The sequence below is a fragment of the Arachis hypogaea genome, chromosome 4 (assembly GCF_003086295.3).
Source record: "Arachis hypogaea cultivar Tifrunner chromosome 4, arahy.Tifrunner.gnm2.J5K5, whole genome shotgun sequence".
Taxonomy (NCBI): domain Eukaryota; kingdom Viridiplantae; phylum Streptophyta; class Magnoliopsida; order Fabales; family Fabaceae; genus Arachis; species Arachis hypogaea.
Window position 1 is genome coordinate 115,335,515 of NC_092039.1, and position 107,883 is coordinate 115,443,397.

Consider the following 107,883-nt stretch of genomic DNA (forward strand, 5'->3'; position numbering starts at 1 on the left):
TTTTTTCCATGTCTTTTTGGTGACTCAATATCACTACTATCACTCTCATAACTAGGAGGAGGAGGCTTGTAGGCCTCATCCTCGGCACTCTCGTATCCATCATCCGATGAGGATTCCTCTGTGACCACAACGGGCTTTTCCTCTGGTTCTGGCTCTGGTTCGACTGCCATTGGTTGACTTACCGGGTGCTCAAAGTAGATGTAGAACTCATTTCTATCTGGACAACTTAGGGTGATTTCACACATGTCATTAATATCCTGGTCACCCTTAAGGATATGAAGCCCAAACTCCAGGTTTCTTGTTGCTGGATCAAGCCAGTAAATTTCTTTGTATTCTAGATAACCTAATCCCCTGAAGAGTTCTTCTAAGTCCTTCTTGTTGACAAAATCAACATCCATGGGTGGAAATTTCTCAATCTTTCCATCTACGTACTGTAACACTCCATTTGGATCTTTTTTGAGTATCCCACGATGATGAAAAACAGGGATAACAAATACAGACATCTGTAAAAATCCAAACTATAACTCAGTAACAGAGCTAAACTTCAAACTTAATCAACAGCAAATAGACTAAAATATCTATCAGTTAAGAATTCTTAACTCATCAATAAGCAGAACGGTAGAAACTTTCAAAGTTAACATCACTATTATAGTTTTGCAACAACCCTAACTCATCAAACAAAGCTAGTGCTTCACCCCATCCACCCATAATCACCATGCAAAGGAGAACTGAGTTATCAAAGCTAATTTCACTCCCACTATCTGACACAATCCTCAATTTGACTACAGTGAAAGATAAAGTAAGTAGAAGAGAACGAAAGATTGCTTACCGTTTCAAAGAAACTTGCCAAATGCTTCCAATGTCTTCCCACACAGTGGTGCAGCACGATCGCACGTCCTCAACGTAACGCTCTTTTGGAGGGAAGGAGAAAGGTTTCAGAGTTAGGGCCAAATGTAAATGAAGAGGGAGAGGAAGGTGTTTTATGGAATAACGCTCATAATGAAACGCAACATTTCAACAAAGGTACAGGGGGCGATTGGTCCCAATTATGAAGGAGAAAAACCCACGTGGACAAGTTACTGACACATCAGCCAGTGACCTGCTCGGATCCGATTGCAGGGACTGGAACGTACTGAAATCATAATAGATAGGAATCGATTTGGGTATTTAGATTTCTTAAGGGGTGGAAAGTCCATCGGGCAAATCGTTAGGGACCGGAAAGGGCATTTACTCTATTTACAATGTAAACCAGATAAGGCATGTCGCCTATAAGTATATGTCGTTCACAGCGTGCTTCTGGACCCCAGTTTGACCTTGTCAACCACTTTCTCCTCTCTATTATTCCCTTCTGACAATGTCATCGACTAATACTGCGATGGCGCGCCAGGCAGAGAACGACGGAGACATCAACAGATTGAACGAGACGTCGCATTACGCCGGGGCAGCCGACTTGGAGGTTAGTTTTGTTGTGTTTAATTCTGTGCAATAAGCATATGAAAATTTTTTTTATGTGGCCATGGTTAGGCTAGTCGCGAAGAACTAGAACATAGTTTGTAGCTTTAGCAGTAGGTCTCTAGTATAAATTTAGAACTTTATTTGCTTGTGGAAGGTTGTTACTATATAATTATTAGTTTGGAACTCTGTTTTACTTGTGATAGGTTGTTACTACTTATAACATTTTAGTTAGGTTTTGTTTAGTATGTAATATGTAATTTAGAAATATGTGTAAGTTTGAAACATAGAAATATATTCTTAAATAGAAGGACATGTAAGTTAGAAAGAAATATTTATTTAACTTTAATGTTTTGTATATCATATTAAATTGATCTAATTACAAAGCTAATAAAAAGTGTAAGAATTCAATAAACACAAAAATTTTAAATTATTTCTTTATAAGGCCGAATTTTTTTATTCTTCAGAGGCCTCGCCTTCTACTGCCCCGACGAGTGAGTCATACCCTTCCTCCACCCGACGCCATCGTCCCGTATCTGGTTGAGGTTAGATTTGGCGACAGGGTGCCCCTCAGGGATTTCACTTTTGACAATTCCCTGATTTCAACATTCGTGGAGCGATAGCGTCCGAAAACGCACACGTTTCATCTCCCGTGGGGTGAGGTCACTATCACCCTGCAGGACGTGACGTACCACCTAGGCCTATGCGCACATGGAGCCCTAGTTGGGGGTGCCTCCGTGACTTCGGTAGGTGGTACCACATGGAGACGTGGGCATTGGTGGAGCAGCTGCTTGGTGCCAAGCCTCCAGCGGCTCCACAGCAGGCGGTGCAGAGGAAGGAGTCGTTCACGCTCAAGCTTGTTTGGCTGTGGGATCGTGTCCGCCAGATGCCCCCTACAGACGACCAAAGACCCTCCGACAGTATGCTAGGTGCTACATTATGTTACTGATCGGAGGATATCTGATGACGGACAAGTCGAACAACTTGGTCCACATGCGTTAGCTCCTTCTCCTCCGGGACTTTGGGCAGTGCTGGGCGTTGTCTTGGGGATCGCCCGTGCTGTCCTAGGCGTACCAGTCACTGTGTTCGGCGGCACAGCGGGGCATCATGAACATTGCCGGCTGCACTCTGCTGTTGATGTCCTAGATCTACCAGAGATTTTCTCAGTGGTGTCCACCTGATAGAGGGATCTACCAGTATCTCATGGCTGCGAGGTAACAAATGTTTATTTTGTATTTATTTAAATTAATTTGTAACTTCTTACGACCTGTTACTTAACGAACTGTTTATATTCTCTTGGTTGGTGTCAGGTTGGTTGGATTGCAGTAGCAGAGCAAGGATCAACATGAGGCTAGGGTCCTGCATTGGAGGGTTTCGATCGACCGGTTACGATTTGATGAGGTTAGTTCATGTTTACCACCACCACATATTCATTTTATTTCTTAATGTTGTCTCGTTTTTGGGTGGCTGATTATTATGTCCGTTACAGTTTTTTCAGTTTGCATGGAGAGTGTACGATGACCTTGCTCTGCAGGCTCTGTGCCTTCCTTGGTTCCTAGAGGAGGAGGAGTGGGGGACATGGTTGTCAGCCGTCCCACTGGTATGTTTCAACGTTGTGTAGTTTCACCAAGTTGATCATGTGAAACGGCAGTTCAATTGAGAGTAGCAAGTTCCTAGCACTCCGGTGAACCTTGACAGGTATAAATGATATCTTGTTTATCATTGCTTATCAGAGTTTAGATGTCAATTATTCTAATTATGTTGTGTGTGTCACTATGTGATAGTAGATTATACAACTTCTTGTTTTTCCTGATAGGTTCTAGGTGTCCACTGCCCGTGGTGAGGATGTCTGGTGGCCTGATCAACTTTAGGATTGGTACGATGGTTGGCGCAAGCAATTTGATCCCGGTCACAGGATCTCCATACTTCATATATTTGACACCAGGCCAACCCAAGAGTACTATGATTGGTGGTGTGGGGCTTGCCGTGTTAGGAATCTGTCGAGTCAGGAGGTTTTGGAGGATCCGAGACTTGTGGAGTTGCCCCTAAACGTACAGCCCACTGCCAGCCAGCCTAGGGACAATCTCCACCTTCCCCGGGGCGTGCCAGATCGGCGTAGACGTGCGAGGGGGCAGGGAGGATACCCGACGACCTCTTAGGAGGGACAGAGGCGCTAGAGAGCGTCAACCTAGCGAGTCGGTTAAAAGGAAGAGGGTCAGGCCTCGTCGGGTTAGGCTGAATGTAGAGTCTGACGAAGAGGCGGATTTCGGCCGCCAAGAGTATCACAGAGACATCACATCGGACAGAGAGGCTTCAGCTCTGGGTCCGCCTCCTCCACCTCCTCCGCCTCTCCCAGCACACGCACTGCATCCACCATCCAGTTCTGAAGGGCCACATCATCGGGCAGTCTGGGACACATCACCACCGAGTTGGCATGATGCAGGTCAATCCAGCATCCGTTAGGAGGAGGAGATGGTTGACGAGATCTTATTTGATGACGCCTTCAAGCTTCACATTGTCGATCCAGCCTCGATGCATCGGATTGCCGAGTCATTCCGGACCGGTAGGGAGCAGGGTATTGGACAGTACCAGCATCCATCCGCTCCTACGCAGACCACCTCCTGGATGCCACAGATATCACCGGCTTCTACCTCGTCGTACGGGGCGGGTCTTCGGCCGGGTAGCCAGTATACGACCCCGCCCTCCTACTACTATGGAATGTTGCTGACGTCATCACAACCTCAGGTGACCCCTCCATCAGCTCCACCATCTCACCCTCAGGGTCATTTACATCAGTATGCCACATTTTCACCCTCTGGAGGGCTCCAGCCATACCATGCGCACTAGCCCCATGATCTTGCTTAATATAGTGCACAGAAGTTCTCAAAAGCACAATTAAAGTTGAACTTACCAGTATCTGAGGTTCTGTCTAAAGGCTACATGGAGGCTCTATTGACACCCATTCATAGCTTGACGGCACTGCACATGATACTTTAATCGGTCCGATTTGATCACCCGGTACTCAGCACTCCTTCGAATACTGTAGTTCTTCATACCCTGTAGCACTGCATCTCGGCATTTGAACCCATGGCCGACCTGAAACTCTACCCCACCGTCCAGGTTGTAATCCTCTTCTCCCATGTTAGAAAACAGAGTCCTCTCATGCATGGCGTCTAGATCCATACTATAATAGTGACTTGGCACTGTCAATAGCACCGGAATTGGGTGAGGTGGAGGCAAGACATGGCGCGCCATAGTCTGGGCGGGTGTCTCGGGTACAAACTCCTCCTCATTGCCCCCTTTGGAAGAATCACTATCGACACTATCTGCCACGTATTCTTCGTCCGACTCCTCGTCGCCCTCCTCCGCCTCATCAACTGAAATGGTGAGATGAATCGGTGGTGGTGCAAGAGGTCGGTCGTCCTAGACATAGGTCGAGTGTATAGAACCACCACGACCCACATCTCCAACCTCGGCAGAAAGCTCCATCACCTGTTCCGCCATGATTCTCCCATGGATGTCGAACATGAGTCGAACATGCTCGTCCCCTAGAAGCTGAAATAGTCGAAACCGGAAAACTCCATTACCCATAGGTGCTAGCAACCTATACCCCACCCTTCCGACCTCCATCGCTTCTGTACCACCAAGGTTGCTCAATATTAAACTCTTCAAGTCCGACAACGTACTTAAACGCTGAGTGCGCAACAGTATTGGATTCTCACACTCAAATGTCACCCCGTTGTCGCCATTTCTCATACGACAGTTAGAATAAACACACACAACTATGTAAACGCTGTTACTAGCCATTGTTGCGTTATTTTTATGAGAAATACGAGATAGAAAAAGATATGAAATGTGTGTGGAGAATGCCAAATGTTACACATTCTTTTATAAGTATATCTCATTTTCGCTGTAAAAGAGATAAGTATATCTCGTTTACACTGTAAACGAGATATACACATTTCAGGCTGACGTGTCATATCTCATTTCTAGTGTAAACGAGATAAGAGATGGGTATTTATTTCGGTAAATATTTTTTAAATTATTTATTTCAGTAATTATTATAATTATTTTATTTATTAAAATAAAAAATCCTAAAATATCTAAGTATGGCCCTATCATGTTTTGCCACTTGCTACAAAAATTGCATGATACCAATTAAGGTTGTGAGAATCGAACTAGTCAAGTAATTTGTTCAATGATTTAATTTACAAAAATGTTATTTGTACACTAAAATTAATCATCAATGTATTTGTGTATAAATACATGTGTGGGTTAATTTGTTTTCAATGTATATTTATATTCCAGAATATATTTTATACTAGTGACTGATTTTGGTATACACGTAGCATAACTCATTTACAAAAATGCTTTAATTGGAATTAAATTGTGATTGAACCAATTTAATTAAATATACAATAAATTATTAAAAATTTAATATATAATTTTAAATATTTAAATTTAATAATTTTTTAATTAATAAAATATAAAATTTTATAATTTTCATACAATAAATTATTTATAATTTATTATTAAAAATTCACAAACAACTTTAAACATCAAAATTTATAACTAAAAAAATCAAAACCTACATAAATGAGAACCACATAATGTTCTACCACAAAAAAAAAATATTAAACAAATAAATATTTAACTAAACAAAACATCTCTCATCAGAAATCATAGTTATCGTTAAATATTCTAATGTCCCAATCCAAAAGAAATAAAATTCCAGCAATAAAAAAAATGCACACTCAAGATAGTTAATCAAATTGAACAGAGTTAATAAAAAATAATAAATTACACATTAATAAAAAATAGTAAATTATACATTTAAGATTCAATAGAGTTAATCAAATTGAACTATTCCCTCCAGCAATTATATTAAACATAATCAACCTAAATGCATAATCTATTTTGGACTTGTTTCAACGCTATTTTTAGAAAAGATCTGTTTTTAATGATTTTTTTAAAAGATTTTTTATAAATTTAAAGTAATTTTATATTTAGATATTTTATGTAAAAAAAAAAATTATTTATCAATTATATTTAGATAAAATAAGATAAAAATATTTTTTTATTCATTTATTATGTAAAAAATATTTTTTTAGGAAAAAAATAATCTTTTAAAAAAAGATGTAAATTGTAGTTTTTCAAAAAAGATATTTTTTATTTTTCTAATACTTTTACTTTTACTATTAAAAATTTGTTAAACACACTAAAAAATAAAAAATATATTTTTTGTTAAAAAAAATATTTTTTATCGATTTAATGACACCTAAACAAACACTTTGTCCAACAACCAAAATTCATAATTCAAAACAGTAAAATATAAAATATATTCATTCAGAATCATTATAATTAACAAAGAAAAAAAAAACTAAATTTCTGAAGAACTCAAGAAACAGAGAGAACTAATAACATAATCACGCTATGAATTTCACGGTGGCAGAGAGACGACGAAGAGTCTGACGACAGAAGACAAATATTCACACTTCGCGGTGTGTTCGACACACACACAGAAAGAGATGACTCGAGACACAGAGAGAGAGATGATTCGACGACGACGAAGACAGAAGCAGGCTTGACGAGGATAGAGCCAGTGGCGCCAACAGCAACTCCGAACCGACCTTCTACCGATGCAAGGAGAAGAACACACTTTCGAGGAGAAACAGCAACCTTCTGGAGATGCGAGGAGAAGAGCACACCGACGCCGATAGTGATGATGGTTGATGGTTGTTCAATGGCTTTGCTCTTTTGATCCGTTTAGAATTAGGTTTTTTTCTACGTTGTAATTGGGAGAGAGAAAGGGGAGGAATTTCTACTGAATTTGATTTTTGTTTAGATATATATAAATATCAAAACAACATCGTTTTGATCTAGATCAAAGACCAAAAGTTTTAAAAATTAATTCGATTCTGTCAGTTCATCAGTTAACTTTCGATTCGACTAATTTTTTATTAATCCAGACGTACTTCTGAAAGAACATACCAAGGGACCAATACCTCTTGTCATCTCTATCCCGATTTCCCACTAAACTCATCTCAATTGGGGATTCAAGGGACCTTATGACAAGAGCGTCATGGATGCCGATATGTTCTTTCTTTCCAATACTGGAACTTCTCATGGATCGGATCAGTTTCATTTCTGATAGGCAGGATCCTCAAGAACGAGGCAAGCCTAGAGCATACGTGAAACTAGTAAGCAAAGATAAGCATATTGGAGACTCAAGATTTCAGACAGAGAGAGATTTAGAGAGTATTCATGGTGAATATCTTACAATGGTTATATTGAAAGATCAAGTTATGCCCTTTTACAATGGGAGAGCCCTCTATATATAGAGGCTCTTGGGTAGTAGAGGATAAGAAGGAATCTTATCCATCATTACAACAAGACAAACAACTTTAAGCAAGCTAATCAAATACAGACACATGGACCGCACTACTAGGAGATAAGAAGGAATCTTATCTCATTATGACAACTTTATCTCACATCACTCCTTTTTATGATTACAAAAGGACAAACTTACTTTATGTCACACCATATTTTACATGATTATAAAAGACAAAATACCATAATTACTTCTGGACATCATGATTGTTGCTGGGTCCCATTCTTCACGGACTGTATTTCGTAATGGGCTCATGTTCATCAATGTCATCCACAAGGTTATGTGGTCCTTCCATGTATTGATCCTCAGTATCACCATCTTCAATCCCAGCATCTACATATGTTGGACTTGGCAGTAGTGGATAGACCCTTGATCCTGGTTCTTCATCTTCAATGCTTCTGTTAAAGTTGTTTCTGGTGTAAAGAATCTCATTACGATAAGCAAATAGCCTTCTTAAGACAAAGGCGTAATAAAACCTGTGTCTCCGCTTATCAGGGATGTTCCAAACGTCATGGTCTGTTAGTGCACTGAAGAGTTTTCCTCTCCAAAATGGAATAGGTGCAAACATCTTGAGTAGTTTCTCAAGATTTGTTCCTGAGAAGTTTTTGTCACAGAGGAACCTGTACATAGCGATTCCAGGAACTATGATGGCGCAATCATACTGAACAGTGAGCGCCCATATGAACCACAGCATTTCTTCAGGAATTTCACCTTTGATGATGGGTATGATATGATAAGGTGTTTTCGGGTGAAAGTGTTGAGGTTTTGCTGTGATTTGAGTAACAAGGAGGAGCCTGTGTAACCAGTAAAACAGGCTTTCTTCAGCTAGGGTCTTGACCTCAGCAGCAGTCCTAGGTCGAAGGGAAAAAGGAAACGGTCCAGGTTCTCTTCTATAGAACTTGTGGTCTTGTGGACAGTCTGGAAGAGGGAAGGTTGGTGGTGAAGCTCTATTCATGGCTAAGATGTGAAGAACTTTGGGTGGAAGTTCTTTGGTTGGTCTGGAAAGGTAGTCAGCTATGGTGTTGTGGTTTCCCTTGATGTGTTTTACTGTGAATTTATAGCGTGAAAACCAATCTTTCCATCTTAGGAGTTGTGAGTTTGGTAGTATCTTCCCTTTGGTTTCCAGTATGGACGGAAAAGATGTATTGTCCATTTCCACAATGAAGTGATATGCACTCAAGTGAAAGCTGAACTTCTCGATTCCTCTTTTAACTGCAAGAATCTCCTTGTATGTAGCATGGTAGTGTTTCTCTGAGTCCTTGAACTGTCCGCTAGCATGCGCACAGTAGTGTCTTGTTCCATCAATCTCTTCAAGGAGAACAGCTCCCCAGTAGTTATCACTAGCATCAGTTTGCAGAATGCGTTGTCCATTGCTAGGAATCTTCAATGGTGGGGGTTTCTGTGCTACTTCTTTCAGGTGCTTGACAGCTGTCGTTTGTTCAGGGCCCCAAGGTGGGGGTTGCTTTTTTAGTAACTTTGACAACTGACTTGTGTGTCTTGTCACATCCGGAAGAAAGTCACGGATATAATTAATGATGCCTAAGAACTGTTGGACCTGCTTTGTTGTCAGGTGGTCATCAGGAAAGCTTAACAGTTCCTTTGAGATGTGCTCTCCAGGCTGAAAAAACCCATTATTGAAAGTCATTCCCAAAACATCAACTTGGGTTTGACCAATAAGGCTTTTCTTTTGAGATAGCATTATTCCATATTTTTCCACAATTTCAGTAAACTGGATCAGAAGGGCCTGATGAGTTGGGCCGTCTTTTGAGAACAGCAGAATGTCATCTATGTAGATGAGTGCTGAGTGGAGTATGGGCTCAAAAATTCTGATCATAGTTTTTTGGAATAATGATGGGGCTACCTTTAGTCCAAATGGCATAACAGTCCATTGGTACTGTGCATCAGGTATGCAAAAGCCCGTCTTGTATCTGTCTTTGGGGTGAATACCCAGTTGCCAAAATCCTGCTTTGAGGTCAAACTTACTGAAAAGTTTAGCTTCACTAAGACGAGGAGTTATGGCGTCAATCCTTGGTAGTGGAAACTTGTCGTCTTGCAAGAAGAGGTTTAAGGGTTTGTAATCAATCACCAATCTCTTCTTTCCTCTGATCTGTTCAGACCTCTTTTCCACATAGAATGCTTGGCATGCCCAGTTGGAAGTTGTTGGTTCAATTAAACCTTGCTTCAATAGCGAAGCGCATTCTTCCTTTGCCAACTTCAGGTCTTCAGGATTCATTCCTGAATGGGTTGCCTTGGTAGGGTTGATGTCTTCATTCTTCTTGAAAGGCAATTGAATGAAGAACTCTTGATTCTTCCATAAAGGAAGAGGGTGATCAAACTTGTCATGACTGTCACAACAAGCTTTTAGTAACCTGTTCTGGATAGCCTCATAATCTGAAGGAGCTTTGCTAATTTCATAGATGCCTCTGTTTTCAAGAAACGGCAAGAACTTCTTTTTGAATTTCAGTCCTTCAGGCCATATTGACATTCCCTGTGTTTGGTAGTATGCATCAAAACCAAACAGTACATCTTTCTCAGGGAGGTAGCTTCCTAGAACTTTCAGCCAAATCACCATTTCAGGAAATATTTGTAGTCCAACATTTCCTCTAGAAATATGGTCAATAGTAAATCTTCCTTGGCTGGCTGTTATGTAGGTTTTGTCATGAGGAGCCCAAATTTCATCAGGTAACAGATTGGGCCTGACAACAGTTGTAGAAGATCCTGTATCAAGCAGTGCTACGACCTTTTTTGGCACATCATATTTGGATGCCAAAAGTTTGAGTTTGAAGTGGGGTCGTTGGATTCCATCAACTCTTTTGGAACCTAGGCTTCCTAGACATCCTCCTTCTGACATTTGCTGTTGAGGTGGAGCAGGTGCCATACAGTGGATTGGTCTGTAGTCATCATCAGAAGAACTATCTTCAGGATTATGAAGCATGTACTTCGTGTATTCATCTGCTTCTGACTGTTCTTCAAGGATCGATTCAAGATCTTCATCATCTCGGGTTAAGACAGCATCTTGTAGAGATTGAAGCATCTTGATTTCTCTTTTGCTTGTCTGCTTCTTATTGGGACATTTCTTGGCAAAGTGCCCAGCTTGTCCACAAAGAAAGCATTTGTTAGTTTGCTTGTCCTTGAAAGTCTTTTTTCTGAAGAACCGTTTCTTTCCTTTGAACTTTCTTCTTCTGCCGAAATGGCCTTGATCAAAATCTGATCGTTTGGTTCTTCTGAAGTGGTGCTTCTTCTTTGTGTGGCACTCACAAGAGTCTTTATCCTTGCATTTGATCTGCAGATAAGACTTGTTGCATGCTCCCTTTAGTTTAAGGGAATTCTTGGCTAGCTGTTTGAACAGATCTTGCTGGTTGCAGAGCTTGTCAAGAGCTGCTAGAGCCAATTGATAGATTTCTCCAAAGGTTATCGTTGGAATATCCTTCTGATAGATGGCCATTGTTCTTCGTATCTCTGGTAGGAGCTCTTTTGGAAGCGAAGCAAGGTACACTTCTTTGAGTGTTGAGTTGCTCTGTCCTCCAAGAGGATAGTATTTGGCCTGCATTCTTCTGAAATGCTTTTCTAGATCTTTCTTATTGAGTGAACAGCATTTCATCTCATAGTATTCTTGGGAATTTCTCTGCTGGATTATCCCAATGTCTCCTAGGAATTCTCTATGCAACCTTCCTAGAAACTGAGCAGCATTTCCACCAATGAGCTGCATTCGCTCATACTCACTTAGTGTGTTTATCCATTCTCTAAGATTGCCAGTCATCCTGGTGACAAACTCAGAGAGTACTTGCTGGATCTCTGCATTAGGACTGGACATCTTGGTATCAATCCAGGCTCCAAAATCATTCAACCTTTCTCTGTACTTGTGAGGAGGAAGATTATCAAAGGTGAAATAATGGTTGCCTGCTTTTGTCTGAGTGGACTTGTTCTGTGGAGGATTATCATCTTCTTCTTCTACGACTATTCCTTCTCCTTCTTCTTCTGAGGTTGGGTTGGCATGATCAACCATTGCTATTGCAGAAAGATCTGCAATTTGATCTTCCTCAGATGATTCTTCAACCAAAAAGTCTGACGAATCAGACGTTACTTCTTCAAACGAATCACTCGACGTGATTTCTGCATCAATCATTCCGATTGTCCTTTTTTCTGGTGCCTGTTCTTCTTTTTCCTTGGAGATTGTCTCAGTTTTTTCTCTAGAGGTTTCTCCCCTGAGAAATTCTCTTTCTGACCATGGTGGATTATGCATCCTTTTTTGTGAAGGTTCTGTAGGTTGAACCGGGTGTGGCTTAGGCTTTGTGTGTAGTCTTCGGGCAAGGTGATAATGGGTCTTGAAGATGTTGTCATAGTCAGGTTCATTTATGGTTGGCTGCTGTGGAGGAATGTAAGTGGGTGTGTACATGGGATACTGTGGTGGATATAAAGCTAATGGATCTGTAGCCAAATCTTGTGGCTTGGGTTGTCTGGCTTGGTCTTGTTCAATTTGTCTGATCTGGGCCTTGATACGGGTAAGCTCTTGGTCCTTTCTTTGGAATTCTGGGCCAAAGTAATGGGTTTGGATGTAGGTCTTTAAGTCTTGGTCAAGTTTTTGGGCTTGTATGGTCAGTCTATTTTTTAGCTCATCAACTTGTGTTTGGACTGAGTACACTTGTGAGGACAGGTTGTCTGTCTTCTCAACGAGTGTTTCCAAGGTGTGATCGATTCTCAACAGGACTTTGTTTTGGCTAACAGCATTTTCCGTTTGCCAATTCAGGACCTCATCTTGAGGTGAAGTTGACTGGACTCCTTGCGGAGTTACTCCTTTTGGGGCTATGTATGGCCGTCGAGTAATCCTTTGACTGTCAGTGGAAACCTGTAGAGGAGGAAACTCTTGTTCATAAGGCTTGAGTGTTGCTATGCACGGTACAGCAATAGGATCTGAGAACTGGGGCCTAAGGATCTTCTTTTTCTTCTTCCTTAGATAAAACCTTGGTGGTTCCTCAGGTTCATCTGGTGGGTAGAACTTTGGAGGAGCAGTACAACTCTGCTTCCTATTCTTCTTGGACTTCTTTTTGTAGTAGTCCTCATCTTCTGATTCTCCCCAAGCATCGCAGTCGCAATCTGAGTCACACATATTGTGATCAACATCCCATATGAAATGGCCATTGACGTGTGAGACATAGACTGGCTTTCCTTCCTCATAGTAGTGAATTGGGGGATCATCTTGATTGCTGGTATGTTGAACAGTGAGAGGAGAGATCATATAGATCCTCCTGGAGGATGACTGCCTAGAAAAGGATGGTCGTCCTTCTGTTCCTGGCCTTTGAAAAACCGTTCTGACTGTTCCGTCAGTCTCTCGCGTGACCACTGGTGGTGATGTTGTTTGGACATCAGGAGTGCTTTGTGGGAAAGCTCTCTCATAGTTAGTGATCCATTCTAGTGGCACTATAGCCGCAAGTTCATCTGGAGGAATCATCCTTGGAATGTTAACTATGGCCGGACCATGGTTCTTATCTGTGAACATCAAAAGAGCATCATGGGTGGTGTTTGGAAGGTTCAGATCCAAAGCGTGATCTTGGATTCTGTACAACACCTGGTGATGGAGTGTTGCCTGTTCAGCACTGGCATCTTGTGTAACACCAATCAACTGAATTTGTATCCGGATCCTTTGGGAAAGGGTCGGATCTGTAAGCCTGATAGTGAAGTCTGGCGAGATTGTGAGAATCACACTCCCATTAGTGAGAGTGGATACAAGTGCTCCAATAAGCGCATGTTGGTATTCCTTGAAGGTGGTATCTAAAAGTGCAATCTTTGCGGTAACAGGTAGTCCTTTTCTGCCATGTAAGGTCAGAATCATCCTTATAGCTCCAAGGTGTAGGTGAGTATATCCTTGTGACAAGTATTCACGAATGAGTTCTTGAGGGATCTCAATCGTAACATACTGTTCTGCAGAGGTGGCTTGAAGACCACACTGTTGTAAACGGGAGGTTTGAATCACTTCCTTAACAGGAGGTGACGATCTCCTTCTTATGAGGTGGCGAATACTGAGCGACTTTTGTCTGTGATAGAAAGTGTATGGGTTTATGAGAGGTTGTTGGGTAGCAGGGATCTTTGAGTCTTCTGGAACATGGGTGATTTCAACAAGGTTTTCTATCTTGTTGGATAGGGTTTTATGAACAGATGGTGGTAAACGATCAAGAGAAAGCTCTGTATTATAAAAGATAGGTGGACTAGATTCAGGGTTTGACATGAATATTTCAAATTCTCTCTTACTCTCTATCATCTCCAATATACCTTCTCTTTGCTTTAGTTCTTTAGGCTCTGATACCAAGAGGTGCATCCAGACGTACTTCTGAAAGAACATAGAAGGTTTTAAATATATTTTGCTGTTGTGAAAAGTTTTTCATTGGTCATTTATGTTTTTCGTAAATTGTAAACAGTTATTGTTGCTACTGACATATAAATTTTACTAATGACTAATATTAGTGCATTAAATTAAGACTAAGGTTTTGTTTGTTTAAATAGAAAATAAAAGAAAAGGAAACAGAAGGAGAAAATAAGAAAAAATATCAATTATTTCTTATTTTTTATTTGTTTTAATAAAAATCTTGAAAACCTTTAGAGTGTAAAATGAGTGTGGAGTCCACTCAAAAATCTTTCCTTTGCCTCTAAATAGAAGAATTTGGATTTTCTAAATTTTAAATTTTTATTTGAGATGATAAAGTGTGATTTTTCATTTTTAAATAATTTTTTTATATTTTCTCTTAGTTTCACCTATAAAATAAATGGCGAGATATCATATTTTATCCTCTAAAGTTAAATTCAAAATTTAAAAGATCAAAATCCTAGACAGAAAATAGATTAAAATTAGAAAGCGAAAAAAAAAATTCATATTGTCCCTTTTAAAACACTCATTTTTTTATCCTTTTCCTTTTTTATCTAATGTTTAATTTATTTTTAAGGTATATTTATTTTTAATATATATTTTATATAAATAATAAATTTAATATTATTGTTTTAAAAATTTTACGTTCTTTGGTTCCTCTTTCTTTGTTTCTACTTTTTTTTTACTATACTTCTATCTTTTCATTTAAACAAATCCTAAAATTGTGTTTAGTTCTAAAAAAAAAAATAAGACACTAAAAATAAAATATAAAAGATAGAGATATAAAAATTAGTATTATTGTATTTTATTTAATGATAAAATAAATATAAGAAAGAACAAATTATCAAAATTTAATTTACTCTAATTTTTTCATACAAAATATTTTAAAAAAATATAATTATAAAAAATTAATAAAAATAATAAAAAAAATTAGTTATATCTTTTATTAGTATTTTTCTATCTTTTCTATTAGGAAGAACAATATTTTCTTTCAAAAAAACTCAAAATGCACTAATTTAATATTTTTAAATACAATGTTATATTCATGTTTCATCTGCTAGATATAATTTTATGTCTTCATATTGTTGTATAGTGTCCTATCTATAAACAAATACATCCTAATAATTGCTTTGACATAAACGAGATGCTGCTAAAAAAATAAAAATTCATGTATAATTATCTTTATATTTAACATATTTAATTAAATTATTAAAATTTAGATCATCTAAAATGAGAAAGTTAATAAAGTGATAAAGTAAAAGATTAATCGTCATTAATTTTGTAACTTTAATAAATAGTATGTCCCACTATATTAGTTTAAGAGTAATTTAACTTTTCATTATATTTTACCATTTTATTCTAGATCCAAATTATCATTTAATAATTTTTAATTATCAATTTGTTTATCAATTGCATATAAGTTTTTTCTCCATTAAAATTAGTTGTTGTTGAAAAGTAGAGAGAAAATTGTACATAACATTGTATATTTGTATTACCTGCTTTACTATCAAAAGTTATTACATAGTAATGACATACATATCCTGGAGAAATTAAACCTCCATCAAAATTGAACATAACAATATATTGTACTGAACATCTCTCTTTTGTATATAAATACATAAAAATTGAAGCGAAAAATAAAACCAATATAAAATATTAGACAGTAAAATTTTAATTAATAAGAAAAAGAACTTAGACTTCATATATGCTTCTCCAATGCATGACAAACACTCTAAGTGTCCTCATCTTTCTTTTCCTCTTCCTCTTCCTTAGATTCTTCTTCCTCATGAGCTGCTTCTTCTTCTTCCTCTTTCTTCTCCTCGGACTCCGGCTTCTCGCCATCTTCAGCATCGGCTTGTTCAGAAGGTGGAGTGGCATTGACCTTTTTGTCCTTAGCAGCCTGGAGTACATGGTTGTAGTTACCCTTCTCCATGAAGAGCTGCTGGAAATGGTGCTTGCAATACAGGACACCATCAAGGGCAGCATAGTTGGAGTGTGTCAGAGGACAACCTGCATGAGCACACCTAAAGCATGTCTTGTGATAGCACTCTCCTTCCAGCGACATCTATCCAAGCCAGAGAAAATCGAAATTTAGCATAAATTTTATAAAATGAATTAGTTTATTTAAAATTGTAATATCAAAAGATTTTAAAAGTTAAATCGAAATTCTAGCTGCTATGCATCTGTCAAACAAAATTCTATGAGTTAAACACAATAATTTTTCAGATAATAAATGCATAAAGTGTTCAAGTTTGTGATGGAAGTTACTAGTCCCTTTTGTATAATTTTCACAAACCTTCTCCAGTGGATACACTGTTTTTCCACAAACTGAGCATTTGTCAAGAGTTCCACTAAACATGGAGGAGAGTCTGCTTGGAGCCTTGTTCTGCAAATTAATTAAAATCATTCAAATTGAAATTAACCACTCAAAATTGTAATGCACATTCTTGTTAGGTTCCTGGAGAGTAAACATACCCCATCATTTGATTTTTCAGAAGGCTTTGCTGTCGTGTTAATCGTCGCGAAAAATGCAACACAGTTTGTTAGCCAGAGAGAAAAAATAGAAGGCAGAGGACTACAGAATCAGAAGATGATGTTGTAGAATATGAATCTTTACCTGTTTGAAAGTTCTTACTAAAATTTCCAGATTCCTTGAAAAGCTGTTCAAAGTGTGTCTTGCAATACAGGACACCATCCATTGAGGAATAGGTGCTCATCTAAACCAACATAACTTAGTATTATTCATGCAACCAATTTAATGCATAATTAAAGAACATCATAGCTACTCATATTTTATACTTTATATAATTTTTAAATAAAATAAAGAATTTAATTTTGATATCTTATTTAATCTCAGTATTATAGATATTTTCGCATTTTCACCGCTAATTATTTTTTATTTTCTTCTTGTATTTTTTAGAAAATGTCTCATCATTTGTTGTCTCATTATTCATCGAATAACATGAACAAAATTAGTAATAATGGAATCGTTGTGACTTTTACTCAATTACATGAAATTTTTTATCAACCCTCTATAAATCAATTTTACATGTGCATTCAATCATATAATATTATGTCATTAAAATTAACAATTTTTTATATTGATCACGTGAATGATTATTTAAAAAAGAGAATATGATTAAATTCCTATATAAATAGAATGTGACAAGAAATGAATGAATGAATGAATGAAAGAAACAAACATAACATAGTTAAAAAGCAAGATTTAAAAGGGTGTTGGAGAATTAAACATACCGTAAGATAACCCTTGCAGTGAGTGCATCTGAAGCAGTTTTTATGGTAAGGTATACCTTCAAGAGTTAACAAATCAACCACATAAACAGTTTTGTCACAAGCCTTGCATTTGTCCAAAGTTCCTGTGAATGACATTTTGCAAATTTTTTTTTTCTTTATTTCTTTTCTCAACAATAACTCAAAACAAGGCTAAGGAAATTTATTCCTTGTGTTTTATTTTCTTCTAATAAATTGTTTTTAGTAATTTATTTATTTTTTTCCTTTAACCCGGGATCTAAGGATTAAAGAGAAACTCAAAAAGAGAGAATAGTACTCATAACCTCAAAAGACAAAAATGGGTGTTGAACAAAGTCTTTGATTTGTCTAATCAAAGTAATTTATCAATGATTAACAAGTGATTAGAGACCTCAGAAATTTTGAGGAAAATATGGATTATTGGTGCTTTCATTTGTGGTTATAAATTTGTGTTTTTGAGGGAAAACAGGTTTGTCTCTGAGGACCCGTTCAACTGTTTGGGATCAATTAGATACCAGCAAATATAATAACTAACACCATCTGCTTTCTACATTTATTATTTCCTTTTTTTTTGTGCATAATTTTTTTTTTTGAAAAAACATAATATTTATTTGTTTTTAAGGGTTTATCAGAGGCTATAGCATCATGAGTCATGATTCTTATCTGGTGTAATTTTTATTCTTTTTATAAATCTCATTTTTAGTCGGTGAAGAAAAATATTATATTAACGATTCCACCTAAACAAAGAGAAAAAATGTACTATATTAAGAAAAATGTTATAATTTTTACGTATACATAGAAGAGTGTTATAATTTTTTTTAATTGAAGATCTGTAATTTTTTTACTTTGTGATATTATTTTTAATATTGTCTAAAAATAAGTTATCGTATTTGTTCATACCCTGACCCAACGATAAAGGCTGGATCCCAACAAAAGGCCCAACTCAAAAAGGTTGAGCTTCGCCTTGTACCGACCTCTTCCCTATGAAGTCGGTTCCTATCACGACTAACTCTAAAGAAGTCGGGAACGAAGATTAGCTGGAAGATAAGCACTCATTCAAATGAGTAACTGCCCCTAAAATCTCTCTACCCACTTCCAGAAGCCATATCTCAACCTCCCTAAGATAAAGGAATGGTTATCTACCTTAAAAGGTGGAACTACTTCAGCGGTGGTTATTGGTTCACCACTATAAATACCTGACACCCCTCAGGTATCTCCAAGTCCCAATACTCTCTAGACCTGCTTATACCCTTGCTGACTTAGGCATCGGAGTGTCTTTGCAGGTACCACTCCCCATTCTTTCACATACACAACTCGGAGGCGGCTCCCAGACGTAAACCAAATCAGAGACCACACTCCTCCAACGCGTGGACCTCACAAACAAGCCCAACCACCGTCCGGTTCTACGTAAGCCCCGGAACATTGGCGCCGTTGCCGGGGACCCGAGAGATCAACCAGTGATGGCGGACAGATCCCCCGAAGAGGGTCATGTAGAATTAGATTCTGAACAAGAGAATCTGGACACGGGAAACAATGATGCAGACTTGACCCTTCACCAGGGAACCAACGATCAGCACAGAGAAGGTACCTCCGGAGTCAAAAATCCGAAGGTGAATTCTTCAGAAGGGCGCGAATCGGAGAAAGATGGACCATCCCATGCAACTGAACTCATGGGATTAGTCCACGTCCACCAAAGTCGCCTGGAACAGTTAGAGCAAGAACGGGAGCAACAAAGGGAGACTGAGAAGAACCTAAAAGAGGAGATGGAATGACGAAAAGAGTTAGAAAGGAAACTCTTGAAGTTAGAGTCCTTCCTCAAAGGTCGGAACTCCCATGACGAACGAGAAGAACCGCCCTTAGGAGGGGAGGATCCTTTCAACGAGGACATAATGAGGGCAAAAGTTCCGAGGAACTTCAAAAGCCCCGATATGGACCTCTATGACAGAACCACGAATCCGAAGCATCACTTAAGCAATTTCAAAAGTCGGATGTACCTGGCTAATGCTTCCGACGCTACGCGATGCAAAGCTTTCCCGACGACCTTATCGAAAGCGGCGATGAAGTGGTTCGACAGCCTCCCTCCGAGGTCGGTCACCAGTTTTGAAGACCTCTCAAGAAAGTTTTTGATGAGGTTCTCTATCCAGAAAGACAAAGTGAAACATGCGCCGAGCCTTCTGGGAATAAAGCAGGAGGTCGGAGAATCTTTACGAGCCTATATGGAAAGGTTCAACAAAGCATGTTTAAAGATCCAAGACCTGCCCACCGAGGCAGTCATAATGGGGTTAGTCAATGGGCTTAGAGAAGGTCCCTTCTCACAGTCCATATCCAAAAGACACCCCATCTCCTTAAGTGATGTGCAGGAAAGAGCTGAAAAGTACATCAACATGGAGGAAAATGCTAAGCTGAGATATCTGAGTTGGCGACCTGGGCACCTCCCCTCAACAAAAGAAAGGGAGAGGGAAACCAAGAAAAAGGAAGAACTCGGTCTCGATAGACCAAGGAAATATCACTCTTATACTCCTCAAAAGGTTTCTATAGTGGATGTATACAGAGAAATTTGCAATACTAAATGGCTGCCACCTCCCATACCCATTAAAAATAAAAAAGGGGGGAGCCGCAGCGACTACTGTGAGTACCATAAAATATATGGTCACTCCACAAACGACTGTTACGACCTAAAAAATGTGATAGAAAAGCTGGCTAGAGAAGGTCGGCTTGACAGATATCTCTTAGAAAGGTCGGACAGTCATGGGAAGAGAAAGCGAGACGATATGGATAGAAGAGACCCACCACCGCAGACTCCAGAGAGACATATCCATATGATCTCAGGAGGGTTTGCGGGAGGGGGACTCACCAAATCCTCTCGTAAAAGGCATCTCAAGAGAGTCTACCAGGTCGGAGGAGAATCACCCGACTTCCCTACCATTTCATTCACAAAAGAAGATGGGCAAGGAATAATCCCTGTACACGATGATCCAGTGGTAATAACTATGATCCTAGCAAATGCCCATCTCCACAGAACCCTAGTAGACCAAGGAAGCTCAGCGGACATCCTTTTTAAGCCTGCTTTTGACAAACTAGGGTTGGATGAGAAAGAATTAAGAGCTTACCCCGACACCTTATACGGATTAGGCGACACGCCAATAAAACCACTAGGATTTCTACCCTTACACACTACCTTTGGAAAAGGGGAAAAATCCAAAACTCTGAGTATAGACTTCATAGTCATCGATGTAGGGTCAGCATATAATGCTTTAATCGGCAGAGCTACCCTTAATCGACTCGGAGCGGTGGTATCCACTCCCCACCTTTGTATGAAATTCCCGACCTCAGCGGGGATAGCAACGGTAAGGGGAGATCAGAAATTGGCAAGAAAATGCTACAATGAAAGCCTAAACCTGAGAGAAAAAGGCAGAGAAGTTCACACAATAGAGCTCGGTGGCACAAGGGCTAGAGAAGAGCTGCGACCACAACCGGGAGGAAAAACCCAGGAGATACAGGTCGGTAAAGAGGAAGGAAAAAATACTCACATAGGAGTCAACCTAGGGGAAACCCTAAAACAAGGATTGACTAAGCTCCTAAGAGACAACTACGACCTCTTTGCCTGGAAGGCCTCCGATATGCCTGGGATAGACCCCGAGCTCATGTCCCACAAGCTCTCGGTCTACCCGGGGTCCCGACCTGTACAACAAAGAAGACGCAAGCTCGGCCCAGAACGAGCCCTGGTAGTAGAAGAACAAGTACAGGTGCTCCTAGAAGCCGGCTTCATCAGAGAAGTCAAGTACCCAACATGGCTAGTCAATGTAGTGCTAGTCAAAAAACAAAATGACAAATGGAGAATGTGCGTCGACTATACCGACTTAAATAAGGCATGTCCCAAGGACCCTTATCCGCTACCAAGTATTGATACCCTAGTAGACTCCAGCTCAGGGTATCAATACTTGTCGTTCATGGATGCCTACTCGGGGTATAACCAAATCCTGATGTATGAGCCGGACCAGGAAAAGACATCTTTCATCACGCCCAGAGCAAATTTTTGCTATGTGGTCATGCCATTTGGATTAAAAAATGCAGGGGCCACAAACCAAAGGCTGATGAACAAAGTGTTTGCCCCCCACCTTGGGAGCCTAATGGAAGTATACGTCGACGACATGCTGGTGAAAACCAAGAAAGAAGTCGACCTCTTGTTAGACCTCTCGCGAGTTTTTGACACCATAAGGTTACACGGGATGAGGTTAAATCCCGCAAAGTGTGCCTTCGCGGTAGAGGCGGGAAAATTTCTAGGGTTCATGCTGACACAAAGAGGGATTGAAGCCAATCCCGATAAATGTAGAGCTATCCTAGAAATGAAAAGCCCGACCTGTTTAAGAGAGGTCCAGCAGCTAAACGGCCGACTTGCAGCCCTCTCCAGATTCTTGGCAGGATCAGCATTAAAATCCCTTCCGCTGTTCTCCTTATTGAGAAAGGGATGTCAATTCGAATGGACTCCTGAATGCGAGGAGGCATTCCAAGAGTTCAAAAGATTCTTGAGCCAACCTCCGATTCTGACCCGACCTGTAGCTGGAGAAGACCTCATCCTATATTTATCTGTAGCAGACAAGGCTATCGCGTCAGCCCTGATAAGAGAAGACGAGGTCGGCCAGCATCCAGTGTATTTCATCAGCAAAGTCCTACAAGGACCCGAGCTAAGATACCACAAACTAGAGAAGTTCGCCTACTCCTTAGTAGTGGCCTCACGAAGGCTACGGCCCTACTTTCAAGCTCATACAGTAAGAATCCGCACGAACCAACCCATGAAGCAAATCCTCCAAAAAACTGATGTCGCAGGGAGAATGGTTCAATGGGCAATAGAGCTCTCCGAGTTTGACTTGAGGTATGAAACTCAGACGGCGATTAAAGCCCAGTGCCTCACCACTTCATCGCAGAATACGTAGGAGACCAAGAGAAAAAACCAACTACATGGGAACTCTATATAGATGGATCCTCAAATAAAACAGGAAGCGGTGCAGGCATAATATTAGCGGATGAAAGAGGAACCCAAATAGAGGTTTCCCTCAAATTTGAATTCCCAGCTTCAAATAATCAGGCAGAGTATGAAGCCCTGATTGCTGGATTGAAGCTGGCAGAAGAAGTCGGTGCTACAAAGGTGATGATATACAGCGACTCACAAGTGGTGACCTCCCAGATAAGTGGAGAGTATCAGGCAAAGGACCCAAATATGAAGAGGTACTTGGAAAAAACTCTGGAACACCTTGGGCGCTTTGCAGAAACCGAGGTCAAACACATAACTCGGGATCTTAATAGCAGAGCAGACGCCCTATCCAAGCTAGCAAGTACCAAGCCAGGAGGGAATAACAAAAGCCTGATCCAGGAAACTCTCCAGGAACCCTCCGTGGTAAAAGTAGAAGCCAAACAAGAGGTCCTTGAGGTAGCCGGTTTAAACCTCGGATGGATGAACCCCTTGGTCGAATACATGAAATTCGACATCCTTCCCAAAGAGGAAAAAGAGGCCAAGAAAATCCGGAGGGAAGCACAACATTACACTTTGGTGAGAAATATTCTCTACAGAAGGGGGATATCAACGCCATTGTTAAAATACGTACCGACCTCAAGGACCACCGAGGTGTTAGAGGAAGTTCACAGTGGGATCTGCGGAAATCATCTTGGAGCAAGGTCACTAGCCAGGAAAGTGATCCGAGCTGGATTCTACTGGCCGACCTTGCAGAAAGATGCCACAGAATTTGTGAAAAAGTGTCAACCATGTCAGATGCATGCAAATTTCCATGTGGCTCCCCTGGAAGAGCTTATCAGTATCACTTCTCCATGGCCCTTTGCAAAATGGGAAATGGATTTGTTAGGTCCTTTTCTCCAAGCGCCAGGACAAGTCAAATACCTGATCGTGGGAATAGATTACTTCACAAAGTGGATAGAAGCAGAACCATTGGCCACCATCACCGCTCAAAGAAGTCGGAGGTTCCTCTACAAAAATATCATCACAAGATATGGGATACCTTATTCCATTACTACAGATAATGGAACCCAATTCATCGACTCTACCTTTAGAAGCCTAGTAGCCAGTATGAAAATCAAACACCAGTTCACCTCGGTAGAACACCCGCAAGCCAATGGACAGGCCGAGGCAGCCAACAAAGTCATACTGACAGGGCTGAAGAAAAGATTACAAGATGCAAAAGGAGCCTGGGCTGAGGAGCTCCCACAAGTGCTATGGGCTTATAGAACAACCCCCAATCCGCCACTGGAGAAACGCCCTTCCGACTAGTCTATGGCGTAGAAGCCATGATACCAATAGAAATCAATGAACAAAGTCCAAGGGTGACTCTCCATGACGAGATCGGGAACATACAGGGGCACAAAGAGGAGCTCGACCTGCTCCCCGAAGTTCGAGAGCAAGCCCAAATAAGAGAAGCAGCGTTGAAGCAAAGGATGACTAGAAGATACAACAAAAAAGTCATTCGAAGAACATTCACCCCAAATGACTTAATCCTGATCAGAAACGACATTGGAGTCAATAAATCGGGGGAAGGAAAGCTCGCTGCTAATTGGAAGGGACCATACAAAGTCAATGAGGCCTTAGGAAAAGGTTATTATAAAGTGACCGACTTGAACGGCACCGAGTTACCAAGGTCGTGGCATGCTTGTAATATGAAAAGGTACTACAGTTAAAAGTGAACTCTACTCCCTGATGTACTTTTTTTCCAACTTCATGATTTTTTCCCAAAATCAAAGGGTTTTTGCTGGAGAAGGGTTTTTAACGAGGCATCATAGTAGGGGCTAAGGGAAATAGACTGGCAAAAAACCCTTAGTAGCAGTAAAAAGTACCTTTCCCAATAAATAAAGATCTTTTTTATTTATCTCTCATAAAAATTCCTTCTCGTTTATTTTCTTTTCTACGAAACGCGCCGACTTAACCTCGACAAAACGTGAAAATCCCATGAACCGACCTAGATGGTCGTCAGGATAAAATGACGAGGTACAAGTCGGTGTAAAGAGGTTATATAAGTTGATCGTGAGAAACTCGGAAACACTTCGACCCGTACTTCGAAAACCGAGTAGAAGAAAAACGGATCGCAAAAATAACCTAAGACATAAAAGCTCAATAAACCACAAAGTTGAGTATAAAGGAATAGTGGAAAAGAGAGATCGAAAAAACCTAAGGACAAAAGACTGTCAAGATCATAAAGACAGACAAGCCAAAGAAAAGGTTTTTCAAAAGGTCGGAGAAACTTTCTAAAGTACCAAACAAAAACAGAAAAGCATGCACACAAAAGGTAACTTAAACCCTTATCCAAAAAAAGGGTATTTCCTTGTTAAACATAAAACCCTTATCCAAAAAAACGATATTTATAAATATTTTGTTTACGGCCTTAAGGCCAGAGAAAAAGTCAAGTCACCACCACCATAAACATAAAGGAGTTTAAAAAAGGGGGACCCACAGGCCGGGCCCCCATATAGCCAACCAAATTTTTAACTATCACCATCGGGAGTAGTAGGATCACCACCAGAATCAGGAAGAGGAGTCGGAGCGCCATCAGGACCAGGGAGAGAGGCACCTACAGGAGTTGGAAGAGAAGTCTCGGGAGTCTCGGAAGAACTCGGAGCATTATCTGGATGGGGAGGAGACTCTATGATTCTCTGGCCCCGAGTCTTCAACTCGGACTCAGATACAGGTCGGGGAGGAGACACAATGGCCCCATTAATAACAATTTTGTCAGGGTCCAAAGGAGAGAGATCCAAATCGGGAGCAAGGACGCCGACTTGCTCCTTGAAAATCCTCCAAGCCTCCTCGGCTCCCTCAGCAATAGAGTCCTCCAACTCGGCATAAGCAGTCCGAGAATTCAACAAGTCATTCCTCACCTCCACGAGATCCTTGAACAAGCTTGAATAACTCTCATGCGCCTTCTTCCTCAAGCCCTCTTCCATATTGCATTGGGCTTGTAACTTGCTCCCCTCCTCCCGAAGGTCATCCCTCTCCTTCCTCAATTTAGCGACCTCCTCCTTCAACTCCTTCTCATGTTTCTAATATATGAGAAGCCTTTCCTCCAACTCTTCAACCCTCGAAGTTGAACCTAGAGAGCTAAGAGGAGTCTTCTTAAAAATATCAAGAAACTTGGTACACACCGCCGCCGCCCTGACACTCTCCTGAGCCAGAATAGTGAGGTGGTTCCGGACAGAAACATTATCCATACCTATACGGGTATGGGGATAGATGTGTTTCCGGACAAATGCAGGTGCATCCACCTTAACCTCACCTTCAAAAGAAGAGGAAGACTCTAAAGTCTTGCGCTTCTTCTTCTCTGGCTCAGGAGAAGGTCGGGGGGAGGGGCGGCTGAGACGAAGCCGAAGAGGAAATAACAATAGGCCGAGAAGGGGTCCCCAAAGTTTGAGGAGGAGGAGGAGGAAGAGAGGAGCTAGTTACCCTGGCACCGCCAGCCCTGGCGCGAGATCTTGCCCTGGCCTCCTGGACTCTCTGGTAAGATTCGCTGGAATTCTTCTTCGCCATCTCTATAAAAGCAATTATTAGCCAAAAAATTCAGACAAGTCGGAAAAACAAGATACAAGTCAGAAACAAAGTATAAAAGATAAAGGCTACCTAATTGTGCCTGGACAAAGGCCGGCGACCCCTGGAGAAATTTTTTGGTATCCAGATATGGGGCCCTCCCCCACACTTCTCGAAGAAACCCCACAATGGCTGCCTCCACCTCATCCAAGTCATCCAAACCATATTTCTCACAGGGGGAGGCCTCCAACCAATACAGAGGAAAGCGAGGAACAGAATTTTCATCCAGAAAAAAGGGGTGGTGACCCTCTACACCTTGAACTTTGAAAAAATAATTTTTAAAGTCATGGAAGGATTCATCAAAAAGGGTGAAAACTCTCCAACCTTGTATGGCTCGGAAAGACACCCATTGTTGCTTGTTATTTAACCCACTGAAAGGCTTGGTCATATGGAAAAGATAGAAGAAAATCCTCAAAGAGGTCGGAAAATTTAAGGCGTGGCTGATAAACTGGTAAATTTTCAGAAAATCCCAAGAATTGGGGTGAAGTTGGGTAGGAGCAACCCAGCAGTGACGCAAAACAGCTATTTCAAAATCAGAAAATGGAAGAAAAACACCTAAACGGGTAATCATGCTTTCATACATATAGAAAAAATGAGGAGCCTCCTCAGTATCCCTTCCAAAACAAACTCGGTCTTCCAGACCCGGGACCACCAATTCATACTTCGGCTCATCCTCCTCAGAAGTACAAATATGGTGATGAGTGCGAAGGTTGGTGATGAACTCGGCATCGACCAAGGGTTCTTCAGCCAAGACTGTAACATCAACCCACTGAGCAAGAACTTCTACAGAAGAAATTTTTTTCCTAGGGTACGATGTAAACCTACAAAGGAAAAAGAAAAAAGAATAAAAAACGAGAGTCCCTAAGGGGCATGAAATCTAAACAACCTACGACGTCACCCTCTCCCTCTCCAAAGAAAATAAAAGGCATGCAGAAGCACTTAATAAAAGGGGAAGAAAGAACCAACATTTGCCTGAAAAGAAGTAGAGGAAGATGAAAGTCTTCAACGAAGAGTACCCCACGAACAGACACGAAAGTATTCCACGAACAGATGAAAGGGAAATTTTTTTTGAAAAATCGAAGAAACGAAACAACGAAGGAAGAGGGAAGCATTTATAAGCACATTAGGGGCATAAGGATAAAAATGGAAGCGGTCATTAATGAATGCACCGTTACCAAGGTAATTAATACCTACGCACACCCCTAACGGACGCGACGTTTGATTAGATGTAACTGTAAAAATCAAAAGTCACGGAAATTCACGTCGGTTGCAAACGAATCACGTCGGTTCCCTCACAAGTCGGTTACGACCCCGAGTAGAATACTCGAACCCAAATCTTAAAGGAAATTGGGCTCGAGTGGGGGCACTGTTCATACCCTGGTCCAACGATAAAGGCCGGGTCCCAACAAAAGGCCCAACCCAAAAAGGTTGAGCTTCGCCTTGTACCGACCTCCTCCCTATGAAGTCGGTTCCTATCACGACTAACTCTAAAGAAGTCGGGAACGAAGATTAGCTGGCAGATAAGCACTCATTCAAATGAGTAACTGCCCCTAAAATCTCTCTACCCACTTCCAGAAGCCATATCTCAACCTCCCTAAGATAAAGGAATGGTTATCTACCTTAAAAGGTGGAACTACTTCAGCGGTGGTTATTGGTTCACTACTATAAATACCCTGACACCCCTCAGGTATCTCCAAGTCCCAATACTCTCTAGACCTGCTTATACCCTTGCTGACTTAGGCATCGGAGTGTCTTTGCAGGTACCACCCCCATTCTTTCACATACACAACTCGGAGGCGGCTCCCAGACGTAAACCAAGTCGGAGACCACACTCCTCCAACGCGTGGGCCTCACAAACAAGCCCAACCACCGTCCGGTTCTAGGTAAGCCCCGGAACAGTATTCATTTTTATTTTTCTTTATTTTTAAATTTTAGTTGTTTTATTCTTAAATTTTGATATTAAAATTTTTATTCTTAATCTTTTTTATACTAGAGTAATATATTTTGTGATAAACTTTTGTATCTTATATCGAATATGCAAAGCAAAAGCAAACAATTTTTGAAACAAAGGCAGAAGCTTTAATAAATTAGCCAATTATATATGTTTAAGTAGAATAAAAATGTTAATTATGTTGTTATATCAACTATTATGTTAAGTAACTATACATCTCAATTGTTGTTTTGTTTCATTGAAATAATTATGCTAATGAAGTTATATGACAAATATGTTTAATCTTCTAAGAATAAATTATTAATTTATATAATTAGTAATTGGAATTTGTTTTCTATATATTTTTATAGATTTAGTTCAAATGTGCTTCTTCAAAGGTTACTAATTGAAAAAAAAAATAAAAATATACAAATTAATGTAAACTAACATATTAAAAATCATTAACTATGCTAATTTATATATATTAAGTTTTTAATAAAATTATTTGGGTGAGCTTCTAAGAAAATATCTTTTTTCGAGTTATCTTTTTTTAAAAGATCTTATAGAAAAGTAAAATTAATTTTATGTTTGGATGTCTCATACAAAAATATCTCTTTAATTTTTATCTATCATGTATGGGTATAATAATATAGAAATATTTTTTTGTTTATTTATTACATGAAAAATTTTTTAAAAGAAAAAAAACTTTTAAAAAAAGATGTAAATTGCAGTTTCTCAAAAAAGATTTTTTTTCTAATGCTTTTACTACTAAAAATTTGTTAAACACGCTAAAAAATAAAAAGATGATCTTTTTTCATTAAAAAAATATCTTTTTTTATCAAAATAATGACGTCCAAACAAACACTAAACATTAATATAACAAAAGAAATTAATCACTTAATTTATCTATATATTAAGTAAATTAATCTTTTTAATAAATATACATTAATACTTTTTATAAACAAATTATACATAAATATAATAAAATAAATTAAGTATAGCTATCCATGAGTTTTGTCACATCAAACAAGCCGCATTTAGGGATTGTATGAAAGGGAATACTTCACACCACATGAAAACAAAAGAGTCCGAATTTAAAATTGCATATATTCGTTGCTGGACAATGTAACTAATGTGTGTATTCAGCTAGAAACTTGGTTGTTCTTTGCGGTCGCATATTAGATAAGAGAAAAAAAGATTATAGTGATTTTATACTTAAAGTATCTAAAAGTAGCATTGTGATAGAGAATTGATGATGTAATTTGATACTTAAAATAATTAAAAGTAGCATTATGATAAAAAATTGGTGATGTAATGATAACCATTATTTTTCCCATCACAAAAATGGTAAATATTATGATTCAATTAATATAATTTTTATATTTGTTATTTGATTAAGGATTACTTAATAGTACACTTGTCATAAAATAAATTAGTTAAATTCGAACCTAAATATATAATTGAATGTCACATAGTTAATAATCATTGTCTGTGCAATTACAATAAAAACTATTTGTATAAATTATTTAATGTTTTTTTATGTATAACAATATCATAGTATTACAATTTTTTTAAAATACACATATATAATAGTTTTTTCACATATAAGTAAAATCCACTAATATGAAATAAAGAAGTTTATTTCAACTATCAAAAATAGAGAATGAAACAATATTTTACTCTAATCAATGAATATATATTCACTACAACATAGTTGATATATATACATTAGATTATAAATATATATTAATTTTTTTATAAATAAACTATATAATAAATACAATAAAATAGATAATGTACACAACAACCTGACGTAACCCGGGCTTTATACTAGTATAAGATAATAGGAGAAGAGAATAAATTAGTAGTTCCTTTGGATTTTGCACATCACCATAACTAACAAACGTGAATTTTTCTTCATTCATACACTAAAAATGAGTTTATGCATCGCAAAGCATCGGCGAGGTGAAAACTAGAAGGTAACAGCAGAAGGGACATCATGTAAGGGGTGACCCTTCCTATTTCTTTCCATGATTTTGCGTGCAAGCGATACTTGCTTGCCTACCACGAATATGAATGCCTTCCCCACACCCTTGGCGCCTCTCGCCGTTCTTCCGACACGCCTCACATATTCGCTTGGATCCCTCGGGAAGTCAAACAGTATCACGTGCTCCACTCCCCAAAAGTCTATTCCCCTTGATGCTCTGCACTCAACAACCCTCCTTACTTATTTCATTATCAGAATAAACAACTCTAAATGCAAGACTTTGTTTAAAATAGATGAATACCGGTCCGTGCAAACCATAAACTGGGACACTTGTTTTGACGGTGAACGTGCAAACTCCTTCATACTTGCAAGCCTTGATTCTTGTGTCATGGCAGCATGGAAAGGTAGAACTTGTATAACTGCTCCCTTTCTATCTATACGCTTTAATGCATTCTCAACTTTTCTGCATGTTTCAATCTGCAAATTATTTCCACATAATCATAAACCAAATAAAACAAATAAAAAGAAAAAGATAAGCGCAACAAACATTCAATATTGTATAAATAGGAATTGAAATACTTTGTTGCAAAACACAATAGTTCTTGGAACAGGGCGTTCCTCTGCAAGCTGCAGAAGAGCAGATTTCTTGTTCAGAAATGCTGTATCAGTAGTTTTTTCTTGCCCGTCTTCTCCACTGCAATCTACTATGATCTGAACAAATGAGAAAATAATCAGCATGGTCATTTACCGTGAATTTTATGATTCTTTAGAATGGTACAAGATTCAATTATCAATTATGTTTATATTGGAAATATCAATCGCATTATAAGTTTATAATATGATTTATAAAGGGCATTATATGTTACATGGCTTTGACACCAAAATGAACCAGCATTTCTAGAATATAAAGAAACCAATTTTATATTTTTGAAGCTGCAGTGACATATCCTATTTTTGAACCAGCAATGGTTCTCATGCTCAACTCATACAGGAATACTGATTCCAGTTTTCTCAACTGGAATGTACCTCTTCAAGGCGTGGGCTTATTCGGTGCATACTAGGTCCCATGATCATTTCACAATCGGGGAAAATTTCAACCAGTTTGCTGTAAACATCTCTTGGTAGAGTTGCAGTCACAAATAAGTATTGTGTAGTTATGGGTGAGGAATTGATCAAGCTTTGAAGAGCCACTTCGAAATCCTCATCACCAAAGAGAATATCTACCTCATCCAAAACAACACTGCAACAAATTATTATAGTTAGGCCAAATTATACAATTGGAAAACAAAATATCATTAATTCTACAAATATTCAGAGTGGAACTAACGGGCATAGAAATCTAGTACGTTATTAGGGACTTCACTAAAAGATATTCTAAGGGTGGTGTTTGTTAAGAAGATGATAATGGAAATTTTTAAGGTTTTGAAGTACTCAATGTATTGGAAACAAAAAATTTAAGTGTTGAAAATCCCAATGGTTATATATCTGCAGTGGCTAACATCTATTCCAGATATCAAACATTGTTCAAGTTTCAACACCAACAGAATGTAAATTCCACATATTGGATGCTTTATGCATGTTGATGGCAGATTAAGCTAACTCCAACCGTGCGTTAATAATTATGGCATTAATAATGGCATCATTGTTAGTTCAACGATAAAACCAACATAGCAGAATATTGACATTACCAACGCTAATTAATAATTCAATCCAAACAAGATCAGCTTTTACCATCTTAGATTTGTTAACTGCAAGAAGCCTTCCTTCATAAGGAACAAAAAACGGCCAGGTGTAGCTATTAATACATCAACACCCTGTTGTAAAGTTTCCAGTTGAGTTCTTTGTCGAAAGCCACCTGTGACAACCATAGATTTAAATGGAACCCCAGATCTAGACAGTGATCGACAATTATCTAAGACCTGCAAGCAATTTTTGACAAACAAAAGTTATACCACTCTCCAAATGATGAAACTGCACATCTTTTTCTAAACTTGTGTTTGTGCAGTCAGATGATTGGCATGGCCCTGCATACTCGTAATCCCCGAGTATTACGATTTTAGGGCTTGAATTTCAAATGCTAAAAAGTAAATACTATCATGTGAAATAATGAGACATACTTTGAATCCCAAGTAGAAACTATAATTGGAATTTTTGTAACCTCATATTTTGAAATTACCCAAAAAATAACTAAAAGCTTAAGACAAATCCTTGAATAACCAACATGATTCTAAACAATAATGTTATAAGTGGTCCAATGACTTGAAAGTGAATATTTGTTTTAACGGGGTTCAATAGGAGAAGCAAAACAACCTGGGAAGCTAATTCAGCTGTTGGTGCTAGTATGACAACTCTAGGAGCTTGAGGAGAGGATTTACTGTGTCCTTCTAGTTCTTCTTGCCTAAGACGCTGAATTATTGGTGCAAGATATGCTAAAGTCTTTCCAGAACCACTTTGGTCAGCTATAATACAAGTCTTTCCAGCAATAACAGGTGCAAATGCCATGGCCTACACGAAATCAAATTATAGAGTATAGAAATCAGCCACAGCATAATAACTAAAAAGCAATCACACAGTTTACAATTTATATCATAGTTACATGAATTCACTAATTAGATAATCTAGAATTAATACTCAAAGTGGTCCCTGAACTTGCAGTCGAGCCTCAATGTCGTCCCTGAACTTAAAATTGCCCTAAATTTGTCCCTGAAGTTAACAACGGTCGCCCCTGAAATACTTTCCGATGACAAAATGATAATGTGGTTGGACGGAGGCCACACTGGAAGCCGCGTTGGACTGGTAAAACATCATCGTTTTATTTTTTGCGCCCAAATAGAACATAAACGACATTGTTTAGGGTATTTTGAGGGGTTTTAACATGTTGGAGTTAAAACTCGGGGCAAACAAAGGCTAACCCGTTCTAGTTGTTATGACTGGCAAGAATGTCTAGGTTCCTTAATCCAAATCCAAATTTAGGAGAAGCTAAGCTAGCTGACCTTTTGAGAGAAAAGGAAATAGCTACACCGAAGGATTTGGTTCGTCTGTTCATTGGAGTAAAGCATTTATTGAGCTTCATGGATCAGCCCGCTTTCTGTCTCTGATCCCAATGAGTGAGACCAAGATGGCTGACTGGAGTGCCACAATCTCGCTTCCTCGGGGACGGATATTATGAGGGGGTTTTAACATCAAAATACCCTAAAGGATGTCGTTTATGTTATATTTGGGAGCCAAAAATGAAATGGCGACATTTTACCAGTGCAGCATAGCTTTTAGCATGGCCTCCACCACGTCATTATTCCGTCACCAAAAGGTATCTCGGGGACGACCGTTGTTAAGTTCAAGAACAAATTTGGGGCAATTTTAAATTCAGGAATGACATTGAGGCTCGACTGCAAGTTCATGAACCACTTTGAGTATTAACTCGATAATCTATTGCATAACAATTCATGCGTACCACATACTATTTCATCTGCGTAATTGAACATGTGTGTATTTTTCACATAAAATATTTATATATTGCATAACGCGTACTGAATACCGTTCCCATGCCAGATTTCTATGTAACTATGATTCACATAACACTAATAAATGAAGAGCCACACTCCAACAATGAAAGAAGTACCTGTACATTGGAAGGGCGCGGGAAAGAGAGCTTTTGGAGTGATTGGATGAGGTAGTCAGCGCAGCCTAGTTCCCTGAAGGACTTGACACTGAAGAAGCTGGTGTCGGGAGCGAGCTCCTGAGAATGAAGAGAACGGAAGGATCCTCCAGCATCCCCCCATCCTCCTCTTGAACGAGGGTTTGGCTTTGGCGATGAATCACGTGGTCGACCATCGTCAGTGCTTCTGTTTCTGTGCTGCTTAGACCTGTGGACGAGAGCTTTGACTTTCTGAGTTTTCAGTCTTTCGAAACTCGGGCTTATTGAGGATGAGGACGAATCAATGCTTGTTATGATGCCTGCCATTGTCCAACCATAATAACAAATAACATATAAGTTAGCAAAAATGTCATCCCAACCAGTTTGTATGAATGTATGAGAGAGAGAGAGATAGAGAGGATGCCTGCCGCTGTCCAACCATAATAACAAATATATGTTAGCGAAAATGTCATCCCAACCACATGTTTGAATGAAGGCATGAGAGAGAGAGAGAGAGAGAGAGAGAGAGAGAGAGAGACCGATGTCTTGTTGCTGAGAGGAGGAGAAGACGGTGGCGGTGGTGGTGATGGAGGGAGTAGTGCGCCAAGGAGAAATCAGTGACGGCCTTTGAGAGAGTGATGGCCAGTCCCACCACCACCATGGTCTGGAATTGCAATTGGAACTGGGAACCAAGGTTGCAAGAACAGAACCGGTCATTGAAAAACCGGTCAAGTGACTGGTTCAATGGTTCCACCTGGATCAAACCCTGGTTGAACCGATTTAATTAAATATACAATAAAATTATTAAAAATTCAATATACAATTTCAAATATATAAATTCAATTATTTCTAAACTAATAAAATTCAAAATTTTACAATTTCACACCATAACTTATTCATATTTTATCATTAAAAATTCACAAAATAAATTTTTTTAATTAACTTCTAAGTTCTAATCAAGTAAACAGCAACAATACTCATCACATCAGCAACAAAATTTAGAATAAAAAATTTCATCAATAACTTCTAGTAATCAAGTAATCAGCAACAATGGAAAACATAAACTTACACAAAAACTCAAACCATCAGCAACAAATAATTCAGAATCACAAAAAATTTCAACAAAGGCTTTCTAATCAAGTATCAACATCTCCGAATCCAAAAACCAAAAAACTAAGCAAAGAATCCAAACTCAGCATCGAAACTAAATTCAGAATCACATAAGCAACAACCCCAAGTAACAACACAATCTCAACTCATAATCTAGTACACAATCTCAACTCAGAATCTTAGAAATTGAAATTGAGAACTTTATGATTCTTCCATCTTCAACATACAGCTAAAAAAATTAGCCATCAACAATATTTACTCAGCAAAAAATATTCAACCAAATCATTCAATTCAACCATTATTCCACAAAATCAGCGACTCCGAATCCATAAACCCGGCAACTCAGAATCAGTTTTATTAGCAAAAATACAAAACAGAAAAAAATAAATTGAAGTGGCAGTGCCTACCGGTGGCGAGGGAGGAATTGGAAGTGAAGGCAACGAGGAAGGGAAGTTAGCTCAGAGCCTCGGACAGAGAGCAGACCTTCACGACAGAAACGACCGAACTCGGACTGAGAGAAAGAGAGAGATCTCGAAGGGATGACGACCAAGCAACCCTTCGCCACCGTGAATGCGAGGCGACGAGCTGGACGTAAGACTTTCGGGCGACGGCGAGGAGAAGAGGAACGATGCGATGGGGGCCGAGATACAGACCTTCCACAAGCGGCAACGGCACCCACGGTCTGTCCTCGTCGGCGGCAACAGCTCCTTCCCAGCGGCGAATAGGGCGTGACTGCGAAAGAAGAGGTAGTGACTGCGACTGCGAGAGAATTGAGGCTGGTAAGAAAACAGAACAGAGAAGCGTGCGTCGCTGAGGAGTCACGGTTTTGAGGGAGGAGGCAGATAAGAAAGTGTGTAGAGTTTCTGTCTCGGCAACGGGTTGGGCTTCTCATGCATCTAATATATATACTCGGGTTTTCTGTATCGGCAATGGGTATGGGCCGGTTGGGCTACTCATGCTTCTACTAATTTTATATTTCTGTATAAACATATTTATTTTAGTGATGGAATTGATGAGTATCCAAAATGACAATAACTTTAATATACTTGCTTAATTATATTTTTATGAATATTCATTGCTTAATATATATCCTTTGTTCCTTTCCTCTTTGTAGTTATAAGTGGTAGAGAGAGTATAATCCTTCATTAGTAAGTAAATTTGAAAGTATAATTATATTAATATGGTCTTATGTTGTGTAGATGGCTATGTAACTCCTTCCCATCAACACCTTCCATAACTGAAAAAGACCAATAGCAATAATATCAAAAACAATGAATTAACATTGACTGGGTTTCTCTATATATTCATGTTATAGTTAATTCTCAATCAAACATTTCAGTGAACAATGAATTAGAATGAAGGAGCTTTTGATACAGGGCCTAAAGGATGAAACTTGTTGACATAATCCCTCAAACCAGGTATATATAAATCTTTCAGGCCTGATTATTACCATGGTGAAATTTCAGTGAAAGAAAAAGTCTAAGAGGCCATTGCAGATTATGTAACTAAAGTATTTACCAAGGTAAATTGCAAATCCAGCATTTATCATCATAGTATAGCCACGTTTCCCACCATAACATCAAAACATCAAGCCTTGAACCCAAAATAACTCACAGAAGTGTCTAGTACAGAACAATACAAGAAACCGAGACATCACTTGCTGTTTCGGAGTGAATGAAGATTGTTAATTAATTAATTAATCCAGCAAGCCAGGCTAGTCCACCAACCAGAGAATCAATTCCCCTTCTAAGCACATAAATACTTATTAAAATATGAACCCAAAAAAGAGTAATCCCAATAACAGACATTGACAAGAACAAAGAAACAAAATAAAGAGATTGAACCAAAGGGAAAAAAAAAGTGATTAAAATCATGTCCCGCTTGAAGACATTCCAATTAGTAATGGAATGAGCAAGGCTAAAGCATGCTAACATTTACCAGGAGAAAAGGGAGGCGGGGCCTTTCTAGAATGGAGGAAGTGGGATAGTCAGAGAATGAATGAAAAGAGACGGAAAAGTCACTGATCAAGAACTGGTTTTTTCTTTCCAGATGAACAATAGATTTATTTTTTTTTATTTTTTCTTTTCTAGATTTTTGTTTTGTTTTGTCTTGGAGAACAAATTTAAATTTGTTTTTAAAATTATTTGAAATTTGATAAATTTAATAGGTTTGTTTTGGTCAAACACATAAATAAAGAAATTTAAGTCTTTTTAATTAAATTGTAGAGATATTTTAGTAAAAACAATGAAATAATATATTAAAAATAAATAAATACTTACGTGAATAATATAATTCATGTGTTATGTTTTAATTTATCCATATTTTTATTATATCAATACATATAAATTTATTATCGTAATAAAACAAATACCAAAAATATTTGTCATCACAAAAATTCCGTAGTCATTAATTAGAGTGTTATGTAACGGTCCGACTTCTCTAATTAAACGGTTATACATTTAAGAATGGGAGTCACTACAATAAAGATGCTGAAAATATCTTTTTATAAAAATATTTTTTAATAATTAAAATTTAACACATATAATCGATTAAATCGTGTTATTTTTGTTAAAATTAGACTAAACAAATTAATTTGACCAAAAAATGATAAATCAAATTTTGAATTGGTATAAATTAATATTATTTTTTATAGAAAATAACTACAATACCCTATTATAAAAAATGACTAAAATACTTCTATTATATATATTAATTTTGAGAATACTAAATTTTAGTCTTTTATTTTTCTATCGTAGGGTTAGAATTTAGAATTTTTAAAATTAATATATATATATAATAAGAGTATTTTAATTATTTTTTATAATGAGGGTATTGTAGTCATTTTTTATAAAAAAAATAATAATTTAGACCAGTTCAAGATTTGATTCACTATTTTTTCGGATAAATCAATTTGTCTAGCCTAATTTTAATAAAAATAACATAATTTAATCGATTATATATGTTAAATTTTAATTACTGAAAAATATTTTAAAAAAAAGACGTTTTAGACGTCTTTATCTGAGTGACTCCCTCTAAGAATAACACCTCAATAATCTATATTTTAAAAAAACACTATTATCACTCCAATATTAAAAATAAAAAGTTCGTTATGTACGTCCATCCATCCAACAATTTCAATATTCACACAAATTTCTACATTAACTTGAAATCTCTCCTATGGTATCTAATGTCTAAACATATGATTTTCAAAATGTTCCAATTTAATTTTCCAGTGACCAAATTAATTTAGAGGAATACAATAGATTTCAAACCACATCCAATATCAATCATGAAAAATTCTTGCATGATCCTAAGTAAATCATTGCATTCTCCACGGATGTATGAGGGGCCTACCATTTTTCTTGGAGCTATTATTAAGAAGTTGCAATGCTATATAAACTCAATAGTGTTTCCATCTCCAATATCAATCACTCTTTCTTGCTCTCTCTGCCATTGTTCTTGTGAATTTGGTGTTATTTCATCCAAATTTTTTCCAAGAGCAATGGCAGAGCAACAAGTGAAGGTGGAAGCCGAATCAGCTCCGGTTTTGGCTCCGGCTTCGCCTCCGGTTGTTGCTGAAGTGCCATTGAACAATGACACAGCTTCTGATGATTCTAAAGCTCTTGTTGTTGTGCCTCAGCCTCAAAGTGAGTTTGCCATATGATTCATGATATATCTTCATGAAGACTTTTCCTAATAAAAAAAAAATAGACATGAATTTTCAATTTTTCATTCCCTATTGTGAAAGGATTCTTGGTGTAAAAGCATCATCTTAACTAAATGTTATCTAATAATACACATTAATTCTTGTAAAGAATCAAATTTTGGAATTTAATTATTTCATTTGCTTAGATATATTTATGTTTGAGCATAATATAAATTTGTTGATTTGATTTAATCTTTTTATATTTTAATTGTGCTTCTTTGATATCTATACTTTTGTAATTTCCTTTCATATCAGTTTGTTTACCATGATTTCTTTTTTCTTTCAGCCCCACCTAAAAAGCTTGAGTCAAGGGGATCCCTTGATAGGGGTAAGTATTAATTTTTTTTTATTATTTTGACAACTAAAAGTAATTTGAAACTAACAACATATGGAAGAGTTATCTAATTTGTCTTTAGTTGTTAAATATTAACAAATTTAAAATGGCAATTTGGATAATTTATCTCCAGTTGTTATTTATTAAACTAGTTTTAGTTTTTGAAATAGCATTTTTTTTAAATAAGCATAATTAATGGCTATTCGAATATTAAATATTCTTGATAAAATTGTGCATTTGTGCACACATTTAGATATAAACAAAAGGATTTAATTGAATAATAATATTTTTTATTTTTATTTTTTTGTATTGGATTCATAAGTACTTGAAAAAATTAATTGGTTATTTTTACTTTTACAGATGTAGCCTTGGCAGAAGTGACAAAGGAGAAAAAATTGGCTTATGTGAAGGCATGGGAAGAAAGTGAAAAAACCAAAATTGGCAACAAGTTAGTGAAAAATAAATAATAAAATAATATAAAAAAAGATATTACCAAATTTTTGCAAATTTTCTTTTATGCTCCAAATTCTTGAAGCTAAATTTTAAAGACATTATTATTGGATCTTGTTAACAGGGCTGAGAAGCATCATGCCGCCGTTGTTGCTTGGGAAGACAAAAAGAAGGCAGCCCTTTTTCTTGAGCTCAAAAAATTTGAGGTTAGAATTAAATTGTTTTTCAGCTCTTTTTTCGTCGCTAGAAAATGAATCATTATATTTGGATAGAAATAAACCAATTTGGTTAGTCGAGTGGTCAGTTCGCTCGTCTACTTAAGTAAGTGTGGGAGATTCAAATCCCGCCCTATACATGCAACAATTCAGCTGGCATAAAATTCAAAGAACAAAAGACATTCTTTATCACTACTAAGACTATTTTACTTGAATAAATTTAAAAAATACTTAATTATACAATTTTTCTAAATTGATTTTGATTAAAGAAACCACTATTTATATTTATGAAAGAAATATTTGAGAAAAGGTAAGGAAATGGTGATGTTTATGTTTTCTTGCGTGATAAGAAACTGAAGTATGGTGCATCATGAGGCATATAATACTTTGTATTCTCTATTCATTATGATGCATGTAATAAAAAAATTTCTTGGAGCATCATGAGGTTAGAAATTAGGTTAAAAAAAAGTGAGATTCAAAGTTTTAGACACATTTCTAAACACTACTTTCTTGTTCATAAAGGAAAAGCTTGAGAAAAAGAAAGCCGCCTATGCGGAAAAGATGAAGAACAAGGCAGCCATGGTTCACCAAGAAGCAGAGGAGAAGAGGGCAGTGATTGAAGCCAAGCGCGGCGAAAATGTCCTTAAGATTGAGGACATGGCCGCGAAGCACCGCGCGACCGGAACCACCCCAAAGAAACCTACCATGGGGTGCTTCTAAATTATTTAGCTATCTTTTAGTTTAATTTTCTGACTTTGATGTCAAGAAAGTTAATAGTAATTTGTATTAGAAAATTTTGTCTAGGTCGTTCTCTGTGTGGAAGAGAATGCACTAGGAAAAAGATAAATCACCAAGTTTTGTAGAACATTCAAAAATATGAAATGTTCTTTGATGATTTATTACTATAAGATTAATCTAATTTTTTATCAAGTTTATTGTTTGTGTTTCTATTTTTTCTAAGTTCTCTTTGTTACTATTGCATCCTCATTAAACTACTCAGATTTTAAAGGAAAGTGAACAGAGAATGTAGCTCTAAAAAAAACTTGAAAATGGGTGAAATTTTCATGAATCTGAAAATTTCAGTAAGTTATACCAACTTGAAGTGTGACTGAGTATTATAATATAAAAAGAAAATACTATGAAGATTAGGGAAGCAATATTTATATTCATTTCTACAAAATTGTATGTGATTGAAGAGAACAATCTTATAAGCATATCCAAATATAGCTTTAGGTCAATGCTTGAATTTAACATCAAATTTCTCACATAATTCCTCAATATCTTAGAAAATAAATACCAGTGTGTTACAAAATACCAAACCAAAACCTACATTAATATTACACAATATCATACATAACATAACATAACTACTAAATGTTGCAATCAAAAGAGTTTCCCTCTAAGAAGCTCATGTCATTGTTTATGGGGAAATCTAACAACAGCTGCAATGCAGTGTCAGATGAATCTTCTAATTCATTAGAGCATGAAGAATCAGAACCATGAAGAACCATACCTTCTTCTTCAGCACATAACACTAACTCTTCCTTCACATGATTCCCTCCAATTCCATTGTTTGAGGTACCTAACTGGTTTAAGGCCAATTCTGCAGTCACATTATAAATTGATTCACATTTGTTAGAACATGATCCTGCTGAAATAGGACTATCACTCTGGCAGCATCCACCTTTGTTTTCCGATTTACCAACACTGCGAAACGCCTCGCCTACTTCCGAGTTCCAAATCCGGAGGAAGTAATCGGATTCATTAGTACTTTTGCCTTCGCCGAGCGAAGAAGGATTATTCTTGTTAAATTTTGATGATTCTGTCGAGAGCCTTGCCTCTGCTTCAAGCCTTGCACTCTCCCACTGAGCCATATGGCGCGTGGAAATCGACGAAGAGTGTGCCTTGTCGAGGGGGTAATGTGGCGAGGCAACCGGCTCGTGTGTTTTCGGATCGATTCCCATGTTCTTGAGTCGCTTCTTCAAGTGTGTGTTCCATAAATTCTTTATCTCATTATCTGTTCTTCCTGGTAACTGAGAAGCAATAGCAGCCCACCTGAAAAAATTTGGTTAAGATTGTTGAAAATTTCTTGTTACTAACAAATTTTAAACTTTTAATACATTGTTATTAATTTAAGGTTCGCCAATCAAGACTTTGCCATAATGTATTATGCAGTATAATTAATTTGAATGCTCTGTTGTAAAAGAACACAATTACATTTGTTCTTTTTTGGATGACCATTTACAAATATAAAAGCTAGTTATTTTTACTGATGTAGCAGTACGAAATTAGATTCATGCCTAAAACTACTACGAAATTAGATTCATGCGTAAAACTACTACTTCATAATGATAGTGCATCAAAATTAAATTCTTTAAAAGTTTGTGGACTCTTTTCTTTATGAAAGGTATTAAGTAAGGTTTACACTTCTAAATCTCACATTTTTTTTGAAAGTTCGGTGCTCTTTTTTATTCTGTCTTAAGTCTTAACAAATTGCTTAAATAATGTTACTCTTCATATTACCTGGTCAATTATTGGGATAAATTTTCTTTACAATTTTACTAACAATGAAATAGTATTGAAGTTAAGAAATTTTTTCGGGGAAAAAGGTTAATAATAAGCACAAATGAAATACGGGTGATAATATTGTCACTTTTATTTTTTCATAATATCACTCTATACATGATTTTTTTTTTCATTATATGTTTGTATAAATTTGTACCAAAAAAAAGTAATATTATCAAAATAGGAGTAATAATATCAATTTCTATAAAATAGTTATAAATTTATATTAATGTTTTATCCAAATATATAAATATAACCACTAGAGATGGAAAATGGACAAAGGACGAAAGGCAGAGGAAGACCTAGGAAGACCATCCATGAGGTGGTCAAACGAGATCTACATATAAACGGTCTCTCTGTAGACATGATACATGACAGAGCACAATGGCGTCGTTTGATTCATGTAGCCGACCCCACTTAGTGGGACAAGACTTTGTTGTTGTTGATGTTATATAAATATAACCACCACAAATAAAAAAATAAAAGTTTATTAGTTACTTAATTACCTGTTTCCTAGGATGCCATGAAGTTGTATAACAAGTTTTTCTTCCTCAGAAGTAAAGGGACCCCTTTTAATGTCAGGTCTAAGATAATTTGTCCACCTAAGTCTGCAACTTTTACCACAACGAAGGAGTCCTGAAATCCATGGAAACAAAAACAAGAAGCTCATGTGTATCAAATTTGATTTAAAAACAAAAAAAAACAAAAAGAAAAATGAATATAGTAATAAATAATCAAAGGTCTTTTTTTTTCCTTCTTCTTTCAACATAGTTAGAAGCAAAGAAAAAATGTTTTGAAGAAAGTAGGTTAAAAAGCTGAAGTTTTGGTAAGGATATACAAACATTAAAGATTAAAAATGGTAATGCAAACATGATCCATGTAAAGCTCCAAGTACAGCCCTAAATGTGAGTTTGTCTTATACTTCACATTTCAAAGAATCTTTCTTCGGTTTATATTGCGTGTATACCAAAACTCAATTACTAAATCAGTCATCTATATAAATTTATTAAAAATATAAAATGCGTATTAAAAATAAGTTAAATAAATTATTTATATATAAATACATTATAAATTAATAATTAATTTGGGAACTAATTTTCAGTACATTTTTGTCTTCCCTTTTATATTCAATCATGCTTTTTAAGTTTTAACTTTTTAAGAACATGAAAAAGGAGTAATAAGCTTCAACTTGTTTTCTATTGGTTAAGCTAGTACTTGATCTGTTACTGTGGCAGAGTTACTTCATAAAAAAAAAATGGAACTTTCTCAATACCTTTAATTCGTTGTGGTCAATACAAATCTAAGGTTAAATTTTAGATTCTGTCACTACGAAAAATATATATAAAATGGAGAAAAAAAAATAGAGGAAGACAGAGATAAAAATATACAAAATTATCTTTATAACTAAATGAAATTTTATATTTATTATCTTTATATTTGTGTTTGAAAAACAAAACATGCCACAAAATCACAACATAGTTGACAGAATAGATAAAACATCCAAAAAGAACATGGCAAATATTTGTAAAAACAAGCATTATTAAACTAACCCCATTTCAAAGTGAAGTTAAAAGATAAATGCACCATGTTTATTATTTAAAAAAAAAAGGGTCATTCAAGATACATCATATACATTCTCAAAACCATTGAAAAACATGTTTAAAAATACATTTTTACCCTTTTGAAAAAACTACTAATAAAATCAAAGTTTATAGTAACTAACAATGAGAGACAGAACAGAATATGCAGAGCAAATAAATAAATTGAAGGATAGAAAATGTATATAAAGTTAAATGAACCTGTGATCTTAGGAAGAGAACGCCAGCTACCATGGCCACCATTGTTTTTGATATAGTTAGAAAGGATTTCATCTTCTTCAGCAGTCCATGGACCTTTCTTCAAACCCTTCTTCTCACAGCAAGGCTTCCTTCCCATTCTTTAATTACACTTTTGTGTATTAATCACCTTTACAGAATTGAATTGAATTCATGCTGAAAAGAGAGAGAGAGGGGAGTTGAAGGGTCTAAGGAAGTAGAGCATAAATAGGGGAAGGACTAGTTTGGATGTTGAAAAAGTGAGTGTGAAGTGTGATATCTTTTTCTGAGGGGATTTGAGGTGACATTATTATTGAATATATGGACTTGTGTGTAAGGACTATCAGAAGCTCTCAACCTGGCTCCATAGCAATAAATATAGGAATCAACCATGCTAGTAAATTTCAAACATATATAGAAAATTACAAATCAAATTTTGTAACTCACTTCAAATATTATTTTGGCTGGTGACAGATTTTGTTGATGCGTATAAAATTTTAGATTAAAAATTTACAGTTGATATTTTTTAAGAATTTAATTTTAATATACTGTCAGTGTAAAATAATTTTATATGTGTATTATAAAAAATTTTTATTATTTTTATTAACTCCGTGAATAACCATCTAAATAGGCAAATATAATCGTACGAACGTATAAAATATATTTTATACTGTCAATATATTAAAATTAAATTCATCTTTTAAATGCATGAAAAAATGATGTTTTATAGAAAAGTAAGTCAAAATAGTTAATATAGTGAGAATCTTTTATAGAGAAAAACAATTTTGTTGGAACGAACAAACTTATTAATTTTGTTATTGTTGACTCGTGTTTTTCGTTTTTTACGTAAAAGAATTTTTTGGCCCAACAAATTGGATGTTTTCGTATATATGTCAGTCACACAAGCAGAACCATTTTAAAGCATATACACTTATTAGTTTTTTCATGTTAAATTTTTTATTCAAAAGTTTATTGTCAACAATTTATATTTGCCAATAACACTATTAAAAAGAAAAAAAAAATTGGTGGCATCTACTTAGATGTGGAGGTAAAATTTTATTTGCAAATAACACTATTAAAAAAAATTGGATGAATCAATTTTGTATCATATGGCGAGTTAACTCATATTCTTGTTGTTCCGAATCATAAGTCTCTAACTGCCGAGTTGTACTCAACACTTGTTATATAGGATGAAATAAGATTTGAAGTAAAAGAATTATTATATATGCTCATAAATATTCTAGTATATTATAATTTATTTATTCATAAAGCGACAAATATATCAACATTTATTACAATAGTATACTCTATTATTGATATACACTTTAGAATTTATGAAATGCTTATATGGATTGTATTTTATTTATTTATAGAGTTACATACATATTTTTGTTATGATATATATATATATATATATATATATTATATAATTTTATTTAACGAATTACTTTATAAATAGATGAAAAAAATTATCTATTTTTTTATGGTTTCTCACGTATCCTCTAGTCCGACAGGTTAAAAATTAATCCGTCGCAGTATTGAGTTCTATTTAAGAGTTTGTCGCTCGCCAATGGGTTACTGCATGTATAAAGTGGGATTCGAATTTCTACACTTACTTAAACGAACTAGTAAGCTAACTACTAGACAAACTCAATTTGGTTAAAAATTATCTACTTAAGTGATTCATGAGTATGCGATATTTTTTTTTATTAGTTTATGAAAAAAAATCCATCTAAATACTTCTCAAGCATACCATAATTTCCCATTTCAGAAAAACAAAACTAAATCCGATGAAAACGACAACTAAAGTATTAGAAACTAAAGTATTAGAAAAATAAAATAAATTAATATTTTTTATAATATTTTTAAAATAGAAGAGTGCTAGAGGGTTAGTAATTTTTGTGATTTGTAATTATTAAGTAGCCATTAATGATAATTTTAATTGTGTGAGATTGGTGTGAAATTTCATTCAATAACTTATTTTTTTGTTAGTTATGTGCTGTCCAGAATTTAATAAAATTACTGGCGTAAACTTTTCCCATTTAAAATATGTTCTTAAAATATATGATTGCAAGACTCTTATCTTCAACATAGAAAAATAAATCATATTTTCAACTATTCAATTCATAGTTAAAGTTTGGACAAAAATTATATTTTGGAACATGCACTACAGTGTTAGCAAATATTTATAAAACTATAATGTTTCTATAAAATAAAAATTATACGATAAATTAATTATATTTTTTACTTAAAAAAATAAATAACAAATACATTAAAAAAATTTATATTAGCTAAATTCTGAAAATAAAATATGTATAAAAAATGATTTAATATGTGTATTAAATGAGCATAGAATTTATTACAAGCAATAATTTGCAGACGATACCGCAAGCAATTGTGATTTTAATGAAAGGAGATAAAGATGAAGATATGTATTGCAGGATAGGAGCAAGCAATAAATGTGAGTGCTGTTAACATTGAGAAGTTGCATCATGATTGTCATTGAGAGAAGTTGCACAAACAATGAATGAAAAAGCAATTAAGCTTTTAATGTTGCAATGCAAATTTTGGTTTTTCAGTTTGCACAGAAGAGGGATGAGAGAGAGAATGCAGATGATGATGGTGACAGCATTAATGGCTTAGAGAAGTGAGAAGAAAATGGAATGCATTAATGGCGGATTCTCTATCAGAAAAGTCAGTGTTGGGATTAAACATCCAACACACTCACACAGTTACAGGAGAAGGACATCAGCATTTAATGTAACGTGCATTTATTTTCATGCAGGTACGGACACACTAGCTTTTTTGGATTATTACATCTTACAGTAATGCTTATTTTAGAATTTTTTATTTTTAATATTGGAATAGATTGTTGGAGTGTTATTCTTAATTGTAAACTGTTTAATTAGAAAAGTAAAAATTAGACTATCCGATTTATTAGAGATATAGAAATTAAACTGTTCGATTTTTAGAAGTATATAAATTGGACCGTCTGATTTATAAAAGTAAAAAAATTGGATCTTTTAATTTATGTACTTTCTACAATTTTAAAAAACACAAAAAAATTATAATATTAAAATATATCACTACTTTTATTTCTATAACAAAAAAATCAACCCTTATTTTAAACCAATTTTTATTGTTTGAGTGTTCAATTTATTAAATATTCATTTGATTAAAAAGACATATAAAAAATAAGTCATTAAATTAATTATTATATATTTATATATAAATATATATTATTTAATTTTTTAATATATATTTTTTATGAATAACTGATTTAGTGATTTATTTTTAATATACACAAAGCATTGTTCTTATTTTATATACTTTACTAACATTTTTATTAAAAAACTTGATTCATTTATATATTTAGATGAATTGAGAAGTTGGTTATAAAATTTCTTTCGTACATATGGTATAAAAAACGAAAATTCATATTTTTATAAAATATATTCCAAATTTTTATCACATGTACAAATCTTTTCTAAAATCTTAAAAATAAAAAATATTATTTATATATTAAATTAATTATTAAAATTAATTATTATATATTTTTATATAAATATATATATTATTTAATTTATTTTTAATGTATAATTTATATTTTAATATATATTTTATATTAATAATTAATTTTAATAAATAATTTTAATAGATATCTAACATAATTATTTTAAAATAACTCTAACAGAAATGGTTTTTGTTAGAATGATTTTGGGATATAATTTTGAAATTTTTTTAAATATTTTTAGAATATCAGTATTTTAATAATTTTAATTAATACATATTATATACAATTTTTATAATGAAGATCAACAACTAAAACTACCTAAAATTCTTCGTATGATTTTCTTGGTAGAAATTTCAATTCCAAACAGGATCCTATGTCTATGATATTAACCAATGAAGGGTCTTAGAATAAACCCTATGGCATCACATTATTACAGATTCACATAATGTGAGGAGAACTACATAAGACATTAGTCGGATATTTTCCTTAATTTTTTAATTAGGTTTTATTTAGTTTACTTCTTTGACACTATGAAAATTTAATTACAAATAATTAATTTATAAAAAATAAATTAAAAATTAAGTAAAACTATAAAAAGGTTTTAAAAATAATTAAACCTGAAACATTTTGCATGTGTTACAATTTCCAAACAAAAAAAAATAGTCTTTTTAACAAGTGTCTAATAAGACATTTATTTTTCATTTTCAATCAGGAACTCCCCAAGAGCAAACGCATTTTATTTTACTTCTAAAACTTTTTAATATTCATAATAATTTTGTACATATTAAATTTATTTAAAATAAAAAAGTTAATAAAATAATATATTAATTACTTTAAAATAATAACAATTTTATACATGATAAAAATTATAAATTTATAAATAATTAAATATTATTTAATTATTTTACATATTTACTCTCAAAAAATTCACTCATAGTCTTTTTAATCTTGTACAACTAATTAAAGAATAGCCACTCGGCCACTGTTGAGTGTTGACTAGGTAATTGGATGGAGAAGGAAATTCTAACTGATGGTCAAATATAAACCAACACACAACAAAAAGGTAGCCAATAATAAATGCAGTCAAACACTTCTTCAACGGCAAATTGAAGTCATGCCGTTTTCAAAGTTTATCTTTACTACACAAAATCTCATCTGCAGTGTCTTTGTTACAATTTTTTATTTTCTTATTTATAGAAAATGTAAGATTTTTTATTTTTTAAAAATATTAATGTATAATTAGTTTGTTTATAAAAAAACTCACGTATGTATTCTTAAATAATACCTACTAGCAAAAATTCTTGAAATTAACTGAACTGTTAAAAAAATAATTATTATTTATAAAAATATTTTCATATAAATACATTAATTAAAATTTATTAAATAATCTAACATATTTAATTAAATAAATTAATATATTATGTATAGATAAGACATTTTAGTGATTATCTTTACAAAATAAATTTATATAAATAACTTACACTTTTTTTTACCAAAAGATAGGAAGGCTCGAACACACAACTTCTTAGATGAGTACGAGAAGATCGTCATTTTTACATCTTTATCTTTAGTTCAATCATACTTAAGTATTAATAAAAAATTAATTATTCATACAAAAATACAAATTAAAATATAAAATACACATTAAAAATTAGATAAATAATATATTTATATACAAATATATATCATAATTAATTTAAAAACCATTCTTTTATATTCAACTAACATTTTCGTTTCTAATTTTCTCAGCCAGATTCTGTCAAAGGTAGAACTTAAGGTTAAATGTTGAACCATCAAGTTCAGTTCGGTTCGGGGCATTGGTTATGTGATTTTATCTGGGCCTTGTTTGGCACCAGGTACTGACCCAAAAAAAAATCTTTTGTCCTCTCCCTTTGTGTTGGTTGACTTGGTTCAATAAATCATGCCATATAAATAAGAAAAATAAACACACGCTTATCCTTTGTGCTAATGTTTGTAACATCAGATTCATTAGTTAAAAACATGAGCATCCATCTTCGTTGCTAAACTTCACATTGTTTGTACCAAGACTAATTCATTATACAAACAATTACAAGTTTACAACATTCCGATATGATCGTTTTCTATTGCATGTCACGTGAAACTAATAACCATTTTATAACCCATGAAATTGAATTTTGCAACTTCACAATTTCCACAAGGAGATGCAAAATGTGCACCTTATCTTGTGCAATACTAATTGTGAAGTGAACCACATTGAAAAATTAAAATAGCATAACCTTGGATACAAAATGCTGCTACAACTTTGCATTCATCACCATGAATGCAATCAAAACAAACCAGGATCACCATGAAACAAACAATGTTTCAATGTAACATACTATGTTGAAATATCAACCACCACTAAGAACCTTATAGGGAAATCCACAATAGCATAGTAGAATTCCAAGGGACATCTTCATAACATGGTACATTCCTAAATATAGTTGAGGGGATTACCAACAAAGTCAAACAAAACGAAAAATACTATTTAGTAACAAACACATCTGCATATGTTATCTGGCATTTAAAAGTCAACATTAAACATCCTGAAGGTCCTAATAATGTCCCAGGGCTCTCAAGTATCAACAGTAGAAATGAACGAAACAGTGTTCGTTCATCGAAGTGTCTGACAATGACAATACCACAATTTTCATAGCATATACACATTTAAAATCATGCACGCGTGCTTGAACGACCCTCATATTTCATTAAAACCTGTAAAAAACATACATGCAGAGCAATCAACAACACAACAGAAAAATATAACTGAATCACAGACAACAAATTGGTGAACAAAGTAGAAACAACCGAAATTTTGACATCAACAACTCTCTTGTGGGATCGTTGTGTTTCCAATGAAAACAATTTGCAGAAGTGATAATTCAGTAACAAGACTGTAAGTACTCACCATGACTATTCACCGCTGTCGAGGGTCCGACACAGGTATTTAGCACCACTCACCGGCAATATATAGCCTGATCAATATGTGGTGGAATTTGTTTTATTTCAGTGCCAAGCTCTTGTTCAATCCTATATCTGCACAAATTGATGGAAACAAATCAGAAATCTGCAGAAAGTATATCTTAGCTTCGTACCTAACTTAAATACTTACAAATTGAAGCGATCCTCATATGTAATCAAGTTTACTGCTAAACCAAGGTGTCCAAACCTTCCTGAACGACCAACCTGAAATCAAAGGAACATCAATAAGGACGAGTAGAAAGAACCACTACCAATATAGTGAAGAAAGTAGAAATCAAGTATACCCTGTGCAGATAGGTTTCTGAGTTCTTCGGAAAATCAAAGTTAATAACAACGTTGACTGCTTGGATGTCTATACCTCTAGTAAAAAGATCTGCGGTTGATACAATATTTTTTTTAAAAATGGTTAGGACAATCTATCTTCGAAAAATAAAACAACTTCTGATAAGGTATAATTAACAAGGGATCGGCATCCACTGTCAGTTTTTCTTACATAATCAGTGACTCGACCAATGAAAATTGATGTCAAACATAAAAAAATGAAAACTACTAATAATAATTCTGAGAAAATAAAGTAAACAGGCACAGGAATAATTTGCATATTTTAGATGGCTACATCAAGCAGGATAAGCATCAACCTGACTCAACTCAAAGAACTCAATAATTATGCTAACTTTAGCAAGCATGCTATAATGCCAACAACATACCAGTACAAACAAGATTCCTGCATGCACCATTGCGGAAATCGTGAAATACTCTGTTACGGTGGTCTTGCAACATCTTTGCATGAATATAGAAACAAGAATATCCAAGTTCTGTTATTTTCTTGGCAAGGAGTTCAACCCGATTCACTGAATTACAGAAGATGATTGACTGGTTTATTTGAAGCTGTAAAATATTGACATTGTTGACTTGTTAATAAATTCACAGCTGGTAAAATTGGGAAAATCCAGTATTGACATAGATAGCACATACCTTAGAGAAAAGAGTATTTAGGCAGTGGACTTTCTGTCTCTCTTCCACAAATGCATAATACTGTGTGATACCCTTCAGAGTTAGCTCATCCATAAGATTAATGATATATGGCTTTCGAAGATATCTATCTTTGAAGTCCTTTACAGTAACAGGAAATGTTGCAGAAAACATCAGGATTTGACGGGTTGGAGGAAGAAATTGAATCAGCTGCTCTATTGAAGGTTGGAACTCCGGGGACAGAAGCTTATCAGCCTGAAAAAGAGAACAGCATAGAGCTTCAATAGATAAAATTGAATTACCGGGCTGATGTTAAAAGTACCACAATGAAATGCAAAGGAAAAATCTGAGATTACTGATAAGTGAATATTTACGACAAAAACCCCAGATGCAATAAACAGGTATCAGAGAACCTAGTGGATCAGGCTGAACCTATGTAGAGGACAATACCTTCTATCAACATAAATCATTTTTTACCGTCATCTTCCTAAATCTCCTACTCTCCTTTAATATACAACATTTTCAAACAGTTAAGGATTATCCCCGAGATACTATATAATCTAATACGTTTCAGGTGAACTCATTACCTCATCCATAACTAGCATAGAGCAATCTTTCAAAACACAAACGCCCTTCTTTGCAAGATCCAAAATTCTTCCTGGAGTTCCAACCAGCAAATGAACTGGTTGATATAAACGCATAATGTCATCTTTTAGGCTGGTACCACCAGTGGTTACCATAACCTGAATTTTCAAATGTTTTCCGAGTTCTTTACACACTTGAGAAGTCTGCAAGGCCAATTCTCTGGTTGGGACCAATATAACAACTGCATCATAGAACAAATCCAAATTTACTACCAGAATATAACATCAATACTCGATCAAAAACACATTAGCCATGAACTAAAGAATAACGAAGAATCAAATCATGCATCAACAATGCAATCAAACATATCCTTTACTTTTCTTTCTTTTTTTGGGCAACCAAAATCCATCAATGCCTTGTTTCATTACTACATTACTTTTCAAGTGCAACAACAACTTACAAACCAGAAATCAGTGAAATCATACAGGAATTTCAATAAGTTTAATTGAAATAAAGCAGTTCTACGGATCTTTTGCATCTTCATCTAATCAAAAAGCTGAAAAGTGAACATTTAGAAAAAAAATATAACTTGCTGGAACCTTCCTATCTTCTCTCCCAGTTTTAACGACAAATTCAGTGCTTGGAAGAAGCAAAAGTATACAGAAAGAATTACAAAAAATGAACAAACAAAATTTCAATGAAAGCGCATCTTGTTAAATGCTGATGGTAAAAAAGTCATACCTTGAATAACATTATTATCTTGATCAATTTTTTCCAATGCAGGAATACAAAATGCAGCTGTTTTGCCTGTTCCATTCTTAGCCCTTGCAAGAATGTCACTGCCAGTAAGAGCAATTGGAATGCTTTCTTCTTGGATTGGTGAAGGTCTCTCAAAACCCTTCTCATATATTCCCATGAGCAGCTCACGCTTCAAAAAGTAATCCTCGAATTCATTTCCTTTAGTTGCCGTTACATCCTGTAATAAAATGAAGATCGGGATATAAATATATAATTTGTTGTTAATCTATAATTACTAACTTCAAATTTTTTTCTTCAAAAAGTACTAAATTGAAGCTAAAAGTACAAAGCGTGGATCCTAGTGCCCATAAATCCAACAAAAATGAAAACTCCGAACCCCATGAATAAAATGTTTAAACAATTAACACAGTCACCAAATTAAATGCCATTTCACCATTTACAAAGAATAGAACTTGCAAAGGAAGTTATAGCAAATGCAGTTTGTACGTTTTGCATGTATGGCTGTATTTTAGAGTCTATGTCTAAGTACTGAAAGATGGCAATCTCAAATGCCAAAAAGAGCACAGGGTACATAAAATGGTGCATTAATCAACATAATGAACTAAATTCCCCAGATCATATATATATATATATATAGTTGCACCACTTCAAGGATCTCAAAGGGAAAAACAAAGTTTATATCTCAAACAAAATATGATAAAAAATAATCCATATTTCATATAACCAATCACTTGGAGCATAAGATAATAGTTTAATCTTTTCATTATCATACCTCAGTCTTATAGCGTGTATCAGGTGGTGGAACCTTTAATCTTGCCTTCCAATCTTGTGAACTAAATAAAGGAAATCAAATTGAGGACCTCACAATATTAGAACACATTTTTCCTTAGGCAACAAAAGGTGTTATAGCTTCATCCAACCAAAAAAAAGAGGAAAGAAAATGTCACTCCTTATCATAAAACATTTTGCAACAGAATATCAACAAAATTTTGGTTATGTTAGACAATAAAAAATTTCATTTAGTAATCAAAGTTGATGTTCTACGCCCATTTAAGACATCATCTTTCAAATTTCCATATTACACGAAATATTCCAATCACATAATTCTATTAGCATGACTCGAGTCTTCACCAAATAGAAAGTAGCAGCAAAACCAAAAGTAACTATAGTAGATAAACCAGCAAATTAAATTAGCATCCAAGGTAGCATGCTGGTTTCGCCATTGAAATGAAGAAAACTTGAGCTGAAAATACTCGAGCTGTCTAAATAATAGGTGTACAGCATCAACAAACATTAATCACAAATATCATATATAAGAAGATTGCCTCACTGCTATTCCTATCATTCAGCACATATTCTAAATCACTGTTTGGCTATCACCCACTCAAAAGAGTGACTAACATCAATAAAATCCTAACCTACGTTCTAGCCAATAACTCTAGAACTCATTAACCTACAAACTGCACTCATTAACCTCTTCAAAATGAAGTACACATCATCACCACCAACAACCACCTTTTCCCACAGAATGGAATCAGTCACATGGATCAAACAACACAAATACATGTCCACAGAGAATGCATACACCGAAATACACAAAATCTGGTATTTGAGAAAGTAAATACAAATAACTTCATAAATAAATATGGGCAAGTACGAAAACACAAATTACACAAAGAAAGCATCAAAATACAACCTTGAGTCCACGGCTTCAGACTGTACGGTCTTCTCAACCTCCTCAACAACGTTATTGTCATTACTTCCACCGCCACCCAATTGGGTCCTTCTCAACCACTGTTGTTGCTGTTGTTGTTGTTGTTGCTGCTGCTGTTGATGTTGTTGCTGATTCTGCTGATAGTGCTGATAGTGCTGAGGATGCTGCTGCTGAACCATGTGCCTTTGCACATACTGTTGTTGAGGTGGCCTTGGTTGAAACCCAGTGTTGAAACCACCATTTCCACGACCTAATCCGATCCCAGGTGGGTACCGCGCTCTATTGTTGTTCATCACCACCAAATTTCAAACCCACAAACAAGAGGGAAAAGAAAAAAGAAGAATTTTCACTACACGAAAAAAGAATTTACAAGAATCTGTGCTCTCTCTAAAACTACGAAGCTAGGGTTTTCTATCCTCTGGATCGCTGAGATATTGGATGCCGAACCCTTTACGGGTTTTTTTCTTTTCTAATGGAAATGAGGTTTCAATTCAAACCTAAACTAACAAAATCTGCGAAGAAAATCTGGAAGTTTTTTTTACTTTCAACGAATCATACAAGAAGGCGGACCCAACGAAAAAAAATTGGGTAGTTTAGGGTTTGGTTTCCGGTGGTTTGAGGAGGGGGAAATGGTTCTTTTTTCTTCGGTGGTGGTGTTGTTATTGTACACAGATCTAGTAAGCAGCGAAGAGTTGAAAGGTTTGATTTTGATTTTGAGTTTTGATCGGAGGAGAGAGATGATTTGTTGAAATGATGAAGAATTCGAAGAGAGAGAGAGAGATAGAGAGAGAGAGAGAGAAAAAGTGTGTGATTTTCTTTTCTTTTTTTTTTATTCGGCATTTGATAGGTTAGGGACTTAGGCTTCAAATGGGCTTTGGTCTTATTGATTGATTATCTTTTTTGTCTTAATTAGTAAAATTTGAAAATAGTCTATTTTTAGAATTTATTTTGTTAAATAAGTTAAATAATGTAATAAATTAATATTTAACATCTCTACTAATAAGACTAAGATTAATAAATATATTTATAAAAATAAAAAAAAACTTATTTAAACATTCTTTTAATTTAATAAATATTTAACATAATGGTCTATCATTTGCATTTTTTTCCTTAAAAAAAGGTGTTTCTAAGGTAAGAATATATTACTGATTTGGAAAAGGAATAATAATAAATAATAAAAAATTTGGAAGTGAAATATTTGATATAAGAAATGTAGAAACAAGATAGCATAGTGAATCATGCATATGGTGCTGATGAAAATTCACAAAGACCATAACTTGAGAGGGAAATGCTATTAGGGGTGGTATTGGGACAGGTTTTTGTTCTACCCGAACTGTCTCGCAGTACAACAACCCGCATAGAATCTGTTCTGTTTTAATCTGCGAATAGTAAAACATTAAATCCTAACCCGCCCCTGTGGGTATCCTACCCGCCCCTATAATTATTAAAATTTAATAAATAAAATTAAATTTTAAAATTTATACAACTATCATCACATACATAACATAAATTAAAATAAAAATTTAAATATGATACAATATTATTAATCATTTACTAATTATTTTAAATATATTGTACATATTATATATTAAAATTATATATATTATATATATAGCGGGACGGGTAGGGGCGGGTATTACCTAAACCCGACCCCGCCCCGCCCTCCCAAAAACCCGCCCCGGTGCGGGGCGGGTAATTAATTATCCGCCCCGAGCGGATAGGGACGGAGTGGATTCCCGCGGGTTTGGGTGGTATTGCCATCCCTAAATGCTATTGGTGAAGAATGAAGATTTTTTTTAGTAAAGAAAAATTCCAACAAAAAAAAATTATTATGTGCAATGCACAAGTTCTTTATAAATTTAGTAAAAAAATTTACTCTTTATCCAATTTTACTTTTCACTTAACAAATTTTCAACTTGAAAATGCATAAGGTTGAATCCAAAACTATCTAATGAGACTGATATGCATAAACAGGTGTATATATATGTGCAACTCAAGAGTCAAGATGTTATTTAACCCCTTCATTTCTACAATATTGACTAAGATGATAATTTAGACATAAAAACACATGATCATGACTCAATTCTTGCTTTAGCATCTACCATTTTCCACACCAATCTTGTCCTCAAAACCTGCCATGGACAAAGATTCTACCTCCTCCTTCATTCTCTCAATCTTTTCCTTCACTCCAGCAGCATCCAACGCAGCGAGGATTCGCTCTTTTATGCCGGCTTCCATCTTCTCAGCATCCTTAGAATCCAAGCCTTGTGCTATCATATTCTCCAGTTCCTTAATTTGATCCTTAAGGCCTTCTTCTGCATTCACCACCCTATCAATTTCACCAATGATCTCATTGTTCAACTCTACAATCTTCTGTTTTATATCTGCTGGTGGAGTTTCCACATTCTTCTTCATCACTCCAACAATTTCCAAGTTAGCTGATTTCAAAACCTCTTCCAACTCTCTCTGAACTTCCATTGCTTTCTCTACCAATTCATGATCCGGTATCCTTTCCTGAGCATCCATCAGGCTTGCAATCTTCGCCTTGGTATCGGCCGAGAGTTTCTCGTTGAGCTCTTTTCTTAGTTTCTCTTGTTTTACTTTCATCTCTATGAAACTATTTATAGTGTCTAGCTTCTTAAGCTTCTGTTTTAGTCCTAGATATGCTCCCGGCTGCGCCATCTTCATATTTATCTCTTCCATGATTCTGTCCACTTTTTCCTCCATGTTAGTACTAAGAGGTTGGTTTGAGTTCTTAGATAACTCCATTCTTACTGATTGAACTTTCTCTGCTAGCCCCATTGAAATGATTGCTTTGGTGATCTCCTCATCTACTTCTTTTACAAGCTTCTGAATCGATTCGTTCGTGATAGGATCAGTTGGTCCCTTTGATTCTAAAATTTGCTTTCTCAGAGTTTGGAGCTCTGACTCGATATCAGTAAGAGTGGACGAGTTTACATCGGACGGCTTCATGTTTCTCTTCCTCTCTGGCTCCACAGGTATGCCTTCTTGGAATCCTCCAATCGACCGGAACTTGAGATGTCTATGGCGAAGCAACTCTTCTTCATTCATTTTGGTCAGCTCCTATTGCAAAAAATTTCAATGTTTGCATAATTGGTAGATAAGAATAACAAAAACAACCAAATCTTTTTCCACTAGATCAAATGAGCAAATACAAAGAAAGTGAATAATTTGAAAACAAACATGTCTTTGTCCTATGAAAAGATTTGCACATTTTTCTGTATATCTTGTTTTGAGACAGTTTTCATGCACAACCTTAATTCCACAAATTTTCTTGATGATTTCTTGATTTAGAAGAAAATGCAATCACATGTTCACAAAGATGAGATTATTTTTATTAATTACCTCCATGGCCTGAGTGAGTGTAAGCTGAATTTGCTGAGAAGTCCAAGTAGGATCAACATGTGCACCACCTAATGGTTCCTATATGAAGATCATAGTACTAACATCATTTCAAAACTCAAAACACAAAGAAGGTCATGAGACAAAATCTCTAGCAGGGATTTTCAATTTGCTTACAGGAATAACACCATCAGCAATTCCAAGTCTATAATGTTCTTGAGCTGTAATTCTTAGCTTTTCAGCAGCCTATACAAAACTAACTAAAGTCACTACAAAATTGCTCAGATATTCAAAGTAAGCCAAAAATCAGAACTGATTCAAATTCATTACCTTAGGAGCAGCTTTGGAAGATTTCCACAATATTGCAGCACAAGCTTCAGGGCTAGATGATAGAAGTTCATCAACAAACACTAGAAAATATTCAACATATATGTGATTTTTTTTTTTCAAAAAAAAGGGCGAAATTAATATAATTACCTTGCTACATAAAAGGCAGAATTCTCAAGCATGAACAATTTATTGGCACAAGCAATGGCAAGTGCCCCACCTGAACCACCTTCGCCGGTTACAACTGTTAGTATAGGTACCTTGAGACCAAACATTGTCCTCAAATTATGGGCTATTGCTTCACCCTGCACATGCATATGTACATTAATCAATGTGAAGTAAATTAAACTATGTACTAATAATCCAATTCTCAAGGTTAATGGAAAAGAAAAAGAATGTGCACACACACACTTGACCAAGTTCCTCAGACTTTAGATCAGCATAGGCACCAGGAGTGTCCACAAATGTAATTATAGGGAATTTATGGTGATCTGCATATTTCATCATGCGCAGAGCTTTCCGGTAACTGTTTCAGAAACAACAATCATGAATGCTGATTAGTCTTCAAAACAAAGAGGATAGATTACACTGAACTTCCTGTGATTAAGCGATATTACTCAATATCCATTAATCTTGGAGGATGTCATAGAATGACTTAAATTTTCATAAAACATCATTGTTTAAATTCTTAGTTTTATTTTTATAACTATTTGGTGTAGAGTGTAATCAATTGAAAGATGAAGCATACCCATGAGGAGTTGGCATTGCAAAGTTTCGAGTAATATTTTCCTTTGTGTTCCTACCTTTCTGATGGCCTATGAACATGTAACTTTTACCATCCATAGTCCCTAAACCAGTCACAATAGCTGGATCATCGTAGCCTGCTCGATCGCCATGAAGCTCTACCCACTAAAAGGTTCCAAAATTAACATAGAAAATATAAGTGGGAAATTTTCTATAAAAGTAAGAAAAGAAATTGAAAACAGAAACCAAACAAGCCTCTGATATACCTTCTCTGTGATGTTAAGTATATGATCAAGAACTGTTGGCCTATTTGGATGTCGCGCAATCATCAACCGTTGGAATGGTGTTAAGTGTGTGTATAGATCTTTCAAAGCCTGTTTTCAACTTAAAAGAAATTTGGAATTAGGACAATCTTGAAGTTGTGTCAATATATGAAATTCCTTGTGTTAGAAGTTTCACTACTAACAAACAACTTACAGAAAGATATTCTGCCGATAAGTTATTTATCGACAGATATACCGACGAAATTTGGCCATTGGTTTTGTCCCTAGTATAGTATGAGCTGCATAGTTTGTAGCACCAAGATCTATGCTAGGTCTGTCTTCAGTAACTTTAACTAAATTACCCGTATCAATGAAAATTGACAAAGAAAGCTAAATACTCTGCTGAATAAGGTAATGTTTTTTATTGCATATATTATAAGTCCATGGTACCTTTGATGTTGGTTTCAGTTACTGCATTCCTCATAACATTCAATTTTAAATTGAAATCAATTGAAGCTGAAGAAATACAAGAAGGTACCAAAGTCATGATTAAACCCTAAGACATCTCATAACAAAACATGTTTCCATTTACCTGTTGATATTTGCTTTCCAGAGCCTCAATTTGATTGCTGAAGTCTAAGCCGGTGTCATCTGCCATATTACGTACCTGTCATGAAGATTCGACAAAGTTTTTAAGCGTAAACCTGCATGATACAAATAATTCATCAAATTATATTGCTTTACTAAAAATGAGATCTTCTTTCCTTAATTATTACCTCTATAATCTTTTTCTCTAGATCAACAAGTGGTTTCTCAAAATCAAGTGTGACAGGTTTAGGTTTCTCAGCCAGAGGCTTAAAGTGAGAAAGGTAAGTCAAGTATCCACTACTGATATTTGGATCCATCTTATCAGGCCATGGATAATCATGCTTCTTTCCCTTTCTAATCTTTGCAGCTACATTGAACCTTTGCCACTTACCATTGTTATTTGTATTAGTATTAGTATTATTCCTTGAACTAGTTAAATATTTTGGCCAAATGCAAATTGCCCTTGAAACTCCAAGAAAATCTTTTCCAACACATTGATTTGCTGACTCAATTCCATGTTCTTCAATAAGCAATCTTCCATCCATATAATAATTCCCTCTTGTGAGTGACATGGTATTCATCTTCAATAGCTCAGTTTCTTGTTCATATACAGGCACATGCAAACTAACATTGAAAAAAGAAAAATGAAAGCGAAAAAGAAATTAAAAAGGAAAAAATTAGAAAAAAAAAAAAAGAGGAATGCAAATTATATTTTTCATTACACAAATGACTTCCTTTATACTATTTTTTCCCCTCAAGCTTTCTCAGTAGCAAAACAAGAAAATATGAAGTGTGCTTAGAGTACAATTATAGGCCAACTTCCATTATTTGTCTAAAGCTCTAAGCAACTAAAATAAATACAATGAAGCATGTGAATACCTTGGAAAATTTGAGTTATGAGAGAGATTCAAGAAGAGATGATATTAATTGATCACTGATGAATTGTGTTAGGATAAAAGAAACAGTGTGGATTCTGAATTTCTGATAGATGGTGGTGTTTCCAACTAGGTTGGATGGTTAGGGAGAAGAAAAAGGTTGTGATTGGAGAGTGCATTACACGTGTTGTGAAATTTTAAAATTACAAGTAAATCCTTACAATTGAGGATAGTGTACACATCATCACAAATATGGATAACTGATCACACCTATCACTCAACAAAGGGTCCCACTATCATGCACATGTGCTTTTTTTCATTTCTCAAATTTTATTTTCATCTCATTTCTCTTTTAAAAGTAGAGGTAAATATTAAATTAGTATCGCAAAATTCTGACGCTAATAAAATGGTACTTGATCTTTATTATTGACAAAATGATCTCCAAAAAATTTTAAAATTTGATAAAAGTGACTAACTGCCAATTGAATTACCTGCAGTTAAAATTTAAAAGTGACGTGTCAGTTAATAATTATAATAATTACAAAATTTATTCACTTTTAATTTTTTAATTTTAAAAACACTCCCATTTCAATTTTTTTGAAACTCTAATCCTCTTTTTTTTTTCCTAAAACTCTTATCTCTTTTTCTAAATCATCATCATTTTCTAAAACCCTAATCTCCTTTTTTCTTCTTTTTTCTCTCAACGATGCCATTTTTGAGAATCAGGTAGTGATTAACAAGGCTATGGTTATAGTTGTGGTTGTGGTGGGGTGGTGATAGCGACAGAAGAGGTGAAATCTGCTGTAGAGGTATCGTATGGAAGATCCCGTGTTCTTGAGACAATGGTTCAGTTTGTGATTGGGAAGGTGTGCGAAAAAGGAAAATGGACGGCGGAGATTCGTGATCTAAGAAAAGGTGTTTGCATTTGGCTTGGAACCTTCAACGCCACCAAAGAAGCTGCCATGGCCTAGACAGAGAAGCTCATAAAATTCGCGAAAAGAAAGTTAAAGTAAACTTTTCCAACGAGGATGACGAGCACTTCATTCAACAACCTCGTAACATTATTCCAAACCTTCTTCCTCCTCCCATTTGAAGATCGAGTAATCATCCTCCTCTTTATCAATATAGTGATGCCAACAACAACATGAACAACCAGGTAACGACTCTGAACCTCAACTTAGAGTTTGGTTACGATCTGAATTATGGAGGAGCTATTGGTGTTGATGGTGCCATCAACGCAGATCCATTTGTGAGTTGTGTTGATGATAATTCTGAGTATGAGTTTGGTTCTGGTTTGTCATCGGAGGTGGCAGGTGGGTCAAGTGGTGATCAACAACATCAAGAGAAGAAGAAAAGCTACGAGGTGGAGAAATTTTTGGAGGAGCTAATGGCATATGAGAAAAAAAATGAGAAATAAAAAAGGAGTTGAGTCTTGAGAAGAAGGAATTGAGTATTAGAGAAGCATCTTTGGTTAGAAGAGTAAGAAGAAGAAAGAAGGTAAAGGCAGCAACCAATAAAAATGAAGAGGATTTAATTGGAAAAGAAAATTGGTGGATAATGATGAGGAAGGAGAAGAGATGAGAGTTTTAGAAGAAAGGGGATTAGAGTTTTTTAAAAAATTAAAATTGGGGTGTTTTTAAAATTATAAAAATTAAAAGTGAGTAAATTTTGTAATTATTATAATTGTTAACTGACATGTCACCTTTAAATTTTAACTCCAGGTAACTCAATTAACGGTTAGTCGTTTTCGTCAAATTTTAAAATCTTTCAAGAATCATTTTGTCAATAACAAAGATCAAATACCATTTTGTCAGCGTCAAAATCTTTCGAGTAACGATTTGATATTTACCTCTTTAAAAATATTATAGAATTATCAAAATTCATTATTTTTTTAATATTAGTTAATTATTAATATGAGTTTCAATATGTCAGTTTAATTATCAAAGTTTGATAATTTTCATTTTTTGCAAAGTAATTTTTATTTTTCGCAAACACCAAAACTTAAAATTTTTTTTTTTTAAATTCACAATTGGCAAAAATTGAAACTTTTTTTAAAAGAGGGATGGTACCTGTTTTTCCAGGCATGATCGGAGCCAACTTATACTTTCTTTTTAAGAGAGCAAGAAAGGGGATCATACTTATTTTTTCAAGCATGTTCGTAGCCAACTTACTAAAATTTTATTTCTAAAAGTCTTATTTCTAGATATTTTGTAATAATCTCTGTTACTAGTTACCACTTTTTCTCTCTTTCCACCACTCTCAATCCCAATTTTTCTTCTTTTGTATTCTGATACCTTTTTTTCCTCCGTAAATGGCAGCATAGTCATTTTTTGGCTGTTTTTTACGACACAACCATTCGCAATTAGAAGCGGCTAAAAAAACTGTTCTTTCCATCGGTGGTTTTCAATAAGTATATTTTCTTGTGTTCTCTTATTTAGATTCAATGAATCTTGTTTAAAACTGAGTTTAAAATATACTTAATTTATGGATACAATATTTTTTTACCTTAATATTATATTTAGATAATCAATAAAGATAATTAAGATGATACTAAACTATAAGCTTATAATCTCAATTTCTCAAACTAACATTTGTTTATAAAATCTTTTCATAGCATTTGTTTTACCTTGATTAGCTTTTTGAAACGTGTTATAGGTATAAAATCATGTTAATTCTTCTGACTAGTAGAAACTTTGGCTTAGCACCACTATCCTGACACTAGACATTTTTAAGTAAAACAAAATTGTTTGTTTATTTTATTTATTGTCTTTAGATAAGTTTATAAACAAGAATGTTTACATTGTATAGTTTTGATATTATGTTATTGTATTATTTTAGTCCTACTTGAGAGGATGTTCTCAAGAAAATCAAAAAACTTTCAGGAAGAATTCTTGCTTACTAGGTCTCACAAACTCAAGCATTTTTCATGATGGAAAATTTCAAGGATACCTCTCAATCTTGTAATTAGAGTTTCGAAGGTCAGAATATATTTATTAAATGTATAACTTATATATTAATTAGAGCAAGTAAATATCCTTACTTTGTGTCATTTATGATATCTATTTGAAAATATCTTTAATACTGATATAAAATCTAATTAATCTATTAGGACAAATATACTAAACTATTTCTAAAATTACCCCTAAAATAAATTTTATTTAGAATAACTGAATTAGCCAATAAGATGTATGTATGTATAATGTATGCAGATTACAGTGGCAACAATAAGCTTGCCAAGGAACAACGTGTTTGGAGGTGAAAACCTTCCTGCCTTTTGGTATGTGCAGTGGCGGCCGCCGTGAGCAGTGAAATAGCCATTTTTTTTTGCTGCCTTCTACGACGCAACCATACGCAATTAGAAGGGGTTAAAAAAATTGCTCTCTCCATCGATGATTTCTATTAGATGTAATTTCTTGTATTGTTCTCTTATTTAGATTCAATGAAGCTGGTTTAGAATAGAATTTAAAATATACTTAATTTATGGATGCAATATTTTATTTATATTAATATAATATTTGGACAATCAATAAAGTTAATTAAGATGATACTGAAATATAAACTTATAATCTACCTTGCTAAAACTAATCTTTGTTTATGAAATCATTTCACAGCATTTGTTTTATCCTGCTTAGCTTTTTGAAATGTGCTATAGGTATAAAATCATGTTAATTGTTCTGGTTAGTAGAAACAGTGACACCACTATCTTGATACTAAATGTTTTTAAGTAAAACAAGATTGTTTGTTTATTTTATTTATTACTTTTAATTTATTTTTTTTTAACAAGAATGTTTACATTGCATAGTTTTATATTATGTTATTGTAATATTTTAGTCCTACCAGAGAGAATTTTCTCAAGAACGAATTCTTGCTTACCCCATCTCACATACTAAAGCATTTTTCATGTTGAAAATTTTCAGGATTACCTCTCAATTTTGCAATTGGGTTTACGAAGGTAAGAATATATTCATTAAATGTATAACTTATATATTAATTAGAGCTAAGTAAATATCATTACTTTGTGTAATTTATTTTATCTATTTGAAAATATTTTTTATACTGATATAAAAGCTAACTAATCTATCAAGACAAATATACTAAACTATTTTCAGAACCACCCCTAAACACTGGCATCTATGGCCGCCGGGATCCACCTTGTCAACGCTATCCAAATAGCATGGCTAATACCAGGCTACGTGATCCTCGGAGGATAGATGTGCCGTTTCTAGCTCTGTTATCCATCCCATCCTCAGTTATTACAGCAACCGAGCAACCTGAAAACTTGGGTGGCACTGTCATTTCATCTTTGCGGGTGCCATTGTCGTCACTATAACTTTTTTGATAATTGGCTTCGCCGCAAACATCGGCTACGCCTTCGGAGACAACCTAGTCGGATGCCTTAGCTGTTTTTGGATCGGATTATGGATGTTGGAGAATTTGATTAACATTATCGATGCCGCTAAAAAGACTTCCTTAATGACCTTGTCAGCTGTTACCTAAATTATTTCTTTATCAATGATAGGCTTACCATTATAATTATTTTTTAGTGAGAGTACATAAAGAGTACATAGTATATAAGGTGTAATAACTCAACAAATATTTTCTAAGAAAATTTTTTATTCTCTTCAAAAAAAATTTTCTAAGGGAATGTTGTAATAACTCAACAAATATTAACCTTCCTTTTGGAGCGGGTAACAAGCCTAAAATTATTGAAGTTCAAAAACTATGCTATTATCAACTGGATTTTCTCCAAACAAAATATAGACAAGGGACAATTACCTCCTTAACAATAAGGTCGGGGATGAATCTAATTCTCTTTTGGAGTGTCCCCAAGAGAATTCAATTCCTGGACACGGTCTATTGGCTGATATATAGAAATGGGCGAGTCCTAAATCTAGTTTGTCATTATATTGCCAATTCATATCCACGATGGGTATTTAAAGAAAATAAACATCCAGCATTGTCTAGAGTATACCACTATGAAAAAAAAGACTATCCAGATTAATATTCTTCAAACAAAAGCATTGTAAAATTTTACAAATTGTATGCAATACTTAGATTTTCACCAAACCCAAACTGGAGAGCCAAACTCACTTCAGGGCTATTCATGAGTTATTCGAACAGCATTACAAAATTATGTTACCATCCATCAAGCTGACGAATAAGATTTGTGGGAGGACGACGGCACAAAACATCACGAACCATGACGAAAGGTTATTTGACTTATACGTGGAAGACATAGAAATTTAAAACATTCAAAAAAGGGGTTGATATTCTCATAGCAAACTAATGTTAGAGAGAATTGGTAGTGGAACAGAAATTTTTTTTGAAGAGAATGAAAAATTCTTTTAAAAAATATTTGTTGAATTATTACATCTTATATACTATGTACTCTTTATGTACTCTCACTAAAAAATAATTACAATGGTAAGTCTATTATTGATAAAGAAATAATCTAGGTAACACCAACAGACACTACAAGAAAATAGAACATTTGTAACAAAAAATTTGTATCAAATTTAAAATTGTTACAAAAAAAATAGTATTTTGTAATAAGCTCACCAGAGGTTATTGAGGACAATTCAACAATTTTGACTCTTCCAAGTCCTCCAAAGTACAATGTCCAAGCGGGCACAAGTGGTTTTGTTTGACTTATTTAAGCATCATATCTCGGATTCCATTTTTAAGATTGTCTCTGTGCAATAGGTTTTATAATCAGTTCACTTTTAATTAGAGTTTTTAATTTTTTAAATTTTCATATTTTGTATTACTCTTAAGATTTTGTGAGAAAATAAAAATGATCTCTCCATGTATTAATTTATTAGGTTTTCTTTCAATACAGTTAGAATCCCTTTTAACCTTATCCGTTACGATAAAATTTTAAATATAAATGCCGTTTATTTTGAATTTGGCATCCTCACTCACACTATATATTGTGATGGAAAAAAATTTGGTAACAAAAAATTTTCAGTCATAATTAGCCAAAACTTTCTATAAAAATATATCAAAATTAAATTTTTAATTAAATATATTTATATTTGTATCACTTCTAGTTAAAATAGTTAGGGCTACACTTTTGTTAATTTGACTATATATATGGTTTATGTGAAATTAAGTTAAACTTTATATATAATTATATTATGTGATTATTTAGAAGAAGAGATAAACTTTGTTATGATGATTATATTATATGATAGAAAAAATTTTAAATATTTTTAAAATATATATGTATTAGCAATTTTAACCATTAATTTTAATTATAAAAAGTATACATTATTTATTAATTGACATTAACAATTAAAATTATATTAATATTTTAAAAATGTTTAAAAATTTTCTATATGAAAAATGTATAGGAATATAAAGTAAGGTGTTAATATGTGTATAAAATATTAATATTGGAAGGGTATTATTATTATTATTATTATTATTATTATTATTATTATTATGGTATAAATGTGGGGTGATGGAAGCAACAAGAACTTTATAGTTTATAGGATGAGTAACACTAACAAAAGAGTAAAAGTAAACTTTGAAAAGCCCATTCCCATTCCCTTTCTCTCTCTCTCTTTCTCTTTATGTGACCCGCATCTTTTTCTAGCTAATTCTTTTTCTATATATATTTTAGTTTAACATTATGCGGTTGCATCTTCTTCTCCAAAATGCGCGCAGATTCTGTCTTATAGCTTCCCCATCTTCTTCTCCAAGGAAATGGAGGTTTTTTATCATACATCAACTTTAAGCACTGTGTGCTAAGTCCGCTACTTTGGTTTGGAAAGCTAATTGATTTAGTACGTTTAGCTTGGAACTATTAAACTTTACCTGATCACCTAAGAAAAAACCAGTCTTACCTTAAAATTTATTCTCTGATATCTATATCGCCTAATCCCACAAGCGGATTCAAGCTTTTTTTAAGAGTTTCTTTAAGTAATTACACAAGAGTTTAGCTTTAATAATGAAGAATAGTATAAGGGGATGCATATCATGCATCCTACTATGCGGGGCATTGGACGTGATACGTATAGTTCACTCCAATGGCAGAATTAAGGTGTTAATATGTGTATAAAATATTAATATTGGAAGGGTAGTACTATTATTATTATTATTATTATTACTATTAATATTGGTTTTCTTCAAATGCAGGCACATTTTTATTATTGGAAAAGAAGAGAGGTGAACTCAATCTTTTATGGATAAGAGGAGAACCAGAAATGCCTTGTCCTCATAACCAAGAGTCTCAACAATGAACGAAGTGATAATAGGGATAGTAGTATAGTGTACCATAGGTATTGGTTTAATAGGAGACTGATAGAAACTCTAGGAGATTATGTAAACATTTGGAACTGTCATAACAAAAATTTCAACCAAATCATGTTATTAACATGTACTTTATAGTTATATCAACAGCTAAGACTTTAAGATACTATTACTTTTAAGTAGTCTTACTCAAGTTGTAAATATTGATTATTGATTTAAATGCTGATGTGAAAAATAAATTTTACCACTTTATTACCCAAACAAGGTCATGTGAAATTTATTTTCCACATCAGCATTTAATTTATTTTGTTTAAAATATATATTATATCACCACTTTTACTAAAATATCTTTTTAATTAAATAAAAATAAAAAATATCTTTTATTTAATTTTATAAAAAAGACTTAAACATCCTTATTCTATTTAATTAGATAAAAATACCTTTCTAAATCAATTGAATTTTAGAATTCATCCTATCCTAATTTTATATTTTTAAATAATTTAAACAACAAAACAAAAATATATCTAAAAAACAAAAAAAAAATTGTTTGTGAAATCTGAGTTTCAGAGACCTCTTCATCTTCTCATGTTCTTCACTCCTCTTCGTGTCTCTCTCCCCCTGGAGCTCGGTCTCTCTCATCTCTCTCACCGTGACGTCGTCGTTGCTATCTGTGTCGTCATCGTCTTGCACATAGTCGGGCACCTTTGTTGCGCTCTTCGTCGCCGGCGGCAGAAGCAGCAGGTCTTGGGGCTCGTCGTCTTCTTGCTTCGAGTCTCGCCGTCAGCCTCCTTCGTGCAATCAGAAGCTGCTTCATGATTTGGTGAGTTCTAACAAAGGTAGGATTTTATTGTTCCAAGTCAGTTGTAACTTGAAACCGTGACGCTGATGTTTTCTTCCCTTTTGATTTGTGGGGTTTGTTCAAAACGGCGTCTTTCACCATCCTTTGTCCCAAGTGTCTCTCTTTTTCACATTTGGAGTTAGTAGTCCTTTGGCAGTAATCATGGGAATTGGAATGTGTTGCTCCTAGCTTCTCATAGATGGCTACTTTTATGTGCTATACAGGGAAAAGGGGATGGAGAGGAGTTGAAAAGCACCGCAATTCATTGTCTGTGCCGTCTTCGAGGTCAAGCTGTTGATGAATCAGCTCATCGGCAAGTGGATGAAATTCTGGCTGAGCTTATGTGGGTGAAGAAAAAGAGGTTATTTTTGGAGAAATATTCAGAGAAAATGCTTGAAAGCCCTTACCATTGGTGTAGGATTGGTCTTGTTTCAACAGGTATAGCAACTGCTCAAATAAAATAGTAAAAATCATCATAACAACTGCTCAAGTAAAATAGTAAAAAATCATCATAGTTCCCAGATTTTCATTGTATTCACACTGAAATTTGTGACAGATCACAGGGCAACCAAATGTGCTTCAGTATGCTGGATCAATCCTTCAGGTATTATATAACACAAATTCATATGATCTATTTATTACCTGTCACTAGTGGAAGTTTGATGAAATTGTAACCAAATCCAATATGTAGAGTGCAGGATTCTCCACTGCATCTGATGCAACCTGAGTCTCTATTCTCCTTGGTTTTTTCAAGGTAGATTTCCCCCCGTTATGTTTGCAATATCTGAACAACAATGTTAGCAAGGAAACTTTTTGTGAGTTTTATTAGTAAGATGTGGGTGAATATTTTCCAAAAAATGCAAAATTGTTGGATTGGGCTAGAAGTTATTGTTCAAGCTATGTCAATTGTCATTTTTCCGTAACTCTTCTCTTGCTCTGTTACTGTGCAATGAGCCAACTGTATCTTCATGTTGTATCCATAAGTTTGTGTCTTAATGTTGCTTCTTTTGTTAAAACAGGAAAGAAATTTTTTTTAATAGATTTGAAGTTTTAATATATTAGAATTGTAGACTTTTGATTGGCACTCCCTTCAGTATTTTCTTTTTCAATTGATTGCATTTTATCAAATGAGAGAGCCATGTTTGTCTATTCAAAAGCAGTTCATACTCTTTTGGAATCGGTTGTTGTTAAGAAGCAAATTCTTCTCATTTTCCCATCTATACAATGCAATGAGACACATTTTCAACAAGAGAAAAGAGAAAACAAAGAAAAATCATGTTACAATTTGTTCCCATTGTCCTTGTCCTTATTTTCACTGCTCTTGCTTTCCCTTTTCTATTTTCTTGACAAATTTAAGAGCATCATCTCCTATCCAGTCAGTTTAATATGTTCTGTTGACTTATTTGTTATGTTTGTGTTCTAGTTGATAAGCTCTAATATGATAATTACATCAATAGCTGATTCTACGACTTGAATCTGTAACCTTGAAGTCACATGAAGACAAATCAATCAAAACACATCATTAATTGTAAAGATTTTACTGTTACAACCTCTTAAAGGTGGATTCATATGAGCCACTCACAAAAAATCTGTGGTGTGATTGATATCATGTGATATTTGATGGTTGGTCCAAAGTCTATAAAGGGTTTGTAATATAAAGTTTAGCTTTAGATAAAGAGACTCCAATTCCACGTTCCAAAAAATAAAATGGAAACTCATTTTTCTCATCACAAATTTTGTAGGTCAATACCAAAGATTGTGACACTATTGTAATTGGAACACAATTAGGTCTCTTGGGGTGTTTGAGTCATGTCTCAACTTTTGCAACTGCGTTCAATGCAATGAGAGAAAGCATGGTTGGTTCACTTGGATTTTGCTACAATCTGCACCTCCACTTCCACAAGCCCAATTCAGCGCTGCCTGCAACTCAACGTCGCTGCTTTGCGGATCAGCTATGCACCATTGCTCATATTCAGCAAACACCCTTTTTCTTTTCTTGCCCCTTAGTGGTGAATTTCAAATTCTGTTAGTGGTCATGTTCTGCTGTATCTGATACATCTTGATTTTAGATCCATTTCTGGCATTTGGAGAGCCATGAAACAAGCATCGAAATTGTGCGGAGGCTTAAGCATCTATAGAGCAGTCCTGCCACCCTCAACACAGGTAACTGTTGCCCCAACTCACTATGGTGTATTTGCTTATAAGTAACAAGGTGATTTATATTTGTAAAATAATCCCAAACTCACAACATCTAAATACATATTCGTTAATGATCTGGTTCCATATTAGTAGCATTAGTAAGTATAATGGCTTCCACAAAATATTCAATATTCACTGACAAAATGAAATAGCATAGACAAATGTCAAAGCTTTCACAAACTATAGAATATTAAGTATTTTTTCGATTTTTCGGTTTTTGGTTTATTCGATTTTCGGTTTTTTCGGTTTGATCGATCGGTTTTATTCGGTCCGGATCGGTTTTGAACACTCTAATTACAATACAACACACTGTGGGGAAAGGAATGTAAATGGCGCCAAAATCAAACAACGTTGTCCCGGGAAGAGTCACTTTTCTCTCCATTTTTTTGGGCTTATGATTGTCTATTTTGGCCTGCGTCAGAATTTATTATGGGCCAGTTGATTTGGGTTTCTAGTCCATGACCAAAAACTTGTAGATATAGTTTTTTATTTTAAAAAATAAATTGTAATTCCTTTTTCTAGAAAAAAAAACAATAACAATAATTACTCAATATCTAATTGAATCTATTTACAAACTTTATAAGTTAAAGTTGCTAATCGAGAATTAATTGCCAATGCTACGGTGAGGAAGCAATTTTTTTTCCTCACCTGTTGAACGTATGTGGGTAAGCAATAAATTAACGCGTGTGATGTGTGTCTTGATGGAGGAGACAAGATCTGCAAACTATCAATATCTATGTTGCGTGTTAATAAAAAAGGATTAATTAAGTAAAACTGATTAATAGTTAATATTGTTAATTAAGGGCATGGGCTTTTTTTTACTGGACTTCGAATATTTTTGTTATTTGTTTGGTCTTTAGCTGATTGTTGCTAGTTTTGGTGAATGTGATCATTTATTTGTTTCATATGAAAATTAGGCTTGGAAAAAAAATAACTGAATGTAAATTAAAAATATGAATTTAGTTTGATAAAAAAAATTTCACACAGAACAATGTAAGAAATATTATTGAAATTAAAAATTAAATAGATTGAATTTAAATTAATAATTTAATGGGATTCAATTTGATAAAAATAAACGTACTGCTATTATTTTTATCGTATAATTAATTATGTTCATTCGTAAATAATTATTTATTTTTGTTTTGGAAATAATTATTTTTTGTAATATACATAAGAAAAAAATCAAATTTTTTATCTTTATGATAATACAAATAGAGAGTTTTTATTATGTTAACATGACGCTCATACATTAAATTTCAAAATTATTTACTTAGGTGTTGTCACTAGAAATCTTTAAAATTTTATTTATAAATTATAAATTATTATTTTTTAGATTGTCACTTTTTGAATTTTTAAATATGCTTTATTAGGTTATTAGATATTTAATTTTTTATATTATTGAACTAATTTAAAAAATTATTTATAAATTATTTACGTAAATTGTTATTTTTTTAATTTTTAAATTATAGTTATATTTTATTTTTATTATATAATTATTACTCTTTTATTTAAAAAAACAAATAAATTATAATTTTTGAAGAAACTAAATTCACATAATAATTTATATGGATTTAAACCAACGTATCATTATACACAAACTTATGGAATCGTCAAGTATCTTATAATGGTGAATTATACTGTAAAGATATAAGTTTACAGATTTTTTTTATGGGATGAAAGAGAAATTAAAAAAGGTAGGACTCACGCTTTGAATAACAATAAAATAATAAAAAATAATTATAAAAAAAATTTATTTTCTCTCTCTATACCACTTCAATCTATATAGTAGAGTGCCCTTTTCTTTTTCTATACCACTTCAATCTATATAATAGAGTGCCCTTCCTATAATATGGATTTAGTATTGTGAGTTTTGACACTCTCAATGCTACTGAATTTGATTACACCTAATTGGTTGGTAAGTTTATTGTTTTAGAAAAAATAAATTCATTGATAAATTTATTTATTTCATCGATTTTTTTTTGCAAACTTATTCACAACAAACTCTTTTTATCATTTTAAGTTATTTGCTTAGGTTGTTACTTTTTTAAATTCTAAGTTATTTGCATTTTATTCTTTTAAATTATTATTTATTATTTATTTAGGTTGTTATTTTTTAATTTTAAGTTATTTGCTTAGGTTGTTATTTTTTAAAGGTTTAATTACTTTGTTGGTCCCTATAGTTTCACCAAATTTTTAATTAGCTTCCTATACTTTTTTTTCCAATTAAGTACCTACACTGTTTTTAATTTTGTAGTTACGTCATTTTCATGTTAAAAATATTAAAATTAACATAATATTTTTACCAAAATACATGCGGTCAAATATTAAATTAAATTTTTTATTATAAATATCTTCAATTTAAGAAAAAATATTCAGTTAACTCTAATATTTTTTACACTAGGAAGAACTTATTTTCAAAATTTATTTTTTGTGTAGGGACCAATTGAAAGAAAAAAAGTATAGGGACCTAATTAACAATTTGGTGAAACTATAGAGACCAACAAAATAATTAAACCTTTAAAAAATAACAACCTAAGCAAATAACTTAAAATTAAAAAATAACAACCTAAATAAATAATAAATAATAATTTAAAAGAATAAAATGCAAATAACTTAGAATTTAAAAAAGTAACAACCTAAGCAAATAACTTAAAATGATAAAAAGAGTTTGTTGTGAATAAGTTTGCAAAAAAAAAATCGATGAAATAAATAAATTTATCAATGAATTTATTTTTTCTAAAACAATAAACTTACCAACCAATTAGGTGTAATCAAATTCAGTAGCATTGAGAGGGTCAAAACTCACAATACTAAATCCATATTATAGGAAGGGCACTCTATTATATAGATTGAAGTGGTATAGAAAAAGAAAAGGGCACTCTACTATATAGATTGAAGTGGTATAGAGAGAGAAAATAATTTTTTTTATAATTATTTTTTATTATTTTATTGTTATTCAAAGTGTGAGTCCTACCTTTTTTAATTTCTCTTTCATCCCATAAAAAAAAATTTGTAAACTTATATCTTTACAGTATAATTCACCATTATAAGATACTTGACGATTCCATAAGTTTGTGTATAATGATACGTTGGTTTAAATCCATATAAATTATTATGTGAATTTAGTTTCTTCAAAAATTATAATTTATTTGTTTTTTTAAATAAAAGAGTAATAATTATATAATAAAAATAAAATATAACTATAATTTAAAAATTAAAAAAATAACAATTTACGTAAATAATTTATAAATAATTTTTTAAATTAGTTCAATAATATAAAAAATTAAATATCTAATAACCTAATAAAGCATATTTAAAAATTCAAAAAGTGACAATCTAAAAAATAATAATTTATAATTTATAAATAAAATTTTAAAGATTTCTAGTGACAACACCTAAGTAAATAATTTTGAAATTTAATGTATGAGCGTCATGTTAACATAATAAAAACTCTCTATTTGTATTATCATAAAGATAAAAAATTTGATTTTTTTCTTATGTATATTACAAAAAATAATTATTTCCAAAACAAAAATAAATAATTATTTACGAATGAACATAATTAATTATACGATAAAAATAATAGCAGTACGTTTATTTTTATCAAATTGAATCCCATTAAATTATTAATTTAAATTCAATCTATTTAATTTTTAATTTCAATAATATTTCTTACATTGTTCTGTGTGAAATTTTTTTTATCAAACTAAATTCATATTTTTAATTTACATTCAGTTATTTTTTTTCCAAGCCTAATTTTCATATGAAACAAATAAATGATCACATTCACCAAAACTAGCAACAATCAGCTAAAGACCAAACAAATAACAAAAATATTCGAAGTCCAGTAAAAAAAAAGCCCATGCCCTTAATTAACAATATTAACTATTAATCAGTTTTACTTAATTAATCCTTTTTTATTAACACGCAACATAGATATTGATAGTTTGCAGATCTTGTCTCCTCCATCAAGACACACATCACACGCGTTAATTTTTCATTTGCTCACGTACGTTTCAACAGGTGAGGAAAAAAAATTGCTTCCTCACCGTAGTACTACCCTTAATTAAACTATAGATACCTAAAATTAATTATTTATGTTTAATTCGATGAAAAATTTGAGTGATACCGTGTTATTGGCATTCACCTCTGAAATCAATAATCAATATTTACAACTTGAGTAAGACTACTTCATCACAGAATACACTTGAAAAATGAAATTTATCCAACTTCAATTTCAATTTCAGCTATAAGTAACATAACTATAGTCTTTCATCTTCGTACAACAATTTTCGTTTTTGTTTTCTTTTTCTTTTTCTTTTTCTTTTTTCCCTTGTCACCATCCTCTGCGGGCCCCTTCATTGAGAGTTGACTGTGATGTCTCTTGCCTTATTGCCATTTGCTTGACAAAGACATCATTTTTGGCCACACCCTCGTATAAGCAAACTTGCAGAAGATAATTACAAAAGAACATTATATTCCCTAAGGCAAAAAACAATTGCCAAAGAGGAAGCTCTTAAATCTTCTTACTTCTTATCTCATACCATCTTCTATCTAAGAAAAAAATAAAATAAAAAATCTAATCTAATAAAAGTAATAGTATCTTAAAGTCTTAGCTGTTGATATAACTATAAAGTACATGCTAATAACATGATTTTGGTTGAAATTTTTGTTATGACAATTCCAAATGTTTACATAATCTCCTAGAGTTTCTATCAGTCTCCTATTAAACCAATACCTATGGTACACTATACTACTATCCCTATTATCACTTCGTTCATTGTTGAGACTCTTGGTTATGAGGGCAAGGCATTTCTGGTTCTCCTCTTATCCATAAAAGATTGAGTTCACCTCTCTTCTTTTCCAATAACAAAAATGTGCCTGCATTTGAAGAAAACCAAGGTTTTAAAAATAATACAAGTTTTTGTAAATCACGATGACAACTCGTAGTAAGAAACATGCATAAAGTTTAACATTAGTTCTCAAAGGTGCCTTTGGCAGCCACCCGAACATGTTGAAATAATAATTGTACTAACCAAGAGTAAACGGGACGATATAAAGCAATGCTGGTTGACCATGCCCATCCATCAAGTTCAAAGCAATATATGTTAGAAGGAGACCTGCAGATCAAAGTTCAAGAGAATGATGTAAAGACACCAAGCAAACAGTGATCTCAATTCTCATCTACATCCTAATTCTGGTCCGAAAGTGAGCCGGCTCAATTTTGTAACAAAGTAAATAAAGTCCAAAAGTTTTTATGGAAAATTACCCTTTGACACATCCTACCAACTAAAGTCATACCAAGAATCAAACATAGAAATAGCATACCTAAACCGTAAGCACTCATTGCCCACACGAAGTATCCAGACCGAACGTTCCTCTTTGCCAACCAATCATACCTGTAAATTTATCGGTACAATAATTAAGTCCAGGAACCATTAAAATGAGACAAGGGATTCTTTTCATTTATGTAGTGATTAAAGTGTTTAAACTAGGGAAGACGAATATATATGACTTTTGTTTCGACCTTAGTGAAAATGCGACTAGAAGCCCCGATAAGATTATGTCCCCAAAACCAATTATGCTAAGCAGCATGGAGATACCATCTTCTCCACTCCTATCGCCTCGAGCTACCTGTACAGAAGTGAAAATGTTTCATTAATTCAAGTGGAAGAAATGCATCATGTTTATGAGACCAAAATCAAGCTTAGTAGAGAATGAAACAGAAGGGAACACTCACCACTATCATTACGCTCTCATGGAACCACCACTTAGAGACAAATACCCAGAAGATGCCATATAGAAAGGCGCAACTAAGAAGAACAGTTTCTATTGTTCTTCTATCAGTTCATCTCTATTCTCTGAGATGGTGTCGAGGTGAGGCCTCCAGAGAGTAAGACGGTTGCTGGTGCTTGTGTGAGTGGAGGTGGAGACCTGCTGATCTACTGCTGTAGCGTGTTGATTGGGAGGGGGAGGGGGAGGGAGGGGAACGAGGAAGTAGATGTTGCCGCGATAGAGGTCAGCGTGGGGAGGAATGATGAGAAGGTTGGAGGGAGAATATTTCTTGAGGATATGGTTAGGATGAGCTCTCATGACGTCAGCAGCGTTGATGGTGCGAGTAGTGAGATCGTCAATTCTGCCGTTGGAGTGAACTATACGTATCACGTCCAATGCCCCGCATGGTAGGATGCATGATATGCATCCCCTTATGCTATTCGTCATTATTAAAGCTAAACTCTTGTGTAATTACTTAAAGAAACTCTTAAAAAAGGCTTGAATCCGCTTGTGGGATTAGGCGATATAGATATCAGAGAATAAATTTTAAGGTAAGACTGGTTTTTTCTTAGCTGATTGGGTAAAGTTTAATAGTTCCAAGCTAAACGTACTAAATTAATTACCTTTCCAAACCAAAGTAGCGGACTTAGCACACGGTGCTTAAAGTTGACGTATGATAAAAAAAACCTCCATTTCCTTGGAGAAGAAGATGGGGAAGCTATAAGAGAGAATCTGCGCGCATTTTAGAGAAGAAGATGCAACCGCATAATGTTAAATCAAAAAATATATATAGAAAAAGAGTTAGCTAGAAAAAGATGCGGGTCACATAAAGAGAAAGAGAGAGAGTAAAAGGGAATGGGAATGGCCGAATGGGAATGAATTTTTCAAAGTTTTACTTTTACTCTTTTGTTAGTGTTACTCATCCTATAAACTATAAAGTTCTTGTTGCTTCCATAAACTATAAAGTTCTTGTTGCTTCCATCACCCCACATTTACGCCATAATAATAATAATAATAATAGTACTACCCTTCCAATATTAATATTTTATACACATATTAACACCTTAATTCTGCCATTGGAGTGAACTATACGTATCACGTCCAATGCCCCGCATAGTAGGATGCATGATATGCATCCCCTTATACTATTCTTCATTATTAAAGCTAAACTATTGTGTAATTACTTAAAGAAACTCTTAAAAAAAGCTTGAATCCGCTTGTGGGATTAGGTGATATAGATATCAGAGAATAAATTTTAAGGTAAGACTTATTTTTTCTTAGGTGATCGGTAAAGTTTAATAGTTCCAAGCTAAACGTACTAAATCAATTAGCTTTCCAAACCAAAGTAGCGGTTGACGTATGATAAAAAACCTCCATTTTCTTGGAGAAGAAGATGTGGAAGCTATAAGACAGAATTTGCGCGCATTTTGGAGAAGAAGATGCAACCGCATAATGTTAAACTAAAATATATATAGAAAAAGAATTAGCTAGAAAAAGATGCGGGTCACATAAAGAGAAAGAGAGAGAGAGAAAGGGAATGGGAATGGCCGAATGAAAATGGGATTTTCAAAGTTTTACTTTTATTCTTTTGTTAATGTTACTCATCCTATAAACTATAAAATTCTTGTTGCTTCCATCACCCCACATTTACACCATAATAATAATAATAATAATAATAATAATAATAATAATAATAATAATAATAATAATAATAATAATAATAATAATAGTACTACCCTTCCAATATTAATATTTTATACACATATTAACACCTTACTTTATATTCCTATACATTTTTCGTATAGAAAATTTTTAAACATTTTTAAAATATTAATATAATTTTAATTGTTAATGTCAATTAATAAATAATGTATACTTTTTATAATTAAAATTAATGGTTAAAATTGCTAATACATATATATTTTAAAAATATTTAAAATTTTTCCTATCATATAATATAATCATCATAACAAAGTTTATCTCTTCTTCTAAATAATCACATAATATAATTATATATAAAGTTTAACTTAATTTCACATAAACCATATATATAGTCAAATTAACAAAAGTGTAGCCCTAACTATTTTAACTAGAAGTAATACAAATATAAATATATATAATTAAAAATTTAATTTTGATATATTTTTATGGAAAGTTTTGGCTAATTATGACTGAAAATTTTTTGTTACCAAATTTTTTTCCATCACAATATATAGTGTGAGTGAGGATGCCAAATTCAAAATAAACGGCATTTATACTTAAAATCTTATCGTAACGGATAAGGTTAAAAGGGATTCTAACTGTATTGAAAGAAAACCTAATAAATTAATACATGGAGAGATCATTTTTATTTTCTCACAAAATCTTAAGAGTAATAGAAAATATGAAAATTTAAAAAATTAAAAACTCTAATTAAAAGTGAACTGATTATAAAACCTATTGCATATAGACAATCTTAAAAATGGAATCCGAGATATGATGCTTAAATAAGTCAAACAAAACCACTTGTGCCCGCTTAGACATTGTACTTTGGAGGACTTGGAAGAGTCAAAATTGTTGAATTGTCCTCAATAACCTCTGGTGAGTGGTGACATATGTTGGAATAATTAATTTTCAATAACCCAGATCATCCATATTGAATCACAAAAAATATAACATAATACGGAAGCGTACCTGAATTCATAAACATGAATCATACGATCGGAATAATTTGGATCTTGTGGTTCTTTCGATCTTCCTCAACCAAAGCCTTCTGTATTCCTAGGAGGCTGAACTGCAACTCTTTTGATGGGGAAAGAGTAACAAAGGCGGCTTTGGTATATTGGGGACCGAAACCCTGAAGGTCTATTTATATTTGAGCATGGCACCCATTAAACCCTTAAGCCCAAATAAAATAGTATCTAAAGCCCAAAAGATAATATATCTAAAATCCAAAAAGATAATTATCTAAGGAACAAAAGATAATATCCGGTTTTATTCTCATTTAATTCCAAATCAAAAGTAATAATGACTTATTCAATTAGCATTTATAACAATAAATGAGATCATCATTATATAAGTCATTTAATTTGAAATAGCATCATTTGTGATTATAATTGATATATGTATTGCCCACAAATAAGTTAGGAATTTAAATAATTTCCTAACAATCTCCCACTTGGGCTATACATATATTCTTTCTTGACATAATCACATTTTATAAACTTTATGCGCGCATCTGAATGCTATTTCTTTCATTACTTTAACAATCTGGTCCGTCTCATACATTAGATATGGAACTACCACAGCTTTTATCACATTAAATGCCGTGACTAAACCACGCCAATCACCATCCTAATATACTTAACGACATAGATCAAATTTGGATGAGTAATATGGAAATTACATGCCAAGTGATCTCATGCAAGTCTATTTCCAGCTGGTCCAACTTTATTGAGATCAAACACAATACAAATATTGCAAAATGAACATTTCATATAACATGAAATAAACCATCAACTTAATTCTGCAGAAAATAACTCAATATCTGTCATAGGACATATAGCATAAAATAAACTCCCACTAAACCAAGGCATCATAAATGTTGACACCCATCCGAGCAGTGTGCTCATGAAAAACTTTAGGGTTCAATCCCTTGGTAATGGGTCTGCTAGCATATACTCTGTTTCCATATGTCCTATGAAAATCTGTTTTTCTTAAACTTTCTCCTTGACAACTAAGAAACTTGATGTCTGTATGCTTCGATTTTGTCAAGCTCTTATTGTTATTGGAGTATAGTACTTACTGACTTGTTGTCACAAAATATCTTTAATGGCCCTTTCAATGTCATCTACTATATGAAGCTTAGTGACAAAGTTTCGCAACCATATGCCATGAAATCGGAATCAGAGTACCTAATGATCTCCAAATTTTCTGATCTCCGATAAATAAGCATGTAATCATTTGTTCTCTTTAGATAACGCATTATGCGTTTAACAGCTATCCAATGATCCATATCCGGATTGCTCAAGTATCTACCTAACACTCCCACTATAAATGATATATCAGGATGTATGTATACTTGAGCATACATTAAATTCCCTAGTGCTAATGCATAAGGTTTATCATGCATTGCTGTCCTCTCAAGATCATTTTCAGGACATTGTTTGAGACTGAACTTGTCTCCTTTAGTTACGGGTGTGTTCATTGGTCTACAACTTTCCATGCCATATCTACTTAAAATCTTTTTGATATAGTTCTTTTGTGATAATCCAAGAATACCTTGAGAATGATCTCTTAGTATCTCGATTCCTAATACAAAAGAGGCATCACCAAAATCTTTCATTTCGAATTTGTTCGATAGAAATTTCTTAGTTTCATGCAACAAGCCTATATCGTTACTAGTAAGTAGAATGTCATCAACATCTAAGACCAAAAGGATATATTTACTCCCACTGAACTTGCGGTATACACATTCATCTATAATATTTACCTCAAAAACATATGAGGTAATGACTTGATTAAACTTGTGATACCAATTAACAGGAAGCTTGTTTGAGATCATAGATGGATTTTCTCTTTTCTCTATTGGATCTCCTTAATGACACTTCTTGAGGTTTGTTGAGCTTGCTGTATGGGTTGGAGTTGAGGAGGATTCTCATTATTTTACTGTGTTGTAGCAGTATCTTGAGCAACAACGATATTCTCATTGTTCTCTTGTACTGTAACTGGATCTACAGTAGGATTCTCATTGTGCTCTTGTACTATAACTGTGTCTTGAACAATAATAGGTACAAAGACCTGATCATTGTCAGTTACAGAATCCTCATCAAAAGCAACATTTCTAGTATCTCCTTCCCCCCAAACTCAACATCCTCAAGAAATCTCGTATTTCCTGTTTCAAAATAGACCTTGATGCAGGATTGTAAAACTTGTACCCCCGTGAGCGCTCAGCGTAACCAACAAAGTAGCAACTAATTGCCCTTGAGTCCAATTTTCTTTCATGCGGCCTATAAGGTTGCGCCTCAGCTGGACATCCCCAAATATGTAGATGCTTTATACTGGGCCTTTTTCCAGTCCAAATTTCATATGGGGTTTTGTTAATTGCTTTGCTTGGCACCCTATTAAGGATGTACACTGCGGTCTTTAATGCTTCTCTCCAGAGTGATTCAGGTAAGGAAGAATGACTAATCATACTTCTCACCATGTCCTTAAGAGTTCGGTTCCTTCGCTCTGCAACACCATTCATGCTAGGTTTGCCTGGCATGGTGTATTGCGGAACAATACCACACTCCTCTAGGAAAAGAGCAAAAGGCCCGGGACGTTGCTCACCTGAACCGTCATATCTTCTGTAGTATTCACCACCACGATCAGATTTGACAGCTTTAATTTTCTTTCCAAGTTGAAGTTCAACTTCAGCTTTGAAAGACTTGAAAACATCCAAGGCTTGGGACTTTTCATGAATTAAATATAGATACCCATAACGAGAGTAATCATCTATGAACGTAATAAAGTACCGTTGTCCATTCCAAGATACAGTAGGGAATAGGCCCCATATATCGGTGTGTATCAGTTCTAAGACATCTTTAGCTCTCTCGGCACCTAATTTTCTTTCGTTTGTCCTTTTTCCCCTTTATGCACTCAATGCAGACTTCAAAGTCCGCCAATTTTAGGGGTCCAAGAATTCCATCCGACACAAACCTCTGAATTCTCTGTTTAGAGATGTGACCTAGGCGTTTGTGCCATAATGATGCCGAATTCTCATTTAGTTTTTTTTTGTACCTGTTTGCAGTATTTATTATTTTAAGTCAAGCCTATATAGATTATCCACCAAATGACCAGAATAAATATTATTCGAATTATAAAAGAGACTAACTTTATTGTCTCCGAACGAACAAAAATAACCTGATTTGTCCAAACGAGAAACAGAAACCAAATTTCGTCTAAATGACGGTACATAAAATGTCTCTAATAAATCCAAATAAAATCCACTCGTGGAACATAATCTAAAGGTTCCTATAGCTTCGACTTGCAACTATATTGCCGTCTGCCACATAGATGTATCTTTCAGCATCACTTGGCGGTCGGCTCCACAGGCAACCCCTTCTTTACACGCCAAGTGGCATATTTGGTACAATCCTTCTTCATGTGTCCCGCCTTCTTACAGAAGAAACAGGTTGAAACTTGATCCTGTTTCTTAGCCTTTTTCTGCTGAGAAGGTATATCCGCAGTAGTATAACGCTTTCTTTTATACTGAGAAGATGAAGCCATGTGAGCACTTTCAGTCTTATCTTGCTGTAGCCTCTCTTCTTCTTGCACACAGTGAGATATAAGCTCATTTAAGGACCAAGTGTCCTTCAGAGTGTTATAACTCACTTTGAATTGCCCAAAGTGTGTAGGAAGGGAAATCAAAATGAAATGCACGAGTAAGTCTTCAGACAACTCTAACTTTAGTGCTTTCAACTTTGAAGCAAGATGAGACATTTCCATAATGTACTCCCTTATGTTCCCTGTACCTTTATACCTCATGAAGACAAGTTTGCTCAAAAGACTACTTGCCTCCGCTTTTTCATTCTTAGTAAAGAATTTTTCAACATCTTTTAGGATCTTTTTGGCATCTTTATCCTCAGTAATTGAACCCCGAAACGCCTCAAGAATTGACCGTTTCATGATCATAATGCTCATTCGATTGGATCTCTCCCACTTCTCTATTTTAACCTCATTGAGATTTTCCGGAGTGGAAGTGGGTTTCTCCTCTCGAAGAGCTGTGTCTAGATCCATACAACCGAGGACAATCTCCACGGTATCCTTCCAAACTTTAAAGTTTGAACCATTCAGCATAGGAATACTGCTAATTTGTGCAGAAACATTGGTAGCTGAAGCCATAGTTTCTGGATTAGAACAAATAAACATGCAGTAAACATTAGTTAATTAATGGGTAAAAAATCCATATTGAGATATCTAGCACAACATTAATTTTCAATCTTTGGATAGAAAAATTAACTGTAAGTGATACTCTCATTGCAGTAATCAAATATTGTCAAAATTCCTGTCACACATTAAGCCTTTCTTTGGACCGACTTAATGCGCACATGGAAACTTAAACTTCGCAACCTATTTATTACCGCATATATTTTCTATTAATTGGCCAAACAATAACCTTCCTTTGGGCCGATTATTGACCGCATAATTAATAGAAAATAAACAAAGGTGTGCAATGCTTATTATTTGGCCAAACAATAAACTTCCTTTGGGCCGATTATTGTTCGCATAAATAATAAGTATTACTTTATTCTTAATCAGTTACCCAACAAAAGTGTGCAATGCTTATTATTTGGCCAAACAATAAACTTCCTTTGGGCCGATTATTGTTCGCATAAATAATAAGTATTACTTTATTCTTAATCAGTTACCCAAATATTTATTTACCATTAATATGTGTATGTAATTCGGCCAAATATAGGCCTTCCTTTGGGCCGACCAATATTCGCATGAATTACATATCACCATATTCCTAATGTTTTGAATAAATCAATTTTCACAAAAGAGACTACTTTGGCAGCATAATGTTCAATCGATTTATTCCAAAAACAAATCTTTATAATAGATGGGTATAATAATCCAAATTGTTACTAGTTTCCTCACGTAACAATTAAAAAAAATTATTTTTTTTGTGCTAATTTTCAGAATAAATCAATTACTATATAAAAAAAGTTCGATACGGTAAAATATATATATCTAAGCAGCCGAAAGTATATATATATATATAAAGCAATCCAAATGGCAGTAATAACATGTAATCTGAAACAATGCCAAAATCATATATATATATATATATATATATATATATATATATATATATATATACATATTCATAATGATAATACACGTATATATATATATAAAGATTGCAATCACAGTGTTAGAATAAAAAAAATTTTAACCTTTAAAGTGATTATATATCCTATACTGTGAAAGGTTATATATACACTGCCGTTTGCGTTGCCTTTTTTTTTTTATTATTAAATATATATACGTATATTGGTGCACATACAAAAGGGGAACAATTAGCGTGCAACAATTTCGGATGCAACGTAAACAACGCATATATATATTGATCTAATAAAATAAAATCGAATATTTTCGATGATTAAATTATGGATGGCTCTGATACCACTTGTTGGAATAATTAATTTTCAATAACCCAGATCATCCATATTGAATCACAAAAAAATATAACATAATACGGAAGCGTACCTGAATTCATAAACATGAATCATACGATCGAAAGAATTTGGATCTTGTGGTTCTTTCGATCTTCCTCCACCAAAGCCTTCTGTATTCCTAGGAGGCTGAACTGCAACTCTTTTGATGGGGAAAGAGTAACAAAGGCGGCTTTGATATATTGGGGACCGAAACCCTGAAGGTCTATTTATATTTGAGCATGGCACCCATTAAACCCTTAAGCCCAAATAAAATAGTATCTAAAGCCCAAAAGATAATATATCTAAAATCCAAAAAGATAATTATCTAAGGAACAAAAGATAATATCCGGTTTTATTCTCATTTAATTCCAAATCAAAAGTAATAATGACTTATTCAATTAGCATTTATAACAATAAATGAGATCATCATTATATAAGTCATTTAATTTGAAATAGCATCATTTGTGATTATAATTGATATATGTATTGCCCACAAATAAGTTAGGAATTTAAATAATTTCCTAACAACATATTCCTTCTCTCATGTTAAGATAAAAGAACCTTAATTATTTTCCCTCATAAGCCAATGGTCAACGGAAAAAAATAAATTGAAAACTAATTATCTTGAAAACCTATAACCTCTTGATTTTTTTTCTGATAGTATTGAACCCTGCTTGATTTTGTTTCAGTCTATGTATTGGGCTAGTCTAAGTGCTATTACTAATTTTCGCATTAGTATACTTTTCGTTTTATTTTCTTCGTATTAAGTGTTGTCAGCAAACAGAGACAAAACTAGCATGAGTATGGGCAATAAGAGAAAAAGAAAAAAGAAAAGGAAAAGGTTGTTGTGTCATAGAATTCTCCTTTTATTTGCACTAGTGGAATTACTTGGTAACTGTAGGGCTATCCTTAATCTGAGATGCTATGCTTCAGATATTTTCAATTAGAAACTAATCTGATCTAGGTTTTCCTCCCTCTTTCTTGTACTGATTACTTTTTTATAATAGGTGTTTGGCTCTTGGTACAAAGCATATGGTTAATATGGAAGATAAATGCAAGTGAGTTTTAGAATAAAAAATGTAGGGAGAGAAAAAAAATATATATAAGGAGAAAAGAAGAAAGCGTGTGTATTGTGGGTAGGAAAGGGAAGGATGTGGATAATGAAGAAGAACATAAGGGGATGCATATCATGCATCTTGCCATGCGGGGCACTAGACGTGATACGAATAATTCACTCCAATGCCAGAGTTGAAGAGATCACCACTTGCACCATCAAGGCTGCTGACGTCATGAGAGCCCATCCTAACCATGTCCTCAAGAACCTTTCTTCCCCCAATCTCCTCATCGTTTCTCCCCACGCTGACCTCCGTCGCGGCAATATCTACTTCCTCGTTCCCATCCCTCCCCCTCCCAACCAACACGCTGCAGCAACATATCAGAAGCTCTCCACCCCCACTCACACAAGCACTACCAGACCCTGCCGTCTTATTCTCTAGAAGCCTCACCTCGACATTATCTCTGAGTCGCCGCTGCCATCCTCTCATAGAATTTTTGGTCTTGCTTTGTATTGTATAATATTCATTATATAGAAATAGTATTGTATTTATTTTGGTCTTATTTTGTTACTTTAATGATAGATTTTTTGGGCGTTGAACTTTTGCATGCACAAGTTAAGGTTAAATTCAAAGTCAAAATATTAGCCACCGGAATGAGTAGTCAAAGATTTATTTGAGAGTCCATTGTGTTGAGGCAAACTTGATCCATTTAAATTACATGTGCCAGTTTCTTGAAAATTTGTTTCCTTAATATTGTTATTCATCTTATTTGCCAGATTCAGCTGCATGCATGGCGACACCTAAATTCAGCACAGACTTTGTTTTATGTTTATTCTTGTTATGTGTTCATGCAACATTAGTCTTTGCTTCAACCTCAAATGTATGACACTTTTCCCTATCTCTCTCTCATACTCTTTTTTTTTTAATAAACTGTTTTTATCACCAATTTTCTCTTTCAAGCTTAGTTATATTTTAAAAGTTGTTGAAATAGAGTTTTTATTTTACAAATTGAAAAAGTATAAGAACCAATTTTTAAGTAGTTAATAATAGTAATTTTTTTAATTATTTTTTTAATTTTTATTTTTGGAGAATTGGTAATTTAAAATTAAAATTTACGGTATATAATTTAAGAATTTAAAATTTAAAATTAAAAAAATTAACTGGTATTGGTGGAAAAATATTGACTTCTTAACTCTTACAAATTAGAAAATAAAATTTTCACATTAATTTTTTTTGATTTAAAATTTTAAATACCGTTTTTTTTTAAATACCTCTATACTATTCTATTACTATATTTTGGTAGAGTACGGAAACAAAGAAAGAAAAAGCCAACAGCAAAGCTCCATCCTGCAGAAAGTTGGGTACCACTTCAGAGGGGTATGAGAAGTTTTCATTTAATTTTCAAGATTTTCAAGTTAATGAGAAGTTAACAATAAGGAGGGCTTTGATTAACCAGTGTTTTTTCCTCTTCCTCCTAATCTATGTCAATAATTTTAACAGTTATCTATGAAGATCAATTTATTTTGAATATCATAAATAATGTTTACTTGTGACACCAATAAAATTCAAGAACAAATAAGAAAATATGTCTGTATATGTCCTTGTCTGTGGACATATCAATTAATGTATGTCAAGAACTAACGTGCTTCCAACAACTATCAATATTGAGTTATTCCTTGATTTCCTTAATTAGTATAGAAGTGCAAGGAAAAACATTTTTTCTCCATGTTTTATTATCTTTTATAGATTCATTAAGCGTGATATTAGAGAAAAATATTAAGTGATCAATATTTTAATTTTTTCTTGATTTGTCTTGTATTTGAAATTAGTACTAAGCAACTAAGCACAATTATGTATGACAAATGCAGTTGAATGAAAACCACACGATGGACAACCAAAAGTTTAACCTTTCTTAAGTGAAACATTATTTTTTCTTTGATGGATGCCATTCGATCAATAGAGTAAACTAAAGTACCAATGTTTGATCTGATTTAGCTAAGCACAAGTTTAATGTTTTATCCAGGTCTCATAAAGATGAGGAATAAAGATAGATTCATGATGGTAAAACTTAATTCATGATGTTTTTTATTATTAATTTTACATAAAAATAATTACAAATGGGTTTTTATTAAAAAATATTATGATAATAAAAAATAAGAAACTGATATTGTATCTATTTTGATTGAATGTCAAAAATAAACAAAGTTGTTTCACTAGTGTTGAATGTGGTATTGAAGTGTTAGTTCATCATTTTAGTCACTGTCAATAAGGTATTACAGGGGGTATATACAAGCATGACAAAAGCTTGTCTGTTTAATTTGGGTCATTAAATAAGTGGAGGGAAATTGTACCTAGAAGAAGCACTTTAACACTATGTTAGGTCCCTCCCCCTCAATGTCTAACTTAATAATACAAGTGTTGATCCACCATGTTTGAGTGATTAATTTTTGGGTTAATTATTCTGTTAATTTTTATAATTTTATCAAATTTATAATTAAATTTTTATATATATTTTTTTTCAATTAATTTTTTATACTCTTTTCAGTTTTATAATTAGGTCATTCTTAATATAAAAAATATTAAAATTAATTGAATATTTTTTTGTAAATTAAAAGTATTTATAATTAAAAATTTAATTAAATTTTTAACCGTATATTTTTTAGAAAAAATATTTTGTTAATTTAATTTTTTGACAAAATTAAAAAATATAAAAATTTAATTAAAAATTTAATATAATTATAAAGACTAATAGAATAATTAAATCTTAACTTTTTTTTAAATATATCCATGAATATCATATGTTGATATCTACTAAAATCTAAAACTATTTTATATTATCAATAAATCACATTAAAAATTTTGAATAACCTTTACATAATAAAATTGAAAATAACTATAACAATTAATATGGTAGTATATAAATAAATTATACCGTGAAAGTTTTATTCCATATAAAAGTATTTAAACTAAAGCACGTTTATATCATTTTTCTATCTACTTTGATTTCTTCCTTTCCAATGGAAAATGAGTCAAATGAGTGAAATGACTAGTGCAAATGGGAGGCTGGATCACAAAACCGTACAACAGCGTGATGTATCTTTGAATCGATAAAATAATGTACGACTTGTTCCTTTTTCATTTGGGGCCACTCTGAAAATAATTAAAAGGAAGAATATACCAAGGGACCAATACTTCTTATCATCTCTATCCCGATTTTCCACTAAACTCATCTCAACTGGGGATTCAAGGGACCTTATGACAAGAGCGTCATGGATGTCGATATGTTCTTTATTTCAATATAACCATTGTAAGATATTCACCATGAATACTCTCTAAATCTCTCTCTCTCTGAAATCTTGAGTCTCCAATATGCTTATCTTTACTTACTAGTTTCACGTATGCTCTAGGTTTGCCTCGTTTTTGAGGATCCTGCCTATCAGAAATGAAACTGATCCGATCCATGAGAAGTTCCAGTAGATATTGTTACTTTTTGTTATTTGTATAAAAAGACTTAAAACTTAAGAGTTACATACGGAGATATTTCGTACTCACTAGGAGACAAACAATAATATTTTAGGATCATGTTATGTAGGCATAGAATGATAGAAAGATTGCACACAAATTGGTTATTTATATGTGAATACAAAATAATTTATATAATTATATTTATAATAAAATATTGCAATAATTGAGTTTTTGTGTTGATAAAATATTTAATTATTTTACTTTAAAAAGTTTATTTATTCTGCTATGAAAATTTTGATTATTTTAAAGATTTAACTAAAATATATTTTTAAAGAGAAATGTTATTTGTACACTAAAATCAGTTATTAAAATTAGTCATCAATGTATTTGTGTATAAATATATTTGTGATTTAATTTATTTTTAATATGTATTTATATTCTAACATGTATTTTATATTGATAACTGACTTTAGTGGCTGATTTTGGTATATACGTAACATAACCCAAAAAATTTCATGTTAAACTAAGTAACAAAACCATATATGTTATGAGTAATTAATTCATTTTATATGCTATTAGTCATTGGCTCATTGTAATTTCGTTATTGATACATTTTTTATAACAGACGCTAAAAAAAAATATTTTTACTCTAATTTTTTATAAAGTAACTCTAAATATAATTTCTTTGCTTTGTATATTTTTATGAATTTATAGAAAAAAATAATATTATTAAAATAGCAGTGACATTATTCATTTTTTAGACAGTATTTTAATATTAGTATTTTTTAATAATTAATATGTATTTTTAAATTAAAAATATTCTAAATATGTAATTAATTATAATAATAATATTTTTATATATTTAGTATACAAATATAATTACTTAAAGGGTCGATCTACGGTAAAGATTAATGTTTGTACAGATATACAGATTCTTGTTTTTATTGAAGCTGCCAAAGACACGTGTTGTCTGTGTATGGCTGAATAGAAGTTGGTCTCAAGTAGCTGGAGTGGCTCATTGAAGTGCTTTGTGAGCCGGCTGTATAGCGCCAATCAGAACGGGGTTGTCCTTGTTGAGTGTCCCGTTAGTGGTGTTGTGGGGCCTTGAGGTTTTTTCCCAAAAAAAAGTTGGGGTCAGCAAGGGAATTGTTGCTGTGGGTGGATCATTCTTTCCTTGTCACTTGGAAAAACCCTAGAGGCGTTCACCAAGATAGCCGCCGCGGGTCTGGTGACTGTCGCTTTCTCCGGCGCTTGGCTTCCTCGTCTGTCCCGGCTCCTCCCTCCCGGTGAAAGTCGTCTCCACCGTCGCCATTCCTCAGAAGATGCGTGGTACCCAAGGATCGATGGAAACGAAGGATCGGTGGTTATCACAGACGCCATGCCTCTGAGGTGCGGTTCTCCTATAGTGGGTGTTGTTGGTCCTCATCTACGGTGCCTGTGATTCGAAGGTTGGAGCTGGCTTGCCCAGTGAAGGATCAGGTTTGTGGTCGGGTCTCGTAACACTATCAGGTTAGGTTGAATCTGAGTTTTGCGTTTGAAAGTTGTTTTGTGAAGTTGTATGTTCTACAATTGGCATGGTGGTGAAAATCTGAATTGTGATGTTGTGGTTATAGGAATTGGGTAGTTGGTAAAAGAGTAAGCTAAATTAGATCATTGTTAGCATTCGAGGAAGTCTGGTATGAACAAATTGGTAGATTACTTCAAATTAGTATATTATGAGAAATTAGTAAGTTCAATGTATTGTGGGTTTGGGAAATTGTTAATGCAACAGGTATTGCTAGCAATCTAGGCAACCTAATCTATGCATGGCTGCTGAGAGGTCAGTTCCTGTTATGGCCCCCTAAGTAGTTGTCCTGGTTTAGTAATAAGTTTGATGGCTTGGACTTTTGCTAGGGTGATTTTGTGAAAACGGCATTCAGATGTACCCTTATGGTAATTGCAATGTTTTGTTTCGCAGCGGGAAACCACGTACTATATGACGAAAAGATGGTTGTAACCGATTTCTTATTAGATCGTGATATTTATTTATATTATACGACCGGTTGATTTTGTTTTTTTTTTTACTTCGCGGCTAAGAAATTTGGATAGGGTTTTTTATCCTTGTGGCCACAATTCTGCCGGGAACGCTAATATAGTTACGGTGCTGGGTAGGTTCTAAGTATGTTCGAAATTTAACTTATTTAAGATGCACTAAAGTTGGTAAGGTATGTTTAGACCCATTGGTTTTGCCTTACTTGTGGAGTAAGATATTGTCCATTTATGATAGCCTTGGTAGATGTTTTGACTGGACCAACGTCGTGGTTGTGAGCATGATTTGTCTGTTTTGTATGTGACCAGGCTAGAAGGTTGCGCAGTGGTTTCCAATGGATTTCAGTCATTCGTCTAACAGTGAGGGCGAGGACTCGGTTGGGAGTGACTCCGATGCTAGTTGTGGACATTATTGTCCTAGTGGTGATACGTACGACGACGAGGAGAATATCGAATGCAGTGTGGATGGCGCTAGCGGGGAAAATATTGTAGGTGGTGCCGATGATGTTGATTGTTTGGGTGCTGCAGCTGATGTGGCAGAGGGTTGTCTCCCCCGGCCAGTCACTGCGAAGGACTTCTTGGGAAAAGAGTTTGCAACTGAGGATGATGCCTACGCTGTCTACAAGGAATTCGCCAAACTAAGGGGTTTCGGAGTTCGGAAGGGAGATGTAGCTCGTGTGAATGGGGTGTTGATTAGGAGAGACTTTTTCTGTCATCGCCAAGGTACAAGACATCCAAAGCACTACGACCGTCCTGAGCGAGTAAGGGAGGAGAGGTTGGAGAGTCGCACGGACTGCAAGGCTAAGTTGAAGATTTACTATGATATGCAGCGTAGTGTGTGGAGGGTGAGGAGCATCATGGACGAACACAACCACGAGCTTGCCCCAGCAGTGTTCGCACGTCTCCTGCCTAGCCATCGGAAGATGAGTGAGGGTGACAAGGCACAGGTGGATAGTTGGAAGCAGTTTGGGATCGCAACGTCGTAAATAATGGTTTACATGGCGGGGCAAGCTGGTGGGTATGGCATGCCCCGATTTACCAAAAGGGATGTGTATAATTATGTTCACGGGCAAAGGGTCGCGCGAGTAATCGACGGAGATGCGGCGGCAACTATCAGTTATTTGGAGGGAAAGGCAAATGCTGACATGAGGAGCGTGGCTAGATACACACGAACCCCGGACAATCGATTGGGCAGTTTATTTTGGGCTGACGGCGAGATGATGACGGATTATCAGATTTTTGGTGACGTCTTGGCCTTTGATTCGACATACCGATCTAACAAGTACAAGAAGCCATTGGTGGTTTTCTCCGGATCAAATCACCACAAACAAACAATTATATTTGGGTTTGCATTGTTGGAGGATGAGGAGGTCCGCACTTATAGGTGGTTGTTGCTAAACCTGCTAGATGTAATGGGGCAGAAGAAGCCGTTTGTAGTGGTGACTGACGGGGACAAGGCGATGCGCACTGCAATTGCGGAAGTGATTCCGACGGCGACACATAGACTCTGTGGTTGGCACTTGGAGAAGAATTGCCTCCAACGGGTGAAAGAGGAAGAATTTCGCAAGGTGTTTAGGAAAGCCATTTATGCAAACTTTGAAATAAGTGAGTTTGAGGATTACTGGAAGGCAGCCGTGGAGTCACTTGGCCTACATGATAACACTTGGGTTAAGTCCACGTATGAAAGCAGAGCAAGTTGGGCAATGGCGTACCTCAGGGGAACCTTCTGTGCGGGCTACAGGACGACCTCAAGATGTGAAGGGATCAATGCTTTCATTAAAGGCTTCCTTAAATCGACCGACAGCATTTTGGAACTTGTACATAGTTTAGATCGTGTTGTAAAGGACTATCGTAATAATGAAGTAACAGCTCGATTCTACTCCACCTACTATAGTCCGGTGCTTACCACTGGACTTGATTCCATCGAGCGGTCTGCATCGAAATTGTATAACAAGAGCCGTGTTTAGAGATGTGAAGAAACAAATTAAGGGTGTGGCTACGCTATTGTTTCGGGGTAAGGACAGCATCAGCACGACAACTGTGTACACATTCTCGCGAATGGGAAAACCAAACAAAGTGCACAAGGTATTGATTGACCCGAACGAGGAAAAAATAGAGTGTGAGTGTTCCATGTGGAACAGTGAAGGGATTCCTTGTAGTCATATCTTCTGTGCGATGAAATACGAGGGTTTGGAAGAAATACCGCCTGGTCTTATTTTGCGAAGATGGTGCAAGGAAGCAAAGGATTGTAGATCGACCCCGGTTGATAGTAAAGATGGCCCTGAAGGCCGTTTGCTTCGATATGGTGCCCTTTGTGGGGCAATGAGCTTAGTTGCACAACTTGGGGCTGAAGATGCTACAGAGTTTGTTGTCGCTAGGGATGGGATTGCCAATGTCGCCGAAGCGCTTCAGTGTAGAAGGCTTGAAAGGGTTGGGATGAAACTCGGTCTGTCGCCATTTCCCGGGATCAAGGACCCGTTGGTATCAAAGACAAAGGGTGCACCTAGGAAGGGAAAGGAGTCCGAACCGGCTAGTCAGGGTGACAGGGTGCCAAAGAGACGGCGTTGTACGAACTGTGGGGTTGCCGGTCATACGAGGAGGACTTGCACGTGGCACCGGAGAGAGGGTGTTGAGGGCTTCGAGGGTGTAGGCAGTCCAAGTTATGTGGAGCATGGTTTGCATGATTCAGCTGCCCCTTCTACAACGCCACAGCCCCGTCATTGTCACAGAAATGAGGTAAGTACGTAGTTTGATGTTGATTCAAAACAAAATCCAACAAATTTTGTGTGATACAGGACATATGTTCTCATTATAATGTCTGATTCCTGTTGATTGGCAGATCCGTCATTGTTGTGGTTAGGTAGATAAAACATGTGTCATTGTGTAAATTGGCTTTAGTGTATATATGTTGCTAAGCGTCTTGAGGTTTAGCCATCTTGCATGTGGACTTCATTTTAGGCTAGGCCAAAATAACGTGTTGCCTACCTGATTTGTTGAGAAAGTATGAAATTCATTAATTCATGAAAAATATCATTTACAATATCATTGTGAGAAAAATCATTTGGCCGTGCATGACATCACCCAAAATCATTAACCATTGATCATTTTTGTGAAAACTGTGTGGCTGCATTAGGAGGGACTGCAACCGGAGAATGGGAACCCTCGTGAGACTCCCCGGGCGCAATCAGATAGGCCGAGTCCATCTGTCGCTCACGTGTCTAGCAGTCCATGTTGCCGCAATCCTGTTGGTCCTGGTGGTGCGGGGGCCAACATCTTCCTCGGCGGGTAACACATTGAGCAATTTTACACGGCACAAAGTTGCTCCGGTCACATTGCGCCTCCATCCGGACAGGCTGCCAGCACCAGCTTCGGTCACCTAAATGCGTGGACAAATGAGGAGTTGTTTGAGAGGTGGATGAGGCAGGTAAAGTTTCGAGAACCCGATTTCATTACAGCTTATTTTGTGCTTTTATTGTTATGTCATGTGGTTATAATTGTTTGACACACAACTTTGTTCGTCCTTACGCAGACTGGCGTATGTACAATGACCGGCACTGGAAAACATGGAAGTTTCCCACAGCAATGAGGGTGACGATTGCTAGCGATGCAGGTGGAAGTTTCACCGTGGCTGTCTGTTAGGGTTCATCCCCCCGCAGGAGCAACTGCTACTCTATTTCTTTCAATGCTGTTTTCAAAAGGATTTTTCAGTTAAGTTCATGTGTGTTGTGGTCATGTCAGTTTTGTATCTTGTCATGTAACATGTGATCCAAAATAGTCTTCGTTGTTGAGTAATGATAGTATTTGGGCAAACTAAGGAAATATGGTAGCTATGTATTTGACTGGCAGCATGTAAACATGTATAACATACAAAACATGCGTTACTAGTTTGTTTGATAGAATTTTGGCTTGCTTTACTTTTAAGTTTCCTTTTGGAATTAGTTTTTTGCTTTTTTCCTTTCTAGATGCCCATGAACGATAGATAAATATTATTGCGGGCCTACATTTACTTATACTGGCTCACATTGTTTGGAGAAAATGCATAATGCGAAATGAGCATGACCACACGAGATACAAGAAATTATACAGCTGAACTGCAAGTAGATTCTGGAAGTAGGGATATTGGTGACCGTGGTGCTAACGTCCATTGCGTTCGTAATCCAAAAAAAAATTGATTGCATTACAATCTACATGGATGATGAAGACGAAGATTTCAAGCTCTTATAATTTTCATTACAACTACTGCTTATAAATTGTAATTAAAACAGCCCTGTCGGGTTACAATACAGTATTGCATTGAAGCACAAAAAATTTGAGGTCTATGCACCAATTACGTTACTATGTACACATATTAACAAGATGGTGTCCTTGATGTTTCACACTTTACAATCAAAATACAAAATGTATATGTCATCCTAACCTAAACCCAAAACATTCAGGGCTGGAGCCAAAAATTAAACTCCCTTACTTAAGCCACCTCAAAATTAGTTACCATTGCTCGAACCCAAAGACCTCATGCACTCGGCTAGGTTGACTTCATTTCCCAGTGTGCAAATGCCTTTGAGACTACCTCCTTTGCGATTCCATTGTGTGATTTCAACACTAAATCCATAGCTAACCGCATCCTTGTTGCAATATTCACGTGCTGAAACAAGGGTATAAACATGCAGCTCAGCCTGTGTTACCGACAATAATTTCTATACTTGAGGCATTCATGCAAGGTACCAGAAAATGGTAACAGTAAATCACAAATGTCAGCATACCTGTACGCCGTAGTCTTTCTATAAGTGTTCTCGAATCATCCATTGGGCAACCCATATGCCACAGTCCATGCTGTTTAGGCAAATAGTTAACTATCGGATTTTTGGAATTAATCAAAGCAAGTATGCTGTAAATGACAGGTGAGAATATTATACACAGTTATCGTACATGCAACGAAACGTTATGCAGATTCTACTCACTTCAATAATCACATTCAATTACACAGGAGAATGTTAATCTTATATCTGATCAGTTAATTGTAACGCATTCTAAAGTCACAAGGGAATCACATGCAAATGCATCTGATAAACATCTGCAACTGGGTTAATACTCATCCGAAACGAAACCGACATTCAAGTTGGCAAAGCAAGATCTTCATCGTGAGGATATAGGACCCTGAATGAAAATTTTCTCTATGTAGCTTATTTTCAGAGTTAAGTAAAAAAAAAAAACCTTTCAATACCAATAAAATTTACAGTGATTTCCTGTTCGATTATTAGCAGCCTATCTCCGATCAATCAACTGTTGCATCGATTTTGCAAGGTCAAATGCCAGCTTTATCAGATGTGAGTAATGGAGCTGGTTAATGAAGGGAACATGCAAAGTTTGTCACATCTGTTTGTGGTCTCTTGTAATTTCCACTATAGGATGGTAACACGTACAGGAGGTTGATCTACGAACAACTGATATATAAAATGCTATGTACTTACGAGTTCCCCTCTTGCTGAGGGACATCCGGCTCTTCGAAGTCAAACGCCGAAAACCTTGGACGCAGCGCTCCCTCACCCGACAGCCACGACTTTCCTAACGTGAGTCCCTCGAGATAAAGCGCCTGCAAGAGTAAGGTAAAACTCATATCCATACTCATGCGTAGGAAGGATCAGATAGCAACATTTCACATTTTAACAACCAAAAAGGTTAGTTACCACTCGCATCATCCATGTTTTCCTAGCATCTGCCTGATGCGGGTCCCGAAGTGAGTCGAGATATATCAACTTCTTCCTTGGAACATCAATAATCATTAGGTACCAGTGCCGGTCACACCACATCGGCTGATAAATCTGCAGATACCCCCCACCCAACAACAGCCATGCAACACAGTTATCCATCAGTGTGAGAAAAATAACAGAAATCTTAGTTCTGTCTACGTACCCTCGTAACGCGATCCACCTTGCTCCGCATGTACTTGTTACGCAAGGATGTCATGTTCCCGGTGGTCAGGGATTGACCGTCGATTGCAGCTTGCTGATAGTTACAACACATCAAATCATTAGAGAATCTGGTAGTCAAGGGGCAAGATCAACTCAATGGAACAATAATCTATAAGAAACATATACTATTCCTTTACTGGAACACAGTCAGGTTACAGGTCTTACCATAATACTGGTCGGTAGGTACCAATGTTGTTTTTCGGAGGGAGTTGTTAGCATGCGAACCACTACATTAAGGACCTGCGTCATTTAAAAAAAAGGTGAAATCTCGTCAGCTTACTTTACACAGCTAAATTAGTCACTTTGGCAATCATTCAAATGCGTAATATGTTCAGTACTATTTACTCACATCATCGACAACTTCACATCGTGGCACCAGGGTCAGAAGTGCGCCTCTACTACAGAGACAGTCGCCAACGTCTATCAGAATTTCACTGTCGTGATGTTTACGTATTTCAAGGTAAGTATGTAACCAAAAACTTTCATAGTGTAATTAACACATCAATTAGGAAACACATATCTAAGTATTTATTTGTTATCTCAATATGCTGAAATGGACGCTGTTTTGCACATCTAATGCCTTCCCATATATTTCTTAACTATCATGATATTTACCATCGACGATTAAAAAACTTCATCAGCATACATGTTTGCATCAGATAAGTCAGATTTAACTTGTAACAGTTAAGTTATATTCAAAAAAATTAACTATAATAAACACAAATACACAGGCATACACTGAAATATCTGTAGATGAATTTGGTGAAAACTATAAAATACCTCTATGTTACTTCTATGTTTTGGGGAAGCTTATAGCAACAGGGAAGTAATTTAAGTTCCTCAATGGACCAAGAAACTTTAAAAATAGGAAAAAAAATGAGGGTCACTTTGAAATATGATAAACGAGTAATTAAAGTTTAAAGGATTATCATACTGATATGATCATCATGTGTGTTCGAAGAGAATCCAAAAACCATAGTCTTGAAGAGTTTATACAACTCTGTACGCGTGTCAACGTCACTAATAAGAGAAATACTCCCAACCTAAATTAGTTGCTCATTTATAAAAAAAAGATCATTAAAAGTTCTACAACATTTTTTGATAAAGAAATTTAAATATTAATTTTTAATACAATCAAATCAAGTTCAAACTAAAAGATATATTACAAATTTTGCAATGTTAAGACCAAAAATTTTTTTCATTCGAGTTTTTAAAAGGGTACCTTAGTCATTAAGAAAGAGTATTTTAGACTTGTTAAAATCAAATTCGAGTTACTCATTACTAATACGATCAACCAAGTTGAATTTAATCTGTAATGGTTGTTTAATTTTTTTCAGATTAGCTTTATAATGTTATTTTCTAGTTGTAAAAGTTAAACGCATGAATATTTTATTCGTTTCAAATGTTAAATTTGCTATACCTAAAAGAATTAACTAATTTTTATTCTAAAATGGTAACTTACTTTTTTAACGTTATCGCTAAAAAATGTTGTCTTCGTACTATCAAATTAACTATAATAATGTTTTAATCTTTTTAATATGAAAATAAAATCTATAGTTGCTAATAAATCAAATACTATCATTTTTTTCATATAAAATGTGTAATGCTATCTTTAAAATTATTAGAATCTTGTGGTCTTTTAATTTTAATGATAACTCACAAATATTTTTGGTTTTTATAGTGCATTCTATAGATAGTTTACTAATTTAAATTAGAAATCAAATTCAAAGTTGTAATACAATTGAAGTCATGTAAAGTACATAAAGAGCTTTTTAATCTTTCAGTACCTCTGTGGAAGGTCTCCGCTAAAGATGTACGTTGCTACGGCTAATTCCAGTCCGGACAAATTCATTGCGTCCATCGGATGGAAGACCAGGTCCATATTCTGCAAGAAAAGGCTCACGTTATCCATAACTTACAAACCAGAGGAACTTACTCGATGATAACATCCAGCATGCCGTATTGAAAACATCGAACGAAAATGCCTAACCTGCGGAATTCGCTCCACCTTCAAACTGAGCAGACTACCTAAGTTGACCACGTCGTGGGCACCAGGGAGCTGGTCGTTGCACATATGCCGCCCAGTTAGTCCATCCCTCGCACGTTTTACGTTGGCCTCGACGTGGAATGCTGGCGGGTCTCCGTCTGTGTCGGCGGTTAAATCCACCTGAAAAATACCACAACATTGTGTCACGGGGCCCACCAGAGTGTACATTGAGTTAGAAGTATTGGCGATTCATTAGGAGAACAACTAGAAAGCGTTTTACCACTTCAGGTGAGGGCTTAGCTGGTGATGTTGTAAGACTTGAGAGGTGTCGCGACATCGACTTCTTCTTTCTGTTCTTACTACACGGAATGTGGTCGACACTATATGTGGTGTCAATAAGTGGTCGCTTTGATGGGCCGGTTTCTTTTTTTATTTTCGCTGCTCGTTTTCGCTTTACCGGTTTATGCGGTCTCACTAATTTCACATCGCCTTCTGTTCGATTTCTCATCTTTCAGCACCTGCAACTGCCGCAAGTGCCCTTAGTAGGTGAGGTTAAATTCAGAAAGTATATATCAGCAGCCATTTCTCTGATAGCATCTCTTATCTCCAATACCACGCCCTCGTGTCGAGAGATGACATCAGACAACCTTTCGAGGTCGCACTTAATACCGGAGACAGTGGTAACAACGGTCTCCGCAACGTGACTGGAATCCTGCACGACCAATAGAAAGGTTTAGGATTTGACATAATCTGTTGCGGTTGTCTTCATAGCAGATTGAATTGGAATAACAAGTTGAGTCTCTTTACCTGGTTGTTTGCTCCACGGGAAGAGCCACAACTTGCGGCTGAGAAGAGTGATCCCTCGATACCCGGATGGGGGCCCCTGCAAGAACATGTTCGAACACTGACTCCGCCGGTACCATCATGGGTGGGGGTCAAACACCCCCTATAAAAAGCAAGACGTGAGTAAACCATGAAGATAGGCTCCGGCTTACCTCGCAGGGCTTTCTTTTATGCTTTTCCGAGCACATGACACAGACCATGTAGAGCTTGGATGGATCTGAAATGGAGTGGGAGCGTTGCACGGCTCGAAATGGCTCTCACCTGGATGCTGGCCAATGTGGACACCAGGGGAACTCCTGAAACAAGCAGATCGGAGTTATGACTGAGGACATTATAAGTTAATCAATTACTGCATGATGGAATAAAAAGTTAAGCCTTATATCCACGGTTGTTACAACGCATAGTAAAACCTTGAAAACATGAACCATCTTTTACACTTCTAGCAAAGACAAAACCTAGTATGTTATTTTTTGAAATGAAAACACAGATCACAGATAAGAGCCATTGCAACAACGTAATTTCATTCGGGTGTGGTCATAGTAATCCTGCGAATGTGTAATATGCAAATCAAAGTCAATCCCAACAGCGATCACACAGATAGGCGCTAAATGGACACAGTTAGGTGCTGAGATACACTTACATCGTGCCATCCTAGAATTCTATATCAGAATTTAAAAGATCAAAAAAGTCTGCTTATAAGTCACAACCATGACTAAAATTTCACACTTGGACTTCCACCAATATAGACCAATGCAGCATATACTGGAGGCAAGGCCTCTGGATCAGTGCTACAAAATCATGAATATTTTCAGAAAATAATCACAGATCAACGAACAAATTCAGCAGGATGAACAGAAAAAATTTCCCAACCAGTTGTTCCGGAGGATAGCATAAGGTAAATTCCTAAGGTAAATCATCATACGTACATGCTTAATCGTCACAGGACCAACAACAGAAACGAGCGCAAAGCATTGCGGCTGAATCTCTTTGGAAGCATGGATTCGGCCATAGTAAACTAGTAGGCACACTTATGAAACGATAGAAGTATTTTCTCCCTTGCAGTTTTTCATCTTCGTCATTCACTGGGCTAGTAATGAAAGCTACGACAGCAAAACACACAATATCAATCAGACGGTGGAGAACTTAAATGTATGAATAATTTATCTAACCAAATTGTAAACTGCAGTGTGCCGCTAGCAAAGTATGACATACGAAACATAATATGCAGGAAAATAACACGGACAAAAAATATAGGTGAAGGTTCAGTACAACAAACACCATGAGAAGCAAAAATAAGAAACCCTAGCAGGGACCGGGTTTGAACTACCTACAGTACATGGAGAGGAAGTAGCCTCCATCCGTGACAGTTACGGCGGATTCTATCAGCACAAAAGCGCCGATACCAACGGCGACGCCGTGCCGGAGCCTTTGCGACCCGAACGGCGGGGGTGGGTTCATGATGACCATCGGGGAGTTTTGAGGCCTTCTACAATGATTCCTCCAAACCGGTTTGAGGTTCTCATCTACGTGCTGGTCAATTAGTTCGTGCAGATGGCAGACATAGGGGAGGGGCGGAGTGAGGAGTAGCTCCATGACAGTAACGACGACGTCCCCGGGTGACACTGTCAGGTACGAGACATGAAAACGGTTCAACGTGTTTTCATCACCGGATAGGGCTCCTGTTACGCAACCCAGCATATGGAGGAAATCTCACCAAATCGGTCCAGTTTTGAAAATTGAAACAAAGTTGGGAAGTAGGCCTAATCACGTAATGGCTAAGGCTCCCCGAATACAATAGGTCGATACAAGTCCGGTCGAACAAAACCCAAGCATTATTGGGCCAATTATTACCGAAAAGATATAACTAAAAAGCCCATTTCAAAAATACAAAAAAAGCCAAACAATTTAGTTAGAAACAAAGTTTCAATCGTTCCGTATACCACAGTCCAGCAGTACTTGGATCTTTGGTATAAAAAAAAAACTGTCCTACACGAGTTGTACCTATTTCCAACTGGGCTCTCACACTCAACGCGGGTCTGGGTCTTATGTTGGGCCTCTAGGCCCAGCACAGAGAAACAAAAAATAAATTTTTTTGGATACCGCCTACTGTGGAGCGCCATGTATGCTTTCTCACTTGAAATATAGCGGATCACCCAAGTCAACATGTGGCCGAGTTTAGTCCCGACGCAGGAAATAACCATCCCAACAACCTCCATTAGCAACTGAAGAACTCAACACCCCTACAAAGCACGAATGAACTTGTCGAGAACTACCGCACTATTGCACTTCCAGAATGCGCCCCTGGATATTCGTGAAGTCAAACTAGTGTTCAAGGTGGTCATAGAACTACAAAATCCGTAAGCTGGTAAGGATATATTATTCTGCAGGCCTCACATGCCACCATGAAGTGAACGATGTCGATAACGCAACATAAAGACATTGAAAACACAGCTACTTGCCGACAACGAACATGACATATCAACTGGGCATTACCGTGAATCACGGAATGCCACAGGCCTCATCCCTGCGAATGAAGTGACCTGTACATGACTAAAGCTATAACATGGATGGCAATAACATATTACAGGATGCTACTTACAAGGGTTTCCATCACGCGTGGCTTTGTTGAGAAGACGTCTCGCGGAAGCATGGAGAACGTGTCCCGCATGAGCATGCCCTTGGCAGAAACGCACACCCCTACACAGGAAGCATTTTGTCGTTTCCCATTGGTTAGAGTCACCCGTGATGAATACTTGCCCGTTGTATGGTTATAGGAGTTGACACATTACCCCAACTTAGCCTATCAGTGGGAGTGTTTGAGAGAATAACATCACGTGCTCTTGTTCGGGAAGAGTACCAAGGCAACATGCATCCCTTCTTATCAAACACGGAAGAGTCCTGATGCTTCATCACTATGCAACACCATTTATGCCGTGTGACCGAAATGCCCTTCTTAGGTTGAGCTAGGAGCAAGACGAAGACGTATCTGACCAATCCCTGAGCCATGTGTTGATACCAACCCAAAAATTGGATGTCCAAGATCGTCATTATCGTCTAGCTCGTGTCCCGAAGAACACAATATGGAAAAGCTTCCCTTGTCAATCACCATGTCCCATCAACCAGAATCTAGTCGACCACGAATGCGATTTGGCGGGTAACTTGGGAGCCCAAGAGGAGCGTGCAAACGACGTCGCATTTTAATAATCTATTTAACAAGCAAACAATGGAAGAATGGGCCAAGGCCAAGTCACCCGTCCCTATATATATACCAGGGTTCTCATTCACACAAACCTGAAACATGACCAACGGGTTAGTCCCGGCTCACCTCACAATTGATACACCTACTCAATTAGGGAAGGCACTACATAGAAATGAAAATGGGTAGATGCAACCCACCACAATCCCCGGCATGCACACCAAAATTCCCAACCGTGTATGGTCGTAGGCGAATGCGGTTATGGGCTTGGGTGAAATCGGCAAACATTTCCTCAACTGTCTAAGACTCCAACTACTAGCAATCTCTCCCCTGTTGCACTCCGTGGCCAATTTCACATTTAAAAAGGCCACGGTGACAAGCAAGCTTGCCGCTCTACCAGTTTATTTAGCGACAGTCCAAGTTTGCTGGGCAACAGGTTTCCGATAACCTTCGCTGTCTTCGGTCGACTCCGTTCACAAGTAACAAGTCTTCCTTGGTGGTGAATGGTAAAGTTAGTCATTTTCAATTTGTATAATGATATGTCTTACTATACTTTTGTTTCTACTACTATTCCTTGTACAACGAAAAAAAAAAAGATTATCTCAAAGCAATGTAAAACATCTTTACTTCACCTGCATGTCAACACGGTTTGAGGCTAACCCATGTTTTATCCGAGCTCGAATTGATTTCGGGTTAACTCGTTCAGTCACTTGCGCATGCATGGAGTGTTTCGGACCACCATGCAACGAACATTACGTCTTTATTAATTTTCACATTTTGCATGCGCATTGTCGTCACTCAATATTCTCACGCATAACGACCACTTCATTCGCTGGTGCATCTAGATGAGTACGTAACTTAATACCTCTATTAACATATACCAAACTACCCTTCAATGATTGTTTGACTGTGAAACTGCAATTGTTGCAAATAATTTCGATTCCTTAGGGTGCTACAATTTTACTCGAGCTTATCCGAAACCGACATTCATCATTTTCCCAACAATGATGGCAATGACCTTAAGCTTTATTCCGATGTGAATTATCCACGAGTATGTTCTTAATTTTTTAAATTGAAAAACCTATGACTTGTAAATTTAAATAATTTATCTTTCAGTTTTTCTTTAATATATACTAATATATATTAAACTAGTTGTTATAAAATAATGTTCAGGTATTATACAACTATGAAAAGAATGAACAACTGAGTTTCTGATTATTGAAATTAATAAATATAAATAATTTCAAAACGAGTCCTATAATAATTAGAATTAAAATAAATTAAATACAAATAAACAATTAAATAAACGACGAGTATATTTATTATAATTTGCACAAACGTTAATGAGAAAGAAGACAACTCGGTGGGAATTAAAGATTTTTATGTCACACAAGACATGGGTAAGAACGATAGTTGTCAGAACCAAATCGGTTATCGAACCGATCAGATTACTGGGTTATTGGGTGATTGGTTCAATTGGTAGTTTACTGTTTGAAACTGGTTAACTCGGTCTAATACAACTAAAACTAAAAAAAATTAAACATTTAAAATTAAAAATTAAAATACATCTTTTCACTAAAATTTTCGAAATTTCAAGTTATTTACAAAAATCATAGAACAAGAAGAACAAATCTTTTATTCTGTTTTTTATATTGAAATAACTATTATTTTTAGTCTTCAACAACGTATTAATTAATTTATATTTATTATAGTATTATATACTACAAATATTAATTAAAAAATAATAACAGATACTATATAGTTACGAAAAAAATTAAGTGAGTTAATTGTTATTGTTAAATAAAAATATAACGAATTTAAGATTGAGTGAATTTATAACCAATATTAAAATAAATAAAGTCAAAGTAAAATAGTTGGTTGAAACTCATGACAGATATTTTTTAATATATTTAATTTTGCATATATAATAGTAAACACAAGAATCCATTAATGAGGGAGAGGATTCAAATCCTGCCTCAGGAATTTTGATTTAATTTTCAATACGAAGCGGTTTGATCGGACCGGTTTAGAGTAGAGTTGACCGATTTTTAACGGTTCTTTCTGTATATGTCTGGTTCGTACCGGTTTTATTCCTTATGCGGTCCAAAGATCGGACTGGAGAAGGAATTCTAGTAAATTTAAGAATGACTGAGTTTATAACTAAAATTCAAAGTGGTTTAAACTTGACTTGACCGGTTTTTAACGGTTCAGTCTGGATATGACCGGTTCGTACCGGTTTTATTCGTTACGCGGCCCAAACATCGGACTGGACCGTCAAACATAGTGAATTTAAGAATGAGTGAGTTTATAACTAAAATTAAAATAAACACATTCAACGTAAGTTATTTGATGAAACTCATGAAAGATATTTATATATATTTAATTTTGCATATATAACAGTAAAAACAACAGCAGCCTACTGGCAGTGCAAGGTTTCTCCAGTTATGAGGGAGAGGCTTCGAACCGTTCCTCAGTAAATTTGACTCAATTTGTCAATACTAAGCTGTTTGGTCGGAGTAGTCTTTATTGGGGTTGACCGGTTTTCAACGGTTCACTACGGATTTTACCGTCCAGTATTGGGTTATTGTCACTTTTAGTTGTGTTTAAAATTTTGAATTTTAAATATCAGAAAGGATTAACACAATTTTTAGGGTTGCTATTCATTATTTATAAATTTTTAAATTATAGATGGACATAATTTTTATTTTTTATTATCGCAACAAACATTAAAAAAGTTTTAATGTAAATTTTAGTGCAAAATTAACATACGAATAATATAATTATATATGCTCTTATTTTTTAGGATTTTTTTATAATCGAAGAATAATATACACTTTAAATTATTTGATTTATATTTTATATTAAATAAATAAAAAATAATATATTGACTATTATTTATATCCTATCACAAAACTCAAAACAAGGCTTAAGAATCAGACAAAGCCTATATATAAATATCAAATTCACTTTGTCAGTGTGTTCGACCTCATGGAGGCCAACTTGGAGCGCAAAATCTTAACTACATACAAATATACTCATATATTTAAATATGAGATCTCAACAACTTTTAAAAAAAAAATAACTTACCACTAGAATAGGAGTGAAGATTACAAGAGTTCTCACTAGGTCACTCATCGGTTCAGGATTTGGTGGTCCCAAAACCTTTGGACCAGTTAATGATCCCATTAGAAAACATGTTTTTAGAGTTTTTTTAATAATTGCTACATAGTCTTTGAACTAATTTTAATTACAAAGTAACCCCATATATTTTATTTAATTATAAACACTGTTTTTCATTTTATAAATTATTATTTTATCAATTATCTATTATATTTATTAATAATCAAATACAAAAATAACAACCAATTATATCCTCTATTGATCCTAATAAAGCTTTTGGCCATTCCAATCGATTAAAATATTAAATTTGATCTCGTAACGTTCGTCTATGGCTTCCAAATCGTGTTTCCTTGAAATTCAACCGATTGGTTTATCAAAATAATCGATTGAATTGTAACTCAATTGATTGAATTACGGTGTATCACAAAACAACTGATTGAAAGTGGTAAGGTAGAATGGTTTTCACTTAAACCAATCGATTGTTTATACTTTCCAATCGAATGAATGCCCAAAAACAATCAATTGTTTTTGTTACTCAATCGATTGAATTCACGAAAACAACATGAATTTCCCAAATACAATCGATTGAAAAGTGATGACATTGAAGTTTTAGCCAAATTCAATGGATTGGTAATGTAATCCACTCGATTGGAAGGTGACGAAGTTGAATTTTTGGCCAAATTCAATCGATTGGTAATGCTACCCAATCGATTGAAATGTGTCCTGCGCCTACATCAATCTTGTTATCTTTTTAGAAATGATCTTATTATTCATCTATCTTATCTTTAAAATTCTATCTTCAATTTTTGCTGTTTTATTTTGATGTGGATAAACTAATCTTATCTTTTCCTTAATATTAACATTATAAAATGGTGAATAATCCATCACTAATTATTCAATCCCACCATTGAAATCGTGTATCATTCTCTTTGATTATAAAAAATTTAATTGTTTTTCTTTGAAACATCCATCTAGTCAATATCCAATTTTTTTTTAATTTTTTATCCGTCTATTTAACATCCACTATTTCTTCATCGTTAACACCGTTGCAGTAATCAGCAAAGGTCCGATCAAGTTTTTCATTGTAGTGTTCAAAAAATAAACCATCGTTTTGATTACAAAATCGAGGTCAGTGAATAAAATCTCTAATTTTGCAATTATTCGTTTTGATACTTTATTCGTGAAATTAATTGTGTAAGGAAAAAATATTTTTTTATCTTTTATTAATTCACAAAAATTGAAAAATACTAAAACGTAAATAGATGTTATTATTTTTTATTATTAATTAATTACTATGTATTCATATCACACAACAAAAAAAAAGATAATTCTAAAATTCTATTTTTGTCCAGATCGAATAATATTCATTCAATTTATTAACATTGACCAACAAAAACCTATCCAAATCCGATGAAATTAGTAGACGCTCAAATTGTGTTTCAAATTTCAAAATTATTACTCTTTGAGATT

At 34.8% G+C, this 107,883-nt stretch overlaps 9 protein-coding genes and 1 pseudogene across 14 annotated transcripts; 3 read left to right on the forward strand and 7 right to left on the reverse strand.

The window, feature by feature from the left end:
* Positions 1 to 15,668: 15,668 nt before the first annotated feature.
* LOC112797426 (LIM domain-containing protein PLIM2c) lies at positions 15,669 to 17,807 on the reverse strand. The gene is made up of 5 exons (XM_025840339.3): positions 17,457 to 17,807; positions 16,819 to 16,918; positions 16,677 to 16,705; positions 16,498 to 16,587; positions 15,669 to 16,266 (listed from the first exon to the last, which is right to left on the reverse strand). Exons 1-5 carry the CDS (start codon positions 17,589 to 17,591, stop codon positions 15,934 to 15,936), a joined length of 687 nt encoding a protein of 228 aa, XP_025696124.1. The 5' UTR covers positions 17,592 to 17,807; the 3' UTR covers positions 15,669 to 15,933.
* Positions 17,808 to 29,636: 11,829 nt separating this feature from the next.
* Positions 29,637 to 35,588, reverse strand: LOC112797427 (DEAD-box ATP-dependent RNA helicase 50). The gene is made up of 9 exons (XM_025840340.3): positions 35,118 to 35,588; positions 34,140 to 34,366; positions 33,586 to 33,920; positions 32,277 to 32,471; positions 31,698 to 31,885; positions 30,993 to 31,206; positions 30,546 to 30,677; positions 30,268 to 30,443; positions 29,637 to 30,183 (listed from the first exon to the last, which is right to left on the reverse strand). Exons 2-9 carry the CDS (start codon positions 34,315 to 34,317, stop codon positions 29,952 to 29,954), a joined length of 1,650 nt encoding a protein of 549 aa, XP_025696125.1. The 5' UTR covers positions 34,318 to 34,366; positions 35,118 to 35,588; the 3' UTR covers positions 29,637 to 29,951.
* A 2,558-nt stretch (positions 35,589 to 38,146) lies between these two features.
* On the forward strand, positions 38,147 to 40,350 carry LOC112797429 (remorin-like). The gene is made up of 5 exons (XM_025840343.2): positions 38,147 to 38,357; positions 38,703 to 38,744; positions 39,111 to 39,198; positions 39,325 to 39,406; positions 39,938 to 40,350. Exons 1-5 carry the CDS (start codon positions 38,213 to 38,215, stop codon positions 40,133 to 40,135), a joined length of 555 nt encoding a protein of 184 aa, XP_025696128.1. The 5' UTR covers positions 38,147 to 38,212; the 3' UTR covers positions 40,136 to 40,350.
* A 323-nt stretch (positions 40,351 to 40,673) lies between these two features.
* Positions 40,674 to 44,101, reverse strand: LOC112797428 (transcription factor MYB17). The gene is made up of 3 exons (XM_025840341.3): positions 43,780 to 44,101; positions 42,487 to 42,616; positions 40,674 to 41,470 (listed from the first exon to the last, which is right to left on the reverse strand). The coding sequence occupies exons 1-3, from the start codon at positions 43,913 to 43,915 to the stop codon at positions 40,786 to 40,788; spliced, it is 951 nt and encodes a 316-aa protein (XP_025696126.1). The 5' UTR covers positions 43,916 to 44,101; the 3' UTR covers positions 40,674 to 40,785.
* A 5,442-nt stretch (positions 44,102 to 49,543) lies between these two features.
* On the reverse strand, positions 49,544 to 55,206 carry LOC112797430 (DEAD-box ATP-dependent RNA helicase 8). Of its 2 annotated transcripts, XM_025840344.3 has the most exons (10): positions 54,324 to 55,206; positions 53,400 to 53,460; positions 52,610 to 52,844; positions 51,871 to 52,109; positions 51,287 to 51,538; positions 51,019 to 51,199; positions 50,596 to 50,684; positions 50,442 to 50,515; positions 50,238 to 50,365; positions 49,544 to 50,044 (listed from the first exon to the last, which is right to left on the reverse strand). In XM_025840344.3, the coding sequence occupies exons 1-9, from the start codon at positions 54,632 to 54,634 to the stop codon at positions 50,287 to 50,289; spliced, it is 1,521 nt and encodes a 506-aa protein (XP_025696129.1). In that variant the 5' UTR covers positions 54,635 to 55,206; the 3' UTR covers positions 49,544 to 50,044; positions 50,238 to 50,286. The 2 variants fall into 2 exon arrangements, 1 of the variants encoding a protein (XP_025696129.1); XR_011881417.1 differs by lacking the exon at positions 50,596 to 50,684 and having other exon boundaries at positions 54,324 to 55,199.
* A 1,098-nt stretch (positions 55,207 to 56,304) lies between these two features.
* On the reverse strand, positions 56,305 to 60,726 carry LOC112797431 (acetyl-coenzyme A carboxylase carboxyl transferase subunit alpha, chloroplastic). The gene is made up of 11 exons (XM_025840345.3): positions 60,506 to 60,726; positions 59,815 to 60,250; positions 59,631 to 59,705; positions 59,042 to 59,149; positions 58,780 to 58,940; positions 58,443 to 58,557; positions 58,182 to 58,336; positions 58,035 to 58,086; positions 57,882 to 57,950; positions 57,708 to 57,785; positions 56,305 to 57,425 (listed from the first exon to the last, which is right to left on the reverse strand). The coding sequence occupies exons 2-11, from the start codon at positions 60,205 to 60,207 to the stop codon at positions 56,433 to 56,435; spliced, it is 2,199 nt and encodes a 732-aa protein (XP_025696130.1). The 5' UTR covers positions 60,208 to 60,250; positions 60,506 to 60,726; the 3' UTR covers positions 56,305 to 56,432.
* A 617-nt stretch (positions 60,727 to 61,343) lies between these two features.
* LOC112794425 (ethylene-responsive transcription factor RAP2-11-like) lies at positions 61,344 to 61,918 on the forward strand (annotated as a pseudogene).
* A 13,651-nt stretch (positions 61,919 to 75,569) lies between these two features.
* LOC112795250 (signal peptide peptidase-like 2) lies at positions 75,570 to 77,014 on the reverse strand. Its single transcript, XM_025837189.3, has 6 exons — positions 76,693 to 77,014; positions 76,533 to 76,621; positions 76,320 to 76,426; positions 76,121 to 76,191; positions 75,829 to 75,912; positions 75,570 to 75,673 (listed from the first exon to the last, which is right to left on the reverse strand). Exons 1-6 carry the CDS (start codon positions 77,012 to 77,014, stop codon positions 75,570 to 75,572), a joined length of 777 nt encoding a protein of 258 aa, XP_025692974.1.
* Positions 77,015 to 90,300: 13,286 nt separating this feature from the next.
* Positions 90,301 to 95,197, forward strand: LOC112797433 (protein FAR1-RELATED SEQUENCE 5). 4 transcript variants are annotated; one of them, XM_025840350.3, is made up of 4 exons: positions 90,301 to 90,779; positions 91,608 to 94,034; positions 94,432 to 94,722; positions 94,828 to 95,197. In XM_025840350.3, the coding sequence occupies exon 2, from the start codon at positions 92,288 to 92,290 to the stop codon at positions 93,263 to 93,265; it is 978 nt and encodes a 325-aa protein (XP_025696135.1). In that variant the 5' UTR covers positions 90,301 to 90,779; positions 91,608 to 92,287; the 3' UTR covers positions 93,266 to 94,034; positions 94,432 to 94,722; positions 94,828 to 95,197. The 4 variants fall into 3 exon arrangements, with proteins under 4 accessions (XP_025696135.1, XP_072092120.1, XP_029153802.2 ...); XM_029297969.2 differs by having other exon boundaries at positions 90,367 to 90,749; XM_072236018.1 differs by having other exon boundaries at positions 90,413 to 90,749.
* Positions 95,198 to 95,506: 309 nt separating this feature from the next.
* On the reverse strand, positions 95,507 to 101,863 carry LOC112797432 (uncharacterized). Of its 2 annotated transcripts, none has more exons than XM_025840346.3 (14): positions 101,425 to 101,863; positions 101,024 to 101,197; positions 100,250 to 100,393; positions 100,062 to 100,137; positions 99,535 to 99,966; positions 99,258 to 99,434; positions 99,055 to 99,152; positions 97,617 to 97,701; positions 97,433 to 97,507; positions 97,209 to 97,301; positions 96,983 to 97,117; positions 96,767 to 96,888; positions 96,059 to 96,128; positions 95,507 to 95,940 (listed from the first exon to the last, which is right to left on the reverse strand). In XM_025840346.3, the coding sequence occupies exons 5-13, from the start codon at positions 99,760 to 99,762 to the stop codon at positions 96,077 to 96,079; spliced, it is 1,065 nt and encodes a 354-aa protein (XP_025696131.1). In that variant the 5' UTR covers positions 99,763 to 99,966; positions 100,062 to 100,137; positions 100,250 to 100,393; positions 101,024 to 101,197; positions 101,425 to 101,863; the 3' UTR covers positions 95,507 to 95,940; positions 96,059 to 96,076. The 2 variants fall into 2 exon arrangements, with proteins under 2 accessions (XP_025696131.1, XP_025696132.1); XM_025840347.3 differs by having other exon boundaries at positions 101,429 to 101,840.
* Positions 101,864 to 107,883: the final 6,020 nt, after the last annotated feature.

What these genes read in the sequence shown, in the direction of transcription:
- LOC112797431 (XM_025840345.3), bottom strand. Translation starts at nt 60,207, where the DNA reads ATGAATACCATGTCACTCACAAGAGGGAATTATTATATGGATGGAAGA. An exon ending in GCAATGCCAACTCCTCATGG is followed by an intron (nt 58,558 to 58,779) that starts GTATGCTTCATC and finishes TTTCTGAAACAG; the next exon opens with TTACCGGAAAGCTCTGCGCA. An exon ending in TCTGCCTTTTATGTAGCAAG is followed by an intron (nt 58,087 to 58,181) that starts GTAATTATATTA and finishes TCTATCATCTAG; the next exon opens with CCCTGAAGCTTGTGCTGCAA.
- LOC112797433 (XM_025840350.3), top strand. Translation starts at nt 92,288, where the DNA reads ATGGTTTACATGGCGGGGCAAGCTGGTGGGTATGGCATGCCCCGATTT.
- LOC112797430 (XM_025840344.3), bottom strand. Translation starts at nt 54,634, where the DNA reads ATGAACAACAATAGAGCGCGGTACCCACCTGGGATCGGATTAGGTCGT. An exon ending in TCTGAAGCCGTGGACTCAAG is followed by an intron (nt 53,461 to 54,323) that starts GTTGTATTTTGA and finishes TCCTTTATTTAG; the next exon opens with TTCACAAGATTGGAAGGCAA. An exon ending in TATGAGGATCGCTTCAATTT is followed by an intron (nt 50,366 to 50,441) that starts GTAAGTATTTAA and finishes CAATTTGTGCAG; the next exon opens with ATATAGGATTGAACAAGAGC.
- LOC112797429 (XM_025840343.2), top strand. Translation starts at nt 38,213, where the DNA reads ATGGCAGAGCAACAAGTGAAGGTGGAAGCCGAATCAGCTCCGGTTTTG. An exon ending in TGTTGTGCCTCAGCCTCAAA is followed by an intron (nt 38,358 to 38,702) that starts GTGAGTTTGCCA and finishes TTTTTCTTTCAG; the next exon opens with CCCCACCTAAAAAGCTTGAG. An exon ending in AAGGGGATCCCTTGATAGGG is followed by an intron (nt 38,745 to 39,110) that starts GTAAGTATTAAT and finishes TTACTTTTACAG; the next exon opens with ATGTAGCCTTGGCAGAAGTG.
- LOC112797428 (XM_025840341.3), bottom strand. Translation starts at nt 43,915, where the DNA reads ATGGGAAGGAAGCCTTGCTGTGAGAAGAAGGGTTTGAAGAAAGGTCCA. An exon ending in TTCTCTTCCTAAGATCACAG is followed by an intron (nt 42,617 to 43,779) that starts GTTCATTTAACT and finishes CATGGATTTCAG; the next exon opens with GACTCCTTCGTTGTGGTAAA. An exon ending in CATGGCATCCTAGGAAACAG is followed by an intron (nt 41,471 to 42,486) that starts GTAATTAAGTAA and finishes AAATTTTTTCAG; the next exon opens with GTGGGCTGCTATTGCTTCTC.
- LOC112797427 (XM_025840340.3), bottom strand. Translation starts at nt 34,317, where the DNA reads ATGACCGGTTCTGTTCTTGCAACCTTGGTTCCCAGTTCCAATTGCAAT. An exon ending in CAGTTAACAAATCTAAGATG is followed by an intron (nt 31,207 to 31,697) that starts GTAAAAGCTGAT and finishes AATTTGTTGCAG; the next exon opens with TGTTGTTTTGGATGAGGTAG. An exon ending in TAAGCCCACGCCTTGAAGAG is followed by an intron (nt 30,678 to 30,992) that starts GTACATTCCAGT and finishes TCATTTGTTCAG; the next exon opens with ATCATAGTAGATTGCAGTGG.
- LOC112797432 (XM_025840346.3), bottom strand. Translation starts at nt 99,762, where the DNA reads ATGAGAAATCGAACAGAAGGCGATGTGAAATTAGTGAGACCGCATAAA. An exon ending in AGGTGGATCGCGTTACGAGG is followed by an intron (nt 97,118 to 97,208) that starts GTACGTAGACAG and finishes GGGTATCTGCAG; the next exon opens with ATTTATCAGCCGATGTGGTG. An exon ending in AAACATGGATGATGCGAGTG is followed by an intron (nt 96,889 to 96,982) that starts GTAACTAACCTT and finishes TTACTCTTGCAG; the next exon opens with GCGCTTTATCTCGAGGGACT.
- LOC112797426 (XM_025840339.3), bottom strand. Translation starts at nt 17,591, where the DNA reads ATGTCATTCACAGGAACTTTGGACAAATGCAAGGCTTGTGACAAAACT. An exon ending in CTGAAAAATCAAATGATGGG is followed by an intron (nt 16,588 to 16,676) that starts GTATGTTTACTC and finishes ATTAATTTGCAG; the next exon opens with AACAAGGCTCCAAGCAGACT. An exon ending in CAGTGTATCCACTGGAGAAG is followed by an intron (nt 16,267 to 16,497) that starts GTTTGTGAAAAT and finishes TGGCTTGGATAG; the next exon opens with ATGTCGCTGGAAGGAGAGTG.
- LOC112795250 (XM_025837189.3), bottom strand. Translation starts at nt 77,014, where the DNA reads ATGACGAATAGCATAAGGGGATGCATATCATGCATCCTACCATGCGGG. An exon ending in ATGAGAGCGTAATGATAGTG is followed by an intron (nt 76,427 to 76,532) that starts GTGAGTGTTCCC and finishes ACTTCTGTACAG; the next exon opens with GTAGCTCGAGGCGATAGGAG. An exon ending in TATCGTCCCGTTTACTCTTG is followed by an intron (nt 75,674 to 75,828) that starts GTTAGTACAATT and finishes CTTCAAATGCAG; the next exon opens with GCACATTTTTGTTATTGGAA.